The sequence below is a fragment of the Mesoplodon mirus genome (assembly GCF_964341445.2).
Source record: "Mesoplodon mirus genome assembly, chromosome: 3".
NCBI lineage: Eukaryota > Metazoa > Chordata > Mammalia > Artiodactyla > Ziphiidae > Mesoplodon > Mesoplodon mirus.
Window position 1 is genome coordinate 108,975,428 of NC_138978.1, and position 126,163 is coordinate 109,101,590.

Below are 126,163 nucleotides of genomic sequence, written 5' to 3' on the forward strand. Positions count from 1 at the left end.
CACAGGCTCCAGACGTGCAGGCTCAGCCACAATGGCTCACGGGCCCAGCCGCTCCGCGGCATATGGGATCTTCCCGGACCGGGGCATGAACCCGCGTCCCCTGCATCGGGAGGCAGACTCTCAACCACTGCGCCACCAGGGAAGCCCAAGAATATTTTTTGTTCGTTATCTTGAGTACATTAACCAGCAGACAGTTTAGTCTACCCCACCTCCAGTTCTCTTCTTGCTCCTTGCTGCCTTTGTATGATTTAAGTTCCCAAAGAATCAAGAGGCATTTTCAATGCTGCTTCATTAACCATAAGGATGTCTGCTAACAGTTTGAACCTAATCAATCCTACAGTTCTTATTAGAGCAAAATGCTTATTATCTGGGAGATTTTTTTGCTTTTTGAAGTAAAATGACAAGACTGGGGGTTTGTTTTACAGTCCTTCTTGAATATTCCTGAGATCATCTGCAGTGTAGGCAACCTGAGGCTCCCTCCCCCTGCCCTTTGGCAGGGCCCCCAGCTGCTGACAGCAGGACTAAGCTGGCAAAAGGGCAGAAGGCTGCATTTGGCTGAAGATGGATCACACTGATGAATACTGTGTCTGGTTAATGAAGTCAGGGCCACAGATCTGGGGCCTTTTATAGTTCTTTTCACTCAATTTCACCCTCACAGACCACACCACTAATCCCAGCCGGTCATTCTGTGTATGTATGCAACTGGTGACTCAGGGACTAGATAAAAGTAAATGAATCTCATCTAGAAGATCAGAAATCTCTACAAAGGAAGCAGAACTAAAAAGTGTGTTTACATAGAGTCTCAGGCAGCACATGCAGCAACTCCGGAAGATACATACAGCAGGTATTCCTACCTTCATCCTGCAGATAAGAAAACAAAAACCCAAAGAAATTAAGTCAAGTCCTGGCATTAGAATTCAGGTATTTTTGATCATCTGACTGCTCTTTCTACCGCAGGAGTCTAACTCTCTTGGGATCTCATTTGATTCTCCCAAGAATCCTGTGAAGTAAAGCAGGCCGTATAAACAAGGGAGTCGATTTGCCAGGAGCCATACTAATGCAACCAGAGGAGCAGGTGCTCTTAAGCCCATGCCTAGAATTTGGCTGAACAACTGTATTTTTCAGTCTAAATTGACCTTATTCATGGATGGTGGCAGATTTAAAAGTGACAATATTCTAGTCTGTTATATGTGTCCAGGCTGATCAACATGGGTCAGTCAGAGGAAGCAGTCTCAGAAGTGCAGACAGCATCTTAGGAGAGCTCATCTTCCAGTCATCAGAATCAGACCCACTGAGTCTCTTGTTCCTTCTAATTCTGCTGAAGATATTAGGGGCATTTCCTTTTGTATATGACCTGTACATTAAATTTAGGGATATCACAAAATTCCTAAAATAAAAAATTTTGGATTATATGTTGCTTTGTATTAGCGGTTCTTAGTTTCATATCTATATTACCAAACACTCAAAAGGCGATTGTCTTTATTTCTCATTAGAACACATCATTTATCATACTTGAGGCCATAATCTTCAAGCAAATTTAGCTCCATGTAGACATGCCATCAAGTTGTGCAGGAGTCTGATCAAACAGCACTTTGAATTAATTATCTAGAAGTTATTAATATTATTATTTGCACTTTACTTGTATTTTTGTAATTTTTGTCTTGATTAGAGGGTCCTATTATACCTTTATGTTGCTCCTAAGATAAAAAGACTAGCCAATTGTAATCTTACTTGTCTAAGGCTAGGAGTAGGATGCAAAGATTTATACTAAATGGGAAAAAAATCAAGGTGAGCAGTTGGTCAGTCACGTATTCAATTGAGGTTACAGCCTTAGATTTGTTTTTGGTTTTTTTGGTTTTTTTGTGGTACACGGGCCTCTCACTGTTGTGGCCTCTCCCATTGCAGAGCACAGGCTCCGGACGCGCAGGCTCAGCAGCCATGGCTCACGGGTCTAGCCGCTCCACGGCACGTGAGATCTTCCTGGACCGGGGCACGAACCTGTGTCCCCTGCATCGTCAGGCGGACTCTCAACCACTGTGCCACCAGGGAAGCCCCACAGCCTTAGTTTTTTATCAACAGCAGAAGGGCTGAATATTTTTCCTTGGAATTTCTTGTATCAGAATGCATCACTTTCACTTGCCTAAAAATGTTGACTGAGGATATGAAGGAGTTTGACACTATAATTACCTACTGATATTCAAAACACCCAGGTAATCATCTGGTAAAATATCTAGTTTTTATAAATTATTTTCTTTTCATCTTGGCATTTGGATAGTGAGGAGACACACCCTGAGATGCCACCTAAATCCTGGAGGGGAGGGGGAGTTTCAGGCTTTTATTCATTCTGTTTATGTCAAAATTAAGAGAATTAATTCATGCTCCTAAGCCAAAATTGTGTCACTATTGTAGAGTGATCATTCTGATCATTCATTCTTTCCCATTCATGGAAATCCAAATGGTTGAAGTCGTTTTACAGGGCTGTACTGTACATAATGGGTAGCTACTAGCCAAATGTGGCTATTTAAATTAAAATTAATTAAAATTAAAAATTAAGTTCCATATTCCAAGTGCTCAATAGCCACATGTAGTTAGTGGCTACTGTATTGGACAGTGCAGATTTATAGAACATTTTTGTCACCATAGAAAGTTCTATTAGACAAAGTTGTTCTAGAGCAAAAGATTGAAATCCACACAGGCTGCAGAAATACACCCTATATCCAATCAACTATTTGTAGAACCATATAGTTTCACTGAGAGCGACTTGTGGGACCAAGCTTCTGGGGCCTGGGCATCAAGGAGGAGGTGGCCTGCAGCTTTCTTTCTCAGAGTGAGAACTGGCCCTGAGTGTCATGGGAGAGGATGAGTCAAATCTCTGGAGAAAGGGCAGGTGTGGATAAGCCATTTCCATTTTCCATTCCTGCAATTCTCAGAACCTTGAGTCGTGACCCGCCACCAAGTCATGCTTGCACAGAAGCCCAAACCAAAGAGCATTTTGGATTAGTTTTCTGGCCGTTATTTCTTTGCAAAATCTATCTTGTGCCTTTGATTAAGGACTTCCTTTCTTTGTGCCATGAATTTAAATGAATCTGAACCTAGCAAGGTTTTCCAACAGCCATGACATTTAGCATGGCATTGACCAAAAGAAAGAAGACTTCAGACAAGCCAGGATTATGACAGAGATTGAACAGTATGGGCTGGTATTCCTGGACTGGACATCTTTAAGTGAATGCCATTCACTGGCTCCTCATCATTAAACCTATCCAAAGACTGAAGTTCTTCCTCTAAGATGGAAAAGGTGGGAACAATTTCCAGTGCTTGCTGCATTAGCCACTTAAACTTGTAAAAACTTAAAAGTAATATATCACCAATCATATCCTTTTCTCCGATGTATCTCACTAGGACTATCTCTACTATATCAAGAAAGAGATTGAGGCGGGATGTTTTCGTAAGATAGTTCAGTCATTTGCAAAAAGCACGTGAGGTAGACAATTCTCATTACTTTTATCACATACTTCAAAGTGGGCTTATTGGGAACATGTTTTATATTCTTAGTAGACTGTAAGTTCTTTAAGACTGCTAATAATACATGTTTGCATCTCACAAGTACCTGATACGGTAGGAGGTGCTCAGCACCTTGGTTCAACTCCATCAGCAAATATTAATTGAATAAACTAATGAATGAATAAAGAGATTATGGGTGACAAACTTGTCTAGCCTGGTAATTTTTAGCTGATAGCTATAGGAAGTTGGAGGACAGGGGGAAGAGGTTCAAATTTTGAGAAGAAACAGATTGTGGGCTAATTGAAAGTGTATCCCTTCAAAGCTTCCTTTGAATTTCCAGAGGTTTATAATGGGAGAGAAAACTTTTTTGAAGGGCAACTGTGTGTTTCAATTGATGGAATTGGTGATTGATTCGGTGATGTGCATCCAGCCTATTCTCTCCTTTACAGAATTTCCTTTCTGACATTCTTCCTGGAAGTAGGGAACCTAAAGTAATGTATGAGTTTGTTTTGTATTGTTTTGTGTGATGGCTGAATGGCAGAATAATGGAGTTAGCTGACAATGAAAATGATTTACACGACTGAGCCCAAGCCCATACACTTCTTTACAAACTGAATGAAAACAAATCCAAAAATTAAAGTGACCACAGGAGAACCTTGAAATCCATCCCCATACTTCCAATCATCCCTGATAAATCAAGGTCCAATCCCATCTTCAATATTTGCTAGAAAACAGAACCATAGGTGTATGCTAAAGGCCATAGAAAGGACTTTAAAAAATGCAATAACCTCTTTCGGGTTTTAACAATGCCGGTCACCTAAGTAAACACGTTCTGTGATGTAGCTTTCTAGGTCATGTATCTTTAAATAACCGTGACTTATATTAGTCTCTTGTTCCAACTGTTTTTCTAGTATCTCTCTTGCTGAAATGGTTTCAATTAGAGCCTGGAAAGGGTTGATACAAAACTCTTTCTCGGTGCTTGCCAACATGGGATTTGGTTTTAAACATGGCTGTTTTTCATCCAAAAAAAAAAAAAATCCCCCCTTCCTGCCCTGGAGTTAGAAGAGATTATTCTCAGACAGGCATTTAGCTGATTTTTAATGTCAAAGAAACTTAATTTGCAAACTCGTTAGAAACTCTTTAGTAAAAGTCGCCTAGTAAAACAAATGATTAATATTGGTAAGCTCCTCATTTGCATATTAATTAGTCTCCATACTCAACTAATTAAAACTGCACTGCCTGTTTGAGGACTGCTAGACTGCTAGTCTTGTTTCTATGTACAAGCATGTATTTTAATGAAAATAAGGGTTAGTTATTATGTCTGTGTTTTCCTAATGTACTAGTTTTTCCATCTATGACACTTAGGACTCCTTGAGAGGTCATAGAACCATCTCTAAGAAGCCATTTAATTGGCCCAAAGATCACTTTTGTCCTAGAATTTGTGTACTCCTTCAGGTTTTGATGGGAAGAAAATTGTTGGATTATTCATGACTGGTAATAGTTGAAAATAAGTAAGAAAGGCATCAAATTGTATCTCAGTATTTGTTTTCCTGAAGTCTTGGTCTGTAAATGTATCTCTCCAGTACAGTACTTTTTGATATTTACTTAACTACTCTAATAATTTATTCTACTTTTTAACTTTTAATAAAGAATTATTGGGTGTGAAAGTAGGCTAATCTGTTTCAGAAAATTATGCTTTCAGAAAGCCTAGATATTTGGACACAAGACCCTTGCTCTCGTTGGTGAAAATGTATTTCCACTGTAGGCAAAACAAAACCAACTAGACAAACAAAAATACCTATGAAAATAAACAACCTTTGAGTACAGTGCCCTCAAATGAGATTCATGAGAAGTTATATTAGTCCCAATAATCAAGTGGCATTGGCCAAATTGCTGAACTTTTCTCTCATCTGCAAGAACTAAAAATAAATATGCAATGAGTGTTTGCTTCAGGCATTTTCTTATGACACCCAGTCCCCAAATTGAGTTAGGTGCCACTGCTAGGTTCTTCCATAGCACTCAGTGTTTACCCTTCTAAAAGACCACAACTTTTAGTACAGTAATCATATCTTTAGTTATTTATACTCTTTACTGGATGATTCTCCATAGCAAGGCCTCTGTCTTTTTCATTATTATATTCCCCCCTACTTATCACAGTGCCTGTGATAATAGTACATGCTGATTAAATAACTGCCAAATAAATGGATAGACCAATAATAGATGGATACAACAATAAATACATTGTGTGTTTCAATTATCTATTACTGTATAACAAATAGCCCCCAAACTTAGAAACAAAAACAATAATCATTTCTCATGATTCTGTGAGTTGGCTGGACAATTCTTCTGCTCTTTCACCTGGGCTTGCTCATGGTCCTGCATTAAGTTGGGGGTCTTCAGGAGTTGGACTCAGCTGGGACAGCTGAGTATCTGGAATTCTCTCTCTATATGTCTCACCCTCAAGTTGGCTACTTGGACCTCCTATTATGGTAGTAGTAGTGTTTTAATGCATCCAGTGTATTATGCCTCCTTTACAGAATTTCCTTTCTGACATTCTTCCTGGAAGTAGGAAACCTAAATGTATCATATGAATTTGCATTATATTTGTTGCAACCTCCTTCTAGTATGACTTCCTATTCTGCAGAAGTTTAAAAAGATAAAAACTCTTTATTAGACTCCCTTGCAGCTAAGGTTCATGATGACTTACCTTCAACCAATCAGATGAACACTGTGAGAACTGACTTTGAAACTAAATCAAATGGGAAAATAGGCAGTAGCTGGAAGGGCATCAAAGGATATCAACTTTTGCTGGTGTGGATAATAGCAGCTATAGCATAGCTCCAGGGACAATAGTCCTGGTTGGAGTCATGTCCTGGATGCATGGCTTTGACGGTACGATCTCAGAGTCTGCAGTAGGTGTGGCATCTTCTGGACTCTTAGCATGTAATCTGTAGCAGAGGGAGCAGTTCCCTTGGCAGGGTCCTTTGAAGGTGATGTTTGGGAGCCATTTTTCCTGAAGGTCTTATCTAATGCTTGCCTATCTAGCCCTTTCAGTACTTTTGTAGACACCAAATTCCTTTTCTTTTAAAAATAGCCAGCATAGTTTCTGTTTTTTGCACTGAACCCTGATGGGTAGATTTCCTTCTGGGATTATTATGGAGTTTCTGTGAGACATTTTATGTAAAAGTGACTGGCACTTAATGAGTACTTAGAAAGAATTAATTTTCCTTCTCTTATAATTTGTATATACAAAGTCACAGATGAAACATCCAGGTGTTCTGAAAGATTCTGATAACTGACTGTCTCTCCCTCTGTCTCTTTCCCTTAGTTTTCAGTTGACCTGTAAACACAATCTTTAATCAAAAACTTAGAGTTACACCAATACACAAACATAGAAATATAGAGATGCAAAATACATCCTTCGCTTATTCATTCTTTTAACAAAGGCTTATTGACTATGCATTAAGATTCAGCGCCTGATCCTGACCTTGGCCAAATCATTTAATCTCCCTGAGCCTCAGTTTTCTCATTTAAAAAATGAAAGAGTTGGACTACATCATTTCTAAGTTTTCTTTCTTCCTTGCTTCAAAATTGTGTGTTCTCTATATCACTAAACAATTAACTCCCAATTTTGATCTATGCATATGCAGTCTCACTTTGCCTCAGGGTTCCAGGCTTCTCTAGTGGTTTGGAATTGTGTGAGAAGAGTTAACCATGTGTTTTCATGTACTTGTTATTACTCAGATCAGCTCGGAGAACCACCCTTTTATCAATAATAATATATTTTCGTAACCCATGAATCATAGATCTAACACTCCTAAACATAATTCTTCCCTCCCTTTCACATTTAAGAAAGCACTATCACTACCATTGCTAACATTTATTGAACAATTACTATTTATTGTGTACTTTGTATTTTCTTATGCACATGACTTAGAGCCCATTTAACATCTACAATGCTCTATGTACTTTTTTGATATGATGAAACCGAGGCTGAGAGAAGTACAGCTAGTTGCCTAAGATCACAGAACTAGTAAGGGGCAGAGCTAGATCCTGACTAGATTTATTTGAACCGAAATCCTCTTTCTTAACCACTACGGTAGACGGCCTCCCAATAATAATAGTGATGATGATGATGATGATAATAATAATAATAATGAGTAGTAGTAGTAGTTTTGAAAATACTGTTACTTTAGCTAACCATTATTGAGTACTTACCCTAAATGCCAAATACTCTGTTCTTTTATTCATATTCTGAATTCATTCTTATAATTTACAACCTAAATCCTATTATAGCCTCCATTTTATAGATGAAGAAATGGAAGCTGATTGGCTTTAAGCATCTTGACCAAAGTTGTTCAGTTAATCACTGGTGGAGCTGGGCTGTGAGCTCAGGCACTATGGAACCAGAGTGGTCCTGCATGTTGTGCGTTACGGTCTCCTGTTTCCTGTAGCGATGGGGTTGACTCTGCCTTAATTTATGGAAGAAGTAAATTGTTTGCATAATTAAAAGTCATGTAAGTAACAAGTACATATGGTGCTTCCCGCAACTGATTCTGCCCATCAGTGTGCCCCGACAAGAACTGGGAACAGCTAACAGAGGCTTGTGAGCACAGAGGGAATGGATCAAGTGGTCTGTGTGTGCAAGAAGAGCTGTGCTGTGAACACATGTTCCTTCATCTCAAATGGGTGTATGAGGACCTTAACAACCCTTTTTATTATCCTCCCAGAGCTACAGAGTTTCTGACCCTGTTTCTATCAAGGTGGTGGTGATTATGGGAAACCACTTTATGTTTCTGTTTTCTTTTCTTTTTTTTTTTTTTTTTTTGCGGTACGGGGGCCTCTCACCGTTGTGGCCTCTCCCGCTGCGGAGCACAGGCTCTGGACGCGCAGGCTCAGTGGCCATGGCTCACAGACCCAGCCGCTCCGCAGCATGTGGGATCCTCCCAGACCAGGGCACGAACCCGTGTCCCCTGCATCGGCAGGCGGACTCCCAACCACTGCGCCACCAGGGAAGCCCTATATTTCTGTTTTAAACATCATTTTTAATGTTATGTAGATATGTGTTTAAAATGTATGTTTTTTGGGGGAGAAAGTATGGCCATTTAAAAATCTGAATCAATTTTACAAGTGACCTAAATGCTGGCTAGAATTAATAAAGAGAAAAATTGTAAATCCAAGCAATTAATTATTAAACACCTAACAGCCAAGTATAGTACCTGTAGGCAGAAGGCCCTTTTCCTTTGAGGAGGCAAAAACTAATTGCAAACACAGAGCTGCTGAGAAGTCATGCTGGGAAGCATGGGGTGCACATAGCTTTTGTCATTTTCTGTTGGCTGAGCCACATTAAAAGAAAGGTGGAGATCTAAGAAAAAAAGTATTTAAAACCCCTTGGGAAATTTATTCAATAACTACGCATGAAAAAGAATAGGTGATAATGAGAGCCAGGGAGAAAGGTAGTTGGGGATGTTTACTCTGGGTTGCAGGGAGCTCTGTGAGTCCCAAGGCTTCCGATCCCTGAAAGAGCACAGATCTGGCACATACTAGGTGCTCAAAAATTATTAAAATAACTAGAAGAAACTTTATAAATATTATTGAAAAGAGTACCTGTGATGGATTGAATGTTTATGCCCCCCCACCATTCATATGTTGAAGTCCTACCCCTCAATGTGTTGGTATTGAGAGATGTGGCCTTTGAGAGGTAATTAGGGTTAGATGACATCATAGGTGTGGAGCCCTGGTCCGATGGGATTAGTGCCCTTATAAGAAGAGACACTGGAGAACTGAGCTGTCTCTCTCTCCCCAGCAGCACAAAGAAGAGGTCATGTGAGGACACAGATAGAAGGGGGCCATCTGCAAGCCAGGAAAAGAGTCCTTCCCAGGGACCAAAAAGGCTGGCACCTTGATTTGGGACTTCTCAGCCTCCAGATCTGTTAGAAATAAATGTCTGTGGTATTTTGTTATGGCAACCTGAACAGACTAAGACAATACCTATACCCAAGTCCTTATATATCTTTAAATCTTGTCCTACTTGGGAACATGTATAATTATACAATAGTATATATGTTATACATTATATATACATTTATGTGTATACATTGGTCATTTTAATGTTTTGTTTTTTAATAAGTAGTTAACTTTGAATGTGAAATAACTTCCCAATTGAATGAAAATCATACTATTTTCTATGACTCAGAGGTCCGTGTCCAAGGAGAAATTGGTATTCAAATCTTAGGGCTATGACCAGGGCCCTACAGTCAATACAGTGGCACGACACCAACACATAGGCAGATACCAAAGAAGAAATTCTGGTTTCTACACTATGGTAAGGCATAAACTCACAATTTGAAGTCACTTTCTCTTCTTTTCCCTCTCTTTCTTTCTTCCTTGTATCGGGCCTTTGGGACACATAATAGATAGAAAAGCAAACACAGGCCATGTGGCCTCTAGATGGGGTGTGCAGGATACACTATGGGACTGCCATAATAAGAGCTTTCAGAGGAGGTTCAAATCCCTCAGGGCCTACTTCCTGAGGTTGAGTTTCTGGGGCAGCGGACTGTCAGCAGACATATTTCTCTGTCTCACAGTCCTCCTCACAGTGAATACAAACCTGAACATCAGATAGAGGAAGTACTAGCAAATCCCAGTTATGAGAGCTCTTGCTTCACCTGTGAGAGCAGTCCCTTCCTTGGGTATACGTAGCCAAGAGCTGATAGCTTTTTATACAATTTGAAATAAATGTGAGTGTCTCCTTGGGAGAAAGGTATAGTAAAAGAGTAGCTGAATTCTGGAGACTAGGGTTAGATCTAATCTCTATTTCTTATTAACTGTGATCCTTAGTACCTTGCTTACTCCTTCTGAGACCTTCCCCTTCTGTGTAAAATGAGGCTAATAGCTTCTTCCCTACCTGCTTCAGTGAGTTGATCTCAGAAACAAATGAGGCAAATTTGAACATACAAAATCCTTTTGTAAAATATAATATTCTACACCAGTGGTGGGGAAACTTTGGTCCACAGGCCAAATCTACCCCTCTGCTTGTTTTGTACTGCCTGAAAGCTAAGAATGGTTTTAACATTTTTAAACGGTTGAGAAGAAGGTTTCATGACATGAAAATCATATGAGATTCACATTTCAGTGTCCATATGAATGAGTGTAAATGATCATTTGTTTATGCATTATCGATGGGTACTGTAACACTTACCATGTCAAATTTGAGTATGGCCCACAAAGCCCAAAATATTTACTATCTAGCCCTTTACAGGAAAAGTTTGCCAACACCTGCTCTGCACAATTCAAGGGATTATTCTCTTTTTATTAAAGGGGTGCACCTTATTTACATGGTTTTGGCAAACAACTGGGCCTGCCATTGAGGTTGGGAAGGCTGAGAGCTGCCCTTCCCCTAGCCATTGTGCTGGGAATGCCCAGCAGCTCCGTATCATCAGGGAGAAATGGTGTAATATATAGGGCAGGCTGAACAGGTCCTAAAGATATAAAAGTCATATGAGCAGACCCTTCTCCATGGCTGATCTTCTTCAATCCATTCCTTTGATCTTGGATACAGAGGGGGAAAAAAAGCAAGCCTTGCTTAGAGATGGCTCTGCGTGATTCAGTGATACCAGTGGAAGTGGATGGTGCAGCATTACAGCCTTGTTCAGGGTGGCCCTGAAGGACAGTCAGGAAAGAAAATGCCTCCAGAAGGCAGAACTTTAAGAGGAACACCAGTGTACTTTTCTCAGGAGAGATGGCCTGAGGTCAGAATCTATTCTGCTTCATAAGCAGTAGCCAATAATTTGGTTGGATGGGTAAGGGACCAGGAAGGCACAAGATTGGAGAACTGATGGCAAGGTTTGGAGAAGTAGGTGGTGGATCCCTGAGAATGGTCCAGAAATGTGAGACTATCAGTGTCTCAGGTAAATATTTACCCAAAAGTCCCCTCCAAAGAGAAAGACTTTCATCAGGTAAAGGAGATTACCTGCTCTGTGTGTTGTCACCCTCCTCCCAGGGCTTGCTCAACAGGCTCGTGAACAGCAATCACTGGCTGTAATGGTAGAGTTAGAACTTTTGCTAAGCTTAACATTATGGACTTCCCATCTGTCCTGCTGTTGGCTTTTGCCATTTCTGAGTGCCTGACTTGCTCACAGTGTTAACTAACCCAGGATTCTCATGTGGTACCACAGTCCCCAGGGACTCAGCCAAACCCTGCTAACACTGGACTCTTGCCTTCAAGTGGGAAGGCAGAAATGTGTCCTCCTGGAGTAGATCCCTCCCCACCATGCTTCTACCCTCCTTGTTTTCTGTAGAAGGAATTGTGCCCAATACACTGCCATGACATCCCACACGGCGTTGGTTCTGACCAAGGAACTCACTGTGCTCTGAAAGAGGGAAAGCAATGGGATTCACAGGACTTACTCCTTATCACACAGAAGCAGTTGGCTTTATAGAATAGTAATGACAACTGACATTTACATGCCAGGCACTATTCTAAGAACCTCACATACGCCAGCTCATTTAACCCTTATAACAGCCCTTGATATAATTATCATTATTATTTCTAACAAGAGGACACTGAAGCAAGAGTGGTAAATAAACTGCCTCTGGTCACTTGGTTAGGAAGGGGGGACTGAGATTTGAATCCAGACAGTCCAGCTGCCAAGGCTATACTTGTAACCACCGATGTGCACTGCCTATGACAGAGGAGTAGAACAGTCCATCAGAGGCTCAGCATGGAGCCTCACTAGAAACAAAAGCAGGTGAGGGTGCAGCATGGTTCTAGGAAGTGAAGTTTATTTTCTGAACCAGTGGCCAACATATGGTGCCATGTCTGCCGTAGCAAGAATCTACCTCAGGGAACTATATTCAGTAGATTGTGATAACCTATAATGGAAAAGAATCTGGAAAAGAAGATATATATATATATATATATATATATATATATATATATATATGTATGTACAACTGAATCACTTTGCTGTACACCTGAAACATTGTAAATCAATTATACTTCAATTTTTAAATTTTTTTTTAAATTAAGAAAAGAAAGAATCTACCTATTTGGGAATCAAGAAGGTAGAAGTGGGTGGTATGCCTCACTCCCACTTGGGAAACTGCTTTTGTTCCCCATAACTCAGGGCACTGCTGACATAGAGGATTTATACTCTAAAGGAGGAAACGTCCAGGGGGAAAAAGCAGTAGTTCCACTGAATTAAAAGCTGAGACTCTCACCTGGCCATTTTAAACTCCTAATGTCAAGGGAATAGGCAAAAGGGGGTGGGGAGGGGCTCTGATGTAAGTCAGGGCTTTTGAGCCCAACTGTTTAAGGGAATATATCAGTTAGGGTGCACTGCCTTTAAATATCTACTATAGCAATACATTTTTAAATGACCTAAATCATGGGAAGTCTGGAGGAAGGCTGTCTAAGGGTGGATTCAGTGGCTCAACAACATCATCCAAGAACCAGGCTCTTCCAGCCTCTCATCCCTCCATCCTCAGCTGCTTGGTAATGCCTCCCCTCATGGTGCCAAGATGGCTGCCACAGAGCCTGGAGTGAGGGAATGAGTGAGGCAAAGAACCAGGGATGAGTGGGCAGAGCACGGAGGATTCTTAGGGCAGTGAAAATACTCTGCATGGTACTATAATGGGGTCATTTTACATTTGTCCAAACCCATAGAATGTACAGCACAAGAATGACCCCTAAGGTGTAGGCAGTTCCATTGGTGTGATCTTGGTGTGGTTCTCTCTTTCTCACCTCCATTTGTTCCTGGTTATTTTCTGACCCTGATTTTCCAGCTTTTCCAGTGAGTTGATAAGCTTCAGAATATCTCTTCAGTATATCTTTCTTCCACTTATATCTGCAAGAATTGATTTTTGTTGTTTGTAGCTAAGAAGCCTGGCTGATAACTTGGCTGTTTCATTGGTTCTTTGAAAACGAGGTTTTCTGTCTTTCTGTTGTTGTTCTTTTTGGTGTTCTCAGAGGGTTTAAAAGATGGCCAGTGAGTAAATATACCATCACTAGAATGTAGCTCATATTTATCAAGTCTCTCGGTTATTTTAATACCCCTCCCCCCCACCTCAGTAAAATTCAGGCCATACAAGTCCTGAAAGGTGTCCCGGGAAAGGGGATATAGCTGCTCACAAATACCATTTATCGAGAGCTTAATAGGTGCCAGGTGCTACAAAAGTACTTTAGTATGGGTTCAATTCTCACATCTTCCTATGAGGAAGATATTACTGGCTTGTCTATGTTTTGCAGATAAGGAAGCTGGTTTGAAGATTGGTCACACATGGTACAAGTGACAAATGACCCAAGTCTGCTTGACTGGATCTTCCCAGGGTACCAGGTCATTATTTTCATTTATTTATGCTATCAGAAATTAAAGTGACAGATTTGACCCAACCAAATCTCTATAATACAACTCAGCCATTGTTGAAGTTAATATCAAAAACATCTATCTTGGGCCTCCCTGGTGGCGCAGTGGTTGAGAGTCCGCCTGCCGATGCAGGGGACACGAGTTCGTGCCCCGGTCCAGGAAGATCCCACATGCTGCGGAGTGGCTGGGCCCATGAGCCATGGCCTCTGAGCCTGCGTGTCCGGAGCCTGTGCTTCGCAACGGGAGAGGCCACAGCAGTGAGAGGCCCGCGTACCGCAAAAAAAAAAAAAAAAAAATCTATCTTGGAGTCCATCCCAAGGATTTTGTTCTGAAGGACCATAAAGACATTGATCACTTTTTAATGTAGAGTAAGGTCAGTGGCACAAATGCTGAGATGACCTTTAAATTATGTCTCCAGGCAATGTACTCATTTTAACTGACCTTCACCTGCCTTGAACTGGACTTGTTTATGGAGCTTGTCCACCCACATGCCCTCGAAGAGAAAGTCCCATCTCCATCCAGTCCCTGTAGCTGAAGCAGACACATACTAATTGCCACTGCTGATGAGCCATGGACAACTTGCCCAAGGCCACCGTCTAGAGACTAGCCTGTGGCTTCTGCAGCCTGTCTTGAAAAGATGGGTCATTCAGATAGCTGTCACGGGAGCCAGGAACTGGGAAACTGAGAGACTGAGCAAGTTAGCAATGGAGCTGAAGGGAGAGGGATGCTCTGATGTCAAACTGATTTTAAAAATCACACTAAAACTAAGCTATGGGGAGGTAAAGCCTATCCTCTGTAAAACAGAGGACAAGGAAGTTGGTTGGTGGGGAGAAGTGGACAGAGTATATGGACGGAGAGACACAGAGGTACTCAGAGAGAGAGGAAAATAAAGGGGAGGGGCTGAGGGGAGAGCCCCATGCCTTCCAGGGTTTTCTGAATTTCCCAGGAAACTTTGGTGGATCTCTGTTCCTTACAGCTACCTGATCCTGTTTGAAACTCCCTTTCTCATCAACCTTTAAAAAGGAAACTTGTGAACCAATTGGTCCTTCAACTTTTTAGTGTTACCCCATTCTTCCTCTTGTGACCTAACTAATCTAAATGCTGGAACCAAGAGAAAAGTGAAATGGGAAACAAGAAGTCAGGATATTCCACAAACATAAGAACCAGACTCTGAGTGCTAGAACTTGACTACATTGTGCTGAGACCTGGGCTTTTATCACTTCTCTGCTCCCCTCTGTGGATAAAGGCAGAATTGAGATTATTTTTCATCCTATAAACTGTAAAACTAGAAGCAAAATGAAATTTGTCTTTCCTCCTTCCATTTCATGACTATGAACCAAACACATCAATCCATTTCCTTACAAAAGATATATTTTTTTCTGATTCAACAACCTGCTCTACTTAAGTCTAAGGTGTTCTAAACACCTGGCTCCTTCCTGTAAAATGCCAGGCAGGTGGTTTGAGTGAGAAAAGACAGAGTGGGCAGTCATTTTGCTATAGGTCACCTAAAAGACTACCATGTTTCTCCTTCACACTAATTTGCTTCAGGCCAAAGCAGTGTCAGTTAACAAAGACTGAGGGCCCCTTCTCCCTTTCTGAGCCCACGGTAATGATCCGCTGGAACAGCACAGCTGATGGAGGCACTGAGGATAGTTTCACCTTAGGCTGTTTGGCTTTCAAAGCTCCTTCAACCATCCACAGAGACGGATCCCCAGGGCTCCTCCCTGAGTTCTCTTGCCTTCTACATGCTGTTGTTCTACTCTGCTTGGCAAAGCACGGAACGTGAGTTGGCAAAGCACGGAACGTGAGTTAGCAAAGAAGGACCGTGGTGCAGTGCTTACGCCCCTGGACTCTAGACACAAACTTCTACGGTTCAAGTCTTGCCTGTGCCACTTACAAATAGATAGAACTCTCTGAACCTCAGTCTCCTCATCTGTAAGATGTGGATGGTATTATTAGTTTCAACTGTAGGACTGAGTTAATATCTACGAAAGGTCCAGTATAGTGCCCAGTACGTAACGCACCATGTGTTTGGTAAATCAATAAATGAACATGCTCCAAGCAAAGGGGACTCCTCCTCCTGACAGAACAGCCAGACTGGTGGAAACAGAGCTTTGCTTGCAAAGAACTGAATTGCGTTTCAGGTTATAAAGTGATATTTTTCCTTGCAGGAAATTTCCATTTGCTAATTCATCTCTACTAGACCACTGAATATTTTAAAGTAAGGAAGTGTTTCAAATTACAGGCAACTTATTTTTAGGAAAAAAAAAAGGAAATTGATACAGAAATGTACCATTTATGTAGAGGTTAATTAACTGGCAATTTAGAGCATGGAAATCAGCAACAACAACAAAAAATGGAGGTAGTCGTGCCAAAGACCTGGGGTGAATCCCAGCTCTGCAAGTTTTTAATTGTTTGACCCTTGGCAGGGCCCTTCCTCTCCCTGAACTTCAGTGTCTGCATAACGGGGACGTTTTTCCCCAGCTCACAGGGTGGTCATGAGGATGAAGTAAGAAACATAGCACAATGCGGCATATAGTGTGTGGCATTTAATGACTCAACAAATGTTTGAACTCGAACCTGAAAATAATTTCCGCAGAGCTCAGGCACACAGCCCTTCAGTGTTTGGCTCAGGACCTAATGACCTCTTCTTTAGGCAAAATTCAAGCCGGGTCACCTGATCATCTGCAAAGGGGGAAACTCACTGACAAGGGATAAAAGAGACAGGGCTAAAAGAGATGCTAAATACATAAAGAAAAATAGAACATTTAATAAAAATAAGACAAAATTCCAAAGTTTGGTAGCCTAGGGTCCTTTTGTGTAGATAAAAACAGCCCTCGGACCTAAGTTGCCTCTGAGGGATTCCCTACCTCACAGCCCAGTGTGATGATTAACACTGACATGTCTAAAGCCTCTTGGCAATACACAAAGATACGCAAAGAGTATCTCTGAAAGACCCTGTTAGGACTGTATGTGCCTGCACCCCAGGGGAAAGGGACTTGGAGGAGGGAATCACCATATTGTCTCAGGTTATTTAAAAATGAACCTCAAGACTAGGAAGGAGGCTGCCTGAGGTCCCAGCTCCTCATGACAGGGCTTAAAAGATTCGAAAGGCCTGGGAGGATACATTTTCACTAACCGTATAGGGGAAGAAGCATTCGGAGCTTAGTTATATACTGGACAGGAAACAGTCTCCCCTTAAACAGGGACAGAAGGCCCGTGACAGAAGAGGCTGGTTGGGAAGGTGGGAATGGTCCCACCACAGGGCAGGTCTCCAGTAGAGACACCCAGGACAGAAGGCAGGCAGCCCTTGGTCACAGGTGGCTCAGTGCTTGGCTGCTAGGGCCAGATGTCTGGGTTCCAACCCAGGTCTTCTTCTTATTGTTTGCATGACCTCCTGCTTAATCTGACTTAATCTCTTTGGTGTGAAATAAACACCTGGCAGCATTGTTATGAGGGCAATTATGTTAATACACATGGAGCACTTAAAAGACTGCCTGGCACACTGCAATAATTTGACCAATGTTAACTACTGTATTGTCAAGTGCATCTTTCGTATACATTCTACTTTTCTGTACTTCTAATAATGGATGATCGGGTTGCCTCAACTCCACTTACCAAAGACAATGTTGTGATGAACACTTTCAGACTTTCACTCAATATACATTTATTGAGTGCCTAATACATGCCGGGCAACGTTTTCCTTTAGTCTTGTGCAAGAGCTAGTTTCCCAGAGACATACAACCACGATGGGGTTACTTACCTAAATTCACTGAATGTTGGTCACCTGCTCACACGTTTACACATCTGCTGGCAGCACACAAGGGCTCCTCTTTCCCCACACCTTTGCCAACACACAGTGTCATCAGACTTTAAAAATTTTTGCCAATCTGATTGGCAAAAATAGTTTTTAAATTTTCATTTCTGTGGAGAGTGAGACTGAGCATATACTTGTTAGCTGTTCCTATGTCTTTTCTGAGAATTATCTATATATATATTTTGACTGTTTTTCTATTGGGCATCCTGTATTTTTGTTGTTGTTGGTTTGAAGCTGTTTCTTATATATTTTAGATATGTAGCACTTGCTAATTTTGGATATTGGAAATATCTTCTCTCAAGTCATCACTTTTTTATTACCTATGTTTAGATTTTCTTTTTTAAAAAATTTACTTATTTTATTTATTTACTTTCGGCTGTGTTGGGTCTTCATCGCTGTGCGCGGGCTTTCTCTAGTTGCGGTGAGCAGAGGCCCCTCTGTTGTGGAGCAGGGGCTCTAAGCACGTGGGCTTCAGTAGTTGCAGCACGCGTGCTCAGTAGTTGTGGCTCACGGGCTCTAGAGCACAGGCTCAGTATTTGTGGCGCTCAAGCTTGGTTGCTCTGTGGCATGTGGGATCTTCCCGGACCAGGGCTCGAACCCATGTCCCCTGCATTGGCAGGCAGATTCTGAACCACTGCGCCACAAGGGAAGCCCCTAGATTTTCTTTATTGGACAGAAACCCTGTGGTACACTCAGCTCAACTCCTGACTGGACTGACTTAACCCTCTATATCTATGGCCTGTCACAAAAAGAAGTTTACCTATTTCTGGACATAAACACTATCTCAGGCTCAACTTTCTTCCACACACAATGTCCAGCATTCAGTAAAATATTATAGGACATACATCAAACAGAGAAAGACAAATACTGTATGATATCACTGGTATGTAAAATCTAACAAATCCAACAAACTAGTGAATATTACATAAAAGCAGCAGACTCACAGATATAGAGAACAAACTAGTGGTTACCAGTAGGGAGGGAGGGTCAATATAGGGGTTGGGGAGTGAGACGTACAAACTGTTGGGTGTAAGATAGGCTCAAGGATGCATTGTACAACATGGAGAATATAGCCAATATTTTGTAATAGCCAATATTTTGTAATAACTGTAAATGGAAAGTAACTTTAAAAAACTGTATTAAAATTTCTTTTTAATTTAAAAAAAGTCATAGAACTAAAAAGAAAAAAATTATAGGACAGACAAAAATCAAGGGTAAGAAAAACAGTGCCAAGACATAAAGCAATCAAAGACTCTGATCCAGATATTCAAATTATCAGACAGGGACTTTAAATAACTATTATGCATATGCTGAAGGATCTAATGGAAAAGGAGGACAAGAAGCATGAGGGAATTTCAGCAGAGATGGAGAACATAATAATGAGTCAAAAAGTTACACATTCTATTTTTATTCTTCCAGTTATTTCCCTAAATTATTAAGACCTTTGCTTATGATTATTTTTTCTCTCTCTTAGTTATTTTGTTTTGTTTCTCTCTTGATTTTATTGATTGTTTGTATAGTTTGGCCAGTTCATTAACCTCTCTTTCACTTCTTTGGCATACCTAGAGCTGAGATTGAGGGACAAAACAAAGTTTGCCATCTTGTCAGGAAAAGGAAACTTCCTCCCATGCCTCACCTGTGATCATCAAGCAGTGACTGCTTTAAAGGAAGTGACCTTCAGTAAAAATATCAAGAAAGCACCACAGGGCTTAGTTAAATGCAGGATCTATATGGGTTTAAGAAAAGGGTTAGTTAAGCAAAAGGGTTAATTTGCTTTTTGTTCAAGTAGAGTACCTCATTCTCTGATAATGCCACAAAATAAAATGTTGCCTACACTTAAACAATAATATTTCTAACTGGCAGTCAGATTAGAAAAACAAAACAAGTTCATTGTCTAATAATTATATTATTTGTTCTAAAATTAGGTACTTTTTTCACTCAGTAATATCAAAGTCAGACATTATTTATTATGTCAATGGTCACATACCCTGAAATACTCAGGTTCAGATCAGATATTTTAATATTTACTGAGCTTCAGTTCTACTGCAATTTTTCCATAGCTCTTATTTCCTTTCATTCATTTGCTCATGGTTTTGATATCTTAGACTAGCTCTTTTTTATATTCTAACTGCAAGATAGGAATTATTCGGGGTTAAAAAAAGAGTTGCTGAAGGAAATGGACAGTGTTGCACATTGGCCAGTTCTGCTCCATCACATTCCATCCCTGGAAATAAAGAAACTGGACCCGTGGAGACATGACACTGAGATACCTTCCCCTGGGCTATTTATCCATCAGGTACTGAAGGCATGGTACCTTCAGACTCTGAGTTTTTTTGTTTTTTTGTGTGTTTTTTTGTGTTTTTTTGCGGTGCGCGGGCCTCTCACTGTCGTGGCCTCTCCCCGTTGCGGAGCACAGGCTCCGGACAAACAGGCTCAGTGGCCATGGCTCATGGGCCCAGCCGCTCCACGGCATGTGGGATCTTCCTGGACCGGGGCACAAACCCATGTCCCCTGCATCGGCAGGCGGACTCTCAACCACTGCGCCACCAGGGAAGCCCCTGAGACTCTGAGCTTTTAAAGGACTTTCAGAAATGTTTGAGATCTGAAAAAAAAATTGTCTCTCAAATACCAAAAGAAAATTACATGTTTGATATGCTATGGGGTAGGGTAGTGGGGTTCCAAAGGAAAAGTATTTAGAACATATGCAAGCCCTAAGCCAGCCTTGAACCTCCTGGGAATGATCTTCCACCTACTTTGTTCTTGGTCTAAACTTGTTTATTGAGAGCACTGGCTGATAGAGTACAATGGAGAATAACAGAGAATTAGAACTTTTTTTTTTTTTTTTTTTTTTTTTGCGGTACGCGGGCCTCTCTGTTGTGGTCTCTCCCGCTGCGGAGCACAGGCTCCAGACGCGCAGGCTCAGCGGCCATGGCTCACAGGCCCAGCCGCTCCGCCGCATGGGGGATCTTCCCGGACCGGGGCACGAACCTGTGTCCCCTGCATCGGCAGGCGGACTCCCAACCACCGTGCCACCAGGGAAGCCTGAGAATTAGAACATTTAATGCTGAAAGCTACGGTGGAGACCATCTATTCAGGTTTTCAAACTGCCTCAGATACAAAAGGAAGGTTGAGGCACTGGGGCCCTGGTCTGCCCTGCTCCTGTTTGTACCCCCATCTCCTACAACTCCCTGCCCTGACTGCTATCAGAGCAGCTCCACTTGGATCTGTTTAATGAATCGGAATTTGTAAAGTTTTGTTTGGAAAACAAGTTCACTGCTTAGTATTAGAAAACCACTGATCTATTCTTACTTCATCATTTTACGTAATAATGAGTGCCCTGAGGCACAGAGAATTTAAATAAGTTATCCAAGGTCTCCCAAGTAGCTAAGAAAGCCAGGTGTTCTGAGTCTCAGTTCAAGACTCTTTCCTTAGGCAGAGGCTGAGGAATCCCAGATATAAGAAAACAAGTTTATTCCAAAATCTGTCCCTGACCGTGTGTTGAGAAGGTGTTATTTCTGTCCTGGGAGGCATGTGGGCTTTGCTAGGGCAGCTGTGATATGGTTCCATCACCATCTCCCATGTGTGCCTTTCCAGCCATGGACTTGGAGATCTTTTTTTTTTTTTTTTTTTCTGCGGTATGCGGGCCTCTCACTGTTGTGGCCTCTCCCGTTGCAGAGCACAGGCTCCTGACGCGCAGGCTCAGCGGCCATGGCTCACGGGCCCAGCCGCTCTGCGGCATGTGGGATCTTCCCGGACTGGGGCACGAACCCATGTCCCCTGCATCAGCAGGCAGACTCTCAACCACTGCGCCACCAGGGAAGCCTTGGAGGAGATCTTTTTGAAGGGCTCAGAGAGCATCTGTGAAGCTAACCAGGGGAATAAAAATCATTTTATCTCATTTTTAGTACACGGGTTATCCTCCAACTCTCATCCTTTAAGAGAAAGTTCTTGTTTCCCATTGAAGAAAAACAAAGATTTAAAAAAAATCCTATAAAAACAAAGATTTACAGCTTACAAGAAAACTAATAAGCAAAATTACAACAAAACCAGAAAGTATATAAAGAAGTAAAAGCGTGCATCTGTGATGGCGAAGAACCACAACTGACTAAGTAAAGTTTTTTTAGTCATCCAAAAAGGCTATGTAACCCACACAGTAGCTGCTAGCCACATTGGCTTCTGAGCACTCGAAATGGGGCTGGTCCAAACTGAGATGTACTGGAGGTGTAAAATATACACCAGAATCAAGATTTAATATGAAAAAAAAAATTTAAAAGAATGTAAAATCTCTCAATAATTATTTATTTTATTGATTCGTGTTGAAATAATATTTTGGATATATTGGGCTAAGTAAAGTGTATCATTAAAATTAATTTCACTTATTCTTTTTCCTGTTTTTAACGTGCCTACTAGAAAAATGTTAATTACATAATTAAATATAATGCTTGTGTTATATTTCTATTTGGACAGCACTGGGCTGGAAGTAACTAATTCATGTCCATGGCAACTGAGCTGAGAAGGCTGGGGTTCTTTCCAGGAATAGCTTCCTCTCTGCATGGTCCTGGCCCAAAACTAAGGTCTCCATCAAAGAGCAGCTCCAGGCTCTTCACTCAGGCTCTCAAATTATGTGCCTTCAGGGAGTGGTCATTAAAATCATTTGCATCAGAAACCTGACTTAACCTGAGGATATGTCATTTAGCAGGTTTTCAGGGTTATGAGATAACGGTCTAAAGGGCAAATTCCATTTAAGTTGATTTTCAAGTACCATGTCTGTGGTGTCAAAGCAAAAAAGCAAAAAACTACCTACAGTGAATTTCTACTTTCTAAGTAGGTGGTATTAGATCTGTTAAAAGCAGAAACATACTAAAACCTATGTTGCTCAGGACTTTGCCTAACAGAAATCTCTGGAAGTTTTATTTTTTGTCATTTCTAAAACAAACCTTTTATCAGATAAATATATATTTTAGTCTCACGGGAGATGCCTTTCAAAAGAAATGCCTTACATAAAACAAAACTTAAGTGTTTTGTTGGCTTAGGATATACTTTCTCTTTTTTTGTTTTGTTTTGGTTTGGTTTTTTTTGCGGTACGCGGGCCTCTCACTGCTGTGGCCTCTCCCGTTGCGGAGCACAGGCTCCGGACGCGCAGGCTCAGCGGCCATGGCTCACGGGCCCAGCCGCTCCGCGGTACTTTCTCTTTTTTATAAAAACAAAGTTTTGTTCTGTGAGAAATGAAAGGCACTACATTTAGAGCTGAAGTTTGGTTAGCACTGAAAATTGCTAGAGCTCTGAAGAAAAGAACAATTATGAAGAGCCTGTTAGAGTTCTAAAAATAAACCAAACCCAAAACAAACAAATAAAGCACTTCCTTTTTTTTTCTGCGGTACGCGGGCCTCTCACTGCTGTGGCCTCTCCCGTTGCGGGGCACAGGCTCCGGACGCGCAGGCCCAGCGCCCATAGCTCACGGGCCCAGCCGCTCTGCGGCATGTGGGATCCTCCCAGACCGGGGCACGAATCTGTGTCCCCTGCATCGGCAGGCAGACTCCCAACCACTGCGCAACCAGGGAAGCCCCGCACTTGCTTTTTTAAAGAGACAGTATGATAGACATTCAAATTTGAAATGGACCCATGATAGGCTGAGTAATGGCCCTCAAAGATACAATCATTCTAATCCCTGGAGGCTGGAAATGTGACCTTATATTGCCAAAGGGACTTTGCAGGTGTGATTAAGTAAGGATCCTGACAGAGGGAGATTATCCTGGATTATCCAGGGAGGCCCTAAATGTAATCACAAGTGTCCTTACAAGAGAAAAGTAGAGGGAGATTTGACTACAGAAGAGAAGGCACGAAGACTACAGACCACGAAGCAGAGACCTGAGTGATGTAACACAAGCCAAGGAATGTCAGCAGCCGCCAGAAGTTGGAAGGGGCAGGGAATAGATTCTCCCCTGGAGCCTCAAGAAGGAACAAGCCCTGCTGACACCTTGATTTTAGTACCATTAGACTCATTGCAGACTATGGCCTCCAGAACTGTAAGAGAGTAAACTTTTATTGTATTCAGTCACTACATTTGTGGCAATGTGTAATGGCAGCAATAGGACCCTAATACAGGACCCCAGTGACTTCACAAAATTAACCTAGAGGCTGAATTTTTTCCCTTCAATCACATTAGTTTTTATAGGCTTAAAGCATGGAAAATTGAAATCTCTAAGATAAAGGTCTTGGGAGAACACAGATCAAAGGGTAAAGTGCTCTAAATGGCATTTGCCCTCTCATCTTTCCTTAGCTTTTATCCCACTCTCTAGCCTTGGATTCTCCATCCCCTTGTCCTTCCTTGCCCTCCCTCTCCCAATATCCTCCACCCCAAGATTAGCAACCCATCCAGATGCAACTTCAGATGTACTTTTGTGTCTGACTTGCCAAACCTCTATAATGTTAACAGAAACATTCCAATTTTCCTTGTGAAATCATCTATGGTATAATAATAAATGTAACTACCAGCTCATGGTTTATAATAAATATTAATTCATTTATTCAACAAATACTTATCGAGTACCAGCTATGCCCTAGGCACTATGTTAGATCCTGGCAGAACAGCAGGGAACAAGGTAGACGTGGTCCCTGCCTTCATTTACAGATTAGTAAAGGAGATGGACTACAGCAAGTAAACATATAAATACATAAAAGGACCAAGTGTGGTTAAATGCTGTGACAGAGACAAAGAGAGTACAGTGCCAGGGAATAACAGAGCTGGCCTGTCTTAGGAAATGGCATTTGTCTTGTGAAGAGCAGGGTGCGGGGAAGAGAGCATCCCACATGGAGAGACAGCACCCAAGGACCCAGGTGGGGCAAGAGCTTAGCGTGTGTCAGAGATGCAAACAAACCCATTTGGGCAGAGCACAGCAGGAAGGGAGGACAAGAGCACAAATGAAGTTAGGTAGGCAGGGGACAGATGACCTAGAGATTCAAGGGTAATGGCAGACATCGCTGGTCCCTTTTCTCCTGATGAAGCCTGGAAGTATCAGGAGCTGGAAAGCCTCTAGCTAAGAAATATGCCAGTAATTGAAGCCTTACCAGTAGAGGTACATTCCTTTAAATTTGGAAATTTTATCTGAATATCTTCCACCCTCCAGAGAGCATTTTATTTTATTTTTTATTTTATTTTTTATTTTTTGTGGTACGCGGGCTTCTCACTGCTGTGGCCTCTCCCGTTGCGGAGCACAGGCTCCGGACGCGCAGGCTCAGCGGCCATGGCGCACGGACCCAGCCGCTCCGCGGCATGTGGGATCTTCCCAAACCGGGGCACGAACCCGTGTCCCCTGCATCGGCAGGCGGACTCTCAACCACTGCACCACCAGGGAAGCCCCAGAGAGCATTTTAAACCATTATCTGTTAACACTTTGGTGGGAATTAGTTTCCTGGACTCCTTTCTTTGATTCAACATTTACCGCATGTCCTCTTGTGCCAGACAGCCCCGTTTGGGGTACTACACGGGTATGAAGGATAGGAGAGAGCCTGGCCCTGCTCTCACGGAGCACAGTGGTAGTAAAGTGCTATGAGGGAAAATCGTAGGGAGCAAATGAGAGTGGCTCACAGCAGGCCCCAGACGGATCTGGGCAAAGGAAGAGGGCTTCAGGGAGGAAGTGGCACTTAAACAGGAAACTGAAGGATGAATAGGAGTTGGCCAGGTCAGTGTGTGTGTAGCGAGGAACTGAAGAGGAGTACTCCTGGTCTGTCTGGAGTCCTATGGAAGTAGCACACTAGAAGAGCTGAGAGGAGTCTAGTGCGTAGAGACTGAAAGTGAGGATGGAAGAGAGAGGACTGCATGGGTAACCTTGGAGGCCCTGGTAAATGAATTTGGACTCTACTCTAAAAACAAAGAGAAGCTATTAATGGGTTATAAGCAGAAGAGTTATAGGCTCAAGTTTACATTTCAAAAAGATCACCCATGTTTTGGTGTAGAGAATGGGATTGGAGGTAAATAAGAGTGAAAGCGAAAGAACATTCAGAAGGTGGTTGCTGGCTTTCAGGCAGGAAATGAGGGTGGCTTGAATGAGGATGAAGATTTCCTAATTGCAGAGCCTATTTAATCTTTGCATTTACATTTATTTACAATTTAAATATCAAGTCTTTATCAATTATGTTGGTCAGATATTGCGTATGATTTTTATGCCTTTGCAAAGAAGTAGGGTATTATTTTTTATATAAGTGAAATTAATTTCAGTCTCAAGCCACATTCTTCTGGAATTTGTAAATTTGACTACAGTCAATTTGCGGGGGGGTGGGGTTCTCCACTTCTTCCTTGGTATGTATCTGAATCTGGGGAAGAAGGTATGCTGAGATCTTGTACAAAGTGGGTGTGGGGGAACAATCTTGTCTCCTTGATTGTGTTCTACTCTGAAATCCACGGACACATCCTTGGCCACATATCTCTCTTCTGCTCTAGAATCATGCTTGGTATGTAGGACCAATAGTTTCTTGTTGGATCTTGGGGACAGATTCAAGAGATATTTAGAAGGAAAAAAATGATTGTATTTAATGATTCATATACACTGAAAGCGAAGCTTCAAGAATGACTTGTAGATTTTTTGGCATTACAAACTGGATGGTGCCTTTCAACGAGACAGGAAACTTGGGAGAGGAGCAGGTGCAGGGCAGTGGGCTGGAATCATGTGGTCACTTTAGAACATGATGTGTTTGAAATATTCAAGATGAGATATTGAAGAAGTGATTGGTAATGGGGGAGTCTGAAGCTTGGAAAACATCTGGGGTTGAGAAAATACACACACACACACACACACACACACGGTTTTTTCAGTGTAAAATAGAAGGTAGTGGAAGCTCTGGGACACCATGAGATCCCCTGGAGAAAGAGGAAGAGTGTGGAGTAAAATAAGAAGAGAGCTTTGGAAAAAGTCTGAGGAATATACAAAGATTGGGTAGAAGGAGAACTGGCAAAATATCCATGGAGGTAAGAGGAAAACAAGAATGGCATGAAACAAAAGTCTCAAGAAGAAAGTCTTTAAAGGTGGGAGTGGTGAACAATATTAAATGCTACTGTTGTTCAGTCAAGTAAGATGAAAACTGAAAAGTATCCTCTGGACTAAAAAGTCCTTGGTGATCCCAGAAAGAGCGATTATAGGGTATGGAAAAAGCAAAAGCCAAATTGGTGTGAAGAGTCTACCATGAACATGTGGGGCAGTCACTAGACACTTCAGAAGAGTCATGCCCTTGCAGGAGGCCTAAATTAGCCCTGCAGCAGGGGCTGCTCCAAACCCACTCCAACAAAGCTTAAGAAAAAGCTTCAAAAGGTCAAGCTAATGCACAAATAAATAAACTAACAGCTAGGACAAAGGCTAACAAGCTTTAACTAAGACAACAACATCCAGTGGTCAATAACAAAACTTCACAATTTATAGAATCCAATAAAAAATCATTTACATGCACCCCAATGTTCATAGCAGCACTGTTTACAATTGCCAAGACGTGGAAGCAACTTAAGTGTCCATCAACAGATGACTGGATAAAGAAGAAGTGGTAGATATGTGTGTATATATATATATATATATATATATATATATATATATATATACACATAATGGAATATATATATAATAGAATATATATATAGTGGAATACTACTCAGCCATAAAGATGAATGAAATAATGTCATTTGCAGCAACATGCATGGACTTAGACATTATCATACTAAGTAAGTCAGACAAAGACAAATACCATATGATATCACTTATATGTGAAATCTAAAAAAAAATGATACAAATGAACTTATTTACAAAACAGAAATCGACTCACAGACATAGAAAACAAACTCATCATTACCAAAAGGGAAAGGGGTGGGGAGAGATAAACTGGGAATTTGGGATTAACAGATACACACTGCTATATATAAAATAGATAAACAACAAGGACCTACTGTATAGCACAGGGAACTATAGCTAATATCTTATAATAACCTATAGTTGAAAAGAATATAAAAAAGAGTATATATATATATATATATATACACATATATATATAACATATATACATATAAGTGAATCACTTTGCTGTACACCTGAAACATTGTAAATCAACTATACTTCCATTTTTAAAACCTCCCCCCAAATTAAAAATCACTATATATAAGGAGCAAGAAATTGGGACTTATAACCAGGAGAAAAATCAATCAATAGAAACAAACCCAGAAAGGAAGAGATAAGAGAATGAGCAGATGAGCAGACAAAGACTTCAAAACAGGTATTAGAAATATGGCCATGTATTGGGGAAAATATGACTACAATGAGAAGTGAAGATATAAAAAGGAAAATATAAGCAATCATATCAAGATTTCTTTGTCAGGAAGCACCCCCCCCCCAAAAAAAAACTATAACATGCCCTGCAGCCTCTGTTTTGCAAAAGATTTCTTTCCCCCTATAACTTTGTACTTTTGTTTCCTTGTATGGAAGTATTTTTAAATTGCCTTGGGGGCCATATCATATGTAATTTTTAAAGGAAGTTTAAAGTGACCTTGATAGGTGCTGGGGAAGGAGGGAGGGAGCTGTGATTGTGATAGAATTCCAGATGCATTTTTGCCCTGAATTGACATTGTTTGTAGAAAGTATAAGACTTCCTGGTCTCGATGAGCACAGAGCAGACTAGAGCTGCAGGGATGACCAGGTTGTGTGTTCTCCTGAACAGGCTGGTGTCTCGGGTCCACCTGCCTATTGGTCCCTCTGACCTAAGGTCTAACAGTCCTGAGCCTTATTGTGGCAGAACTCTTATAAATGCTGGCCACATTCTCTTTTAACCATCCTTTGGGAGCTTTAAGAGTTCTTTTAAAGGTATACTTAAAGTTAAAAGAAATATTAATTAAAAGGAAAACATTAAAGTTCAGGAGCTCATCTGGTATATTTGTGAGCATCTTTATCAGAGCTATGTTGAGTCTTGGGCACATCAGCAATTTAAGGTAATAGGAGAAAGACCAGATCTTCTCACCTAGGTCTGCATCCCCATTAAGGAGGTATAGGTTTCCCCTAAGGATATTCATCCCATAAACATTGATCTCAAAGCTGAATTTTCAAATTTGAAATCTCCCATATTATCAGCTTTTCCAAGGTTGTTCATATGGTCAAGAACTCATGGGAGCTCACATTACTTTAGTTCATAGATCACTTTAGCTCTAAAGCACTACTACAAACTTAAACTTTAAAATTATAAATGATAGGACATATTTTTATTTACACTCATTTAACTGAAAACTTATTTATTTCTGCACAGCCCCATGCCAGTAAGGGAATTAGAAGTCATGTTTTTAGCTATTCCCTGGATGAAGGAAAATAGAAATGTGGGTCTCAGTTGACTGCCCCAAGCTGTCATGCTTATATTTGGTGCCAGCTGGTCACCTGTTGGCAGGGCCAGAAGAGAGCCCCAGGACTAAATCCATCCTTACCTTCTATATCCAGCTTCAAATAAAACATCTCCATCAGCACATCTTCTCCCTGTGCAAACCACTTCACTGAATATAAAACTTCTCTGCTTAAGTGATTTCTCGTTATCAGCTTGTATTTTGACATCCAACAAACTAAAACTAAATTTTTAGTCTGAAGCAATAACTTTCCATTATATGTTATTTCAAGAAGCACCCATCTCCTTGCAACAGAGCATGTATTTATCTCATAAACACATACACAGCTGAAAAGAGCAATGACAAAAATGAAAACATAAACACAAAATGACTCAGGTATCTTTGATCAAATATCTTTATTATCATCAGTTATATTTATTTTATGCCATAGACATTTTGCTCCTAAAATCTCATCTTCTTTCACTTACTTTGGTTCTTCATTTTATTCTCAATGGACCTGTCTCATATCTTGACCATGGGAAGAAGATGCTGAGGAAAAGGCAAGCTGGTTACCAGGATGCTGTAAGTGGCAATGACACATCATTAGGAACACCGTCATATAACAGACCAGGCCGAGAATACATCATTAAGAACCCAGACAGAAGATCATCATCTTCCATCATCATCTGAAATTAAAAAGCACCTCCAAAGGAACTGTTTACTGCTTTGTCTGCAAAAAGTGCTCTGAACACTAAACCAAAGAGACAAAACATCCTTTAGAGGATTGTTGGAGCACTTAAGGAGGTGTAAATTGTAATTAGCCATATGCTAGACTTTCACAGTCGAATAAGAAAGAAGGCTGATGGTGCAAGATCTCTGTGGCCCAGTTTTTCAGGTCAAAAGCGGAATGGCTGTTGAGTAAGGAATAATCCACAAAGGAAAGCTACAATGCTATTCCATTCTCTGGCTTCAAACACAACAGATGAGAAAGACTTCAGCACGTGTTTGCGATGGCAGTCATGTCGCTGAGTTATTAGGGAGGGAGGGCCCCTATTGAGCTAAAGTCCCAACCTTAAAATTGTGGATGTGGGGACACATTTACTCTGTTTACAAAGGAATCAGAGTGTAAATGTGTTACAAAGATAATATTGTTCTATATTAATATTTCCAGATAAGAAAAAAATGGTTCAGAGATGGGGCCTGTACCAGAGAGTGGAATCTGTTAGTAAAAACAAACAAACAAAACAAAAACAAAAAACAACTTACAAACTTTTGAGAACTTGGTTGTAGTTACTGCTGTGCTAACTAATTATGTGACTTGCTGTATGTCCCGGAATCATCTTAAACCTATTATCTAACCTCCCATAGCCTAAATTTAACATTTTTATAATGTGGGGGGGTGGGCTCTGTGATTTCTAAAAAATGGCATTCAAAGTATGTGTTTGTATGAGTGCACCCTCTCCAGTACCCTCATTGTCCTGAGGAAAAACCATTAACTTCGGGCTTCCTGGTGGCGCAGTGGTTAAGAATCCGCCTGCCAATGCAGTGGACACAGGTTCGAGCCCTGGTCGGGGAAGATCCCACACGATGTGGAGCAACTAAGCCTGTGCTCCACAGCTACTGAGCCTGTGCTCTAGAGCCCATGAGCCACAACTACTGAGCCTGCATGCCACAACTACTGAAGCCTGCACGCCTAGAGCCCGTGCTCCGCAACAAAAGAAGCCACTGCAATGAGAAGCTCGCGCACTGCAATGAAGAGTAGCTCCCGCTCGCCGCAACTAGAGAAAGACCACGCACAGTAATGAAGACCCAGTGCAGCCAAAAATAAATAAATAAAATAATTTTTTTTAAAAAACATTAACTTCATTGGGTTTGCACAAGGTCCTATGACAAAAAAAGGTGAAGGAAAATGAACGAAATACTGCCATTTGCAGCAACATGGATGGACCTAGAGATTATCATACTAAGAGAAAGACAAATACCATATGATATTGCTTATATGTGGAATCTAAAATATGACACAAATGAACTTATTTACAAAACAGAATAAGACTCACAGACATAGAAAACAAATGTATGGTTACCAAAGTAGAAAAGGAGTTGGGGAGGGATACATTAGGAATTTGGGATTAACAGATACACACTACTAAATATAAAACAGATAAACAACGACCTACTGTATAGCCCAGGGAACTATATTCAATATCTTGTAATAACCTATAGTGGAAAATAATCTGAAAAAGTATACGTATATATATACATATATATGTAAAACTAAATCATTTTGCTGTATACCTGAAACTAACATAAGATTGTAAATCAACTATAATTCAATTTAAAAATGTCTTTATTAAAAAAAGGTGAAAGAAGAATCTCAGGCCTGGTAGGAGGGGCAAATAAAACTGAGACTATTCAAAATCTTGCACTGAAACAGATAATTGACAGGAGGATTTGATTTGCTGTTTGGCTGAGAATAAGACACTCTTCTCATTCATATGAAAACCGATGAAGATGAGTTTATATCATTTAAGATGCAATATGATCTTCTGGCTCAAATAGCTGGATGCCAGTAAATTAAGGATTAACTTGGTTCTGAAAATCATGTGAATTTGTGCACTCATGTAACTTTCTATAGGGAAATTACAAGATCTGGCTAATTCTTCTTAAGGCAGATAAACATAGGGACAAGAGCCTTCATACTGAAGAAGACATAATGGATACCACCCTTCTTTCTAATCTACTTAGTCACATCATTATGTTTTAATTTGGAGCCCATTTCATGATCAGATAGTAGAGCAAGTGTGCAATTTCCAGAGTCGACAACTCCTCCTCCTCTTCCTCTTCCTTGCTCTCACCCCTACCACCCCATCCAGTACTGCAGCCAAGAAGAAAGCCTTCACTGGAAGGCAAGCGCCACTAGCGAGAGGAGAGGCTTTGCTGGTTTAACCCTGTATTCCTCACACCTAGGATAATATGCCCAGGACGCATTTGTTGAATGAATTCTCATACATAACGATTTCCAGAATGGTTTTGGGATTGGTGACTTCTCCTTTCTGAGACTGAGTAGTTCCAGTGGATCAAACTTGATTCTCTGAAATCTACTTTGGCTTCCTACTTTCTGAAGCTAGTGTAAATTGCTGGTTTTAATTTAGAAAGCCCAGTTGGGGTTAAGACTCTTGATATGCAGGTTATCATCATGTTTGCACAATACTTAACCAACTCAAGTGGTTCAGGCAATTCCAATAGCACCCAGATTTTAATCCTGGGGAACTTTGGGACATTTGGCAAATTTTTATCCATCCTACTGAATTATATCCTCAAATGACAGACGTCCATGAGTATGGCAAATTCATCATTTCAGTCTGTATTCCCTAGTTGTAAAACTTCCCTGCATAAGAAATAGCAGCAGCATAGCGGCAGTAACAGCAACAACCCTGACGTTTTCATTAAGTTGGGCACTCAGGAATGAATCTGTTGAATTAAATGAATGTCCCATCCTCGAAGCTCAGTGCCTCTTGGGACAGCATGTAAAACTGGACTCTTAGCAAGCAAAACACTCTATGATCTAAATTCAAACATAATTAATGGCTACTTTCCCTCATATTTCATCTCTTTCTGCTGTAACCTAAAAATAGAACTTTAGACCTAACTCTATTCATACTCTTTTATTGCTAAGGTTTGAGACGTGGAAATGGCCAATTCCTCCATATCAGATTTAGATCTAATTTAGTATATGCTTTCACCCACTTACAGACGGTTTTTGAACGATAGTTGTTGGTTTGGGAGGCCAGAACACAGAGGCACGTCCATCTCACCGCTAATTCCATTTTCCTTTTGCTTTTCCTCCCTTTGTCTTCTTGCTCCTTCCTCCCAGACATCTGTCCTCGAAATCTGGTTTCCTTGTGATCTGGTCACTCCCATCACATTTGCTGTGTTTATATCAGCTTAATGTTGACAGAGGTATTTGGACTTTGGCTGTCTTTATTAAGGCATGTTGCTGTGACATACTAAAAATAAAGAGTTATTTCAACATGAAGGTTTATGCAGAAGGAAAAATGTTCTTTAGATTTTTTAAAAAGACTAACTCTGGGTACATTTAGGCTGGTATACAACACTGATTTCCAAGAATTTGAAACAACACTTAACACACATGAATTCTATTATCCTGCATACCAAATTTCAGTAGCCTTCAGGGACACCAAATTACCAGTGAAGCAATAGGCATGACACTGTGGTTAGGTGTGGAGGTTTTACAATAAAAGAAAGAAGATGACAATAATTGAGTATATTTGCTTCAAGGCTTTATGTAATTTACCAGATAAAGTTAACCTTTCTTCCTCTCATATCCCAACAAGTGTATATTTGATAGACACACTATTTTAAACATTATTTTAATTGTTTATTATTAAAAAAACCCCATATGTTCATTACTTCTGAGTTACAAAAAGAAATACAGGTACTATAAAATTATAGTAGGAAAGGACTTAAGAAAAAGAAAAAAGAGTAAAGAATGGTCAGATGGGGAAAATATGCTCTCAAAATGGAACTCTTTGCTAAGAGCCACAGATGCAATACCTTGAGCCTCAGGAGAGCTTTAATTAGTCCTGCTCTTCCTTCAGCGCATGCTCAGAAGCTCTGGCATGGACTGTAAATGAGGGCAAGGAAATCCAGCAGGGGCCTGTGTGGGTTAAGGGGGGGAAGGGCAGGATCTTAAAGGGGCAACGACCATCTAAAAGAGCAATGGCTCTAGGCCCCACCATTCCTGTCTCAGCCCTTCAACCTACCACCACCAACCTACTCTACCTTCTGTGTTCCTTACCTCAGTTAATAGTACTACCTCCGGGCTTCCCTGGTGGTGCAGTGGTTAGGAATCCGCCTGCCAATGCAGGGGACACGGGTTCGAGCCCTGGTCCGGGAAGATCCCTCATGCCGCGGAGCAACTCAGCCTGTGCGCCACAACTACTGAGCCTGCGCTCTAGAGCCCGAGAGCCACAACTACAAAGGCCGCGTGACACAACTACTGAAGCCCGTGTGCCTAGAGCCCGTGCTCTGAAACTAGAGAAGCCACCGCAATGAGAAGCCCGCGCACCTCAACGAAGAGCAGCCCCCGCTCTCCGCAACTAGAGAAAGCCAAGACGCAGCAATGAAGACCCAGTGCAGCCAAAAATAAATAAATGAAATAAATAAATTTATTAAAAAAAAAAGTACTACCTCCATTTTCCCAGTTGTTGAAACCAGAAACATAGGAATCATTGCTTATTTCTCTCTCGTATGCTTCTGCAAAATGAATCACTGTCAATTTTTGCAGATTTTACCTTAAATTTGACTTCACTTCTCAATCCCTATTACCACTGTCCTGGTTTAAGCTCTCAGACCCTCACTGGGTCCTGCCTGGGCCCTTACAACAGTGTCTCAACTGGTGTTATGCGCGTTTTCCACTGCTGCCAAATCATCTTTTAAAAATCACACCGCTCAACCTGAAAAAACACTTCAGTGGTCCCCATCACCTGCAGGAAAAAGTTGAAGCTCCTTAGCACTGCATACCTGGCCTCTATCAATCCACAGACCTCATTTCTGAGGTATTTTCTGTTCTCACAATAACCAACTGCTTTTAGGATATATGTTCCAACACAATGTGAATTAACACGGACTATGTAGAAAAGTTTCTGACCCATTTAAAATACATAAACTTTTAGCAAGTAAGATGAAATAACCCAACTTCTACTTAACACTTAATTTATTAATTTAGCTATATATCATAAAATATGGATGTATAATTTTTTCACTCTCACACATCATAATATCAAAGGAAAATTTCAAAAGTTAAAAATATGACTCTCTTACCTATACAGAATGAACCCATGTCAATGATTTTATTTTAATTGATGAAGGAAGCAGTAGGATGATAAAGCTGCGTTCTATGAGCATTTGAAGAACTGGTTATTTCTAGGGAAAAAAAAGATTGCTAGATTATATATAAAACGAGTTAATGTTCTGCAGGGCAATGAAATAATAGATTATTATCTTTCATATTAAACATAATCATTTACATCTCTACCAAAAAGAAAATCTACAAATTTACATGTAACTGCACAGTATCTAGACTCTAATTCATAGCAAATAGCCAGGTCAAACACTGGTAAATTTTCCTACTGAATTAAATAATTAAATAATCCAGGGGGTGGGCTTGTTGAATAATGCTTCACGATTACATTGAAGGGACATACAGTCCTCTTCTTGCTTTCTGATTATTTCCAAGTGCAGGACAATTTTCCTTAACAGTGAAAGTTTTTTGTTAAAACACTTCACATTAGTCTTGTTCATCAGTTCTTTGGCATCACAGTAGTCACTTCTTGAGTCACCTAACAAAGCTTTTCAGAACATAACATTTTATGTCCTCCTATGTTTTCTCCGATAAAGCATTCTGAAATCTCGTGTAGTTTGAAAAGAGAATAAATATATTAAGTAACTATCAACATTGTAGAACAGTGTACAGTTATGTGGATGTTAAAACGTTGAGTAACTACTAAAATAATAATAATAACAACAATAATAATAACAATAATAGTGTAATGTGTAGCTCCCAAAAATAGAAGAAAGAAAGAAGGACCATATAAAAATGGCTTTAAGACTTCAATAGATGGCCAGGAAGTAAAAAGAAAGAAGATGGTAAACATAAAACACAAAATAGTAGAAATGATTCTAAATATATCAGTCACAATGAGCATAAGTGGGTTTAACTCACCTGTTAAAAGACAGAGACTACAAAATTGGATAGACAAATAAACCCTCCTTCCAAAAACATGTCTAGAATGTAACAAAGCTGAAAGGATGAAAACAAAGGGATTACAAGGAAAATAGCAACAACAAAAAACTGACACAGCAATGTTAACATTAGACAAAATAAAAATTAAGATAAAAAGCATTAAGAGAATAAAAAGGTATTTTATCACGATAAAAGGAATGATACAATTGGTACTTTCATAAACTTTCACAAATAAAAAGAGAGCTTGATAAAAACTCGAAAATGATAATCATTTTGTAAGATTTTAACGTGTTTACTAAAAACTGATACATCCAGCAAAGTAAAATTTAGTAGTAATACAGACTACTTTGATAAAATTAACAAGGTTGATCTAATTGATAAAGAACCTTGCACCCAAAAATATGGAGAGTATTTTCAAGACATTCAGTAACTTTTCTAAAATGACCACATACTAGGTCACAAGAAAATTCAGTTTCCAAGATTTAATATCATCTATGTTCACAAAGCATTTAAATTAGTAATCAACAATAAAAAGATGGTTAAAAAATAGCAACAACCTTTAATTGAAAACTTAAAAAAAATGAACAAATAGCTCCTTGGGTAGAGAGGATATTACAATGTCATGGAATATTTAAAACTAAAGACAATGTAAGTACCACATGACAAAACTTGTGGAATAGAGCAAAGTAGTACCTAGAGAGAAATGCATAGTCTTATGTATAATTATTCTTATAAAAGGAAAATTGAAAGCAAAAAGCTAAACTTTCAAGTCATGTAGGCAGTAAAAGAATTACATACTAGCAAAAATAAGTAAAGAAAGAAAATAGTTCATATATTCCATAAAATAGAAAACAAAGACATAAGGAAAGAAAAATCACAAAATAAAAACTGGTTTCTTAAAAAAATAATAAAGTAGACAAGCTTCTGGCAAGACTGATAAGAATGGGACAATAAAAATGAATAATATTCAGAATAAAAAATGGGGCCTAAATACAGCTAGAGCATGATTTTAAAAACCCCAAGAGAACAAGATGAACAAGTTTATTCCAAAAACAACAGAAAAACTAGATAAAATAGTGACACTTCTAGAAAAAAAACTAAAAGTAATTCAAGGACAAAAAGCCATAAAAATAAGTGACATAAATCTCTCTATGTCTCTATCTCTGTAATAAAGAGACTCCCCCTGCAAAACAAACCAAGTCCAGATGGTTTAAAGAAGAGTTTTTACTAAACACTTCCAACTCATTTTACTAAGCTACTATAATCTCACAGCCAAATCCAGACAAGAACAGTAACAAGAAAATTATAGACCTATTTCACTCTCTTAGACGTAAAAGCCTAGATAAAGCATTAGCTGGTTACCTCTTCTGTTCAATATTGTATTGGGTGCCGTGGCCTGGACGATGGAACACTATGCAGCTGTTAAAACCAATCTAAGGAGGTGGAGAAACGAGGAGGCTTAAGGCAAGTGACTAGCGTCCCTAGGTCCTGCTGCATCTTTCTCCATTTCCAGCCCTTCAAACTGCTGTTTATCCTTCAAACACTTTGGCAGCCATCACGTCCTGTCCCACAAATTAATCTTTCATCTTTTGTATTTCCTTCGTACCTCATGGATATTTCTATAATCAAATGTATCTCAGGGTTTTTCAAGAATTTGGTTGCCTGACCACATAGCTAGCACAGAGCAGGATGGAAAGAAATGTTGAACAGCACTCTTCTCCGAAGGATCTGGAACCCATTCCCACTTCCCGCATTTAACTGATTTGTACAAAAGGACAGATTATGCTAGTAGTCACCGGGTCTCCCAACAGTCATCGCCTGCCCCGCCCCAGAAGCAGCGGCTGTGGCTTAGACGCCGCTGCCCTTCCCGTATTTCTCCATCAGAGAGGATGACGACGCCCGAGCCCACTTCCCACTTCCTCTTTCCTCTCGGTTTAAGCGGCGCAGAAACCCATCCCTCTCAGAAAAAAATCTTTAACAGGAAGCCCAGAAGCCCGGGTACCTGGCATCCCGCCCCAGACCCAAAAGCCCGCGCGGGCGCGCGGGCGCGCGGGCGCGCGGGCCCCCGACCCCCGGCCCCTCCCGCGCAGACGCACCTCCCGCCGCCCCGCCCACGCCCCCACGCCGCGCCCGGCTCCTCGCTGGCGGGGCCGAGGCGGTGCCGGGCGCCGTGGAGCTCGCGCGCCGGGCAGGCCGGGGAGGGACGCGCCGGAGCGGGGGCGGCGGGAGGGCGGGTCGGGGCCGGGCTCCCGCTGGCTGCTAGGCCGGGGCCGAGCGGGCGGCCGGCCATGGAGGTGGAGGAGGCGTTCCAGGCGGTGGGCGAGATGGGCATCTACCAGATGTACTTGTGCTTCCTGCTGGCGGTGTTGCTGCAGGTGAGTCCGCGCCGTTCGTATGGCTCCCAAGTCCCCGCTTCCTGGCCGCCCGGGGAGAGGCGTACCTCCCTCCCCACTCCCCAGTGCCCGGCCCGGATGCCGAGCCTCTGCAAACCCCCAGGTGTGGCGAGCCTCTCCCGCCTCCACCTTCACCCCGCTCGAGGGCGGCGCTGGGGTAGGCGCCGCGCGTTGGCCTGGGCCCCGGAAAGCCAAGGTCGCCGGCCGGCCTGTCACCCCAAGCCTCGGATCCTCGTCCCTTAGGCGCCATGCTCCTCTCACCTCGAGTGGGGAAGGTACTTAAGCCAGCGAGCTGGTTAGTAAGAGATGAAAAATCCAGTTGTTACCTGGAATACGCTGTGAATAGGAAGGGAATTTTTAACCTGTGGCGCTGTCACTTTGGTATCTGGAACACAGAGAGGGCCCTGATCACCCGCTGACAAAAGGGCTGATTTAGAGGGCCTCCTTCCGCTCTGGTATCTACTTACCATCTTTTCCTGGATTTGAGGGGGCTTCCTATCCAGGGGCTTTCAATGCATAGGGTTTATTTCTTTCTGGTTTAAGTTCTTCTGGGTCATTCTGCCCAGAGTCCCCTTGGGTTGAGACTTTTTTAAGTCCATAGTGCCATCTACAACGTGTGGTGTAAAATGGAATCTCTTCTTCATTGTACAGAATTCTCAGAGACTGCTTTTTTTTTTCTCCTCCAGATTTTAAGCATTTTGATTTATTTAAAAAGGGATTGTTCATAGAAAACAATTACTTTGAACAGTGTACAGGACTGATGGAGAGTGGCTATGTCACAACATCAGACAGTACAGTCAGTATCTGCTGTATGGCTGGTCTCTGTAGACGCCCTTTGCTGTCCTCGCCGAGGGTGCCTTGTGTCTTGAGTTAGTCCACTCCTCTGGCCCTTAGGAATCATACGTCTCTTCACTGAATCGGTGTCCATAATCATAGTAATCAGCACCACTTTGGGCTGGGGCGCTATAGCTGTTCTAGGAATCATAACTCTGGTCATCATAAGCAGTGCCATATCCATCATCATAGTCATAATCTCCACAGGTGTCTTGTGTTGGGGGCGGTGGTGGAGGTCTGTACCCAGTTGGGGGGACTCCTCTTGCTCTGGGAGTGAGAAGTCCTCTTCTCCGACTTACTGGCCCTTGGGTGGAAAGGACTCCCCTGGAAGTCGGTGCCCCTCGCAGTAGCCCGGCTCCCATTGGCTGGGCTGTGACTCCTCCCCTTCCCCTGGTTATTGCTGGGGTTGGTACCCCTCTTGTACGCAAGGTAACAACTGGTACATCTGCATTTTCTGGACCACCATTCAAATATGTTAATTCCTGGAGCTGTGCTTGCTCAGGAATGAGGAACTTTTTGATTTCCTCCAGAGCATGTCCCATCCGGGCATAGGCTTCTGCTGGGGGTGGGGGGCAAACACTTCAGTCAGAACATGGGGATCATCACTCAGGTGGAAGTACTTTGCTTCTCCACTTTTCCTCAACTCTTCTTCTTTTGCCTTGTCTCTCATGGAGCCTTTTCCAAGGATGGACATTTTTGTCAAGGTTTCTTCTTGTAAACGCTTCAGAGAATTGCCACGTGGCCCCAAAAGTTTTCCCACAAAGTTGAACTTAGGGAACTGTTTTACAGGAGTTAAAACTTTCTGTCCCAGCCTAAAAATGTAGGTTCCATATGCTCAAGGTCACTACAAATACACTTCGCCACGCAAGTTCCTCCTCCTTTGCCAGCTTAAATGGCCCATTTGACGTCAATTACTTCTTTTATTCTAAAGGCATTTCATTCACAGATCCTTTATTAGTATCTGCCAGTCGGCCATTTTACTTATTCCTTCATTCAACGTATATTTAATGAGTGCCTACTATGTGCTTATCAGGGGCTATAATGTCAGATAAATCAAAGCCCCTTTCCTGTGAAGTTTACATTCTAGTGGGGGTGGGATGAAGCAGGCAGGCAGTTAAATAATTACAATTAACATATGATGATAGTTATTCTGAGGGAAGGACAGGGTGGGTGGTCATGGGTATAAGCACCAGTCCACCAGTTGCTTAAACCTTGCATAAATCAACTGCTCAACAGGAAAACTGGGAGGGTTGGAGGTGAGGGTTGACTAAGCGATTCTCTTTTCCATTAAAATGTTTGAAAGTTCAGTTGATTTCATAACCAGCCAGAAGAACCATTTAAATGATGCACTGACAGATGAAATTAGTTCTTTCTCTAGCAAAACAAGTTCTCAGTTCACAAATATATGATATTCTGAGGTTCCTTTAAGTGTGTTTTAGCTTTAAATGCACTTACCTGTGGGGAAAAAGTATTTGTGCTAAATCACAAAAGAGTATTTAATGCAGAGAGAATAGAATTGTGACCATGATGTCTGACGTTCATTTATAATATTTTCTCTTTGAGAAAATTCTTTTCCTATTTTAACCAAGAATTTCAGGAACATAACTCCCTCTCTGAGTAATCACCTACACGCTATCTCCTGTATCATTATGTTCTCACCTTCCTAGCCAGGTATCCACTGACCTTGAATAAGTTTGTCTTAAGTGGAGTGTGACACTAAAAAGGCCACCGTTCTGGGTTCAGGACCTGTTAAATTTCCATCATTTACTTTTTTTTTTTTTTTTTTTTTTTTTGCTGTATGTGGGCCTCTCACTGTTGTGGCCTCTCCCGTTGCGGAGCACAGGCTCAACGGCCATGGCTCACGGGACCAGCCGCTCACGGGACCAGCTGCTCCACGGCACGTGGGATCTTCCCGGACCGGGGCACGAACCCGTGTCCCCTGCATCGGCAGGTGGACTCTCAACCACTGCGCCACCAGGGAAGCCCTATCATTTACTTTTTGTTACGGTTGACCCAGTTGGTTAGAGTTTGGTCCCAAAGAGGTCTAAGCCCATGACCATGACTGTTCACTAAACCCTGCCTGACGTGTGGTCAGTATTCACCATAGAAGAACTAGCTCTTAGAGTGTTGGGAATGAGTGACTGACTTTATCTTGTAGGTGTGGGCTGAGGAGGTGCCCTGTAGCTGTGCGGATCCCAAAAGAGTAGATGCCCAGGTCCAAGCAGAAGTGAATTCTTTACAGCTGTTACCTGTTTGTGAGGACTCAGCTACCCCATTGAGATACGTAATCCAAATGATCCTATGGTCACCCAAAGCTCTCCTGGATATGAGAGTGGAGTTCCCCAAAGGCTGCTCTATCAAGTCTGTTGTTGGAGATGATTTAGACTAGGGGAGCTGGCCTGCAGAGTGCAAGTACTAGAGGGTTGTAACCTCTAGTACTCAGTTGTACACAGTTGTAACACGATGCTTTCATCATTCTTTTGGGGGTTGCTTCCTCTAACAGGAAGAAGTAAGAAGCCTTTTTCAGAGTTGGTTAGCTTGAACGGAAGGAGCTTGATGTTTGCTTTTTAAAACCAAAGCACTTGTCTACCAGTGCCCAGTGAGTGTACAGACCAATGGTATAGCAGCCCTGCCAGAGAGGGGGAGTCCTGCACATTGTAGATGGGACTGCCAGGGAGAGGGACCACCAGGGAGAGGGGCCTGCCTCAGCAGGAGCCTTATCTGCATCTGTGGTTTGGTGATGACCAACTCCAGCTGAGAAACACAAAACTAGAGGGACAGAGATGGAAACCTTACAGTTTCTTTTGTTTTCTTCCTTCTAGGATCATTATTATTTTTTAAATGATATTAACTCCCTTTACTTCAAACACATCCAAGTTCAAACTAAGAGGACAAAACCACATTACAAGCCAACTCTAAAGGTCTTTAGGTTAACTGTTTTCTTGGATTATAGATATCATCAGGTAGCTCCTCAAACGTCTCAATATTGTTTCCTTTGCCTAGGAGACCTACCTTCACTTGCCTTGCAGACACAATCTTTGGAATCTCCATAGTGGTCAACTTTCAGATATGTACAGAATAAATGCAGATTTTGTAGATTCCTCATCAGCATGATAAGATGCAAGTGACCTGATAATAGAGATACTTGGTTTTACAGTACCTAAGCAGAAAGCTAGAGGAGAAAAATTGCCTTCTGTAAAACTGGTTGTCCTATGAACAAGCAATAAGATTTATAATTTTGCAGTTAGAAAAATTCTTACCCACTCAAATATACATGCCCTCCTTTGGGTAAGAGTTATTTGTGGTATTTAAATATGAATAATTCTATTTACTTTATTACCATTTCTATTTTCCAATCATGATTCAAAGTTGACACCATTATCACTATTTTGTGTTTGTGTTTGTGTGTGCTTATTTGCCAGACTGTTTGGAGGAAGGTTTGAATACAATTCTTTGTTTCTTGATCCGTTTAGACATAAAGTGGAAATGGACCCTACTTCTTTGTTCTAAGTCAGAGACTCCGGCTCCTTCGTTTTCCTCAGGATCATGAATCATATGCTATGGTATAATTTGCACAGAATTTTAAAACATCCATTAACCAACAGGAACGTGTAACCTGTAATAAACATTCATTTCACCAGCAGAATTGTGATGCTGCTGTGAACCCCATCTTGAGATGCAGTACTCTGGTGTTTCGGAATGCATTATTTTTATGTAAACTCTTAATAAACGCAACCTTACTTTTCAGATCCTCGAACTACCAGTGCATTCATATCATCCACTCAATAATTATCTTTTCAGGGTGTTTTAGAAAATGGAATGACTGAACAGGTATTTTGCAGAAGAGGGAACTATAATAGTCAACACATGAAAAGATGTTTACCTTCAGTGGTCATCTGGGACAGGCATATTAAAATGACTATGAAATATCATTTCACACTTATTAGAATAGCAAACATTAAATAGTCTAACAGTACAAGTGTGATGAAAATGAGTAGGAAGTACCCCATTTACAGAACAATTTGGCACTGTCTAGTAAAATTACAGCCAGCATTGGACTCCTAGGTATATGTACGACAATATCCCTTGAACATGTGCATAAGCAGATATGTATAGGGTGTTTATTGCAGCACTGTTTGTAATGAGAAAAATTAGTAACCACCTAAAATGACTCTCAAAAAGGGACTGGGGACTTTCCTGGTGGTCAGGTGGTTAAGACTTTGCCTTCCAATGCAGGGGGTGTGGGTTTGATCCCTGGTCAGGGAGCTAAGATCCCACGTGCCTCTCTGCCAAAAAACCAAAACATAAAACGGAAGCAATATTGTAACAAATTCAATAAAGACTTTAAAAATGGTCCACGTCAAAAAAAATCTTTTCAAAAAAAGGACTAGATAATTAAAATCTGACATAAATTTTATAGAATATAACAGTTAAAATGAACAAACTAGGTCTACACACAGCCACATGGATGAATCTCTCTTTTTAAAAAAATTTTTATTTATTTATTTAAATTAATGAATTAATTTATTTTTGGCTGTGTTGGGTCTTCGTTTCTGCGTGAGGGCTTTCTCTAGTTGCGGCGAGCGGGGGCTACTCTTCGTTGCCGTGTGTGGGCTTCTCATTGCGGTGGCTTCTCTTGTTGTGGAGCGCAGGCTCTAGGCACACGGGCTTCAGCAGTTGGAGCACACAGGCTCAGTAGTTGTGGCTCTCGGGCTCTAGAGCGCAGGCTCAGTAGTTGTGGCACACGGGCTTAGTTGCTCCATGGCATGTGGGATCTTCCTAGACCAGGGGTCGAACCCGTGTCCCCCGCACTGGCAGGCGGATTCTTGTAGATCAAGAGGAAGATACATCTCTACCCTCTTCCCAGGGATATCCTCTCACTTTGTTCTTGATTCCGTATTACTCTATATCAGTTATTTCTGATCTTCTATCTTTCTGCATTCTCTGACCTCCCAAGGAGTGGCCTGCGTGGTAGATTTAGGTGGTCTATGGAAATGTTATTAAATAGCATTAACTCATAAAGTGAGAGGGTTATTCTCTTTTCAGTTCTTCTTTAATCCTTTTGTTTATCTAAGAAGAAAGTCTCATTTGGTGCTAGTATTTCTCAAAACATTTGCAAATATTTAACAAAGGGAATGAACCAGAATTAAGGAAAGTTCAGACTTTGGTGGGAGACATTACCTAGTTAGACTTGAATAACATTATTATGTTTTTATTGTACTTACTATTCATTTTCTTTTGAAACTTTTTAAAGTTATTAAACATTTCAAATGAAATACATAGAGTAATATCACAAACACACATGTACCTACTTCCAGGTTTAACAAATGCTGATATTTTGCCATGTTTGTTTAAGGTTGTGTCAGCATAGTTCAACCAGAGAAACAGGAGGCAGAACTTCTAGGCTGGAGATGTATGTGTTTGTATATATACATGTATCTGTATCTGTATATACGTACGTGATTATATATGTAATCGGTGAATAATTTATTATGAGGATTTGACCATATATAATTGTGAGAGCTAGTTCGGCAGTCCCTGTAAGGCTGTTGTCTCTGTGTCTGTTGTTGGAGCTTGAAGTCTGCAGGGAAGGCAGCCTGGAACACATCAGAATTGACTGGAATCTGTGTCATTCTCACTGCCTGCAACCTTGATGAAGCACATCTGTTTCATCATGGAACTAAACACACACTTGGCCCAGGAGTCAGAGCAGCCAAAGGAGGATCCAAGGGAGTGTAGATCAGTAGCAGGTCCAGCTGCTGTGTTGCAGCGACAAGGTGAGGCAGCAGAAACGTGACGGTGGATGTGAGGCGCAAGATCACCGGCCCCAAGACCTGCCCGAACATCTCTCTTGTGCCCCACCTTAAATAAAAATGTGCAGCTAACACTTAGTACTGTCGAAGAACATTGTAGTTTTAAAATTTTTATTTATTTAATTTATTTCTTTTTGGCTGCATTGGGTCTTCATTGCTGTGTGCGGGCTTTCTCTAGTTGCAGTGAGCGGGGGCTACTCTTCCTTGCGGTGCGCGGGCTTCTCATTGTGGTGGCTTTTCTTGTTGCAGGGCACGGGCTCCAGGCGAGCATGGGCTTCAGTAGTTGTGGCACATGGGTTCAGTAGCTGTGGCTCGCGGGCTCTAGAGCACAGGCTCAGTAGTTGTGGCTCACGGGCTCTACAGCGCAGGCTCCGTAGCTGCGGCTCACGGGCTTAGTTGCTCCGCAGCATGTGGGATCTTACCGGACCAGGGCTTGAACCCATGTCCCCTGCATTGGCAGGCAGATTCCTAACCAGTGAGCCACCAGGGAAGCCCCAGAACATTGTATTTTTATAGTTCCATCTGGCTGGTTATATTTGTATTGATATACAATTTTATTTCTCTGTAAATTTACTTAAGTTAAAAAATTTGAGTCAATTTAAAAGCAGGCCATTAAGTAAATAATAGAAAACAAGTGGGCACGTAACACTCTTGTAGGGCGTACTCACACGACTGAAGTTTGGGAAAAGCTGAGCCTGTCCAGTAATACTTCTTCAAAGAACACTAAAAATAGGTTCTTTACTCTCATGACTCTGATCAGACTCTTTCTTTGGCCTAAGAATTCCTTCCCTGATTTTTGTTTTGACTAAACCCCTAGCAGTCTTTCACTGCCTAGCTCAGGTGTCACATTTGCAACCTTTTCCTGATTCCCCGAGTTGGAATTCACATCTTCTTTCTTTGTTCTCTCATTAACTTCATTTCTACTCTGGGTAATAGAGCATTTGTCCAAATCTGCCTTGTATTTATAGCTCTGGACATATTTGTTGTCCTCACTTGAATGTATGTGCCTAAGAATGAAACAACTGTTTCTTACCCATTGTTATCACCCGAGGCTCAGAATACACTGTGTTGCAAAGTGTTGGTACTCACTAAAATTTTTTAAAAATTAAACTGAAATAACAGAAGGAAGGTGGTCAGGTGGTGGCATTCCCATTTTATTTGGGAGATTGAGAGGGAAACTGATGCAGGTCAAATAATGTGTCCAAGGTCTTAATTAGTGGTTAGAACCAAGATTAGGTCCCATAATTACTGGTTTTTAATCCATCATCATTTTCTTTGCCACACCATTATGCAAGGAATTAGTTAACCAAATATATTATAGCCTGTTATGTACACAGTAGTGTGTTGGGTTTCTTGAAAGGATATAGAAGTAGAAATTAGGGTTTTCTTTTCTTCAGGAGATGGCAAATCATTAGAAGAGAAAAATTTATATCTATACTGTTAAATAATGGTACAAAGTAATATTTCCCCAGTAAATAATACAGCCACTGAATGCTTTAGACATTAAGAAAGAGACATCAGCATGGTCCAGAGTGGTTTGTTGAAACTTCAGAAAGAGGGTTGAGCTTGAGCTGAACTTTGAAGGTTGGGTTAAGAGAGAAGTGGGTAGGCCGTTTCAGGTGGAAAAACATAACATTGGAGAAAGTATAGAAGAGGGAATAACCTAGACCCTTGTTACACGAAGTGTGGCCCAGACCATCAGCCTTGACCTCACCAGAGCTTGTTAGAAAAGCAGGATCTCAGGTCTCATCCCGGCCTGCAGAGTCACACTGCACGTTAAAGTTGGGAGGCGCTGATAGATGCTATTTGGATGGTGCTGTGCGATTTACTGTGTGATGTTGGCTAAAGAAATATCCCTTTGACCTTCAGATTAGGTTAGTTAGATATGAATGAACTAGATAAAGATGTACTGCCAGTGTCCAGTCTTACTGGAAGAAAACATGAAGTTTAAAAAGGTTTTGATTTGCTGGAAGTTTACTAGAGCTGAGATTCAGACTCAGGTGTACAGATCCCATATGCTTTTCACAGCACACAATGAAAAGTCCTGTTTGGGGAACTGAACAGGCTAGTACAGAAAGCCTGGATGCAGATAAGGTAGCCATCGGGGTCATGTGGTGGATATCTGGATGCTAGGACAGCTATCATTTATCCACTAGTATGTTTTGACCAGAAGAGTTTCACGAAGAATGTCTCAGGGAGACTGATCTGGTGGCATCATGTGGATAAATCAGAGTCAGGGAAGAAATGGGACTTAGAGACATCTGTTATTCAGGGCGTAATTAAATTTTTTAAACACAAGAAATAGTATCAGTAAGTCACTCCACAGATATTTATTGAATACCCACTTTGTGCTGGGCCCTGGGCATTTGGAGCTGCCTTCGTGATGTGGCCATACTCATGTAATGCTTTTGATTGAGTCAATTAGATAACTGAGTTCTAAGTGCATAAAATACTAACAGTGATGACAACAATAAAATCATCTTTGATCCCTCCCCCCAACTTTTTCTCTGAAAAAAGCTCTGGCCCCAAAGTTAGGTGGCTCCCAGTCTCATCCTGGCTTTGCCATTAGTGTTTTACGTACCCTTGAACGATTCACTTAATCACTCTGTGGCTCATCTTTCCCACTTACGACATAAACATCATATCTACCATGACTTCACAGCACAAGATATTGTGATGAGATAATTTATGGGAGACACTTTTGGTTTCCTGAGTATGTTAGTATAAAATTACTTTTAAAGCATTCACTTTTGAAACTTTAAAAATTTCAATCCCCCAGTGCATCTTAGTCACTTTTCTAATTATAATTACATTGAAGGGGAAAAAACAGTCTCGCCATCTGTGGCACTCGTTCTCCTTCCCTGGAGGTAGCACTAGAGAAGATAATGATTTATTTGAGATGTTGTTGGTCTCACTCCGAAGGAGAATGGATGGTGGTTTCTCATTGTGGCTTTAAGACCCATCTGCTGATGGGTGCAGTTCTCTAGACAGGGCTACGTAGTGAATGTGTGCACGGAGTCACAGCAGAGGGAAGAGTGGGAGAGTGTTTGTACTCTGGAGGAAGAAGCAAGATGAGAGCTCTGTGACATTGTTGCAGACGAAGAAGGCAAACCGAGGAAAACCGCCCCATATGCCTTGTATAGGTGGTGCATCCCCTTGACTAGCTAAGGGCTAAACCATCTTTGACTTCATAGGACCATGTTACCCATGTATGTGGCTCTGGTTTAAAGTACCTAACAGTAATCTGTATGCAGAGCTTAAGCGTCTCCTCTTTTACCTAATCCTCATGATGTCCCTTTCACCTTTCATAGTTAGCATGTATCATAGATGCCCGCCTACTCTCTCTTTTACCTTTAGCAAAACCAGGCATGGCCATTTATGTCAGACAGAAAGGCTGACACCATGTTATGGAGGCTGGCACTGCAAGGAAGAGCTGCATGTTTCCGACCCCTCGGGTGACACAAAGCCATGGCCCTGTGTATTCTGTGAGGTCCCTGTGTGTGTGTGTGTGTGAGTGTGTGTGTGAGTGTGTGTGTGTGTGCTCACATGGGGTGGGTAATAGAAACATTGTGAGGGGTAGGAAGAGAGCAGAGAAAGTGAGAAAGGAGGAAAGTGCTTATTCAACCTACTGATTGCTAAGGATAATACTGATTAATACAGATAATACTGATTTAGCTAGGTTTCACTGCTCCCTGTGTTATAAATAAGGTTATATATCAGCACCACCTCTTTGTTCTTAAACTTTTTTTCTGCACATGGTAGTTTCTTCCAAGAATGGTAGCCTCCACAATGAAATACACCTCAGATTAGAGGACCCTTTGGAGCATTTCCTGTTTTACACAGAACATTGCTTATCCTAGAATAATACAGATAAAAATAAGATGCATTAACATATTTTCACCAAGCACTTAGAATGGTACCTGGCATATAGTTAGCATTAGAGAAGTGTTTGCTGTTATTATTAGTATTCTGTTATGGTCATTCATTCATCCATGGACTTGTTGAATGTGTGATATCGTCTATCTAGGCCCTGAGTTATTTGCTTTGGGAGCCTAAAGGTGAATCAGACACAGATCCTGCCCTCAGAGAGAGTATATTTCAATAGAAAAAATAAGACAAGCAGATACATATAGTGCAGTGAAGAAAATGATATGGGTTCTAAGAAAGGTCTAAATGGAACTTTTGGAGGTGAGCAGAAGCAGGAGAGGGCTTCTGGAAGGGTTGGAGGGAAGGCAAGGTGGTAGGAGGTGGCAAGAAGGAGGGGGCATCTGAGTCACATCTTGGAGGATGGGAAAGGTTCAGACATTCACAGCAGGAGAAAGTGCTTTCTAGGTGAAGTGAATGATACGAACAAAAGCAGAAAAGAGCACGCTTAGAGAAAAAAATATAACTAGTTAGCTTTGCCAGATTGAAGGCTGTGCGTTTACTGGAACATGTGTTTTGCATCATCTCCTGAGTTCCCTTTTCCCCATTTTTTTTTTCATTTCTTTACCCATGAATTAAATTTCAGCAGATTGGGCTTCCCTGGTGGCGCAGTGGTTGAGAGTCCACCTGCCGATGCAGGGGACGCGGGTTCGTGCCCCGGTCTGGGAAGATCCCACATGCTGTGGGGTGGCTGGGCCCGTAAGCCATGGCCGCTGAGCCTGCGCGTCCGGAGCCTGTGCTCCACAACAGGAGAGGCCACAACAGTGAGAGGCCTGTTTACCGCAAAAAAAAAAAAAAAAAAAAAAAAATTCAGCAGATTGTAATCGGGAAGGGCAGTTACTAAAATGGGTGCAAGTGGCTTTGTAATTATAGCTAAATGTGTAATCTACCTGTTCTTGTAATTATTAAGGTTTTCATTTTTGTAAGCTGATTGCCTCCTGTCCTGAAAACTTCCTTAATAGTATGCAAATAGGGGCCAGGAAGCAATATAAACCGAGAAACGTGTTTTCCTTTGCATTTTACAGTAAATCACACACGCAGACTGACCTGTGGCAGCTTTGTGCATCTCCAGAGACCCACAGTCATCCGACTCACAATAGATTGGGGCTGCCTTACAGCCTTGCAGCCTTGACAGAGAGGGGAAAAATCACATCTTGGGTTTTAAATTAGCTCTCTGTTATGACACAATCAATGTCATGACTTCTTTTCTCTTTCCTTGTCAGTGATTCCATCATCTACTTGTGATAAATTACTCTGCTTTTGGCGCTTTAGCTTATCCCCTTAACAGCTGAATATGCCCCTCCAGAAGGGCGTGGAAGGAGCTGGGAGTTCCCTGACAGTGGAGATAATGCTGTGGGCAGGTCTCTCCATCCTTTCATGCCGCAGTCAACTTGTCCATCCAGTGGGGGTGTTACCATATGCTGTACCGAAATCACATGCTTTGTGTTTTTTAAACACTTACTCTGTTTAAAGCTATTTTAAGACATTAAGTTCTAAGTTAATAGTGATAATTTTTTTAATTAAAAAAATTTTTTTAAATAACAATTGCTTCAAATAAGATTGTCTCACTATGGAACAGACTATTTCTGTGTTTTCCTAATAAATTTTAAGCTTGAAACAATCATCCAAGGAGAGTTATATAAATGGGTCTATAGCATTAGAACGCTGCACAGGGCTCAACAGCTTGTAAACCCAATTGTGAATTGCCAGAAAGCCCAAAACAGTCAGTGACAAATGTCATATGTACTCAATAAATATTCCTTGAATGAATGAGTGAAATAATTTTTTCTTTAGGGGGAGACTATGTTTAGACTAAACAATGATTACTACAGCTATAGGTTATAAAGTGGGTACCTATTCCTGGGATTTTGAATTTTTTACATCTTATAAGTTGTATACTATACTTTAGTACCTACTCAAGTGCATATAATGCTTCCCTGATTTAATAGAGCATCTGTCCTCCCCGTGTGTGTGTGTGTGTGTGTGTGTATGTGTGTATACAAACACATACTATTTTTGGAAACATTTAACTATGCCACAACATGTTTTCTTGTTTAGATCGTGAATTCAAGACCAAGATACTCCTGGGCCCTGGTGACTGCTTATCTGAACTGAGGTGTAGTAGTCAGGAGAAAAGAGCTGGAATGTTAGTCTTCTAAATCAGAGCCAGTAATATCACCCCCTCCCCAACTCCCTGCCACTGCGGAGCCATTTATGTGCCGTGTCCTCAGCATCAGATGTATCTCAAAAGTAGAAGAAAACCCTCGGAGGTGCTTTACAGATGGGATTGCTGATGGCTCCGTTAATAGTAGATCAGGAAGCTTCCTTCTGTTTTTTCCTTTGTTTCTGAAGCACCTCGTTTCTGTAGCTCCTATAGACATAAAAGCGAGACCTGCTCTTTCAAGGTTTGTGAGCTTACTAATTGTGTTTCCTCTTTTCAGCTCTATGTGGCCACGGAGGCCATCCTCATTGCGCTGGTCGGGGCCACACCGTCGTACCACTGGGACCTGGCGGAGCTCCTGCCGAACCAGAGCTACAGCAACCGGTCGGCTGGTGAGGACCAGGCGCTCAGGGCCTGGCTCCTGACGGCCAATGGCAGCGAGATGCACAAGCACGTGCACTTCAGCAGCAGTTTCACCTCCATCGCCTCCGAGGTAATGTCAGGAGCAGAGGACAGGCCCTTCTGACCACTGAATGATCCCCCTGGAGCCATTGTTTGGTCTTGTTGATTTAAATTTCAGCTCACCTTCCAATCACTTTATAGTAAATTTGAGAGTTAAAGGAGACTATCCTAAGGAAATACATTGTTCTTCCTTCTTACTGCAAATGGGAGAAGCATGAGTCCTACCAAACTAGTTATAGATGAAGTAAGACATAAACTCCAGAAGAGCCCCATTTTGATTAGAGTATCCTTTTAAAAAGTGAATTAAAACTTTCATTTCTTTTTCTTTTTTTAAAAAATTAATTAATTTATTTATTCATTGATTTTTGGCTGTGTTGGGTTTTCGTTGCTGCATGCGGGCTTTCTCTAGTTGCCGCAAGTGGGGGCTACTCTTCATTGTGGTGGCTTCTCTTGCTGTGGATCACGGGTTCTAGGTGTGCGGGCATCAGTAGTTGTGGCATGCAGGCTCAGTAGTTGTGGCTCACGGGCTCTAGAATGCAGGCTCAGTAGTTGTGGCGCACGGGCTTTGTTGCTCCGTGGTGTGTGGGATCTTCCCAGACCAGGGCTTGAACCCGTGTCCCCCGCATTAGCAGGCGGATTCTTAACCACTGGCCACCAGGGAAGTCCTCATGTTTTTTTCTTATATCCTCAAAAATTAACAAAGTAAAGAGAGGGAAATGTAATGGCTCATCTGTAACATCCAAAGTTGATGTTTAAGTCCAGTCCTGTGTGTAGACTGCATGGGGCACCTTGACTGTACAACATAAAATACAAATGGTACTGCCCAGTGTGGGCAGAAAGCCTTACCTTCAAGGGGACTTTCCTGGCCAAGAAGGTTCTGGTAAGGAGAGCACCGTCTGGGCCAGCCTGAGGTATATACGCTGAGGATAGATAGTCTGGTGAAGAGAAACCCTGGGATAAGAGGTGCAGGGCCCAGGCACAGCTGGAAAGCACGGGTCCTGGTTGTTAAAGTGTTGAAATACTGTGTGTCCTTTGCTGCCCACAAGCTATCCATTTGCACACTGACACCCTAGCCCAGTGGCATTTCCATGACAGCGATCCAGTCCTGTCATCCCTCACCCAAAAATCTCCAGTGGTTCTCCCACCACACCCAGAAAACAGTGAAACCCTACATGTTACATTCAAAGCCCTTCACCCTCCCCAGCTTGGTCCTGGGTGTACTTTCCAGCCCCGTTCTACACTTCTCTCTGCCTCCCCTGCTTCCCACATGTGCCCTGAGCCCTCAGCCCATACCTGTTACCTGCATCAGGATGGCCCCAAACACTCACCCTCGCCTCTGCCTGGTGAAATCCTAACCTACCCTCTACTGCTCACTTGACCATTACCTTCCCTGAGAAGTCTTTCCTGACCCACTCCCCAGAAGAAGTAAATACACTTTTGTTTCTGCTCCAGCAACAGTTTGTTTGCATTTATGTGACACACTGTAGTTTGTGGCTCAGCTCTATTTTTTTAAGTCCTTTGAGGTCAGGAACCATATTTTGGTTGTCTTTGTATTTCCATGGCTTTCTGGCCACCACCACAATAACTACCATCACAAGTATCACCACTACTCAGCTATAAAAATAATAAATAGCATTGTGGAATGATGACTGTATGCCAGACATTGTAATATTTTACAGCCCTTATTTCATTTAATCCTCAACATTTTATGAGGTAAGCATTCTTTTCTGCATTTTATAGATGAAGAAATTGAGACTTCTTGAAGTCAGCTAATAAGGGGAGAGCTAGGATTTGAACCCAGATTTGTCTTAACTCAGAAGCCTATGCTCTTATTATTGTACTTTTTAGGGACCTATCCCATCTAAATTGGTATGCACATCTCTTAGTTCTTTTTTTTTTTTTTTTTGCGGTATGCGGGCCTCCCACTGCTGTGACCTCTCCCGTTGCAGAGCACAGGCTCCGGATGTGCAGGCTCAGCGACCATGGCTCACGGGCCCAGCCGCTCCGCGGCACGTGGGATCCTCCCGGATCGGGGCATGAACCCGTGTTCCCTGCATCGGCAGGCGGACTCTCAACCACTGCGCCACCAGGGAAGCCCTCTTAGTTCTTTTTGATAGGTTAACAAAAGCCAAAGAACTTTAAAAGTTATTTTATTTGGAACTAATTTCAAACTGACAGAAATTTCAAGAATAGTTCAAAGAATACCCTTATATCCTTTAGTTTCATCTGTTGTTAGTATTTTACCTCACTGGTGTTACTGTCCTTCTCAATTCTTTAAAGCCATTTGAAAGTTGCACATATTGCTGTTCTTTTATACCCAAATACTTCAGTGTGTATTTCCTAAAAATAAGAACATTCTCTTACATAACCACAGTACAATTATCAACTTCAAGAAACTTAACATTGATGCTGCAGTTTTATCGAATCTACTATCCACACCCAGTTTTGCCACTTGACCCAGTAATGTCCTGGATAGTGGTGGTTTTCCCCTCTTGCATTGAATTCAGTTTAGGATCACACACTGCATATAGTTGTCATGGCTTTTTAGTATCTTTTCACCTTCAGCCTTTCTGTTTCTTTTATGATATTATACTTTTGAAGAATGCATAATCTCTCCCTTTTTAAAAATAACAATGTTCTCCATCTTGGGTCTGTCTGATGACTCCTCATTCAGGTTATGCATCCACAGTCAGACTAGTACATAAGTAATGTGTGTCCTTGGAGAATCACATGGGAGACACACAATATTCATCTGCCCTTTTTGGGTGATGTTAATTTGACCATCCAGGTATTGCCTGATTTCTCCCCTGTACAGTTTTGTTTTTTTTTTTTTCATTTCAAGAAATAAGTAATCTATGTGGAGTCGAGTCACTTTAAGATTATGCTAAATTACTATTCCTTATCAGAAACCCCTCCCTCCAATTTAGCATCCTTTGATGATTTTTTCATAAACCAAGCTAGACTATGATGGTTACAAAATGATGAATTCTTAACTCTAGTGCTTCCTCTACATTTGCCAGTTGGGCTTTTTTTTTTTAATTTAGGTATAATTGACATATAACATTATAGTAGTTTCAGTTGTACAACATAATGATTTGCTATTTCTATCACTGTGAAAAAAATCACCATATCAAGTCTAGTTAACATTCCTCACCATACGTGGTTACAAAATTTTTTTTTCCTTCTGATGAGAACTTTTAAGATCTATTCTCTTTGGAACTTTCAGATGTGCGATACAGTATTAACTGTGGTCACCCTGCTGTACATAACATCCCTGTGACTTATTTATTTTATAACTGGAAGTTTGTACCTTTTGACCCCCTTCACTCATTTCAGCTACCCCCTCACCTCTTGCCTCTGGCAACTACAGTCTGTTCTTTATGTGTCAGAGCTTCATTTTTTGTTTTTTGTCTTTTTAGATTTTGCTGTAAGCAACAGCCCTTTCTCCTTCTTTGTCCATCTGTCTGCCTGTCTGTCTCTATCTCTTCCTCTTCGTCTCCCTCTTCTTTTATCTGTCTCTCTATCTCTCCATCTCTCTATCTCTCTGTCATTAGTATGTACTAGTGGATTCCTAGTCTTTTCAATAATTTATAATTTATTACAGCTTTTAATTATTTTGGTGCTTAAATTATCCCCAGTTTACCAGTGGGAACCTCTTCAAGCTGGCTCTTGTCTCCATTTTTTTAATTAAAGTTTTTATTTTGAGATAATTGTAGATTTACATGCAGTTGCAAGAAATAATACGATAAATTCTGTGAATACTTTGCCCAGTTTTCCCCAATGGTAGCAGTTTGTAAAATCATAATATACTATCACAGCCAGGATAACGACATTGATACGGCTAAGACACAGAACATTTCCATCACCACAAGGATCTGTTACCATATATATTTATATATAGCCACACCCACTTTCCTCCCTCCCCAGCACTGTCTAATTTCCCTGGTAACCACTAGTCTTTTCTCCTATACTTTAATTTCATCATTTCAAGAATATTATAAAAATGGAATCATACATGTAGCCTTTTGGGATCAGCACTTTTTTTTCACTCAGCATAATTCTCTACAGACTCATCTAGATTTAATTATATTACTTTAGTTATACAATAAGTCTTATGTGCAGGTAGATTGTTTCCTCTCACTTTATTCCTTTTCAAGATTGTTTTAGTTCCTTTGGCTTTTCATATAGAATTGGTGTTAGTCCTTTAAACATTTGGGAGAATTCTCCAATAAAATCATCTGGGTCTTTAGTTTTCTTTTTTGGGAGTTTTAAAATTATGAATTCAATTTCCTCAAAAGTTATAAGACTATTTAAATGACCTCTATTGTGTTGTGAGTTGGGGCAGTTTGTGATTTTCAGAGAATTGGTCCATTTCATCTAAGTTTTCAAATTTATGTGTGTAGCGTTGTTCATTGTATTACTTTATTATCCTTTTGATGTCTGCAGAGTCTGAAATGATATCCCCTTTTATTACCTGATACTGGTGATTTGTGTTCTTTCGTATTTAGTTACTCATCTGTCCTATAGAGTTTTGTCAATTTTACGGTTCTTTTTAAAGAACCAACGTTCTGTTTCATTGAACAATCAAGCATGATTTAGAAAACTCAAGAGGAGAAGGAAAGTCTGTTGTATTTACCCAAATTTTTTCTTACATTGTTTTTTCTTCCTTCCTAGTATTCTGAAGTCCCTTATTTTATGTTTTCTTTCTTTTTAGAGAACTTTCATTAGCCATTGTTTTAGGGTAGTTCTGATGGTGACAAATTCTTTTAGTTTACCTTTATCTGAGAATATCTTGGTTTTCCCTTCATCTCCTGTTTTCACTAGTTATAAAATTCTTGGTTGACAGTTCTTTTCCTTCAGCATTTAAAAACTCCTGTGCTGGGCCTCCCTGGTGGCGCAGTGGTTGAGAGTCCGCCTGCCGATGCAGGGGATACGGGTTCGTGCCCCGGTCTGGGAGGATCCCATATGCCGCGGAGCGGCTGGGCCCGTGAGCCATGGCCGCTGGGCCTGCGCATCCGGAGCCTGTGCTCCGCAACGGGAGAGGCCACAACAGTGAGAGGCCCGCATACCGCAAAAAAAGAAAAAAAAAAAAAAAAAAAAATAAAAAAAAATAAAAACTCCTGTGCTACTTCTTCTGGCCTTTATGGTTTGTGACGAAAAATATGGTGTTATTTGAATTTTTTTTTCCCCTATAGGGAAGGTGTCATTTCTCTCTTGCTACTTTTAAGGTTTTTTTAGTCTTTAGTTTTTAAAAGTTAGATTGTGATGTTTCTTGGTATGGATTTCTTCAGGTTTATCTTATTTGGGGTTTTCTGAGCTTCTTGTATCTTCAGGTTTATATCTCTTAAATTGGGAGATTTTCAGCTGTTATTTGTTCATGTACTCTTTTTTTTTTTTTTTTTTTAGTACTTCCCTCTTTCTCCTTACCCTCTAGAACTCCAGTGACAAAAATGTTAATTCTTTTGTTCTAGCCCCACAGATCCCTGAAGGTTTGTTCATTTTTTTTCAGTCTATTTTATCTTTGTTTTCAGACTGGGTATTTCCTGTTGTTGTGTTTTCAAGTTTACTGATTCTTTCCTCTATTCTGCTGTTGAATCCATTCATTGTATCTTTTAGTTTAAAATTTTCTATATTTTTTTTATATATCCTCTTTCTTTGCAGAGACTTTATCTTCGTTGAGTCTTTTTATTTTGTCATCTATTTCAAGCATGTTTACAAGTGCTTATGATGGCAGCTCTAAAATCTTTGTCAGTTATTTCTATCATCTCTATCATCTCAGTGGTTGTCTTTTTTCATTCTACTTTGAGATTCTTCTAATTCTTGGTATGAGAGATTATTTTTGTTTGAAACCTGAAGTTTGGGGGATTAGGCTAAGAGATACTGTGTCTTATTTAAGCCTTCTGTTTTAGCTGGCTTTCTATGACACTGCTCTGGCACAGGAAGAAGGGAGGGGTATTTCATTACTACCAGGCAGTGAAATCCAGTCTCCCCACGTGGTCTCCACTGGACACTTGTGGTGGTGGCAATGGTGGTACTGGGGCAGGAGGGAGGGGAGCTTTGGCAGGAATGAAAGTGCTGGCTCCTACCTGTCTTTTGTGACACCACCTGGGTGGGGTGGGGTGGAGCCATTCATTACTTCCTGACCAGGCGGAAGCCTCAGTTCCCCACTTCGACTTTGCTGGTGTAGATGGGGTTGGAGCCCCAGTTGGTAGGTTTATTCGTTTATTTTTTTGTGGTGGTAATTGGCCAGAATAAAACAGTGATTGCCCAAAAGTCTTTTGTCTTGCTGGGCTGCCCCTCTCCTGGGCCTTTTGCTAGAGAGCAGACCTCACTGGGACTTTTTTTGTGGCTCCTCTTAGCATTTCTGAGTCGCTGACTTCTCCAGTACCCAGTCTGGGTGTGTGAGGTAAAGGGAAACCCAGGGAACTCACCACTGCACCATTCCTTGAGTCCCAAGGTCCTTAGCTGGTCTTCTCTCCACCTTTCAGAGTTAATGTTTATTTTATGTATAATGTCCAGGATTTTTAGTAGTACATAGTGGGGGAAACAAGGAAAAGTACATCCGAAAGAGTTCCTGGACCCAATTCCAGCAAGCAGTTCTCGGATGCCAGCAGTATGTGCAAGGATTCAGCTCAATTCTGATACTATCTACCCAGAGATAGAATGGAATTCCACAGGTAAAGGGCTCAGTTCCACAAGACTGCCTTCTACTTCAGGTGCCAGTCACAAACACAGGTTGTTACCGGTGCTTCTGACCATCTGACTATAAATCGGAAGTTCCCATGCCTCCTCTTCAGGCTCAGTTAATTTGCTAGAATGGATCATAGAACTCAGGAAAAAACCGTTTACTTACTAAATTACTGGTTTATTATGAAAGGATATTAAAGGATACGGAACAACAGCCAGATGAAGAGCTACATAGGACAGAGCATGGGGAAACAGTGCAGAGCTTCCACGCTCTCTGAGCGCCACTCTCCCCAATCTCCACATGTTCACCAGCCCAGAAGCTCTCCAAACACCCTCCATCTGGGTTTTTATGGAGGCTTCATTACATAGGCATGATTGGTTAAATCATTGGCCGTTGGTGATTGATTTAAATTCCAGCCCCTCTCCTCTCCCTAGAGTTTGGCGGGAGGGATGGGGGTTGAGAGTAAAAGATCTAACCCTCTAATCACATGGTTGGTTCCCCTCCAGCCTCCACTCTTGGGTGGGACCCAAAGTCACATTCCCTGAGGCAGTTTTCAGGAACTAAGGACAAGAGGCAATTATCCCATTGCTCTTAACCTAAGTTCAGGAATTCCAAGGGTTTTGGGAGCAGTGAGCCAGGAACTATGAATGGAGACCAAATATACGTGACAAATATATCTGCATCTGGTCATCTGAATGACCAAATATATATTTCTCCTATAAATCACAATATCACAGTATGTTTGCTCCTATGTTTAGCCTAATTTTTATATTCATGTTTACTCTGTCTTCCTGGAGCTGAAAGTCCTGTGTCCTTTTGATGTGTCCATCTTTTATTTTATTTTTTAAATTTTTTTGAGCACTTCGAAAATTTGTGACGTAACTTAATAGTCCAGGTTTATCTTGCATCTCCCTACTCCAACTGTGGGATTAGGTATTTCTCCAAAAAGGCTTGGTTCTATTTATTGCCCCCATAGGATTTTGAAATGGGTGAGAGCCATCGGTCTGCTTTCCAACAAATCCATTAAACACATTATAATGAAAGTGGATCTCAAACCAAATTCTGCCACATGTATAAAATGAACTTATTAACTTATTAACTCAATTCTTATTCTCAAGGAAGCTCAAAATAAACTATCTTGCAGGTTTTAGAAGTCTAAGCTCTGCTTTTATAGGTGTTCTGTACACTGCTTGTATGGCAGGTCGCTACAGGAAAACCCCAGTTTTCCGTAGTCAGGGTACTATGGAAAATAGTACTTCCCATCAGCTTTAAGCACATGGAAACTTCCAGAGTTCATATTGGCTCAGGACCAAGGAGGGGTTTTAACCTAGGGCACCACCCCTATAGATAGAGTACAGAATACATTGAATTATCTCAAAAATTCATGGAAGGGTAGTGAGTGTCTCTAAAATATGTTGAGCTAATATGTGTATCTTGAATGTCTTTAATTTCACTAGGGATAGCCTATTTTTTATATTCATCATTGCTAGTCAACAGGCCACTATTTTAATCAAGAATAAGCAAAGCACCCATTGTTGACAGAGACAATGATTACAGAAGCCCTTGTAGTAGCTCCCTCTGGAGAATGGGCTTTCTGAAGGGAAGGCCAGCTGACCACCAGTGGACAATGCAACCTTAATGAGAATGCTCGTAGTACCAGGGTGAAAACTTGACCTAACATTGATACAGAATATCCCACTGAACGTGCTTAATACTTTAAAGTAAATTAGGTAACATAGCAGCACCATGCTTCAGCATCACAGACACTCAGCAAATTTCAGTAGAATTGAATTAAATGAATACTTAAGAAATCTGTGATTAGGAAGGAGCCCTTTTAGATATCACTGGAGGGACACCATTCTTAGCAAATGTCATTGAGCAATGACTACTTGCCCAATGCCAGAGAAAGCCTTGATACAGAGAAGGAGAGTGCTGTCAGACCCTATGCTCTGGGACGGCAGGAATGGGCACCCTGGTCACCAGCTCCTCTCCTGTGCTGGCACCTGGGAGGCTCACCCTTAACACTGCTTGACTGGAGGCTGAATATGGAGGGAAGGGAGCCCTGAGGGCTACTACTCCCAAGACAAAGAGTTGGTAGATGCAGGAGAAATGGAATTAGAAAGCTTCCCCAGCAAGTGCTGAAGGTCTGTAAAGCAGCTCAGAGAAAGAGGAGATAAAGGGCTAAGATGGCCCTTACCTGACCTACCTGTGATAGTAGCCTCAGGTCCCTCTTCTTATTACCACTGCGTGTGTCTGTGAGTGACTGTCTCTCCTGAAATCTGTCTTTATCAGACAGACTGGAACTCTGTGTCTACCTGCGTGCTTTCCTTCCTTCCCTCCTCCTTTTCTCCCTCCTTGTTTCCTGTATCCCTCTGTCTCTGTCATTTCGTCTTTCTGAATCTGTTTCTCTCTACCCCTAGCTCTCTCCATCTCAGTTTCTGTCTCTCTGTATTTATCCCGTTTCTTCATCTCTGCCTTTCTCTGTGTCTCTGTCTCACTGGCTGTCTCTGAATTGCCTTTCCGTCTCTTTCTCTGATGTTTCTGTCTCTGTCTCTCTGTGTATATCTCCATGTGTCTTTCTCTTTTTCATTTTCTTCCCTGCCCTCTCTCCGTCTTCCTGGTTACTCGTCTGTCCTCTTTCTCATTCCCACCTATGTTGCTCCACTGAGATACGTATACTTGCATATACCGTTATCCATCTTGATTATACATATACCACTATAGATTTATAAATACACGATACTTCCCCCCCGCCCCACGGTATAGAAGCACACATTATGTTCCCATGCCATCAGAAGGTCAGACAGTTCTCCACCTCCAAGGTGTGTCTCAAGGCGCAAACATCCCCTGTGCAGAAAGTGACCTTCAGTCTCCAGCAGGTGCTCCAGAGCTATGCGTGGGGGGTAGGGGGCCTGCCCAGCTGCACAGCTGGTTGATATCAATGTGCCCCTCCATGGGATCTCCAGGGGATGTTCTATGGAGAGTCTGGGGTCACGGTTTAGGATGAATTCTCTTGGAGCATCCCGGATTCTCAACCGGCTGCTCCCAGCCTGTGTGGGTTCATGCTTGCAAGGGTGGCTGTGGCCTGCCTGCCCTGGTGATGGAGGAGCACGGGTGGCATCGCCGGCTGCACAGTGGGACAGAAGTCCACAGTCCCCACAGGCTCCTCAGCTGCAACGAGACTGTTGCATACTTGGCAGAGAGTTTGTGGGTGAGATGATGAGTCTTGTAAGAGTTATTAGGTAGAGGCGAGTGAAGAGGCAGATAACCGTGACTACTTCCCAATGCCCTCTCGTGTGAGAGGCCCCCTCCCGGGGGCCTTCCACGTGTGCTGCTTATTTACTCCTGCCAACAGCCCTACCCTGTAGATTAAACAACTGATGTGTAGAGAATTTTTTAAATTGCCCTAAATCACATATTTAATAAGCCACTGATCTGGGACTCAATGGGCCAGCCCATATTCTTCCCATTACACCAGTGATTTTCAAACTCTTTTTTTTTCTCTTAACAAACAGAAGCCTTTAGTTTTGAATGGCGCCTCAGTTGGCATTTCAGTGTGAAAAGAGCTGGGCGCTGTGCGGCTGTCACTGAAGAGGAACAGAGTCCAGGGTGCAGCACTCTGCTGCCAACAGCCAGCCCTGCCAGCTGCACAGGCCCTTCCATGGGGAGCAGGGCAAGAGCTCATCTCTGCCTGGGAGGAGCGGACGGGAGCGTGCGTGCATGGATCGGTGAGAGTGAAGGTTAGCAGGGTGACTGTGGGTGATAGCACATGGTGCACACACATTGGGTTGAAAGCTAAGCAAAGTAGATGCTCACCTCCCCCAGCTGCCAGTTGCCTGCTTGAAATTGCCTCTGACAGAGCGAATTCTAAGGGAGAAGGGCAAACAATCGTAATGTTTGTATCGCGGCTTGCAAATGAAAAATACGACTGCTCGGGTTCAGAGTAGCTGGGTGAGTTAGTGTCACGGTTGGTGAATGCAGGAGCGTGGCCACTGATTTCCGTGGCTTTTCTACAGTGGCATGTGACAGAGGCAGGGAGGGAGGCAGGGAGTCAGCCCACTTAGGAATCTGTCACGGGCTTGTCTTCTCTAAAGTGATGGGACTCTCAGGATATTTGTATCCAGCTCACAAGGATCCTGGCTAGCGGTCCCACACAAACAAATCACACAAGTACTACAGAAGTAGTAACGATTCAGTTCAGCTTTCATAATTGTCAAGCCCAAATAAACTTACAGGTGTCCTGATCTAACCAAAAATAACAAAGAATGAAATAAAACAAGCAACAACTCCCATGCCCCTCGGCGGTTCGCCTGCATGTTCAGAACTCAGCAGCCTGCCGCCCTGGTGTTCCTAGCGTCACCACATCTCTTTGCATATGTCCACATAGACCCAGCACGAGGCTTGTCTGCTTTGCATTTTTAGTGCAGAATCTCATGTCTCCCCTGAAGTCATTTTATTTCGAGGTACAAATAAAGTGTCCCCCCTGTGTGCCCTCCTCTCCAGCGCTCAGAGTGTGTGAGTTCCACACAGGTTCACACACTCCACTTCTCCCTAGGACGTCAGAGCCCCAGTCGGGTGGTGTTCCAAGTCCGGGAGTGGTTTGGCGCCGGTGGTATGGGTGGCGTCCAGGTTTCCTGCTGCCGCTACCAGAATGACAAGAGTTAGCAGGGAAACCGCAGCAGAGGGCAGAATAATGAGATGATGATCGAGGGGCAGCGGTGCCAGGAGGGATGGCAGCGTCGGCCGCGCTTCAGCCAGTGTCCTTGAGGAGCTGCTGCCCTCTAGGCTCACTCCCAGTCGCATTCCCCTTTATTATGGTGGAGTGAGTGCAGCCCCAGCCAAACCCTCCACTTGGTTGCTTAGCATTACTTTAATTTTGCTTACTGCTCTAGTCTTTCAATTGTTCCTTCAAATTTCCAAAGTGGTAGTATTAAAAGCAGCCCTCAAACTTTGCCGGTAAGTTGGTAAATATCCTTAGTATACAGTCTGTGTATGTAGATAATACATGTTTCATATTGAAATTATTCGGTATAAAATGAGAGTTAAAAAAATTATAAAGTCTTATTGACTTCTCATATTAAATTCCTGAAAATAAATATCAAGATAGAGTCTACAGAACTCTATAGTTTAAGGAGATTGTCTTAAAAATACACATTTGAAAACTCCTACCCGCTACCTTATTACATTCAGGTCAGGCCTTGCAGAAGTTATTCATGGAGGGTTTTGGGGAAGGGTGAATGAAAGGTTATGTAGATGTGATTAACTTGGTATTAATGCAAAAAAACCCCTCTAATCTAGGAGTCTTGACTACTTTAAAATGAGCTAATAGCCATTGGGGTGAATTTATGTAGCAAATTGCTGTCTGCTGTATTCAAATTATTCCCTGAGCTCTGACTCATTCAGAAAGCACCAAATATCATGGAGACACACAATTATCATCCTTAATTAATGTTTGCAACCAAAAAGAGTAAGATTGGAATCTTTAATATCATTGTGGATATTGAAGAACTGAAATTGACTGATTATTATCTTGAGATTAATATATTTTCCCCAAGCCATACCCTGGGGTCAAAAGACAGAGTATTAAAACTATTTGAAAAATTCACTGCAATAATTGCTTTAGGGGCTAATTTTTTTTAATGTCTTGCTTCCTTACTCCTGTACTACTGATTGTTATAGGCTGCACACTTCACCCATTAAGTGGTAATTCAGAGTGACAACTACATTGAAATGAAGCAAGTTAGTTAATCACCATGAAACTGTTCCTGAACTACCCTGTCCAAGTACTCCCTAATCACAGGAGGCTTCTGACGTAGAAGGAAGATTTTCCTGTACGAAGCCATAAATATTTTTATGGGACATAGAGAACAGCGGAGGGCTGAAGTTTGGCTGGAATTGTTGCCAGAACCATTCAGAATTTTTCTCAGAACAGTAACCAGGGCACCGGTTGTGCAGAGCCCTGGGGGATGCACTGCAAGGGTTTGGGGAAAGCTACTGTCTGATCCAGCCCTGCAGCCTTGAAATACTGACACGTGGGGAGTCAGTCTGGTTCGGGCTCTGGTGCTGGTGATCTGACTTAGTTTTCATCAAAGCAGGACTTTGGGCGAAAAGGAGCTCGATCAATAACACGTGCCCAGTCTTTGCCCATTTTCATTGGCCCACTGGTCAGCCTGCGGAAGCTGCTTTAGTCTTTGTTTTTCTTTATGGTCAGGCAGGCTACACCCCTGAGTAGCCATGGGTTCTGTCCCCCCTTCCAGGGGAGGCTGAGTTGGGACTAGTGACCTCCTCTGGGCTCGTGAGCGAGTGTGCCTTTTGGAAGAGACACAACAGCCAGATGGGGGGCTTGGGTGCCCCTCTCCAACCTGCTGCAGCTACTGCCTGGCTTGCGGGCTCACTGATACTCTGTGTATCGTCTGTGGCAAAGTTCTTAGCCCTGCGAGATCCCCGTGCTTCTAGTGGGGTATCTGTGGACCAGTGAAAGTGCTTTCAGGGCCACACCGCTTCAATCACTCGGGCATTGGGAAGTAGATGTTTCAATGGCACAGATTTTGCCTTTACAGCTTTTTTTTTTTTTTTTTTTTTTTTTTTGCGGTATGCGGGCCTCTCACTGTTGTGGCCTCTCCCGTTGCGGAGCACAGGCTCCGGACGCGCAGGCCCAGCGGCCATGGCTCACGGGCCCAGCCGCTCCGCGGCATGTGGGATCCTCCCAGACCGGGGCACGAACCCGCATCCCCTGCATCGGCAGGCGGACTCTCAACCACTGCGCCACCAGGGAGGCCCGCCTTTACAGCTTTTTCAGCCACGTTTCCAGAAAACTGCCATAGTTATGTTTCTCCTTATCTTTCTTTCTCATTAATGTAGGGCTAAAGATGAAACTAAAGTATTCCATTTGTCAGATTGGCTCTAGGAGGAAGGAAAACCCCTCAAATTCCAAATGTCCCTCACATTCCCTTTTACGAGAAAGCCATTCAGTGACTCCAAGGAAAAGATGACGAGCTAGATAGTTTCCCGGGTGTATGTAAACTTACAACTTGATGCTTGAAGTCGTGACATTGAGATAGTGTATATGAAGATGCCTGTAAGACTAGCATTCACTCTTATTGCATAGATAGTTCAGCAAATATTTAATTTGTGCTGGCACTGCCACGTAAGCACTTGGGATATAAATATGCCCTTAGGAAACTCAGCATCATAGGGGAAGAGACAAGTAAACATATAATTCACCATACATCACAGCAGAAGCAAAAATAGGAGAGAAGGCAGAAAGGACAGAGTGGTCAGCCCTGCTTCCTGAGTCAGGCAGGACTTCACAGGAGGAGGAAGGGTGAATAGGAGCTCATTAGGGGATGAGGCGGGGTTGGGGACAGGCGTGGGGGGCAGGGGCACAGCCCTCAGGAAGAGTAGTCAGTTTCTGTAAGGTAGCAGGCTTCTGGAAAAAGTGGAGTGAGTAATGTTTGTTTTCCTTTGGGGAGTGTGCCCTCCCTAGGCGGCTGCAAGGCATGGTCCTACATTATTCATGTGTGGCTAATGCAGAATCATTCACTTACTGATGGCCAAAGCAAGGGAGACGGGAAGGGCACAACCTCCTTGAGGGAGGGAAATGACCCACGCTTGAGAAAGCTTAGGGGAAAGGGCTTTTATTTACCATGCACCGCCCCTTCCATTAGAGAGGTCTCTGGTTATAGCATGTTTCTCAACCCCTGTTCCATGAAATGTCACCATACATTAGAGGGGGACACGGCGGGTGGGTGGGGGGAGAAATGGGCAGCTCAGGTCACAAGGGAAAACTGAAGCAGAGACAGACAAATTCATGACATTGACAGCCAATGAGAAGTTGCTCAGAGCAGAGGCTGGATGTGTGTCTAAGGGTCCTTCTTGCTCCAAAGAAGTCTTCCTAATATTCATGACCAACTTAAGAAACATCTCTTATAATCTGCGTTCTAGGCCAGTGGGGAAGGATAAGGCAGCACAGGACTATTCAGCGGAGAAAAGAAAAGAAAGCAACCTGGGGATGGTTTGTTTGTGTCCATTTGGCTACACCAGGGTGTCAGATAGACAGTAACTAAAGGATAAAAGTTCAATTAACACACCATTGTAAAGCAATTACACTCCAATAAAGATGTTAAAAAAAAAGTTCAATTAAAAGTCAGAAATTTTATTAAGTATTTGTATTTAAAGCATACACTGTAGAATGAACTAAATCTACTCCAAAAAATGAGTAAATAAATAAACAAAACCAACTTGGAAGTTGATTTTAAAATTAATTATTCACATCTCCTCATGCCCAGCCTTTTCCTTGTCATTTCCCAAGCACCCAGGCCACGGAACCTTCACTTCCTATTTGACATGCCATCTTCCTTTTCTCTTTTCCCTCTCCTTTCTGCCTACCCGTGGTTCTGTTACCCTAAGCCACAAGGACCTTCTTACTTCTAGTATTTCTTCTAATATTCAGTTGATTTTTTCCATAGCTTCCTGAATGGAACACATGCTAAAAAATAGAAAGTCTTTACCCAGCATATTGTAATTTCTGTGCTTGTGGTTTAACATGCTCAAATATACTGTTATATCACTAGTTAGCTCCAGAATTCTAAGACTTAACTAATTCAAACATATGGAGCTCAAAGAAGATTTTGAGGCAGATGTCTTGGTGTTAGGGCCAGAATCCACTGCTTGTATGATTGTGTCTGAGCTGCAGTTTGTATCATCTATAAAATGGAAATAATAAATATCTATTTTAAAAGGTGGTTGTTTTGGATTAGAGGAGAATATTATATGAAAGTTGGATGGTTATTAATTATTTGGTTCGAAGTGGCATACTCCCATTTGACATCTTTTTTTTTTTTTTTTTTTTTTTGCGGTACGCGGGCCTCTCACTGTTGTGGCCTCTCCTGTTGCGGAGCACAGGCTCCGGACATGCAGGCTCAGCGGCCATGGCTCAGGGGCCCAGCTGCTCCGCGGCATGTGGGATCCTCCCGGACCGGGGCACGAACCCGTGTACCCTGCATCGGCAGGCGGACTCTCAACCACTGTGCCACCAGGGAAGCCCTGCAATCCATTTTAAAGCAATAATTAATTTTTTCAAATTATATTTCTGCCATGTCAGAAAAAAATGATTTGATTTGTGACAGTTCCTTAAAGTTTAAGGTTTGATGATTTCAAGGGAGATGCTTAAAACATATTTTGTTACCACCTTATCTCAAGCTTCACTCAATCTGTGGTTGATCTAGTCCATACTAGTGGTGTCAGATAATACTTGCTCATGGGTGAGTCAGCCTTAGTATATCCGGCTTGAATCTGTTCTGTTCTCTGAGGTCTCCACCTTGTCCAGCTGGCCTGGATCACTGTAATGACCTTGAAAGGTCTTCCCACACCCATGCTTACAGTTACTCTTCCATTCTCTGAATTGCAGCTAGAGCCACTTTTCTTTTTTTTTTTTAATTTATTTTCTTGAAGTATAGTTGATTTACAGTGTTGTGTTAATTTCTGCTGTACAGCAAAGTGAGTCAATTATATATACATATATATATATATATGTATATATATATATATATATATATATACCTTCTTTTTCATATTCTTTTCCATTATGGTTTATCACAGGATTTGAATATAGTTCCCTCTGCTATACAGAAGGAGCTTGCTGTTTATCCCTTCTATATATTATAGTTAGAGCAACTTTTCTTGACATACACCAATCCTTTATCCCTTTTTGAGAGATGCCATTTATTCTTAGCCTCTAAGCAGTAAGAATCCTAATATTAAACAAAAACCTCCCAGATGCTTCCTTAATACCCGGTCAATAGTTACTGTCTCAACTCTTTGCTTCTGCTTGCCTGCCTTTTTTCCCTCTTTAAGAGCTGGAAGGCCTAGCATGGCACCTGGCTCTGTACTCAAACCCATATTTGCCATATTTATGTTCCTTTCGTCTTTTTCTTTTCAAGGCACCTGCTCTTGGTGTCAGTCCCCAGTTGTGCCCGATTTTCTCTCAGGTCTGCTTTCTTTAGATGAGTGAATGATTGTACCAGTGCTTTTAATGCTAGATTCCTTATATCCTTTGAAAATACAGTATGATAAGTGAACTTAAGAACTCAATATAGTGATTGTGGTAAGCATATGAACAAAAATACAGATGTTGGTTATGAAACACAAATAGATTTAGCTATAGCTAGGTCAAACTGAGGCACTGGGGGCCTCCCTGGTGGCGCAGTGGTTGAGAGTCCGCCTGCCGATGCAGGGGATACGGGTTCGTGCCCCGGTCTGGGAGGATCCCATATGCCGCGGAGCGGCTGGGCCCGTGAGCCATGGCCGCTGGGCCTGCGCATCCGGAGCCTGTGCTCCGCAACGGGAGAGGCCACAACAGTGAGAGGCCCGCATACCGCAAAAAGAAAAAAAAAAAAAAAAAAAAAAAAAAAAAAAAAAAAAAACTGAGGCACTGAAAATATTTTGTCTTTATATTCTTCCTTTTCTGTTAATGTATGGGAAAAGAAAAGTAGACTTCCTGCTTTTTCAATTTGCAAGTGATTTTTCAATTTGAAGTGAAATAGTATAAAAAAGGAACATTCTGCAGCTTTAGAATTTGGCTTGTCATTAAAAATAATAGGAGAGGGCTTCCCTGGTGGCACAGTGGTTGAGAGTCCGCCTGCCGACGCAGGGGACACTGGTTCGTGCCCCGGTCCGGGAAGATCCCACATGCCGCGGAGCGGCTGGGCCCGTGAGCCATGGCCGCTGAGCCTGTGCATCCAGAGCCTGTGCTCCGCAACGGGAGAGGCCACAACAGTGAGAGGCCCGCGTACCACAAAAAAAAAAGAAAAAAAGAAAAAGAAAAATAATAGGAGAGTCATCACTTTAATCTCTAGCCAATTAAGGGTTTGAGTGACTTATAAATTTATGATTTTTAAAATGTAAAGCCTCATAAAGAACACATGTTTCAAGAATGTCACAGTCATCATATTTAGGTTTCTTATAGTTTAATTTCTGGTATCCTGATGGTATCCTGGTTTGGGTTTTACCTTGTTACTAAGTATTGACCAAAGGGACAAGAAAATAACCTAGTAATTGAGTCTAGCCTGGTGGGTGACCTCTTTCTAAAACTGTAAAAATAGGTCATCCCCTAATACGTTTTCTCAAATACTGTAGGGATCACTCTCCTAGTGTATTATTGATGTATTTTGTCTGAGCTTTGATGAAATGAAACTCTTTAGATCATATAGTAGGTATGTGATAAGTATGTAAACTATATTTGGAAAGTTTTTAATATTGAAAACTAGACAAAACATTTAAACCAAAATTGCACAATATTAGGGCACGGGGAATGTGGAAAGTGGATTGTAAACACATTGTCATAAGTGCTTGACTTGGCATTCCTGGGTCAGCCATCCCCAGTTCACCTACATCTGTCAGTGAGATCTCTTGGGTTCCATTTTTCACATTTTCTAATTTGCTTTTTTAAAATCTGGCAGTGCTTTTCAAGTTTTCTATCAGTTCCTGCATGTATTACAGAAGAAGTAGGAAGATGCATTAGCCCAGCCAACATTGACCTGAAGAAAAACTACTAGAAATTACTTTGACACTTAGAACTGGCAGCCTAAGAATTAGAATTTGAAATTTGCTGGTCAAACATTCCTTGGGCTATGTCTTCCTAAATTTGCCATCCATGTTGATAGTTATCCAGTTGCTAGAAGGATAGTATTAAAGCCTTTTTGATGAGTTTGAGAAGTTCTGCAAATGGTTCACGGGATAGTTGATGATGGAGCAGCCACGTTGACCTCTCCTTATTGATCAAACACAAAACCAATCAGTGTGAGCCTGAACCTCTTGGCCATGTAAACAGACCAGCAGAATTGAGGTGCAGGATAGTCAAAGCTAAACTTGCAGGCCAGATTTTAAAGGCATGAAAGCACCAAAACAAACACTAAGAATATGAAAGACATACAAGCGAGTATTTGAACTCCAGGGTGTTAACAAGGCCTAATTGTACTTGTTTTTTATTGACCATTGTAAGAGAAGGGATATAGCCCTGTGACAAATGCAGCCCTGTCTTCTCTAGGCCAACCTAATATTTAATATTTGATTCATTTTTCAACCTGGAAAAATACCCTCATATGCATTCCTTGTACGTTGAAAATTCTGTCACAGAACTATCCATACATCCAAAATAAGTTAATACGGGCTTCCCTGGTGGCGCAGTGGTTGATAGTCTGCCTGCCGATGCAGGGGACATGGGTTCGTGCCCTGGTCCGGGAAGATCCCACATGCCGCGGAGCGGCTGGGCCCCTGAGCCATGGCCGCTGAGCCTGCACGTCCGGAGCCTGTGCTCCGCAGTGGGAGAGGCCACAACAGTGAGAGGCCCGCGTACCGCAAAATAAGTTAATTTTTCACAAAACAGAATTTCTCCTTCAAATTCCGAACCTCTTTTAATCATTTTATGTGAAACTTTAAAATGTATTTTACCATTTCCTTTACATATCCTTAAATCAGGGCTTCTTAACATGACTTAAGCTTTTTTGATGACTCAGGCCATACTTCCTATAGTGTTTGGTAACTGGAGGCCTTGCAGAGGTTGAAGAATGTTTGGAGTAGGGGTACTGGAGGAAGTGGGTGGAAGTCTAGGGAATGGGCTGTTCAGAATCAAGATTTTAGAGGTGATACTGTTGTCGAGGATGACAAGGTCCAGGGCAGGAATTCTTTTTTTTTTTTTTTTTTTTTTTTTTTTTTTTTTTGCTGTACGCGGGCCTCTCACTGTTGTGGCCTCTCCCGTTGCGGAGCACAGGCTCCGGACGCACAGGCTCAGCGGCCATGGATCACGGGCCCAGCCGCTCCGCGGCATATGGGATCCTCCCAGACCGGGGCACGAACCCGTATCCCCTGCATCGGCAGGCGGACTCTCAACCACTGAGCCACCAGGGAGGCCCCAGGGCAGGAATTCTTAACCTGATTGCCTATGAGAATCATCTGGAGAACTTAAACACATATGCAGTGCCTGGGCTCTACCGCAGTGTTGTCAGGGACCCAGCCTTTGACTTCACTGTCACTAACAAGTGACCCTCTTCATCATGGCCTCAGGTAGAGCTCCAGCTTTTTTTTTTTTTCTTTTTCTTTTTCTTTTCTATACACACATTATCTTTTTATTTTTTAAAATTATAGTTGATTTACAATGTCATTAGTTTCAGGTGTACAGCAGAGTGATTCAGTTTTACATATACATATATATATATATATATATATATATTCTTTTTCAGATTCTTTTTCCTTATAGTTATAACAAAATATTGAGTAGAGTTCCCTGTGCTATACAGTAGGTCCTTGTTGGTTACCTATTTTATATATAGTAGTGTGTATATGTTAATCTTATCCTCCTAATTTATCCCCCGCCTTCTCCCTTGGTAACCAGAAGTTTGTTTTCTATGTCTCTGGGTCTATTTCTGTTTTGTAAATAAGTTCATTTATATCTTTTCTTTTTCAGATTACGCATATAAGTGATATCATATGGTATTTGTCTTTCTCTGTTTGACTTCACTTAGTATTATAATCTCTGGGTCCATCCATATTGCTACAAGTGGCATTATTTCATCCTTTTTTATGGTTGAGTAGTATTCCATTGTATTTATATACCACATCTTCTTTATCCATTCATTTATTGATGGATATTTAGGTTGCTTCCATGTCTTGGCTATTGTAAATAGTGCTGCTGTGAACATAGGGGTGCATGTATCTTTTCAAATTATGGTTTCCTCCGGATATATGCCCAGGAGTGGGATTGCAGGATCATATGGTAACTCTGCTTTTATGTTTTTAGAGCTCCAGCTTTCAAATGGGCATTCTAAGCAGTAGGGTAATAGAAATAAAGAAGGGGAAAAGGGCTGATCAGCCATCTCTTAAGACCTGTTCCTGGAAGCTGCCACATGATGCTTCTGCTTACATTCATTGTGCAGAACTTGGTAACGTGGCCGTCCTAATTGTCAGGGATATTGGGAAATTTATGCCCAGCTAAACATTCTCTTCCTATGGAAGAAAGGAAGAGTGGCTATTTCCAAATGGGCTAGATTCTCTGCCCCAGAAATGTAGTAGGTTACACAGTCTAATGATGTGATCTTCACACGAGCCGACAATTTTGAAGTTTGGTTATCTCTCCCATCTCAGGTTCTCAGGTCCATGGGTGTAAAAGGAAAAACAGCCTCCAGTTGAGAGGGATCTGGTTCAGTGAGTGATTTCCTCTGGGGACAACCAAATTTCAATAAGGGCAAGAATGGAAAGTACAGAGGAGTTAAAGAAATAGGGGGATTTCCTGATGGTGACATTATTTCACTACCTACCATCCTCCTATGTCTTCTTTTTCTCCTTAACCAGCATGTATTTTGTTATTATAATAAACACTCCTTTGCAAATCCCTGCAACTTCCTGGTACCTCTCTCCCTGTGGAATACTCCTGGGAACCCCCCAGCTCCCCACCTTCTCCTCACAAAATGGATAAGTACAAAACTCAAGTGTGCATTCGGTATGGCAGTCGTGTGACATTTCCTGTGAATGGACCATGTCCCATTCTGAGAAGGGCCTGTCTTCTTCCTCCTTAGACTTCTAGCTCCCCCTCCACTTACACTCCCTTCAACAGTCGACCTCACTTGATATTTCAGTGAAAAAGTAATGATGCAATCCAGCAAGGGTTCCTTTACTACCTGCTTCTGAACCCACATTCTGCCTTCCTCCCACTTACAGTGGAACCTCCCTGCTTCTACGAAAGGCTACCCTCTCTACTTGGTACACTCAAGCCCCTTCCTTCTTGCTTTTCCAAGTACTTTTCTCCTGCAAGGATAGCTTCTCTGCCTGCAGTTCCTCAAGCTCGTCCAATTCTTCAACCTTCTCCAATCTGGCTGCCATTCGCACTCTACTGAAATTGCTTTTTTTTTTTTTTCCCCGGTACGTGGGCCTCTCACTGTTGTGGCCTCTCCCGTTGCGGAGCACAGGCTCCGGACGCGCAGGCTCAGTGGCCATGGCTCACAGGTCTAGCCACTCCGCGGCATGTGGGATCTTCCCGGACTGGGGCACGAACCCGTGTCCCCTGCATCGGCAGGCGGACTCTCAACCACTGCGCCACCAGGGAAGCCCGAAATTGCTATCTTTTAAGTGTCCATTTTGTTTCCAAATATAACTGCACATCTCTGTCCTCATCTTAACTTGACCTCTAAAGCAGCATTCGACATAACTTGACCACTCCTTTCTCCCTGAATCATATCTCCTCTTGTAGTATTTGTGACACCACCCTCCCACCTGTTTTCTTGCTCTCTCTCTGACCCCTGCTTGTGAGTTTTCTGTGGCGGTTCTCTTCTACTCAGCCTCTGAATGTGGAGGTGTCCTGGGCCTCTGTCCCCAGCCTTCTTCCTTATCTCTAAGTTCATAACCCCTCACGTCCTCTCCCTCGAGCTCAAGACCCACATCCAAATGCTAGCTTGGCATTTCCACTTGGGTGTTTTTTAGGCATCTCAACCTCCACGTGTCTAAAGAGAACTCTTAAATTTACCACCACATACCTCATATCCCTTTGCAGCCTCCTCCATCTCAGTACATGTCATCACCATTCACTGAATGGCTAAAGTTAAAAACTTAGGTTAAATCCTGACTCTCCCTTTCTCTCCTCCCCGCTCCACATCTCATTCACCAGCAAGTCCTGCTAGTTCTACCTTCAAGATCCATCCCACGTTCATGTAATTCATGTAATCCCATCACCATTGCTTTCATCCTAGTCCAAGCCCCCCTTATCTCCTGAACTATTGCAGTAGCCTCCCTGCTCCCACTTTTCCCTGTTGTAATGCATTCTCTAAGTGTGGCCCAGGCTGATCTTTAGAGACATAAATACAGTAATTCAGTGTTTTCCCTTTGCACTGGAATAAAATCCTAGCTCCTTACCGTGGCTCAGGGCCCTGCATGACCTGATGCCTGCCCACCTCTCTGGCCTCATTTCATGCCACCCCCATGAGAGGCGCCCTGATGTGTCTTCGCCTTAGGGCCGTTGCAGTTATCCTCATGTTCCCCAAACAGCTTTTCAGGGTTGGTCACTTTCTCATCATTCAGGTCACAAGTGTCACCTCCCCAGAGAAGGCTTCCCTGAGTACCTTATTTAAAGAGGTTTCCTCCCAGTCTCTCCCTCTGTGTTTACTTGTTTAATGTCTAGCTTACGCTACTGGAACTTATACTCCACGAGGGCAGGGACCAAGTCTAGATCATTCGCATTTGTATTCCCAGTGTTTAGAATAGTTATTAACCTCTAGTAGAAACTAATCAACTATTTATTGAATACCGGAATGAAAAAAGCCTGGAATGTATTCAGTTTTTTTAATCATATTGCTTCCATCACTCTCTTATTTAAATGATGACTGCCACCAAGAGCGGTAACTGCCTGATTCCTATTGCTAAGGGCAGTGTCACACTAGACGACTATTTCTAATCCATGAAGAGGTAGGAAAACCGGTTAGTTCATCTCGTGAAAAAACCGCATGTGAAGGACAGAAGAACTTAGAAGTAAAGCACAGCATTAGTGAGGGGCATTATTCTTGTTTACTTTCCAGTGCCTAAATTTGTGTGTGTGTAGTTGTTGCATAAAGATGCACAGAAGCTGTCTTGTCAAGATCTTTATCAATCTTGTCTTACAGGAAATACAAGAGAAGGAGAGAAGTTAGATGTGCTTTGGGCCATAATGACTGGTTGTCAAAGTGTGGGACAGGAGTGGTCTGAAAGACAGAGAAGGGACAACTAAGGGGTGTCTCCATGTGAGTTTTCGAGAAGGGCCTTTCTTAAACCTGTCTTTGCTGAGCCTAGGAAGGGGGCTGTGGAGGGGAGAGATGAGCATTCTCTTGGTTCTCTGAGGTTACCTCTGAGACACAGGTTGCTTTATAATCAAAGATCACAGTAGCACATCACTAGGCAGGGCTTTAGATAATGACATTTTAAGCAGAGGATGACTACTTTCTCTTTGAGTTTATAAGTTTTCTTAAAATAGAAGGTAATAGTGCTCAAGGAATTATTTTTTATTGTGGTAAAATATACATAACATAAAATGCATCATTTTAAAGTATACAGTACAGGGGCCTTAAGTACATTTGCATCTTTGTGCAACCATCACCACTGTCCATCTCTACAACTTTGTCGCTATCCCAAACTGAACCTCTATCTTCATTAACCAGTAACTCCTCACTCTAACAGCCCCTGGTAACCACTATGCTGCTTTCTGTGTCTGTGGATGTGACTACTCCAGGTAAAGGAAGAGCACTCCTCTGGTTTCTCCTCCACTGGCCACTACTTCCCTTCAGACACTTCTGCCGCCAAATGTGGGTGGGTGGGAGTGTGTGTGTGTGGAGGGGAGGTTCCCACCTCAAGCCATTCTGCCACACCAGCTGAGTGTCCCTGCAGTTCAGTTCAGTTCTGACACCATCTACTTGGAGTTAGCGTCAGATCCCACAGGCTAGGGTTCAGTCCCACAGGACTGCCCCCGCCACCCCCTTCAGACACCAATCACAAGTTCAGGCTGCTTCTGTGCTTCTGATCAACAGACTATAAATCAGAGGGTCCTATGACCTCCTCCTTCAGTTAGATTAATTTGCTAGGGCAGATCACAGAACTCAAGAAAACATTTTACTTACCAGATCACTAGTTTATTATAAAAAGATATAACTCAGGAATGGCCAGGTGGAAGAGATGCACAGGGCAAGGTATGGAAGGATGGAAGGGACACAGAGCTTCCATGCCCTCTCTGAGCTGACCACCCTCCCAGCACCTGCACATGTTCACTAACCCAGAAGCTCTCCAAACCCCTTCCCTTTGAATTTTTATGGCGGCCTCATTAAGAAGGCATGATTTATTAACCCACTGGCTATAGGCAGTTGTTTCAACCTCCAGTCGCTCTCCTCTACCCAGAGGCCTAGAGGGTAGGGCTGAAATCCCAGCCCTCTGTTCACATGGTTGGTTCCCCTGACAACCAGCCCCCATCTAAGGGGCTTTCCAAAAGTCACCTCATTAACATAAGCTCAGTGTGGTTGCAAGGGGCTTGTTATAAATAACAAAAGACACCCATTTTACCTTTATTGCTCTGAAGCTTTTCCAGGACCTGGGAAAAAATTAAATATTATTTAAAAAGATATCCCTGTGGTTCTTACATAGGAAATTACGAGGATTTCAGGAGCTGTGTTCCAGGAACAATGGATAAAAACCAAATATATGTTGCTTATTGTAAATTACAATATCACACTATAATCATACAATCATACAATATTTTCCCTTTTTGTCTGCTTATTTCACTTAGCGTAAGGTCAAGTTTCATTCATGTTGTAGCTTTCCGGAATTTCATTCCTTTTTAAGGCTGTATAATATCCCATTAGATGTATATACCACATTTTGTTTATCCATTCATCAGTGAATGGACATTTGGGTTCCTTATACCTTTTGGGTATTGTGACTAATGCTGCTATGAACCTTAGTGTATAAAATCTGTGAATCCCTGCTTTCAGTTCTTTTGTGTATATACTCTGAAGTGGAATCACTGGATCATAAGGTAATTGTATGTTCAATTTTTCAAGGAAAGTACTCAAGAGATTTTAAGCCCATTAATTTATTGGAGAAAAGGACCGTTCATTTTTTGCCTCATATATGTCGTGTAAAACGTTAGGTGTCCGAGAAATGGAAATTAATGGGATACGGCTCCTCCTGTCTAGAAACACAGGGACTTAGGATGAAAGACGTGACCAACAGATGTGTAAGTAATTAGCTGTTACATACTGTGCTCAGTGCTGGAATAAGATGTGTATAGACTATTGTGGGAGCACTTTATAATAATGATTTCTGGGGTTCCTGAAGACAAACGCTCCTTGGGTGTTGTCCTGGATGGATGTTCTACTGAATTCCGGTTAATAGTGGTAATGCAGTGGAGAAGTTCCAATGTTCAAGTTTTTGTTGAACATTTGGTTTTTTTACTAGCTAACTCCATCCATCCCTCTTTTCTGTGACCTAAATGTCTGCCTTTTGTTTTTGTCTTTCTCTAGTGGTTTTTAATTGCCAACAGATCATACAAAGTGAGTGCCGCAAGCTCTTTTTTCTTCAGTGGTGTGTTTGTGGGAGTTATCTCATTTGGTCAGCTCTCAGATCGGTTCGGAAGGAAAAAAGTCTATCTCACAGGTAATCTCTTAGTGTTCATGGACTGAATAAGAGGAGTTATTTCCCTAAGGTTCCCAGGGAAATAATAAGGGGACCATTTCCTTAAGGTTCTCAGGGAATTGCCATGTGGACCCAGAACTGATTTTTATTTCACTGGCAAGAGGCTGAGTTGATTCTGGCCAAGCATTTTAAAGTGACCAGCATACCCGAGGAAGGCCAGATATTTGCACTGTAAGCTTTTCATGGTGGTGAATTCTACAATCCCTGGATTCTAATTCATGCCATGTTTCTAAGGAGAACAAAGATTGAGGCAGTTTACTAGATCCATTTCCTTATGTCTTGTGTGCTGATTCATTTCAGATGAGCTCTATAGGTCTCAGCATAGTCCTCTTGACAAGCTGAGTATGAGCTAAGATTTTTCAGTTTCCAGCGTTATTGTTAATAATTGAAAACTGTGCATGACAGAAATCAACTTGTAACAAAGAAAACCTCAGTTTTTCTTGATAGTCTTTAAGAGAAACTATTTTAAAAAAATAACATAGCTCAGAAAATTTAAATTCACAAAGATTTATCTTTACAAACTAATGAATATAATACATTACGTTCATCAAATGCTGTTTGCCTCTGCATTATTGAATAGTGTTCTTCTCTTTCTAGGTTTTGCTCTTGACATCTTATTTGCTATCGCAAATGGGTTTTCCCCCTCGTATGAGTTCTTTGCAATAACTCGCTTCCTGGTGGGCGTCATGAATGGAGGGATGTCGCTGGTGGCCTTTGTCCTGCTGAACGAATGTGTGGGCACCGCCTACTGGGCACTCGCAGGTACTGCTTCAATCCATGCACACATGGAGATGGGGAGCTGCTCCAGACAACTTGATAGGAACCAGTTCAACCATCGAGTCTAAAAATGCACTCGGACTTGAGGTGTTCTATCCAGCTATTAGATTTGCTTTCCTGAGTTTGTTCTATATGACCTTGAACGAGTCATTAGTCATTTTATTTGTATTCCTCTCTAGCTAGTCTCCCATGGGGCCTGCCTCACAGATGGTGACCTTGCCCCTATCCTCACAGATTGCCTAAGGGCGTTCGTTAACTGCTTTTTACCGGTAAGGTGAAAAATAGTGCAGAGGAAATACTAGAAACTCCTTTCTCAGTGTCTTCGTATTGTATTGTATTAAATCCTTGTCTCATAGGCCTTTCTGATTTTTACTGGTCTCTTCAAGTTAGTAGTACTCTTGTATTTCTTTAATGATGTTTAAGTTCCAAAATAGAAGCCATATTCTGTATTATTTTTAACTATCCCATCATCTTCTTAAGAACTACACTATAGTAAAATAAATGATTTTAAAAGCTTCCCTGACTTAAAATAACGTCTTAGGAGAACAACTGCACTAAGACTCTACTTTGTGGACTGTAGGTTTGCAGTGAAACCTTTGTTTCGCTCTCCATTCATTTGACAATTACTGAGTGTATTGATGTTCTTGTACTAATATGGGAACAAGTTGACTGTGGGACTGTAGAAACTTGCCTGCATGAGGATGTGGATGAGAGCGTGCCAGCTACCATTTGCTGAGCATCTGTTATGTGCCAGGTACCATGCTAGGCATCTGACTCATATCTGTAATATTCCAAGAGCCTACAAGCTAAGAATTTCTACCTTCATTTTACAGATGAGGACACTTCACCTCTGAAAGGAGGGGTGATATGCCCATTTTCACACAGCTAATGACTGACAGGGCTAGGATGACGCCAGGCTCCTGTTGTCCCACTGTTCCCTGAGTACTCCCCTCTTAGATCTTCAGTGGGTCACCTTATACAAATACTGGTCTGCTTAGCCTATTTTTTTCTCACTTGGTGTTTTTGAATTTGGTGAGGGCTAATGTATTGAGCTGGAAGACAAAGGTAAATAAAATAAATTTTGCTCTATTTGTATGTCGACCAAACTGCTGTCCAAGCTGAAGGACACAGAGGGTTGGACAAATTAGAATTAAGTTGGGAAGCAAGAGACACCTGCTCCATCCTAGCAGGACAGGCTTCCTGCCTACCTCTTACACGTGGTGCTTTTTTATGACTCACTTTATCTATAGCAGCTTTCAAAGCCTTTAGAGATGAGCTTCTTTTTTCCCTAGCCCAGCTCCTAAGTCAGGATCAGTGAGAAAATGTCCTCTGAGTCTTCAGTTTGCATTGAGACTTTTAAGGTCACTTTTTCAAGTGGTGGGTTCAGACTTGCTGGGACTTCCTGAGAAATGAGTAATGATGGTGATCACGACCACTCACATTGTGCAGGGAAGACACAAAGGCACCCTCTCCTGGGGTTTTGGTTTTCCTGAGTCTAAAATCTTGCTCAGGGACTTCCCTGGTGGTGCAGTGGTTAAGAATCTGCCTGCCAATGCAGGGGACACGGGTTCAATCTCTGGTCCGGGAAGATCCCACATGCCACAGAGCAACTAAGCCTGTGCGCCACAACTACTGAGCCTGTGCTCTAGGGCCTGCGAGCCACAACTACTGAAGCCCACACGCCTAGAGCCTGTGCTTTGCAACAAGAGAAGCCACTGCAATGAGAAGCCCGCTCAACCCAACGAAGAGCAGCCCCGCTTGCTGCAAGTAGAGAAAGCCCGCAGGCAGCAACAAAGGTGCAGTGCAGCCAAAAATAAATAAATAAATTTATTTTTAAAAAATAATAATTAAAAAATTTAAAAAATAAAATCTTGCTCATGTAGAGCATCATGAGTACATATTTTTCATGTACCCAGCACATTCCTCTATTAAAATATTCACATTTGACTCTAGTTGTTCCATGAAGAAGATGCTCTCTTACAAAACACATATACTGCCCCCACCCTACCCAATTCTCTAGGACTGTTCCTCTCCTGTTGCATATTTTGGGCAAAAAGAAAGACCTCCTGGTCTCTTGCTTCCTTGCCATTCGGCCTAAAGCCAGTGAAAAGATTGCTCTTAAAGCTCATTTACCTTCCATTGTTGTCCTTGAAGCTGAGTTAAGATGGGGCTATTAAAATTTCTATAGCAAAGGGAAAAGGGAGAATGGAAAAAAACCTGTAACAGTGGTATCAGATGTTTGCCAAATTCAATGTGAAATTCAGAAGGAGCTTGAGAGAGTTCCCTGAAGGCCAGTGCACTTGACCTGCAGCAGGACAGAAGTAAGATTCTGATGCCCCGGAACTCTTTTGTGAGGAGCTTCCTTCATCCCTCTCCCATGAGCCGAGTCTTACCCAGAATTTTGTCCTTGGCCTTTCTTTCTAAGCTGTTTTCTCTCCAGCACAATTTTATACACTCCTGTGGCTTCAGATACGCTCATGAACTGCAAGAAACTGAGAAAAAAACCTAAAAGGTTAGCAACAGGGTATTAGTTGGAAATAGCCTAATTGTTTAGCGGTTAAAAAAGATTTTTGAAAAATTGTGCTTGATTACAAAATATTTGCAGTATGTATAAAATACTGTGTAAAGTACATATAAAAAATATAAGTACAAACTGAAAACATCCATTTTTGACCAATTTGCAGTGTATTGCTTAACAAGAATGAGGATAATTGATTGAAAATTATTGAGAGTAGAAAAAATAAAATACTAAAGCTATGAAAAATGTCATATTAATATATTTATTATTTATTTTTCTTATATAAATATCTTATAACAAAAGGAATTGATGTTCATTGTAAAAAAAATCAAGAGCATATGGAAATGAAATATAAATAATACATATAGTCCTACCCATGTGAACACCACCACTGTAAACATATTGCTGTGTATCCTAGAGCTTCTCCTTTGCATATCTGTTCTACAACATTTATTAAATAGACCCTGCCATGTACCAGACACTGCCTTTATAGACACTTGTGATAAAAGGGTGAACATGGTAGGCCAGGGTGGGGGAAGGTCCTTGCTCTTATGGAGCTTATGTTTTAATCAGGAGAGACATAACCAATATGAGGTAATTTCAGAAATTTTTAAGTGCAGTGAAGAAATTAAACAGGGTAATAGACTAGGCAGTAAGTGCAGGGGACAGATAGTTAGAGAAAACGGAGATGTAGGTATTTGATCAAAGATGTGTGAATGATGAGGGAGACCTAGGCATGTGAGATTCTGAGAGAACATTCCAGTCAGATGGAATGGCAAGGACCAAGGCCCTGAGGTAGGAATGAGCTTCTCTGAGGACCTGAAAAGATGCAGTGTGGAGAGGCAGGGGGAGGTTGGGATGAGATCAGGTTGAAGGGGCAGAATGATACAGGGCCCATGATAGGCCAAGTGAGGAATTTTGGTTTTTTTTTTCACTCACAGTGCAGTGAGTGAATTAAAGAGAGGAACAATGGGATCTTGTATACAGAAAGATTACTCTGGTAGGCGTGTGAAGAATGGATTATAGAGGAGCAAGAGTAAAAATTAAGGGGTCATTCAGGAGGCTGGTGTGGTTGGCCCCATGCAACCCAGAGGCAGCTTAGACCAGGTGGGAGTAGTGGAGGAGGAGGAAAGAGGGTGCGTTTGAGCTGGATTTGGTGGGAACGTGACCTGTTAAAGAACCAGCAGAAAAGGCAAGACCAAGAGGAATCAAGGGGACTTCATGGCTTGTGCTTGAAAACTGGAGGGATCACTGGAGACATTTACAAAAACGAAGTCATCACTATACACTATTTTCTAACCTGCTGAAATTTGGCTTTTACTAGTGCGAACTGAGTGGGAATAGCAGACATGAAATTAATTTAAAATAAGCAGAAAAGAAATCTGAAAAATAGGCATAAATACCCAAATGCCCATAAACAGTTACACAGCCACCTATGGTTCTCCAGAATTACAATGTGCAAAAGTGGTGATCTGAAGTATTCTTTTTTTTCTAATTAAATTTTTTAACCAAATGACCTAGAGCCTTACCACACCTGTATCCTCACCTTATCCCTGTTGTCATTTCGGGGCATACACTTGCAGCTTCTTGCTGGATATTAGATACAAGTATCTATTGGCACCTCAAATTAAACATATTGCTTTCTTTTACCTAAAATCTCCATCCTCTTCTGAGACCTCTCTCTATAGTAATGTCATCATTTTATTTAAAGCCATTAAACTAGAACCTTTGAATCATTTCCTCCTATCCATTATATCCAGTTGATACCAAGTCTTTCTGAGACAGAGTTTCAACCGTGATGAGCTTAGGTATAAAGGGAAATCATTTGGTTAACACAACCAAACCACAGAAGAGCCAGGCCCTTGCGATACCTGGAACCCAGAAGTCAGATGCATCTCATTTCTGTTTCCCATCATCTCTGGGAAGCTTACTCTGCTCAGTCAGGGATGGGGCCCAGCAGCTCTCAGGTTTCACCACCACGTCCAGTATTTAAAATCCTTGGTAGGAGCTCTGATGGTCCCAGCAAGAGGCCCATGACTGGCAGCCCTGACTTGAACCACAGGGGTAAAGTATGGGGAGATCATCTCTTTGAAAAAGGGAAAGCATTCTTGGAATTAGAAAGGAGTGCTAGGTAGACAGTATTTTATAATTATTGATAGAGGAGGCTAGGTAGAGGAGGCTTCCAGATGACTTTTTGGGGGAGGTTAATAGATATAAGGGGCTATACCCATTTTAACAGTAGGACAAAATAACGTCCTCACATTTGTACCACATGCATTGTTTCATTTGAAACCAATAACTACCCTTTGGAGTAGATATTATTATTTCTCTTTCCTTGATAAGGAAACTGAGGCTCAGACATTTAGTGATTTGCCTAAAGTCACACAGCAGCATGTGGCAGAACTGGGGTCTGAACTTGGTCCCTCTGAAGTGGTCCCATCCTGTGATCTCTCGTCTTTTTGCCTACATTGTTGTCAGTGGACACTGAGTACTCAGGACTGTTCTGAGCAATGACAGAAATCCTTGTTCTTGGAAACCAGGTGCTATTCAGTGTACTGTAATGAACCTGTAATAGCTATTGATTATCTTAAGTTTCCAGGGAAATCACAGGGATTGGAAGTCCGCATTCCCTTACTTAGCAGACCACATGCTCCGATTGGTTTTCTGAGCACACTGAACTTGCTGTCACAGCAGCTTTCCCTTCTGCGTCCCCCTTCTCCTCACTAGGGCAGGCAGCATACAAGGCATTGTTTTTGTTATAGGTTAATCTATGGACAAGAATAAAAGAAACATTTGTCTTATAGGATTGTTGTAGAAAATTCTTGTAACAAGTCCTATTGCTGTGGGATGCCCACAGGAGTCCGCCTTTCCCCAGAAGGGTGGTGACGGGGAGGGGAACGGTACAGAGTGCAGGCTCTCCAGTCAGACAGACCAGGGGACAACGCCTCCTGTCTCGGCCACACACAGCCCTGTGTCTTTAGGCAGTGGCACCTAACTTCTCTGAGCTCTATGGCTGTATATGGCCAATAATGGTACCTGCATTATAGGACAATGTATGGATAAGGCTTAATACTCGATAAATAGTAGCTATGATATAAATAAATAGCGATAGATTTAACTGCTACTAATAGTAGCAGGTACAGGAAGTATGTCAGAAGTATAGAATTTGCAAGTATATTGGGCAAGGCAGTGGGTTTGTACCCATTCAGCATTTATTTCAAAAACCATAGGATCCTTAACAACCCCATAGTTGATGTTTTTTCTATCAGTGTGCTGACAAAAATTCATGCTTCATAGAACTTATATTCTACTTGGGATAGACAGACAAGAAACAAATATAACTGATGATGATATATATGATGGTGATAAATTAAGTGGAGAAGGACAATAGGGAGAACTGGGGAGTAGGTTGTGATTTAAAATAAGGATTTCAGTGACAGCCCCTGTGATAAAGATGCAGTCCCAGCATTGTCATAGTCTCATGACCTAAAAACCTTCCCACCATGTAGCAAACAATATTTCCAAGCCTCAGCCACAAGTTCAGGTGGATGTCAGTGCAACATCAATGCAGAAAGCACGTGGGCAGGCCCTTAAAATTCATCTTGACCACATGTGGTTTGTATTTTTCATCTGTCCTTCCTTCTTTTCCACTAATTTCCTGGCCTCTCTTCTAGTTATATCATCTGATGCTCCATATTTGTGTAGGTTTTTCTTTCTGCTGATATCTCACAAGGAAGGGATTGACTCCGTGACCTGGGTTGGAAATGGGGCTGCAGATGGTCCTTTCCCCAGTAACAGGTCTCTTTTCCTGAATTAGGGTCGATCGGTGGCCTCTTCTTCGCAGTCGGCATCGCCCAATATGCCCTGTTGGGATACTTCATCCGCTCCTGGAGAACCCTAGCCATTCTGGTTAACCTGCAGGGAACAGTGGTCTTTCTCTTATCTTTGTAAGTAGTTTTTCCTCTTAGACTTTTAATTTAATAAGCAGAAGGAATGTCTTAAGAGGATGCGGGTCAATGAGCAGCATTATTCCCTTTCAGGAGTTTGCCTGAACTGACTTTGGTGAAGAACTAAATTCCGCAAGCGCTCCAATGCTTGGCAGCTCCTGGGAAGAGAGATGCTTAATTAATTCAGAATGCAGGTACCCCTTGTTTAAAGTAACCTCTCAGTAGAGTGCATTTTAACCTTCATATTGCCAGTGGAGGGTACCAATTTCTTTTTTAACCTAATGCTTCAAGCTTAAAGATCTTCAGGCTTGGTCAGATCACGTGCTAGGGGTGCGACTGAGGTATGATATTATAGAGCAATCTGCGCATATTGAATATATAGTGACACCTCTTCATCCCACGGATGAGTATAATTTCAGGGCCTCTACATGTGGACATGGGAAGATAACTCAGATATGGGAGAAATCCTTAGAGTGCATGGACTCAAAGCAGTAAAAGGGTGATGCCCTGGTCAGGGCAGGGTTCTACAAAAAACTCATCCAGGGTATCACACCATGGTCCTCTAAAGGCTGTCAGATGAGCCACCAACTTAGGCCTATTTCACCAGAAGCTTTATTGTGCTTCTGAAAGGTTTTCTCCCCTCAGGTATCAGACCCCTAATTTTAATCATTAAAATCTTTGAGATAAATACAGTTTTCAGCCAATGGTACCAGCTTTCTTCTGTGAAGTGAGAGATACCCGTAATAGAATTTTCACTCAGTTAGCGATTTGGTATAGTAATTCTTTATTCAAGTTCTACTAACTGAGATTTGGTGGGAATTGACCTGAAATCTGTTTTCATTCTCTCTTTGAAAGTGAGAGGGTTGTTAAGTACAAAAATGAATATAGTAGAAATAGTTAACGTATATTTAGAAAGGCAAAATTTATGAAATGCATTTAGTTATGTGAAATAGTGTGACATAATTTTATTAGAAAGGAAAACTAACTATATTTTATTAGTTTGTGTATTGTAAATTTTTGGAATAAATGGGTTCCTAGTATAATTCCTTGAATTAATAAGCATTCATGTAAATATCAGTAGATCAACAAATTTTCTTTTTAAATATTTAATAAGCCACATACTTCTTAATCAGGCTGGCTTTCATCTCTCCTTCAATAGCAGAGTGACTTCACTGGATGAGCCGAGCCATCCTGCTTTTCATTTTCAGAATGTGTAGTCTGTTTGTTAATGCTTAGTGCTAGGTGGGGACATTGACTCACTGGGAAATTAATTCAGGTCATGAAAAATAGAAAGCAGAGAAAAGAGCATGTAAAATCACAACATATATGTGTTCCATCAGGCCTAGAAAGTAAGGCTTGCTTCAGTCGGCCTCCAGTTTCCCTCCCATCCCATCTCACACACACTGCTCCAGGCACACACACTAAGCTGCTCTCTGTTCCAGTTTACAGCTTAGGCTTGGCTGCCTCTGTGTCTCCTACTCAGTGCTATTGCTGGCTCCTTCAACGCCCTTCTCCCCATCCCCCTTCTTTATTAGTTAATAGCGTTCCCAGTTTGCTCAAATGCCACTCCCTCCACACTTTTCCAGGTCAGACCTCCAGTCATTCTCTTTCTTCTCTTAATTCTGCAGCACTAAACTGGCACCCTTCAAGTGGCCCCTTATTTCTGCCTCACCCAGAGCCTGTCCTCTTTATAAAGCAGGAGCTCTCTGATAGCACAGCCTCTTTGCTCAGCTGCATTTCCCCCAGCTCCAGAGCTCTGGGCCTTCCTCCACACGGTAGACACCTCGTATCCATTGGGCAGATGCTGGCACAAAAAACCTTTGGAATTAGCCTGCGTTAGCCATCAGCAACATCAGAAAAAGTCATGTTATTTTAGAGACATACCTTGTTTGTTTTACTAGAGACATTATTACTTAGCTTAAAAATTCCTAATTTTCACAGTACTTGAATTTGGATAGTTTTACTTTAGAAACCAGTGCCCCCTTAATTTACAAAGGTTTTCCACCTTTAAAGAAATTCACAGGACATTTTTGAGCAGAGGCCTCATTGTTAAATTAGCACTGTAGCTTCTAAAGGTGAGCACAGCACTGTGTAGCAGGCAGCATGTTCAAGGGCCTGCTTTTTCTTTTAAAAACATGTCTTACTGTTTTGCACGTGCAATCAGCGTGTGTTAGAACTCATATTCCCAAATCTGTCCACTGGCAACTAGGTGAGGCTTCATTACTGAGAAGCTTATAGGCTTCTCAAAATGTGGAGAAATATCAGGTCCTAAGTTTACATAATCCAGATAAACCCTTTCCCAAGTAGAAATTGTTTTATTAACTCAAGAGTCAAATTTCCAAAGCCTGAATATCTCTCAAATATCATCGTTAAACATGATTTATATAGTTTTAAAAGTAATTTTTATTGCTATAAACAATTCTGAAAACACAGAGAAGCTTAATAGGAAGGGGAAAAATGACTTAAATTATCCAAAGATAATAGTGACTTCCTATATTTTGACTCTTTCCTTATTGGTCCTTTTTCACTCCTCTTAGGGCTCCTCAGCTTTCAGTTTTACTATCATAGACTTCCTAGCATTTCATTTATATTTCTATCCCAAGTATACTCTTTATATTCACCCCACTAGTCTTATATTCTTTTTATTTGTATTTAGACTTGATCAGGTAGTTTTACATAGATACCTCATATATGGGCTGGTGGACAGGGCCAGTGGATCCAGTGATGATCGGCAGACATAACTTCCAACAAAACAATATTTTACTTGATTATTTACTTGTGTATTAGTAACAATCATCAGATAGCAGTGAAAAAGTAGATAAAAGAATTTTTTAGGATGTTGTAGAGGCCTTTGTTCCTGCTTTTGTTGACAACCAAATGTTGTACATGAATAATCTCTCCCCAGTAGCAGAACTCCTGGGAAAATGCCTGCTTTTTTGTTTCCGTGTCTTTGCTCTCAGCACCTATTACATTGCTCTGTACAAAATGAAAGTGTTCAGTAAATGGTTATCGATGACCTGGCTGTCCATGAAGTTCCAGATCCTGTGGTGTTTGTTGCCAATTCACCTATCCTTACTGAAAGGCATGGGGAGTTCTGAAAGGCACCTTAAATAGCCTTTTTTAGTATTACTCATGCAAGTTTCATTTTAGGAAAATAATATCAGATTAGATCAAAAGGTACTTGATGTTGTGTTTTGTAAACAAGGCTTCCATGTTCCTGCCACCCTTTGGTTTTTGAAAAGTCCTCTAAAAGCATGCAGAACTGTGAAGAGGAGAAAAGATACGTAATATCTAAGTCTTGAAACTGTTGAAAGATATCTGTGGCAACAGAAATGTTCAATACTTTGTAGCTATAGTAAGAAGTAACTGTTGTTTTGGAACTGGAGAAGTTAACCAGAAAATAAACTTTTATTCTTGAAGGTCTTGGGGGATCATGAAATATCCTCAGGACCTATTAAAGTGAATGTGTTAGCTGATTGGAGTATTTTAAAGCTTTAAAGCTCAAAAGTAGCTAAGATGTGATAAACCCTTTTTCATTTTTATGTGTAGTCTTAAAATAATCTCTACCTTTTTAATAACATATCACTGTGTTGAAAACACTTAAAAATTCTTTTCTGATGGATAATAGAGATTTTAATCTTCTTTGTGAGGCTTTTTCAGAACTTTAAAAACCCACTCTACAGTATTATTCTAGCAACACTTGGCTATGATTTAGAGCCATATCTCGAACACATGCTTTCTGAAGAATTACTCAGTACTGTAAACTTAACTTGCCATTCATATATTAACATTTACTTAAAAGTAAACGCATACTGTTTACTTTTTTACTGCAATTTTGGGAGTGTGTTTTTGGTTTCCATTCGTAAAGGAGGCCGTCATTTAATGATGGCAGCTATTGACAGCAGCCCTCTCTCTCTTCCACATGTCGTTGGGAGAGTCAAGCTTTAGACCTAACGTGGAATCCGGTTGTGGTTTGGGGACCACGTACGGCGTGGGTGATTTGTCTCCTTCTGGTGCACGTGTACCTATATGAATATACAGCCTTTGATGACATCTCTTTCAGATTCATTCCTGAATCACCTCGTTGGTTATACTCCCAGGGTCGACTGCGTGAGGCTGAAGCTGCACTGCACCTCATTGCCAAGAGGAACCGCCAGCTCAAGTGTACCTTCTCGCTAACACACCCGGCCAACAGGAGCTGCAAGGAGACGGGAAGTGTCCTGGACCTGTTCCGCTACCGAGTCCTCTTGGGGCATACTCTGACCCTGATGTTCATCTGGTAATTCTCTCTAAGGGCTCTTCTGTTGACCTGCAGCTCAGGTTATTGATAATCAGTTATTTCTTCAGGGTTACAGAAAATTTCACTCTTTTCTTCATCCTGAAGTTGTTTTCAGAGAAACAAACCTTCCCCCGATCCCCCAGCTTTGGTGTTGTGCTCACCTGTGCTTTCTCAGCATCCTCCCCTTCAAGGAGGAAATGATGGTGCCTGGCAGCAGGTTTACTGAACTTGTAGAAGTAGGTGTCAGAAGCACATCTTTGCTTATGAGGTATTTAATGTAAATTTTTAAGTCTCCCTTCCCCACTCCAAAAAAAAGAAAGCAAGGAAGCACACCAGAGACAGAACTTTCTAAGGAGGACTTGGAGGCACCTCCCCTTGGTTTTGGCCTCAGGCACTTAGATAGTACATTCTAATTGCAACGCCCTATACTGCATTTTGTGCGGCATCCCACTCACTCACTCAACAGGTGGGCTGAACCATTACGCTTGGTGGGAATGAGATCCTTGGAGTGTGAGGTTACAGCCTCAAAGCCACATGTGCAAGTCAGTGAATGAACGGATTACTACTCTCTGAACCTGATTTTCTAGTTTGGCTGATTCTGACCTGCCCTCAAAATGTTCTCAGCATTAATGTAAATTGCATTGAATGGTTCAAGATTGCGCCATTTAAAGAATTAAATTGTGGAAAGGGGAGAAATGGATGGTTCATACGTAGAATTTGTGGAGTACCATAGGTTTTAATATTATTCATTCTGTTAAAGTGCCATAAATGTAACTTGGTCCAGGATTGGACACGAACATCATATTTACTGGCCTAGAGGACTGTTATGCTATGGTTTGCCTGTATTTGGCAAGAAGCCTGCATAGAAACCTACACTTTTCACTTGGGAAAAGAGGAGAGTCATTTTATATGAAATTAAACTTATATATAAAGCTGAAAAGAACAGTATATTGAGAATAAGAAACTGCCAAGATAGTTTTCTATATCTTGATTCTCTTTTCCCACCCAACCAAACCCTGGCTACCACCTGTATGGTTAGGGGCCAGGTCACATCAGCTGCCACCGTCCCCACTGAGCCAGCCTAGTGCTGGAATATCACAGATGCATAAGAAATGTTGAATGAAGGACACAAGTTTGGAGGCATGGAGATTAAGGGAGCCTTTATTTATTTATTTATTTAAAATTTTTAGTGGAGTATAGTTGATCTACAATGTTGCGTTAGTTTCAGGTGTACAGCAAAGTGAATCAGTCATACGTATACATATATCCACTCTTTTTAAGATTTTTTTTCCATATAGGCCATTACAGAGTATTGAGTAGAGTTCTCTGGGCTATACAGTTAGGTCCTTATTAGTTATCTGTTTTATATATAGTAATGTGTATGTGTCAATCACAATCTCCAGTTTACCCCTCTTCCCGCCTTGCCCCCAGTAACCATAAGTTTATTTTCTGTATTTGTAACTCTTTTTCTGTTTTGTAGATAAGTTCATTTGTACCCTTTTTTTTAAATTCCACATATAAGCGACATCATATGATATTTATCTTTCTCTGTCTGACTCACTTCACTCAGTATGACAATTCTAGGTCCATCCATGTTGCTGCAAATGGCATTATTTTATGCTTTTTGAAAGCCAAACCTGACAGTACAGCGTAGGAGCTACTAATTTGAGGTTCCACCAATTGTACAGGAAATCCTTACAAAGTATGTTCAGGTACTTAAGGCTCCATAAAACTGCATTTGCATGTCAAGTAGACAGTCAGTCAAACCCTCTGCCTTGAAGGAAGTATCTACTTTCTTAGGGATTATTTACTTCTTGTTTTTAAGTTTTTGTTTTTTCCAGGAATATTAATTTTTGGGTTCTGGCCTTCAGGGGATAAAAAACAGACAGACAGAAAAACAAACAAACTAGACTTAGAGCTAGGGAGAATGTTCATGTTTATTTTATGTCTTACACGGCCAAAGGAGCTGTTCTCAAATAAACTTCTTCCCCCCGGCTCAGAATGTTAAAATACACGGTAACAGAGACAGCGTCATTCCACATACTGCTGTTCTTTTTGAAGATGCTATAAAATTCTAAAATCTTCTTTGTTGATCTGTCATTGAAGAAAACCTTAACTGGGGAGTAAAATTATACCTCTGTGCTTAACATCTGTTCCTTTGGTTATTTCCCACAGTAGTGCCTTTTTAAATAGTTATTTAATGCCCTAAATATACTGTTAAATATTACACAAGCATTTTAAATTTTGTTTGGGGCCCATAAACAGGATTGAAATGACTTGAATAGCTGTAATTATGCATCCCAACGACCAGCTCTACCAGCAAAGAAATCTGCAAACAGAGTCTGAGACCATAGGCCTTCCTTGCCCATGTTCTCCCCATTTTCCCTCACCACCAGCTGGTAACTAAATTCCTCTAGTGTCTTGAACTGGCTCTGTTTATTTGTGCTCTACTTGCTACCTTCACAACTTAGTTTAAATATGTATGTGTGTTTCCATTGCTGGAATACTTCACTGGGATTTCTATTTTAAATGCAGAATAGATACACACTAACACATACAACACATTAGGAATAGCGTTATATAATGGGGGGGTCTCTACTGCAGATGGAAAGGATTTTTTAAGTACTTAAGGAAAATATTTTAAGTTGTCTAGCCAGCTGCTTACAGGCAAAGTGCTCGGGGACAGGGAAAACAGAAAATTCAGTGTCACCTTGCATCCTTACCCGATGTCCCAGCTATGACTCTGCTCATCATCCTCAGTATATGAATGACAGCTCCACCCAGGAAGAAGTAATGGGAAGTAGCTGCTGCCTGGGCTAATTTGCCAGAGATGGATGAGTCACTAAGCAGGCCAGCTCCAGGGGTCTGTCGTCCCTCCCCATCCCTCTCCTTGGTTCCTGTGGCCCATTCTTAATAGCCCAGGGCATTTGGCCCATCTTGCTGTTTTGGCAGAGACGGAAAGAAAGCTTTCCCTTTCCTGTTGGTCTCATCATAGCTGCAGCTCATTGGACTTTTTCTAAGGAAAAGAGAGGCAAATGGGAATTTCCTCATAATAAACACTTGTCAAAATGAATTGTAAAAACATAAAAACTAATGAACTTCTGAAGCCCAGGTCTTTTACTATTTGTATAGAAATTTATGGTTTACAAAGGGGGAAAAGGAGGGGGTGTGGGATGAATTGGGAGATTGGGATTGACATATATACACTATTGATCTATGTATAAAATAGATCATTGATGAGAACCTACTGTATAGCACAGGGAACTCTACTCAGTGCTCTGTGGTGACCTAAATGGGAAGGAAATCCAAATAAGAGGGGATATATGTATACGTATAGTTGATTCCCTTTGCTGTACAGCAGAAACTAACACAACGTTGTAAAGCAACTATACTGCATTAAAAATTAATTTAAAAAATTTATGGTTTACAAAATGTATTCGTATATTAACAAAGCCTAGTCAGGGTTTATTTTCGTTCTATTCTAGTTTGTTTTATTTTTAATACTTCAATTTCCTAGGCACAGAAGGTTTTGCTTTCTGTGGTTTCAGTTACCCAAGGTCAGTTGCAGTCTGAAAATATTAAACGGAAAATTCCAGAAAGAAACAACTCATAAGTTTTAAACTGCATGCCATTCTGAGTAGCGTGATGAAATCTCACACCGTCCTGCTCCATCCCACGTGGGACCTGAATCATCCCTTTGTCCAGCATATCCTGCCCATTAGCCACTTAGTCACTGTCTTTCTTATCAGATCGACTCTCCGGTATCGCAGTGCTTGTGTTCAAGTCACCCTCATTTTACTTAATAGTGGCCCCAAAGCACGAGAGTAGTCATGGCAGCAATTCGGATGTCCTCTTACTGGGCCTAATTTATAAATTAAACCTTATCATAGGTGTATGGCTAGGAAAAAGCATAGTATATATAGGGTTCGGTACTATCTGAGGTTTCAGGCGTCCACTGGGAGTCTTGGAACGTATCCCCAGCGGATAAGCAGGGGCTACTATAGTCCCTTCACTGTGGAAGAAGTTACTTTTATTCCCCAACCTGGAGTTTCAGGATGGCCCTTGCTCCAGCGTAGTTCCTGGGCTGCGGGACGTGGGCTCTGTGCCTGGCACAATGCCTGCCTCCTAGGAGGCGCCCCCTCAGTGTTTCGGCGGTGGCGTGCAGAAATAGATGCAGTGCTTTGATCATCCTAGAGGAGCCTGCCTCTACCGTGGCCCTTGTCTTCTCTTTCCTGTTCTGGGCGTCTATAGCGTATGCACTTGCTGAATGCCAGGAGTGTTTGAGAACCTGGTCAGGGGTTAGAGTCCCTGTCACCCTGGCCTGCAGGCCACCCGCTGGTGACCCAGGCACTTATCAGCATCTGTTCTCAACACCATCCTCTGTTGGCTTTCTCTCTGGGAGTTATTTATTCTAGAGTCATTTCGATAATATCACAATTGCCTAGGGCAAGTGTTCTATAAGTTGTTGAATTAAATACAGTAAGAATAGAGTCACTGTCTTCATTTAAATGCAGAAAAGTGTGATGAAAGCACAAGCGATGTCTCCTCTGTCAGGAGCTGGCCACACATTCGCTTTATAGAGCATCTGCATGTAGCTCAAATCATTTCCAAGGCCCCTTTACTTTTTATTTTGTCCTAGTATAGAAATTATATTAGGATAGAAAGCTTAGTGGGAGAGTCAGACTTACTGCTTGAGCCAGATGGCATTATTGAACCAAGATTTGAATCTTCTCTGGTAAATTCTTATCGGCTTTTTCATTGTCTTTCTTGTCTTTCTCCCCCAATTGCAGGTTTGTGTGCAGCTTGGTGTATTATGGCCTAACTCTCAGTGCAGGTGATCTAGGTGGAAGTATTTATGCCAACTTGGCCCTGTCTGGCCTCATAGAGATTCCATCTTACCCTATCTGCATCTACTTGATTAACCAAAAATGGTGAGTATGGGTGGATATGAAGTGCACCATGTAGAGGACACACACACACTAACATACATAAATATCTAAGTATTATTGTCTTTGTCCATATGCGGAATCTGCTAAGTACTCCATGGTGATGAGAATTCTTTTCAGACCAAACACAGTGAGAATTCATTTTTTAGTGTGTTATTTCTTGGGCTTCAAGTTTATGAGTTATTATGTCGGTTTTTTTAACTGAAGTATAGTTGATTCACCATGTTGTGTTAGTTTCTGGTATACAGCAAAATGATTCAGTTATACATATACATATTCTTTTTCATAATTTCTTCCATTATAGTTTATTACAAGATACTGAATATAGTTCCCTGTGCTGTACAGTAGGACCTTGTTATTTATCTATTTTATCTACAGTAGTTTGTATCTGCTAATCCCAAACTCCTAATTTATCCCTCCCTGCCCTTCCCCTTTGGTAACCATAAGTTTGTTTTCTATGTCTGTGAGTCTGTTTCTGCTTTGTAGATAAGTTCATTTGTGTCATATGTTAGATTCCATGTATAAGTGATATGATATTTGTATTTCTCTGTCTGACTTCTCAGTGTGATAGTCCATTCATGTTGCTGCAAATGGCATCATTTCATTCTTTTTTATGACTGAGTAATACTCCATCATATATATATATACCACATCTTCTTTATCCATTCATCTGTTGATGGGCATCTAGGTTGCTTCCATGTCTTGGCTATTGTAAATAGTGCTGCTATGAACATTGAGGTGCGTGTATCTTTTCGAATTAGAGTTTTCTCCAGATATATGCCCAGGAGTCGGATTACTGGGTCATATTGTAGCTCTATTTTTAGTTTTTTTAAGGAACCTCCATACTGTTTTCCATAGTGGTTGCACCAATTTACATTCCCACCAACAGCGTAGGAGGGTTCCCTTTTCCTCACACCCTCTCCAGCATATATTGTTTGTAGACTTTTTGATGATGGCCATTCTGACCAGTATGAGGTGATGCCTCAATGTAGTTTTGATTTGCATTTCTCTAGTAATTAGTGATGTTGAGCATCTTTTCACGTGCTTATTGGCCATCTGTACGTCTTCTTTGGAGAAATGTCTATTTAGGTCTTCATAGGTTTTTAACCCAATATTAAGACATTACCACCCAGCTGTTTTTGAGCAGTCTGTGTGTGATTTGTTCATCCCAACATGTGGGAATATTGACTCGACGGAGGTAGAGCTCCATGACCCAGTCACTATCATTTAGAAGCTCTTACACAAGACAAAGAGTTGGAGGAACAAAAAAAGACTTTTCTTGCCTCTTAAGATCCCCTGGACTTTGCTGAGAGGAAGAAGAGATCCTGCTTTTGCTGTTCATTGTCAGTGGGCACAGTTTTGAAATATTTTTTAAAAGTTCTTTTATAGAGCACCCTTTCCTCAGCTTCCTCAGATTCCTTCTGTTATTGAACCCCTGACCAGGGCAACTGAAAATTGTGAGCTAGGAATCAGTTGGATTTTGCCATTTCTCATTCTCCAGAAATCATCATTTTTACCAAAAACAACATTCCTTTAACATTGCACTGGGTGCTGTCGTCATGGATATTGTGGTCAGCGCATTTTAAAGGGCAGTTTTGGATTCTGTTCAATTGAAGGGCTTTTCTCTAGGGGGTGGTCCCAGTTGCCTCTGCTGACCCCTCTGTTAGTGACTGAGTGTGCTCTCATCATGGTCCAAGGGCTGAGCCAGGCAGAGTATTCAGAAATCTGTTCCCACCATCCCCGGTGTGCTTCCTGTTACAGCTTCCTGTAACCCCCTCTGGTGACCATGGACAGTGTTACAAGGACACAGTCGATGGGGGTGTGTGTCCTATGTGTCTTTGCATCCCTAGTGCCTGCCTAGAATGATGGCTATCACTTGAAAGGCATTCGGTACTGACTGTTAAATTAAGCACAATAACCTGGAGACCTGAGTCCTTCCCTGTCTCCCAGGCATCCGCACCAGAGTCAGGATTAAAATCTGAAGCAGAGGGAAGGAACACCACCTTGGGGATCAGGCAGACCTGCATCCAAATCTAGTCTTAGCCTCGTGTTAGTTTTATAACTTTGAGAAGTTACCTTGCTAAACCTCCATGTAGTTATCCTTAAACCAGGGATTATAAAATTCCCCTCAAAAAATTGTTATAAAAATTACAATAACATTGAAGCTCCTAACAGGACCTGGCACATTGCCGGCTCCTAGTAAAGGAAGGCTTATTAATGTTCATATCTTTCTTCTAAGTCTAGAGCTCTTATTTGAAAATTATTTCTCCCAAGAAAGTGTGCAATAAATTTCACTTAATTCTGACATACTAACAAGAGTTTCTTTCTGTTTGTCTTTTTAAAAGAGACAGAGGTGTGTTTAAAATTTTAACTGCTTAAGATACAAGTAACCAGAAAATGAAACGAGCTGGAAGACTCCTTTCTCCATGTCTCAGTGTTATTCTCTAGAAGATGGAGAATATAACAGCATATGCCTTACAGGTTTATTATTAGCATTAAGTAGGATAACATAGAAAGCATTTCAGCACAGAAAGTGCCTGAAACATAGTAAGCCCTCACAGAAATAGATAGAATGATTCCCTATTCTTTTCCTGAACACATGATTTAAACCCGCCAGCCAGGAAGTTTTCCTTTGCTTTGTGATGGTTACTTATTTTATGTCCTGGTCAGTCACATGTGCCACCCACTCCTTAAGAAAAGATGAACATATAATGAAAGTGAGGACATTTAAAAAGGAAGGTTAGGGGGATGAAGCAGATGAATGTATAAGATTCTCAAGGGAAACGTGAATTTCTTTGTATTATTTAGGTTTGGTCGGAAGCGGACATTAGCAGCATTTCTGTGCCTAGGAGGACTGGCTTGTCTTATTGTCATGTTTCTTCCAGAAAAGAAAGGTATGCCTTTCCAATTTCTACATGAGGGTTTTGAATAGTACTTTTATTACAATGAATCTCAATATAGTGGAGCGATCACCATATGCCATGCTTCATTTCTGTGATTGCATATTATTTAGCAATGGTGTGGGGTATAATGGGCCAGATTCCTTCCAATGCCTAAACTATTCTCTGGGTGAATAATGTGCTCAGAGGTGCACTATTAATTCTTTCAGGCGATTAAGCTACCATCTGGGGTGTCTGGACTGCAGTACTGGTGATGTTGGAGTTGTTTATTTGATGATGATGTGGGCCATTTAGTTCTGCACAGAAGGAGACTCTGTCCAAGGCTGCAGATTGCCCTCCTCATTCCAGCCAGTCACGAGACTGGAGATGAGAGGCACTGGTTCTCCACAGTGGCTTCGGCACCCCTCCTTGTCTCCATCGATACTCCCAAGGCACCCTGATAATAACAACAGCACAATAAGAATAATAGTCACTGTTGGTGACAATTGACCTTCTCTCATTCTTATAGAAAGTGTGAATAAAACGTCCTTAGGAAACTTGCTATTTTTATATCTGTAGCTTTGCTATGTAAACACAGCTTTAAAAAAAGGTCCCTTTGGCATCCATATCTAACATGACTTCTGCCCCTCTATAGAAATTCTATAGATAGTGCTGGTCCTCAGCCTCTTTTCCGCACTAGCTCAACTGAGACATGCCCTCTATTACCATCAAAAACTGTGGTTTTAGCAGTGATCTTCAACCATAAGAAGTGGGTCATAACAAACTCTCTGCTGCTAGGGAATAGGGTACAATGAAAGCCCTGTTTGGGGGACTTTTGGGTTTTGACAGGGTTCCACCATGGAGCTTGTTCTTCAGGTGGGAATCATTGTGAAATGGTTCAACATAAATTTTTCTTTTTTGGCCGCACCGTGCGGCCTGTGTGATCTTAGTTCCCCGACAGGGGATTGAACCCGGTCCCTGGCATTGAAAGCTCCGAGTCCTAACCACTGGACCACCAGGGGACTCCCTAACATAAAGTTTTGATAACGACTAGAAATGCAGCTAACGATTTCATTTCCCGTCGGAGCACACCACATAAGTGCTCCTTTGGTGATCGCTTCTCCTTAAGGGTCAGGTGTACCAGCGTCTCACTGAAGACTCCAAGGCCACGTGTCCTAGTTATGCAGCCCTCCAGTATACCTGCTGTGCTGCTAGCTGCCACCTGGAGTTCTGTGCCTTAAATCCAGAGCACTGTTGGTTCAGTAGGTAGGATTTTACTCAATATTTAGAACAGCCTTGGGGACTCCCCTGGTGGCGCAATGGTTAAGAATCCGCCTGCCAATTCAGGAGACATGGGTTCAAGCCCTGGTCTGGGAAGATCACACATGCCGTGGAGCAACTAAGCCCGCGAGCCACAACTGCTGAGCCCACGTGCCACAACTACTGAAGCCTGCGCACCTAGAGCCCGTGCTGCACAACAAGAGAAGCCACCACAGTGAGCAGCCTGTGCACCACAACGAAGAGTAGCCCCTGCTCACCACAACTAGGGAAAGCCTGTGCGCAGCAACGAAGACCCAATGCAGCCAAAAATAAATAAATTAATTAATTAAAAAAAATAGAACAGCCTTAATGTGATTTTCATGGAATCCTGGAAACTAGAGAATTCAGTAAGTTTGCCATTGAGGCTTCCCTGGTGCTGCAGCACTTGTAAACCACATGCACAGCCCCTCTCCTTGGACACGCGTGGGCACAGTGGCATTCAGTGTTGGTAGCCTAGCATGGTGGGTACTGCCCAATGAAGAGTGTACTATATGTTTTCTTTACTATAGGCCATACTTATACAGACATGTATATATATTTATATAAGATCTACCTATCCTAGGATGGAATGTTTGAGGGAAAATAAAATGGGAGGCCAAAAATAAAAAACACTTCCAGTTGTGAGCCAAGATTGTAACCTGAGAGTAGCCAGGAGCTTCCTGTCAGTAACCATGTTTTCAATAAATACTCTTTCATGTACAAAAAAAAAAAAAAAGTCTTAGTTTTAAGAAAGTTGTTACCTGTGCTAGTGCCAACAAAAGGAGAAACTCCTCAGCTGTTGCCCTGCCGTGGGCTTGTAGAACTAAGTGCCCAGTTCTGTTTGTCTGGGACAAGACATTAATGGGCTTCAAATCACTGCAACTTTCAGTTCAGCAGATTCTGTTTCTCATGGACAACCTAGAAATTCAGTTGTTTTCTACCTGTAGTATCCAGTGGTCTATTTATTACTCTATAGAGAGAAACTTTTCCTTGTTACTCTAAATGCCCCTGTAAGCGGTCACACCTCGGCAAGCCAGGCCGGTTCATGTCTTTCCTCTCTCCCACGTATCTGTACTCCAGGTAACCCACACCCTGGGCCTCTGCACACAGCCCTTTCTACACAAACCCAAAGGGAAAGCAGATTCATGGTCTCCCGTCTAGACCGGTCACCACACTGTGCTCACTTCCAGTCTGTCCTAAGCGAGCAGCTGAGCCCCTCGTGGATCATGCCCTTGGTGGACACTGAGTAACAAACACAGCACATCTGTCTTACACACCCACAGATGCGCCCCAGGAACAGGATTCCTGTCATACTTAGAAAAGTGGATATAGTCTATTTCTGAAGATTTCCAGAGAAAGAAGTTCCATAACGTTCCTTAGCAAGTAGTTTCTATTTTTAATAGCCACGCAAAGGTTAGAATGAGCCTCTTCCACTACAGCTGAGCCCATTTCCTTTCATTTTATTCATCACTAGAGATAGAGAACAGATGGTCACCCCTCTTTGCATAATCCTTTCTCTCTTTGCAGGGAGTCATCTAGCTATTCCTGAATCTTTGCTACTTTAAGCTAAAAGTATTTATTCTTTAAACTTTCTTTGAACCTTTCATATTTACTCTTCAAAATATTTTGATAGCTTTCTTTTAAATCTCAATTTTTTCAAAGTGCCGAGGTTTAGGCTACCTGTTGTGAAAGTTCTGATGAATATATATTAAGAAAGAGATCTAGCAGTTTGAAAATGTCTGTTACCATCTTATGTGAGCTTGGTGACCACTCATTTTCTCACTGCTTCTTATGCTCATTTGCCCTCACTTTTTCCCACCAAACATGCATTTGCTCTGTCAACTTAGGTGGCCCTCTACCTACCATCTCTTTTTTTAACATCTACGTATGACTGTGATGCTCAGTGTCTGAGGCACAGACATAGGTATACCTCTATAAGAGACAGCCAGTAAGCTAGAAAATAGATTGCTTGGCATTCCTTAGCCTATGGTTGATAATTATTGGACAAAAGTATCCTATTCAGTACATATTTGCACCCTGGTTGGCCTCCAAGTAAATGTTCTCCCCTGGGAGCAGTGTTACCAAGTGGCCACTAATTTCTTCCACAGATTGGTCCTCATACATTTTACCTGATCTCTATCCTTGCTTAAAGGGTCCTAATTAAGCTGTAATACTGGCGACCATTTATTTTTTTTTAATATTTATTTTACTTATTATTTATTTGGTTGTGCCGGGTCTTAGTTGTGGCAGGCGGGCTCCTTAGTTGTGGCATGAGAACTCTTAGTTGTAGCATGCATGTGGGATCTAGTTCCCTGACCAGGGATCGAACCCGGGCCCCCTGCATTGGGAGTGAGGAGTCTTAACCACAGTGCCACCAGGGAAGTCCCCTGGCGACCACTTATTAGGTGTTAACTATGTGCTGGGTTCTCTTCATACATAGAGGTATTACCTCTTATCCCCATTTCCTAAGGAAACTAAAGCTCAGGTAGGTCAAGTAACTTGTCCAAGGTTGCACAGCAAGTAAGCAGCACACCTGGGATTCAGATCCCACGTCTCTCTGACTCTAAAATCAGTGCTTTTTTGGGAATGCTTATTTGTCCTCTTAGAGTTTTAAGACCGGAGTATTCATTGCACATGGTAAAACCATAGCCTTAGAGAATTAATGCTGCCTGACTAGGACCCATTCTTAACTCTTCAATGGGCAGGCCTGATGGGAATTGGCCAGAGTTCAAGAACCTGGCTTATCAGGGTGGCACTGGGTAAGGAGGTTGGCAAGGAGGTTTCTGGCAGTTGTGATCCTGCCAGAGAATCTGAATACTGGGAAGTCACAGCACATGACTAGATAAACAGTTTCACAGTTGAAGGGAGTGTCCTCAGACTCAGCTCTAGCAGAACCTTTATCTCTCATTGCTTTGTTCAACCTCAGCCTGCCCATTCTTTATTCATTTGACTTCTCTAGGGCCTGCTATGTACAGGGTACTGTTTATAAATATGACCTGGTTCCTGGCCTCAAAGAGCTTATACTCTAGTGAGGAAAATGAATGATTCATAAAAACAGAAACAAAAACAATAAAAACAGAAGGTGCCGTATGAGAATTGACAACAGAATGCTATAGGAACTTTAATTTTAACAGGCTATGATAGTAATGGAGACCAGCTAACCTCCTGTTTTAAACAACTATAAAATCAGACAAAATATAAGAAACACTGATTTTCAGACATTGGCCAACAGGCTGCAGAAGACAGAAGTGATCCCTGAGAGAAATGAAACAAGATATGCCATAAGAGTGCCCTAGCTCAGGTCTCCAGGCCTCAGTGCACAAAGGGACACCCAGAAAATCCTGGTGCTCTTACCAAATTGATAAGACAGATAGTAAAGCTTGGGAAGGCCAATATGGCTAGAATTTCCTGGGCAAAATACTTGAGAGTAGTAAGATATATGGAGGAATATATGGAGGAAAAATTCTGGAGATCTGCAGAAGATCTCTGAGCCCTTGACTGCTTACTGATCTGGGCATGCATTTGAGGAAGCTACTGAGGCTGGGGAGGTGGCCACCAGAAAGGAACAAGTTGAACAATTCCTGGAACCTAGGGCCATGTCTAGTTTGTGTTGCCTTTAGCCAGACGTGGAGCACTGGGCAAAGACCTCCTGGGTCAAAGTAGCCCAACACTATAGGCTATTCTACTATAGCAGAGCTTGCTCTAAAAGTGCTTAAAAAATTCAGAGTATCAAGTGATTCCCAGTAACTTAACTGCATTCCAGGAAAAAGAGCAACAATATGTAAAGGAATACTATAAAATCCAGCACCTAACAGTGTAGCATTCACAACCTCTGGCATCCAGTCAGTATTACCAGGCATGCAAATGAGCAGGAAAATACCTCCTACAACCAGGAGAAATGTCAATAGAAACAGAACCAAAAATGACACAGACAATAGAATGAGGAGGCAGGGACCTTAAAACAGCTATTATAAATATACTGCATATGTTTACGAAGGTAGAAGAAAGCAAGATAATAATGAGCAGAGAAAGAGAAGATAGAAAAAAAGGCACACATTACATCTAGGGATGAAACATACATTATATATAAAAAAAAGGCAGTAGATGAGATGAACCACAGAAGAAAAGATCAGTGAGGAAGATATAACAAAAGAAGCTGCAGAATGAAACAAACAAAAGTGGTAGGACAACACCAAGCCCAACAGTTATGCAATTGGAACCTGAGGAGGAAGTAAAAAACAAAGATACTTGCAGAAATGATGGTCCACTACTTTCCAGATTTGATGAAAACTATAAACGCATTATGAGAAAGTGGTCAGTTCATCAAGAAGATGTTACAATCCCGATTATGTGTGTGTCTGATAACATTCAAAGCACAGGAAGCAAAATGGACAGAACTGAAAGGAGAAATAGACAAATCAACATTACAGTTGGATATTTCAATACTCTCTCTCAATGACTGATAGAAAAACTGACAGAAAAGAATTAGGATATGGAGACTTAAACAGCCTACATAACCTAATTGTCATTTGTCAGACACACTACCTAAAACAGCAGAATATGCATTCTGTCTAAAGTGCACACCCAGAACATGTACCAAAAGAGACCATGTTCTGGGCCATAAAACAAGTTTCAATAAATTTAAAAGGATTGAAATCTTACAAAAATAAGTTCTTTGACCATAATGGAATTAAAGTAGAAATCAATAACAGAAAACTTTCAGGAAATCCTCAAATATTTGGATTTCAAAAACCATTCTTCTAAAAACACATGGGTCAAAGAAGAAATCACAAAGGAAATTAGAAAATTTTTAATTAAACAATAATTAAAGTACAACATATTGAGTTTATGGGATGCAGTAAAGCAGCTCTTAGAGGGAAATTTGTATAATTAAAAAATGTATCGTGCTTCCATGGTGGCACAGTGGTTAAGAATTTGCCTGCCAATGCAGGGGACACAGGTTCGATCCCTGGTCCGGGAAGATCCCACATGCTGCAGAGCAGCTAAGCCTCTGTGCCACAGCTGCTGAGCCTGTGGTCTAGAGCCTGTGAGCCACAACTACTAAGCCTGCGCTCCACAACTACTGAGCCACGCCACAACTACTGAAGATCGCGCGCTCTAGGGCCAGTGTGCCACAACTGCTGAGCCCGTGTGCTGCAACTACTGAAGCCCATGCTCTGCAACAAGAGAAGCCACCACAATGAGAAGCCCACACACTGCAATGAAGAGTAGCCCCTGCTCGCCACAACTAGAGAAAGCCCACGTGCAGCAACAAAGACCCAACACAGCCAAAAATAAATTTAAAAAAAAAAGTATCAGAAAAAAGGAAGTTTTCAAATCAATGATCTAAGCATCTCCCTTAAGAAAATAGAAGGCAAATTTAAAAAAAAAGACTGACAAATTAAACACGAAGTAAGCAAAAGGAAGGAAATAATAAATATAAGTAAAAATCAATAAAATAAAAACATGAAAATAATAGAGAAAAAATCAATGAAACCAAAAGCTGGTTGTTTGAGATCAATAAAATCAATAAGCCACTAGCCACACTAATAAAGGAAAAAGAAAGAAGAAACAGATTACCAGTATCAAGAATGAAAGAGGGACATCATTACAGAAACTATAGACATTTATAAGGGAATATTATAAACATTTTTATGCCAACAAATTCAACTTAGGTAAAATGGATAGATTCCTTGAAAGATACAAACTACCAAAGTGTACAAAACCATAGATAACCTGAATAACCCTTTATCCAGTAAAGATATCTAATTTGTAGTTTAAAACATTCCCACAAAGAGAATTCCAGGCCCAGATGGCTTCACTGGTAAATTATGAAACACATAAGGAAGAAATAATATAATTCTACACATTCTTCCAGAAAATAAAAAAAAAGAGTGAATACTCTTCCAACCCAGTGTGTGAGGTCAGCAATTACCCTGATATTAAAACCAAACAAAGACATTATGAGAAAACTACAGACCAATATCTCTCATTAATATAGATGCAAAAATCTATTAACTAAACATTAGCAAATTCAACAATGAATAAAAAAGGTATACTACATCATGACCAAGCAGGATTTATCCCACAAATGCACAGTTGGTTTAACATTCAAAAGCTAATCAGTGTTATTCACCATATTAAAAGACCAAAAAGAAAAAAAAAATCATCTGATCATTTCAATACAAGTAGGAAAAGCACTTGTCATTCTTTACAAAAACTAGCAGCAAGTAGAAGTTTCCTTAGCCTGATAAAGGAAAACCTACAGCTAACATCACGTTTAATGGTGAAAAACTAAATGCTTGTTCCCTAAGATTGGGAAAAAGGCAAGGATATCCATTCTTGCCACTTCTTTGGAGCATTGTATTGAAATTATTAGTGAATACAACAAGGCAATAAAAAGAAATTAGGGGCATCCTAAATGAAAAGGAAGAACTAAAACTGTCTTTATTCACAAGACTTCATGATTGTCTCCATAGAAAATCCTAAAAAAAAGTCTTATTAGAATTAAGAAATGAGTTTAGCAGAGTCTTTTGACACATAATTTTAGTTCTATATATTAACAACAAACAATTAAAAATTGAAGTAAAACAATGCCATTTATAAAAAATAAAAAAATGAAATATTTAGGAATAGAAACTTAAAAATATGTATGAGACCTATAGAAAACTGTAAAATATATAACATTGATGAGAGAAGTTAAAGAAGACTAAATAAATGAATTGGTGGTAATGGTAATAATAAAATAAATGAAGAGCTTACCATGCTCAAGGATCAGAAAATACTAAGATGTCAGTTCTCCCCAAATGAATCTATCTTCAGCACAATCCCAATAATATTTCCCCCAGGCTTCTTTTTGCTGATAGATACTGACAAGTTAATACTAAAATTTTTGTGGAACTGCAAATTATATCCAAAATAATTTTTACCAAGAAAAATTAAGTTGGAGGACTTTATCCCAACTGATTTTAAAACTTACTACAAAATTATGTTAAGACAGTAGGGGTATTCCCTGGACTCGGCACTTTCACTGCTGTGGCCTGGGTTCGATACCTGGTTGAGGAACTAAGATCCCACAAGCCATGAGGCATGGCCTGAAAATTAAAAAAGAAAAGAAAAAAAAAGACTGTGATATTGGCATAATGGTAGATGCATAGGTAATAGAATTGAATATGAAATAGACCTATATATATGGTCATTTGATTTTTATTTTATTTTTGAGGGGGCTGAGATTTTATTCACCTTTTAAAAATGTTTCATTCAATCATAACACACATAGAGAAAAATACACATGGTCAGTTGATTTTTGATGACAAGTCAATTCAGTGAGGAAAAGACAATCTTTTCAATAAACCATGCTGGAATAATTGGATATCCATATGTAAAAAATTTACCTTCAACCTGCACATCCCATCATATGCAGTAATTCACTTGAAATGAATGGTATGTCTAAATGTTGTGGAGAAAGAATCACCAGCCATATCAGTAAACAAAGGATGTTGCAGCCATCAAACCATCAGCCACCATATCGGTTACCCCTGTGATGCACCCTGAGGTGATTCAGGATGGAGAAAACAGGATATTGGCCCTAGATAGTTAAGGTGCATATCAAAAGAATGATTTCAGTGAGCCCAGATTCTTGCATTTTCCCATGCATAGAAAAGTGCTAAATTCATTAACCTGAGATATCTGTTTTTTCTTTAACTGGCAGTAATCTTTTGATGTTCTGACTACCTGACTTTTTTTGCAAAAACTCCTATATATCCTGGGTCCTCTCTTACTCTCCAGAACAGTCCCTCAGAACTATCTGAGAGGCTGTCTCCCAGTTGTAAGTTCTCAGCGTGTCCCTGGAATAAAACATAATTGTTAACTTTTAGGTTGTGTTTTTTTTTTTTTTTCAGTCAACAGTATAAAGGCTAAAACTACACAACTTCTAAAAGAGAACATGGAAGAAAATCTCAGTGCCTTTGGGCAAAGATCTCTTAAATATGACGCAAAAAGCACACAAAAAAGTTCATAACTTAGACTTCATCAAAATTAAAATTTTTGCTTTTTAAAAGACATTATTAAGGAAATGAAAAGCAAAGCACAGACTGGGAAAAATATTTGTAAAACGTATAACTGATAAAGAACTTGTACCCAGAAGATAGAATGGACTCTTACAGTTCAGTAATGAAAAAACAATGGGAAAAAGGTTTAAATAGACACTTCTGCAAAAGGATATAAATATGGAAAATAAGCATGGGAAAAGATGTTCAACATCATTAGACATTAGGGAAATGGAAATTAAAACCACAATGAGATACCACTACACACCTATTAGAATGGCTAAAATTAAAAAGACTGACCATACCAAATGTTGGCAGTGATAAGAAAGAACTGGAACTCTCATACACTGCTGATAGAAATGTAAAATAGTACAGAGACTTTGGATAACATTAGCAGCTTATTTTAAAGAGAAACATAAATTTACTGTCTGATTAAACTTTACCCAAAAGAAGCAGAAACATAGATCCACAAAAGGACTTTGATGTTCATAGTAGCTTTATTAATAATAGCCCCAAACTGGAAGGAACCCAAATGCCCCTCAGCTGAGGAATGGATAAACAAATTGTGTTATATCCATACAGTGAATTACTCACCAACAACAAAGCAATGAGCTATGACCTACTGATGCAGGGAGCAATGTGGATGAATTTCAAAAGCATTATGCTAACTAAAAGAAGCCAGACACAAAAGCCTACAAACTGAATTATTTCATTCATGTGAAATTCTAGAAATGGCAAAACTGTAGTGACAGAATTTTCGGCATATGTGGTATTTTTCTTTAGAAAAAAGCCAAAGGAAAGCAAAATGAATTGTGGTTCTTTGCCCAACTTATGTATCATAGTACAGGACCTACAGCTGTCTTAAAGATTTTTAACATATTCATAACAATAAAAATTTACTATAATCACCCAGTGAGTGAAGTGGATGATTAAGTTTAATTTTTCTTATTTGGGTCAGTGAAATGTGACTGTAACATACTGAGGTATTTTGTTCTGGTGACCCTAGTGGACTCTGAGAAAACTTCAGATAACTAGTTCTGAAAATGATGTCCGTAGTATCTTCATCATTGGAATCAACTTAAAACCTCTGAAGTTCAGTACTTTGAAGAATACAAGTGGTTTGAAAATTCCCTTTTTTTTTCTCCCAAAGATAATTGAGCTTAATTTTTCCTTTTAAATCACTCTTTTTTTCCTAAACAGTCACTTTGAACATTCATTGATAATAGCCAATAATATCTAATTTCATTTTCAGATAAAAACCAAGGTCAGAAATCCAGGGAACCAGCCCAGTGGCCGCAAAGCCTTCCTAAATATTAACTCATGATGACTGATAGACCGGCAGCTCCACAGGCAGGCTAAGAAGTAATTTTCTAATAAACAGAGCTGTCTGAAATTGAGATGGGCTATCTTGGGAGAGAGTGAGTTCCCCCAGGTTCAAATGGCCACTGCAGACTCCACTGGCAGGAACAAGGAGAGAAGTTTCAAGCATCAGATGAGGTGTCAGGCTGATGGGAACACTTGTGGGTATGCGGCTGGAGCCAGGCTCCCCAGATGGGCCACTGCTGGAAGTGTCCTGAGCCTCACAGGGGAGAAATCTTCCAGCCTTGAATCTTGTGGGTGTTTAGATGGTAAGCCTTCTGCGACATGTTAATTTAATTTTCAGGATGGCAATCCCCTAACCTGTTTTAAAGATGTTGTAGAGTATCTCCAACACAGTTCTGGAAGGTGCCATCCTGTATGGGTTGAAAACAGTCCCAAAGATCATTTGCAGTCAAGCAAATGTGCACATTTCTGTTTGCTTCAGTGCCACCCAAGACCTCTTCCTGACTCACTGAGTTTTCTGGAAAATCATTGATGAATTTAATTTGCCCTCATTATTGGTTTACTTGAAGTTGTTAGATATCAAAAGTCCAGACCTATACCTTGAGCATGATTCTTTTTCCAGAAGCACCTCATGGCTTAAAATAATATATTCAGTACTTAAAATTGCTGACATATTCTTCCAAATAGCCTGGCAGAAGAGAAGAAGGCCCCAGATGGTCGAGTTTGGCAGTGCCTGGGCCACTGTATTCAGAACGCCATCTTTAAAGTAGTTGAAGTTTTATTTCATAGTCAAGCTGGGAATGTGAAACTTATTTTGGAATGGGATATATTATGTGCCTCCCTCCTCAGACATTGAAAGAACATAAGCACAGATTCTTTTCACTTAAATTAATCTCTGTTATAGTCCTTATACTTACTCTTTCAATAAATATTTAGTGAGCACCACTGTGATCAGACTATGGGAGGTGCCGTGAGGGAAACAGATACAAACAAGGCCTTAGCCTGAGACAACTCAAAATATATTTGGGGGCAGACAAGATGGAAAAGTAAGCAACTACAGGAGAGTGTCTAAAGCATGCCATTTGCATGGATTGGGAAATGGGCGCCGTGGAGGTCAAGGGCAGGAAAGAATATTGCATTTGAGTTATTTAAGGGAAGAGTGGTTTGGATGGGCCAGGTATGCAGTCCCAAGGAAGGGACAGGCATGTTCTATTAGTCAGAAATGTCAAAGAGAATGAGAGGCAATTACTTTGGTGATCAGGACATTGCTGCTGACCTTCAAGAATAGGAGTTTCAGGAGAGGATGGTATTGGAGGCCACATTGTAGTGATGTACAGAGCAGATGCGTTTGAGGAAATGGAGGGTCAGTCACTCACTGGAGATGTTTGATGGTGAAGGGGAGAAAGTGCAATGGAGCCAATGAGAATTTTTGCTTTTTCCAAGGAGAAGAAAACTGTTATTTTGAAGGTTATGGCCTAGTGGGTTGCTGAAGGGGAGAGGTTAAATATGTTTGAAAGGGAATAATTAAATTGTAAGATCCCAGAGAAGAGAGTATTAATAAAGGAAAGAACCACTGGACAATTGATAGCATTTTTTTTTTTTTTTTTTTTGCGGTACGCGGGCCTCTCACTGTTGTGGCCTCTCCCGTTGCGGAGCACAGGCTCCGGACACGCAGGCTCAGTGGCCGTGGCTCACGGGCCCAGCTGCTCCGCGGCATGTGGGATCTTCCCGGACCGGGACACAAACCCATGTCCCCTGCATTGGCAGGCGGGCTCTCAACCACTGCGCCACCAGGGAAGCCCTTGATAGCATTTTTGATGGGGATGTGAACTAGCATAAACTGTATTTTTGGATTTTATGTAAAAAACGTTACATTAAGAAACTGAAATATCATTATTGATTAGTAATCTTCAAGTAAGAAGTTGGGGAGGAGGAAAGATGAAAAGTAGTTCCACATTTAGAGTCTTGTTCTTTAGAGAACGTTAATGTTTTATATCTTCCGGTAGTAGTTTAGTGGGATTATTCCTTATCTTTACAGTGGAACACCAAGGAATGCAAACTGAAGATAGGAGTTTTTTGAGACTCACTCCTCTCATGTGTCAGGGCTTGTCATGCTGTTCAATCTTTTACGTCATTGATTGTTGAATGAGGTTGGGAAGAAAGGAGAGGCAAGTAATACCCTTAGATAGGTGGAACTTGACTTCTGTGAAGCTTACTTGACCCCAGTACAGAAGTTTTCAGGGAGCTCTGTCATTCAGGAGTGACTGCAGGGTTTTTTTTGTTTTGTTTTGTTTTTTAATTTTATTGAAGTATAGTTGATTTACAATGTGTTAATTTCTGCTGTACAGCAAAGTGATTTAGTTACACATATATTCTTTTTTCATATTCTTTTCCATTATGGCTTTTACAGGATATTGAATATAGTTCCCTGTGCTAAACAGTAGGACCTTGTTGTTTATCCATTCTCTATATAATAGTTTGCATCTGCTAATCCCAAACTCCCAATCTTTCCCTCCCCCACCCCTCCTCCTTGGCGACCACAATTCTCTTCTCTATATCTGTTGAGTCTGTTTTTGTTTCACAGACATGTTCATTTGTGTCATATTTTAGATTCCACATATAAGTGATATCATATGGTATTTGTCTTTCGCTGTGTGACTTACTTCGCTTAGTATGATAATCTCTAGGTCCATCCATGTTGCTGCAAATGGCATTATTTCATTCTTTTTTATGGCTGAGTAATATTCCATTGTGTGTGTATGTATATATGTATATATATCACATCTCCTTTATCCATTCATCTGTTGATGGACATTTAGGTTGTGCAGGTTTAATCACACATCATGACAGCCACTGTGTAAGATTTCCTGGGGATGGCCAAAATGCTGAGAAATATTTGCTGTGTGCTGTGTGTGACGACTAAACCTTCTGAATGTGTGTCTGGTTATATGACCTCTTCACTGTTTGGGATCACCACAAATGTCTCTCGCTCCTTCAGAGTTAAGTGTGTCACTTAGACGAATTTTTCTCCACCGAGGACCTCACAGATGTGGCACTTGTCCTCCTCAGACACAGGTGTGTTCGCAGTGGTGAACAGCCATTCCTTGTCCCTGCTGGGGAAGCTGACCATCAGCGCTGCCTTCAATGTCGTGTATATCTACACCTCGGAGCTGTACCCCACGGTCATCAGGTATGCCTCACACACAGACTTCTCCTTCCCATGTCCTGAATTCTGTTGTAGATGTTTGCATTGACAGAGGCATGGTCCTCACTTCACCTGGAGCACAGCGAGTGTGGGCTAGCAGTAACTCAGCAAGCAGTTGTGAGCCCAGAACCTGTGGAGACTGCTCTTGCCCGCTTGGCTGAGGAAAATGTAACTTTGTCTTGGGCTGAATTCCCTGTCAGTCGTGAGAGAAGTACTCTACACTAAACGTATCCCATCACCCAAATAGTGCTCAGATGTCATTTTTATTTCAGTGCATGTGAGTTATTCAGTCAACCCTCCTGTGTCAGGTACACAATGGACCAGGAGACAAGGTCCCTGTTATCACAGAGCCTATATTTTAGCACAAAAAATACACATTTAAAAAAAGATGAGACTTCCCTGGTGGTGCACTGGTTAAGAATCCGCCTGCCAACGCAGGGGACACAGGTACAATCCCTGGTCCGGGAAGATCCCACACGCCGCGAAGCAACTAAGCCTGTGCGCCACAACTCCTGAGCCCACATGGCACAACTACTGAAGCCCGCGTGCCTAGAGCCTGTGCTCCACAACAAGAGAAGCCACTGCAATGAGAAGCCCACGCACCGCAACAAAGAGTAGCCCTCACTCTCCACAACTGGAGAAAGCCCGCGGGCAGCAACAAAGACCCAGTGCAGCCAAAAATAAATAAATAAATAAAGATAATTCCCTATAGTTATAAGTGAATATTATATTTACATATTAGTTGTTAAAGGTAGTTTTCAATGAGTAGGACGTGCTTATATCAAAAATAACATATTCAGAAACAAAACCAAAAAACCCAACATATTCCATCCTAAGTTTCCCCTCATAAAATAAGTCTGAAAACAAAAAAAACAAACCTAAATTTGAAGGGCAGGGATGCAACTTAGTCTTTAGAGAACGGCCTCTGTGGGCTGGACCATAGTCCCCCAGTCGGCATTTTCCCGGTCTTTTTGAGGATCATTCCAAAAAGATCCTTCTTTTTCCTTTATCCATGCAAGAAGCGTAATGGTTCTGTCTGCCTTTTTCCCAGGAAGAGATCAGGTCGTCTGTGATTGGCTTGTCATTCCCTGATTATTCCCAGAACCTGCTTTCTCTGGCTATTGCCTATAAAACTAGGGTGACCGGTTAGTTCCAAACTGGGACACTTTTGAGAGCGAATGTGGGCATTATTAACAACTCGGCTGGGATAACAGGGTGCTGTACGGTCACCCTACCTATAATCACTATCATTCTCATTTCCTCCCCCTCCTTGCCACCCACATTCCGCAAGAAGGTAATGTTCTTGGTTTCCTGAGACTGTATGTCCAATCAATTCCTATTTATATGCCTGATCCTTTCATAGTTAATTAGTTGAGTTTAAAGAAATGGGCGGACTTTAGATCATTAAACCCTGGTTCTTCTATGGATGTTTTAACTGATAAGAGACCTAAGACATGAGAACCCAGGAGAACATTTAACAAGAAATATTCACATGCTCATTTCTGCAACGACTTCCATACCTGCACTGTCCAATATCACATGTGGCTATTTAAGTTTAAATTAATTAAAATGAAATGAATTAAAAATTCAGTTCCTCATTCTTAGTTGCATTGAGCTCTCAGTAGCTGCCTGTGTCTGGGGGCTTCTGTATTGGACAGGGCGAGTACAGAAAATTTGCAGCATCACAGAAAGTTCTAGTGGGCAGTACTGCTCTGTAGCATCCTGCACTTCCACTTTGGGATTTGTTATTCTGAGCCCACTATCCCTTAGAGTCTTTAAATTGTCCCCCTAGGACTTACTGACTTTTTTTTTCCTTTTCCTTTTGCCTTTCAGGAATGTTGGGCTTGGAGCTTGTTCCATGTTCTCCCGAGTTGGTGGGATTATTGCTCCCTTCATCCCCTCACTGGTTGGTTTGTACCTCCTAGTTTGTTTTTCTTGATTCTCTGCTTTGGAAATGTATGTGCTTTTGAGTAGAAAGAGGTAACAAACTGCTGTCATTTTAAGATCAGCCTGACACAAATGTGCACCTTGTGCCTTTTAGATTAAGGATCCATGAGGGCAGATGGACCCTTCCCAGGGATTGGCTGTATTCATTGGAGAGTTAGCTAATGCCAGCCTGCCCCTTCCTGTCCCCATTTGTACGTTAGTTGATTAGTGAACATTTCCTAAGTTTCTGCTGTGTGCTGAGCTCTGTGCTAAGCCCTTTACATACATCATATCATGCAGTCTTCACCACAACCGTATGCTGTAGGCATTGGTATCCTGTATTAAATAACAGAGAACACAGCACACCACTCGGAAAAGAAAATTAGAAGAGAAGAAGGCGAAAGGGAGATAAAGTAAACTCCATCCAATCTCAAAATGTCCATGTTCTGAGAAAGATCCCATGGAGCCCCTGTGCACGTCTCTGCTTGGTCTCCTCTAGGACTTTCCCAGCCAAGACTTGTTGAAGCGTGATTAGGTTTGACGTGGGGCTTTGAGCCTGTTCTGGAGACAATTGCTCATCACTCAGGCAACTACTCGCCTCATCCTAGTACAGGACGTCTCTGAAATGCCACTGTAGCCTTTTCTTTTCTTGAGGAAGTGGGATACACTTCCTTTTTCTGAGTATTTCTCTGTGTTTCATACTCAATTTTCTTTTTTTTTTCTTTTTTTTTTTCCCACATCTTTATTGGAGTATAATTGCTTTACAATGCTGTGTTAGTTTCTGCTTTGTAACAAAGTGAGTCAGCTATACGTATACATATATCACCATATCTCTTCCCTCTTGCGTCTCCCTCCCTCCCACCCTCCCTATCCCACCCCTCTAGGTGGTCACAAAGCACAGAGCTGATCTCCCTATGCTGTGTGGCTGCCTCCCACTATCATGCTCAATTTTAGATCACAAGACCCTTCTTAGGAAGGAGTCATATTAGTTCCATTTTGCAAAATGTGTCCAACGCTAGGTGTTTATCATTAATGATGCCCGACTTTGGACCGCTGTCCTAGAACATTATAACACCCAGCGCTGTGTCTTCCCTGAGTCCCACTAAGTTGAGAAGAGGTGAACGTTCCCCTTGATTCAACAACAGGCCCACAGTTCTGGGCACATGTTTGCACGCAGGGGGCTGGAGGTCAGAGTTTTTCGTCCCCCTCCTGTCCCCTCCCCATGCCTCCCTCTCCTCCTCCATCATCTCTTCACCTTTGAAAAATCAGAAAAAGATGATCAGAAGGGACATCCTAACTAGCCACCGAATTTGGAAGCCCAAACCGGAAGGTGATAAAGCTGGGTGGCTCCTGTGCAGGAACTCAGGAATGGTAATCAGCTCAGAAATCCCCCAGAGCCCCATCCTGCAAGAATCTTGGTGTTATCCTTGAAATTGTATGTTTGTATTTAAATTTTCCTGAGAATGTCTTTTGGACCGGCCCGCTACCATGTCCAAACCATGTGTATAGGTTTCTCTAGGCCTTTCTCTTCCTTTTCAGGGTGTTCACACCTTTAAGCCCCGTGCCTCTCAGTTCTGGTGCTTAGTGAATCAGAACACATATGTGGGACTGTTTGGCCCATTCCAGGGTTGAGAACGTTAAAGTTCGTCGTTGTTAGCAAATATGTGGGGTGTCTCCTGTGTGTGGAGATCACTGTGCTGCAGGCCACTCGACCTGGAGTGGAAGCTGAGTGTCCGACTCACCACGCACTCTGGCCGTGTGTCTGCCCTGCTCAGACAGCCAAGCCCCTTACCCACAGTCCCCAGCCAGCGCATGAACAGTCTGCTGTGTCTGCTCCACAGGCCAGCTCTGTCCTTTTGATCTGCTCACTCCTGTCTCTGTGCCCGAGGACTGGCTCTGGTTTCCTGGGGTAATTCTCTAAGGGGAAAGAAGACGGGCTTTCTGGTGTATTCTAGTGAGGAGGCAGGACCTGGACAGTAAACATGGCAGGTCCTGGGTCATAAGACTGCTGATGTCATCTGCTAGGAAACTAACACTGAGTTTTTGTTTGTTTTCATTCCACTCCCTGCCCCCATAGAAGTACGTGCAGTGGTCTTTACCCTTCATTGTCTTTGGAGCCACGGGGCTGACCTCAGGCCTCCTGAGTTTATTATTGCCAGAAACCCTTAACAGTCCATTGCTAGAGACGTTTTCTGACCTTCAGGTGTACTCATATCGGAGGCTGGGGGAGGAGGCGTTATCTTTACAGACCTTGGATCCCCCTCAGGTATGATGGAATTTTTCTTAGTCATTCAGATTTACCATTTGAATGATGATAGTTTTGGGGGAAAAGAACAAAAAAAAGAATATCTGGTTATATTAAATAGAACTGAGCAAAACTGCTGGGGAAAAAAGGTGGGATCTGATAGCAGCTGATTGTCAGAGAAATAAAGATGATTCATTAGCTTTCTTAGAACACTTTAGGGGCTAATTCTTAGGGGAATAAATGTCATCAGTGTATATTTGTCAGTTGAATGCTAGACAGTAATTTAATTTTAGAAATGTCATGACATCATTTCCCTGCCCTTTTCTCCTTTCCTGCTTTAGTCTGTGGACAAGGAGAGCCCTTTAGGGAGTGAGAGTGAGGAAGAGGAAGAGTTTTACGATGCGGATGAAGAGACACAGATGATCAAGTGACGTGCCTCAGATTCCTCCTCAGACGCAGAGGGTCATCTTCTCTGCCTCCAACGAGAGCAGGTTCTCCCAGGAAACTGAAGGGAGCTGTGGAAAGATAGGCTTGAACAAACATCAAAGGTACTCAGTGTGGCCTGATGTTTTTTAGGCACCAAGGAAGTTGGAGAAGAGATTTCAAGAAACAGGACATCACTGCATCAAGTGAATAGTTGTTAACTGCCCACCATTCGGGTTTAGCTCAAAATCATGACCTCTGGCCAGATTGCTGAAGTCCACATGCCAGAGTGGTAAGCTCATTTGTTTCTAGAAGTTTGATTACGTTGCCTTTCAACTCCATTGTGACCTAAAGGCAAATATGTAAAATTTCTTCTCACCATTAACACGTAATCTGTCCACCAAATTTGACATCCGCCCCTCTCAGTTGTTCCTCACCAGGAATCTTTTGAGGCAGGTTGGTGTTAGCATTTCATTCATTTTTTGTGCCAGAAGAAAAGCACTGAGAGGTCATTTGTGTGGCCTGAGGCCCTCCACCTTCATCCCAATGGATGAAATTTGGGCCCCTAGCTTGGTTCCTGGCCCAGTGATTGGCTTGAGCTCCCTGTGCTTTCAGTCAGTCCCACAGATGACCCGCTAGGAAAAGCCAGCTGCACCAGAGTAATGTTCAGGGTCCGAGGTATGGCTGCCTCTCCCTGGCAGCTCCCTTTGATACTCGAATTGTGTAATTTCTTCAGTTCCCACTTGTGTGCACCTGGAGAAAAATTTCCATCTCAGATTCTAGTACCAGCAATAACTTCCAAACCATGCCCAGTAAATGATGAAGTTTTATAAAGGGGGAGGGCAGTTAAAAAGTGACATGTCAAGACTTTGGATGTTAAAAAGGAAAAAAAAATGTGCTGTTTTCAATAAGGAAGAAAAGAAAATTATCTTTCACAATTTTCTGTTTGTTTTGTTTTCAGTGTTGTGCAAGGAGGGGCTTGGGCAACATTTAAGAACTTGAACTCATCTAGTCCTAGATCAGCTCCAGCCTGTTTGGTTAGCTAGAATGGAAGGCTCAGTAATTTCCTAGTAAATGTTGGTTTTCATTAAGTACTGCCAGCTTTCAAATAAATCAAAGTCATACTCAGTTTCCTAAAATCATGTGCTGAAAGTGTTTCCCATGAAACCTGAGTATTATCTCAAATAGGAGTGTTAACCTGGAGTCAACAAGCTTGGACAGTGTTGCTTTAGGTCACTTTCCCAACTGGGAAAATTTCTATGTTTTCAGAATTTCCATTTCTATTAATCCCTTGGAGAAAAGAAATTTCACTGGAGATGAAGAGAAGTCATCACTGAGTCTGTTTCTGGAAATCTTGGAGGACTTGCCTCGCATTGGCTCCAGCCCTCTCCTGTCCTCTTCCATTGACCTCTTGGTTTGCACTATACCAGCTTGTACCTTTGTTGAAGTATTTTTATGTCCTTCATGCCCTTGATTATGTATTGGGCTCTTTATAAATAGGGGCCATCTCTACTACTGTTTATTTCTCGCTGCTGTGCCCAGAACACAGTATTACTGTTTCTAGCCATCAGGGAAATTTTAGAACTCCTCCCAGTATCATTTTTGTAAATCACAGGCAAATCTGACCCAAACCCCCAAATTGTGAAATCTCGCTGTCTTTCTCTGGGAAATGGGGACCCTGCCCACCATCAAGAGAGGAAGAAAGGAAGAACTTACAAGGACACTTAGAAGCTCTTCTTCGTGAAGTTAAACGTAAAACAAGAAACCAACACATAGGTGATTCTTGGTTGGTTGGAGCCCTCTTTGCATTATAAGAGTAATAATCCCTTTAAAAAACATGTGGAAACTAGAAGTTTAAAAATGTATTACTCATAGGCCCAGCACCCAGAGACAACCAGTGTCATGGCTTTGTTCTCTTTGAAGACCAACTGGGAATCCATCTTTCTGTTGGCACTGGGGTTCCCTCTGCCTCTGGCTAGATAATTGAGGATTCCATTAGGTCTGCCCCTGGGTGTTCTCTTTTCCCAGCTCCAGGGTAGAAGAAGGGAAGGAAGGGTACACAGTTTGAACACATGTTGCTAAGGCTGGGCTATCAGCTGCTCACATCAGATGTGTCACTAAATTTTGCTTCTTCCTAGATGGTCTTTTGGCAGAGTTTAATAATTACTGTTTTGGGGACTTCCCTGGTGGCACAGTGGTTAAGAATCCACCTGCCAATGCAGGGGACATGGGTTTGAGCCCTGGTCCAGGAAGATCCCACATGCCGCGGAGCAACTAAGCCCATGCGCCACAACTACTGAGCCTGTGCTCTAGAGTCCATGAGCCACAAATACTGAGCCCGCGTGCCACAACTCCTGAAGCCCGCGTGCCTAGAGCCTGTGCTCCACAACAAGAGAAGCCACCGCAATGAGAAGCCCGCGCACCACAACGAGGAGTAGCCCCCACCAGCCACAACTAGAGAAAGCCTGCACAGAGCAATGAAGACCCAACACAGCCAAAAATAAATAAATTAATTTAAAAAAATAATAATTACTGTTTCTTCATCCCTTTGCCTTTTATAAAAACAGATTTTTTCCTTTTGCTATTAACTGTTGAAAAATAGTGATTGTAGAGATGGTGCACATGAGCATATTTGTATTGATTAAATTATTGGAAAACTCTTATTGGTAACATATTTTGTTTGTTCAGATGATTTGTAAAAGGTATCCTTTTAAATTTTTTATTGTATTCAAAATTAAATTTCTTTTCTCCTAAAAAGCAGCAAGAAAACCATAAGACACATAAGAAATTCCAGGGCTTCCAGGGTCAAAGGTCTTATCAACAGCTTGTCCAGAACCCTGGCACCACACGGATATGTTGAAAGAAACTGTTTTGTAGTTTCCTGATTGTTGAGTTAAAACCACTGCCCATTGAAAATGCAGTATTTGTCATTTGGCTGATTTCAAGCAATGTAGACATTCTTTAGTACTTAAAAATGAACAAATAAAATACAAGAAATAAGCAAATGAAAGTTTCTGGTACACTACTTAAGTAAATGTAATCTGGGCAAGTATTTTTATGGAGGTCAAATTGATAAAGGTACTTTTAATAGATTCGTATTCCTAACGAAAACATGTTGAAGTAATTCTCTCTACTAATTAAACTGAATTAAACTGCAGCTTTCTAATAGGACTTACTCTTCCATTACTAATTCTTACTAGATTATTAGTTCTTAAATTGGATACGTATAAAGGATTTTTTTAACAAAATAAAATGCAGGTATTTTGGTTTCTTGTGAATATGATAAAGAATTATAAAATGTAGACCTTTTGTTCTTACAGAACATATCAGGATGTATACAGTAGCATCTTTGACAAATTGAGCAAATATAGAATCTGCTAGAAATTATGGGTGGTATGTGGGTCAGGGGCTGTAGCAAAGTTAGGCAGTCAGTGGGTACAAAAGATAACTATAAAAGTATTTCTGGAAAGAGAAAAATGCAAAGATACTGCATTGTTAGAAAATGCATCTGTGTAGTATGTTAAAGGGAAAGATCTTATGATTATCTCAACAGGTGCATGAAGATTATTTGACAAAATTCAACACCTATTTAAAATAAAAGCTACTAGCAGACAAGGAGTAAAAGGAAACTTCCTTAGCAGTATAAGGGGTATTGTAGCACGTAAGGTGAATTGACCTAAGGCATCTCTTCACCTTCCTGGGACCTTCAGTCTTTCTTGATAATGACCACAATAAGAAATGTATTTTACATATTCTTTCTCTTCCCTGTTCCTCCACCTCTTTCTAATCTCTGTCTCTGTCTCTGTTTCTGTCTCTGTCTCTATCTCTGTCTCTTTCTCCCTGCCTTACAATACTTACTATATATATATTTAAAATATATTAAAATATATACATAAAACTTTCATGAAACATGCTTATTCTTGCTTGGTACCCTGATAGCTTATATTCTGTCCCATTTTGTTTTTTAAAATGCCACTTGTGACCCACTAAACCGATTTCATGACCTACTGTAGTTTAAAAACCCTTGGTTCTTCTATGTCTTCTTGTACTGCAGAGGCTTTAAAGCTAAGATGTACATTTCCCAAACACCCTTTGCAGCTAGGCTTCTAGGTGCAATTAAGTTTCCATCAGTCAGATTCAGATGGAATTTGGAAGGTGGGAGTGAGGTGTAGACCATATTTGTGATGCATCGTTTTTTCCTGCTCTGGTCTCCAGGGATGGAGGCATTTGGTCTTGCTGAGGCAGTTTCACCAGAGATGTTGACAGGGGCAATATTGATTAAAATCTTGACAAGATTTTTTGCATAGAACCTGGCAAAATAATTCTAGTAAAGAAAAGTAATGATTTGGGGCTTCCCTCTTGGTGCAGTGGTTAAGAATCCGCCTGCCAATGCAGGGGACACGGGTTCAAGCCCTGGTCCGGGAAGATCCCACATGCCGCAGAGCAACTAAGCCCGTGCGCCACAACTGCTGAGCCCGTGCTCTAGAGTCTGCGAGCCACAACTACTGAAGCCCGCGCACCTAGAGCCTGTGCTCCACAACAAGGGAAGCCACTGCAATGAGAAGTCCGCGCACCGCAGCGAAGAGTAGCCCCTGCTTGCCGCAACTAGAGGAAGCCCGCGCACAGCAATGAAGACCCAACGCAGCCAAAAATAGATAAATTTTTTTAAAAAAAGGAATTATTCGAAAGTATTTAACAATCCCAAAAAATAAGAGCAAGCAGAAGGGACTCAACTTCCTAGATATTGAAACTTTTGAAGCCGTGGTGTCAGTGTAGCAATAGATAAGCAGATCAATAGAACATAATAGATCCCAGAACAAGACCAAACATATATAACAATTTGGCATTTTTTGAAGATGGCATGACAAATCAGTGGGAAAAGAATGAACTATTCAATTATTGATGTGGGAACTACTGGGTTTCCATATCAAAGAAAACTAAATTAGGACCTTCTCACCATAACAAAAATTCCAAATAAGTTGAAGACCTAAATGGAAAAAGTCAAAACTTTAAAACAACTATAAAGTGGTATAGGAGAATGTTCTTATGACCTTGGGGGATTGAGGGATTTTTCAGACAAGAAGTAAAAATCACAAATCATTTTTAAAGAGACAGATTGATATGTTTCACTGCATCTAAATTTAAAACTTCTTTGTGTATGACTAGACACACCACAAAGTTAAAAGAAAAGCAATAGATAGGAAGAAAATACTTGCAACTGCTGTAAAAAAAAAACCAGGATCAATATCCAGAATATAGAAAGAATTAGTGCAGATGAGAAAGAGAAACAAAGTTTACAAAAATATTTTTAGGCAGTTCACAGATAATAGATGCTCAGCCTCAGTAGAGGATCAGAGAAATGCAAATTGAAAAAAGATTAAGTTATATAAAATCAATTAGATTGGAGAAAAAGTCTAATACCAAATTTTGAAGATATGAAGAAAAAGGAATTTACTTACATCCTGATAGTATAAATTTATTCATCAACTAGATTGTCAGTAGCAAGTGAGGTTGAAAAATGTAAATGTTCTATGACAGGAATTTTGCTTCTATATCTATGTCATGGAAGAGTTTTCAGATATTTTGACTAAAAGTTTAAGAAAACTTTCACACTGCGACACACAGTACACACACATGCACATATCCACACATATATCACCAAAAAAAGTTTTATAAAATAATACTTACTAGATACATTGCATTGTATTTTCTATGGTATTATATTTTACTTTAAAATGAAAAAAATGGTGAAGACACACAAAAGTGATTTCACAATTCATATGCAAATCAAACCAAGCAGTTGGAAAAAGTGAAACAAAATTTTTGCTAGATCAAAGTTATTTCATGGTTAAATTCTTAAGTGAGTGACAGGAGTATTTGCCAGTTAAAGAGATTCAAATGCTTTTTAGGCCATACTTTACAGTCAAGACTTGATATTCTGTTGCAGAATTCTCACTGTTATTCCCACCCAAATGAAGTGTTATCCCTCTTCCCTATAGGTCTAAATTTCTCTTGGAAAAGAGCTTTGCATCTGTGGAAACATTTGGACTTCTCAGCTGAGACCCTAGAGCTCTGTAATACAAAGCTTAGAAGAGATTACTTATTTATTGAAAAATGTCAAGGGCAGATGTAGTCAAAGTAGTATTAAAATAACTTCAGTCTAGACTTTGCAGAACAATTGATTTTGAATAGATGTTGATGGAATTTCTTTGCTTCAAAATATAACTTCAAGAAATTGAGTGTAATGATTGTGTAAGATGGGCAAAAATGCACACAATTTGGAAGTGAGTTTAATCAATGAATGATTTACCAATATGTAGGCAGAGCTTCCAGAAACCACAGAACAGAAGGCAGTATGCAGAAGGAAGCCCATTGATACAGTCCACACAGCATAGGTCGAGGAGTGGATCCGGAGAGGTAAACTGTCCAGCACTGGGAAGCACTTGAAAGATGGTAAATATTTGTCATGTCAGATTAGGGTTTTTAAATTACAGAAGCTACAATATGCTTGCCGATGATAATGTAATAGATTCATTTGTTTCCTAGAGCCACTTTAATTATTAGAGATGCATTTCGCCATATATAGGATGTTTGCTTTCCTATTGGCTATTGCAGATGGCATGCATCTATTTAATTGTGTAGCAGGATCAAGTTATATGTATATGAATATAAGAGGGGCTATAACATGTTTTACATTGCCTGCAACTGGAGTGTGATCTGCCAAATGACGTCCCTCAACCGCTCTGATTCTTTCAATGGGTTCTGAGGAAATACTAGTAACATCCAGGGCAGCATTTCACCATATTGATGATCTTTCTTAAAGAAACAGGTTGACGATGATCCCCAAATATTTTAAAGTCTCACATCTCCCCCCACTAATTTCCCTGAAAATACAAAATAGAAGAATGGTGAACTGAAATGAATTGTTATGTCTATGATATGCTTGCCTCTAATACAGCAGAGTTAGATTGGAAAACTTAATTCTGAAGTTAACAGGGAAGAAAATTGGTAGAGAGCAGCAGTTCACTTTCAAATAATACCCTTCCCGTACTATTTATTGTCATTAAGTTTTCCATTATAGTTTTCTCTGAATGGATGCTATAACCAAGAGAGAGGAGGAGGAAGAGGAAGAGTATTTTGCTTTTACTGGCAGAATGGCAGCAGAATAGACGGGTGGTTAAGAAATGCCAATCAAACTAACTTTTCCATAAAGACTCCCAAGACCCTTTTTAGTTTACATAAGTAATCGGGTGTTATATTAGTTTCCTATTGCTGCTATAACAAAATACCACAAACTTTAGACAACACAGATTTATTCTATTACAGTTTTGGAGGTTAGGCAACGAAGTGAATCATAAGGGGTTAGAATGAAGATGTCAGCAGGGCTGTTTTTTCCTGAGTTCTTGGTGGGGGGGGCGTTGGGGGATATCCATTCCTTTGTCTCTTGCAGCTTCTCTCACAGCTTCTAGAGGCTGCAGCATTCCTCGCTCCTGGCCACATCACTCCAGTCTTGTTGTCTAACATGGCCTTCTACTCGCTCTGACCTTCTGCCTCCCTCTTATAAGGACCTTTGTGACTACATCAGGCCTACCCAGATGATTCAGGCTCATCTCCCCACTTCAAGATCCTTAATCACATCTGCAAAGTCCCTTTTGCTGTAAAAGGTAACATTCACAGGTTCTGGTGATTAGCATGTGGCTATCTTTGGGGGCCAGTATTCAGCTTATCACAGGTGTCTTAAGTGTGTGTCATTAAAGTTTTCTGAGTAGATGAGACCTGCTGGAGTCATCAGTGTATAATTTTAAGTTTTATGGGAAAACCTAGTCATTATCAAGAGAAGCTGGACCCAGACCACAGGTAACAGCCTCAAATCTACTTTTATTATTGAGTTTATAGACCCAGTTGTCTAAGCCTGAAGTCTTCCAGTTACTGTTTGGAAGAATGAACTGCTTACAAAAGAATTTGAACCTACTAAGACTTTATTTCTGAGTTTTTTTTGTTGCTGTATCTTAACAATTTCCAGTAGTTTTCTTATCAAAATCAATTGTTATTATCTCTACCTTTGTTACATGCTCTTAAGCATCCTATACTTTTCCATAATTATAGTACTTACTGTGTAATTTAATAAACGATGATGTCTTCCCTACTAAGCCATAAGCTCTATGAAAATTGGGTGCATGTCTGTCTTTTTTCCTACTACATTCCTGCCCATAACACTGGACCCAGTGTTTATTAGGCATTCATATACTTTTAAAGAAATGCATGAATCCCTTACCTCTCTTTCCTGTGAGCTCAGTCAGTACATTGAACTCAAAAGCAACCAAGGGGGCTGTATCTTACTCATCTTAGTAATTCTAAGAACTAGCACAGTATTGGGGACATGGTAGGCATTTATTAAATTTTTAAATGAGTGAATACCTGGACACAAGGTAGTCAAGATTTGCTTAACTGACCTATCAAGTAATATTCTCAAACGGGATATTCTTCCCCAAGATCAATTTGAAAAGAAGGTCTATGGATTATTTAGCTCTGAGAAAACTACTCATAGGAAACTAGAAAAACCTTCATTCCACGTTAACCTTCCTATCACGTAAATCACCATTTTGAGCAAAGTTAAGAGTTAGGATTAGAATATGTTCAAGAGAGAAATGATCCCTTTTAAATGTCTACCTTGGTCTAAAATGTCTACCTTGAAAATAGAAGTAAGCAAAGAAGGGTTGATTATTAAATAACAATCTTGTCCATGTATTTATAGGCTTATTACTAAAATACGATTCTTCCCACTGAGTTGTAGGATAATTTTAATTTGGTGATTCTTTTCTTTTCACTGAGGCATCTCCCTCTCCCCATAGAGAGACGTTCTACCCTATGAAGGTATTCTTTGGAGGAATTTTTGGTATAACCTTCAATGTTGTAATATTCACATCTCCTAAAATAATTCATCTAGTGGAAACAACATGTAAAAAGTTCAGACTGTCAATTTGATTCCACGTGCTTGAGGGATCAGCCCAGTAAGAAAAAAGTTTTTAGGAGTTGGATCAATGTCTAGATTTTCCTGTTTGCTAGGTGATTCAGAAGCTGGCTTTAATGTTGACTAAAATATAAGTTTTCCTTGATTTATCAGAGGAATGCTTTGTCAGAGGAATGAATAAATACCTGAAAACAACTCAGAGTAAAGCCTAAGGGGAATGCTGGACAGTTACACTAGTTGTACTTACTTCTCTCCTGCCATATCCAGAAACTATTTATTATTGGTAAGTTCCACAGCATCTTCAAGGCCAGAAAATGCATTCAGATGCTGTTGAGCTATAGAATTCTATAATGATTGATTTGCCAATATCAAAGCAGAGTCAGAGCATAGCAGATGCATTTCTCACAGTGAAAGAATTTATTATCTTCCCAATCCAGTCCATCAGGAGAGAGATGAGGCTTGATAAGGATTTAACTGATAAAGGAAAGAATGACTTGGTAAAAAGTTGAAGACCTGGACAGCAGCAGAGAATTTGGGGAAAAAATCAGAGAGCAAAGGTAGTGTTGTTTTGTCTTTTGGAACAAAGTATTTGAGTTAAGCAGAGGTATAGAATCATTAACAGGTTTTGTTGACAAAAGTGTCATAAAATGACATCCAATGAGAAGTGGAGTGACCACCTAGGCTTTGTATATCTTTAAATTTTCTTTCAAACCACCCAGATAGCTTCAAGTTTATCCTAGGAAGATGTGCACAAAAGATCAAAAGATTTCCTTAATTAGTTTCTTTGTATCAGAAGATTATTTCAGGGAAAAAAATCATTTACTTATTCATAAAATATTTAGAGTACCTACTATGTGCTGTGTCCTATTCTTGGTGCTGGGTTAAAAGAAAGAACATGTATTGAGCATCACTCTAAACAGCTTCTATTTCTTGGTACATCCAATCCTCAGAAGAAAACTATGAAACGTATACTATGGACTCCATTTTATGGATGAGAAAACTGAGGCCCTAGTTAAGTCACCTCCTCAAATCAGGCAACTAACAGTTGGCAAAGCCTGGATTATCTGACTTCAGAGGCCATTTCTTTTTTTTTTTTTCTTTTTTTTTTTAAACATCTTTATTGGAGCATAATTGCTTTACAATGGTGTGTTAGTTTCTGCTTTATAACAAAGTGAATCAGCTATACATATACATATATCCCCATATCCCTTCCCTCTTGCATCTCCCTCCCTCCCATCCTCCCTATCCCACCCCATAGGTGGTCGCAAAGCACCGAGCTGATCTCCCTGTGTTATGTGGCTGCTGCCCACTAGCTATCAATTTTACATCTGGTAGTATATATATATCCATGCCACTCTCTCACTTCGTCCCAGCGTACCCTTCCCCCTCCCCGTGTCCTCAAGTCCATTCTGTACGTCTGCATCTTTATTCCTGTCCTGCCGCTAGGTTCTTCATAACCATTTTTTATTTTTAGATTCCATATATATGTGTTAGCATACGGTATTTGTTTTTCTCTTTCTGACTCACTTCACTCTGCATGACAGACTCTAGGTCCATCCACCTTACTACAAATAACTCAATTTCGTTTCTTTTTATGGCTGATTAATATTCCATTGTATATATGTGCCACATCTTCTTTATCCATTCATCTGTCGATGGACACTTAGGTTGCTTCCATGTCCTGGCTATTGTAAACAGAGCTTCAATGAACATTGTGGTACATGACTCTTTTTGAATTATGGTTTTCTCAGGGTATATGCCCAGTAGTGGGATTGCTGGGTCATATGGTAGTTCTATTTTTAGTTTTTTAAGGAACCTCCATACTGTTCTCCACAGTGGCTGTATCAATTTACATTCCCACCAACCAGAGGTCATTTCTTAAGTGACTAAGCTATACCACTACAATTCTAGCGGGGCTCTTAAATTTTAGCCAGGCCTTGTATTTTCCATAGGCTGTTTGATGATACTGATGATGGTGATTATAACTACTATGCATTGAGTACTATGCATTGAGTACCATGCACCATGTCACCATGTCAATACATTCTGTGGTTATGTCTTAAAATTCTCACAACAATTCTGTTAGGTCGTGTATAATTCTTGCTCTGCTGATGAA

General features: G+C 41.2%; 1 protein-coding gene, 1 long non-coding RNA gene and 1 pseudogene across 8 annotated transcripts; 1 reads left to right on the plus strand and 2 right to left on the minus strand.

The window, feature by feature from the left end:
- Window positions 1-29,422: 29,422 nt before the first annotated feature.
- Window positions 29,423-34,940, minus strand: LOC309800307. The gene is made up of 2 exons (XR_014293438.1): window positions 34,868-34,940; window positions 29,423-29,603 (listed from the first exon to the last, which is right to left on the minus strand). It is a non-coding gene; the product is annotated as an uncharacterized lncRNA (long non-coding RNA).
- Window positions 34,941-37,999: 3,059 nt separating this feature from the next.
- Window positions 38,000-117,605, plus strand: SLC22A15 (solute carrier family 22 member 15). Of its 6 annotated transcripts, XR_014293493.1 has the most exons (13): window positions 38,000-38,164; window positions 51,195-51,407; window positions 77,090-77,222; window positions 77,859-78,023; window positions 84,374-84,503; window positions 88,567-88,782; window positions 93,573-93,713; window positions 96,537-96,622; window positions 110,347-110,467; window positions 112,316-112,388; window positions 114,486-114,674; window positions 114,995-115,368; window positions 116,038-117,605. XR_014293493.1 is itself a non-coding variant. In XM_082614951.1 (12 exons), exons 1-12 carry the CDS (start codon window positions 38,078-38,080, stop codon window positions 115,024-115,026), a joined length of 1,464 nt encoding a protein of 487 aa, XP_082471077.1. In that variant the 5' UTR covers window positions 38,000-38,077; the 3' UTR covers window positions 115,027-117,605. The 6 variants fall into 6 exon arrangements, 5 of the variants coding, with proteins under 5 accessions (XP_082471077.1, XP_082471075.1, XP_082471076.1 ...); XM_082614951.1 differs by having other exon boundaries at window positions 112,316-112,392; window positions 114,612-114,674; window positions 114,995-117,605; XM_082614949.1 differs by having other exon boundaries at window positions 114,995-117,605.
- On the minus strand, window positions 38,942-44,862 carry LOC309800794 (KH domain-containing, RNA-binding, signal transduction-associated protein 3-like; annotated as a pseudogene). Its single transcript has 3 exons — window positions 44,709-44,862; window positions 40,472-40,493; window positions 38,942-39,828 (listed from the first exon to the last, which is right to left on the minus strand). The product of its transcript is annotated as a KH domain-containing, RNA-binding, signal transduction-associated protein 3-like (transcript).
- Window positions 117,606-126,163: the final 8,558 nt, after the last annotated feature.

Coding starts and splice junctions, on each gene's coding strand:
- SLC22A15 (XM_082614949.1), top strand. CDS start 38,078: ATGGAGGTGGAGGAGGCGTTCCAGGCGGTGGGCGAGATGGGCATCTAC. Junction 96,623..110,346: donor GTTTCTTCCAGAAAAGAAAG/GTATGCCTTTCC, acceptor TGTCCTCCTCAG/ACACAGGTGTGTTCGCAGTG. Junction 114,675..114,994: donor AGACCTTGGATCCCCCTCAG/GTATGATGGAAT, acceptor TTCCTGCTTTAG/TCTGTGGACAAGGAGAGCCC.